The following is a 108229-nucleotide window of genomic DNA, read 5'->3' on the forward strand; positions in this document are numbered from 1 at the left end:
CCCCTCCTGCAGCGCGGCCCGCCCGCGGGCCCCGCCCCGCCCCCTCCTCCGAGCCGGCCGCGCAGAGAGGACCGCCCCCTCCCCTCAGCAGCCAATGGCGACGCGGCCCTGCCTCGCCCCGCCCCTCCAGCCCCTCGCCCCGCCCCTCCAGCGCCTCCCGTCGGGTCCCGGGGCGGGAGCAGGGTTCCGGCCTCCGCGGGTCCCGGAGCGCGAGCGGGTTCGGGCCTCCGCGGCCGCGCCGAGACCTCTGGCCCCCGGCGGGCCCGCAGCGAGCGCACTCCCGGAGGCCTGCGGCCCGGCCTGGGGGAGCCATGGACTCGCAGGGGCTGACGGTGAGCCGGCCGAGCCTGGGCGTGGGCGGGCGGCTCCGGGGTGGGCCGGGAGGGTGGGGAGCGGGGGGCGTGAGGAGAGCGGCGGCCTGCGGCAGGGCGTTACCGCCCCGCGATGCGGGAGCCGCGGCCTGGCCGGCGGGCGCGCCCGTGGCCCCGCCGCCGGCACCCCCGCGGGCACTGCTTCGGAACCTTGAGGCGGGGCCCCCTCCCCAGGGCGCTGCTCTCCGAATAGCCGTTGGTGTGCCGCCCGCCCTGTTCATTGTGTGTACTTTTACTTTTGTGTCCTGTTTGCTCCGAAAGCTTGGTCAGCGTCTGACACCTACTGCGCCCCCCGGGTGCGATTTTTAGTAACTTAGACAGCCAACTAGCGTCACCTCCCCCGTTGGGGAGTCAAAGCAGCACGGAAAGGTTGTATGAAAACAATCCAAGACATAGGTTGGAACATGGAGGAGCCTTTATTTTAGGGGGATGGCCTCTATCACCGATTCATCCGTTTAGCAAATATTAAATGACTGTCCACTCAAGACATGATGATGTGAAAACAAACGCCTGAGACTTGACAGTGAGTTTGCTTTCAGGACGGTGGCGCTCCCCGTCCATTGTGCACTAATGCGTGCGCCCCGCAGGTGGTGTGGGGGGCGCGGCGGTGGTAGAATCCGGCAGCTCCTGCCCTCCCACGTTTCATAGGCTAGTGCCGGGGAAAACTTGAGTGAAGGCATTAAATATCGAATGCTTCCTGTGTGTCTGGCATTATTCGCCATGAGCCCTGCAATAATTAAATTAAATAAAACCCTCCCACTCTGGGAGGTTATATTTGACTAGGAGGTATCAGACAGTAAGCAGGTAAATAAAACGTGTGCCACAGGAGGTGGTGGTAAGGGGAGGGAGGAGAGTTTGGCAGTGACAGGGAATGCTGGAGTGTCTTGATCTTTTGCCTGAATTTTACATTACTGTATCTTCCTGTGAAGCCTTCCCCCATCCCCTTACATTTTTGTCATCACCTGAATTGTATCCCTTGTACTACCACCCAAATGAATTTTTTAATAAAAATACTTTCATGCTTAATCTGTTACGTGGCTCCTCATCATCGCTTGGACTATAGATAGGATCAGTTTAATATGAGACACTTCTTGACCCTACCTGTCCCTCCAGCTTCATCATCCAATAATCCCTGTCTTACTTAAGGCTTTAGAACAGGGAATGTCAAACTGTCTCTATAAAGGACCATGGCTTTGTTCCAATAAAACCTTGTTTACGGATGCTGAAATTTGCATTTCATATAATTTTCACATGCTATGCAATATTTTTCTTCTTTTTCTTACAATTTGAAAGTGTACAAACCATCCTTAGCTTACTGGCCGTAGAAAAGCAGGCATAGGTTAGATATAGACGTGCCATATAGATGTGCCATAGTTTGCCGATCCCTGCTCTAAAATAAGGAATGACTTTTAGTCCTCTGCATCCCACCCCATCCCTGTGTTTTCATTGCTAATTTTTATCTCTGTGTTGTTGCAGTTCCTCTGCCTGGCTAACTCCTTTACCTTCCTCAAGATACATGAAAGGGAAATAGGAAGTGTGTATATGTGTGTGGAGGGGAATAAGAGCTTCCAAATCAAGAATCAGTCCTGAAGTCCCCCCCAAGAATCTTTCCCTTACTTTTACTCTTCCTTACAACCCACGCTGAACCCTCATCCTATATTCTCAAAGCAACTTGTGAGCTCTTTCCTTGTGTTTACTACATTGTATTTCAGCTTTCTTAGATTCTAGTTTCATTTGAAAAACTTAAGCATTTCTGGGCATGGGACGCCACGTCTTACTCATCTTCACGTTCACAGTACCTAGTCCAGTGCCTGACTAGGTGGTCAGTAAATGTTGGACCAAGCAACCCAACCTGAACAAAGGTAGTGGTAATGGGTATGGAGAGTGGGCAGTGGGCTGGAGAAACAGAAGAAGTTACCTACTGCTTACACAGGGGACTGGGCAAACAGGGAGGGAGGGCTCCAGGACTCCACGCCTGGCTTGGGTGGCAGGGCAAATGGAAAGATGAATCTGGAACTTAGATGAGAGGTCTTGGCTGGATGCGTGGTTTTTTATTTTATCCGCATATAGGGTTAGGAGGAACTTTTTTTCAGAGTAGGATTTTTACAGTGTGATATATTAATCCTCTCGATGACCTGTAAACAACTAACAGCATTTTACAAAAGAGCAAACTCGGGAGCAGTGAGATGGGCCAGAGCCCGGCCGGGCGTGGCTCAGCAGTTGAGCATCGATCTAGGATCCAGAGACTGCAGTTTGATTCCTGGTCAAGGCATATGCCCGGGTGGCGGGTTCAATCCCCAGTCTGGGGTGTGCAGGAGGCAGCACATCAGTGAGGACTCTCTCATCATTGACAACTCTCTCGTCATTGATGTTTCTATCTCTCTGTCTCCCTCTCCTTTCCTTTCTCTGAAATTAATAAAGATATTTAAAAAATAAGATGGATCAGAAATTTGAAACCAGGTCTTTTTGCCTTTAAGCTATGCCCTTTTTATAATACCATGCCGCTGCTTTTCCAGAGAGTTCTAGATTCTTAGTGATACTAAATGCTAGACAGAAGTCAAGTAAAATGATATTAAAAGTGTCCTTAGTTTTGGGAAACTAAGAGGTCATTTGCGACCGTAGAGAGGGGGCACTGCATTTTATTGAGATGTTCTTGGGGGTGGGGGGGGTGTCTTGGAGATGGAGTATGGATCACACTTTCAAGAAATATAGCCCAGAAGGGGACTAGAGAGCAGGAGGGAAGCAAAGTAAAAGTTACAGAGAATATTTGCTTAACAATTTAGAAGAAAAGATTGAAATTATTAGGAAACTCTGAGATATTTAAATAATTTTGTGTTCTGCATTCCTTAGTATTCAGTGCTATGCTTTAACAATTTTTAGTTTCACAATTTTGTTATTATCTGCTTAGATATTTCAGAGTCTCCTTGTAACATTTAATTCTTATTTCCTTTTAGACTTTAATTAATTACTATTGTCAAGAGAGGTATTTCCATCACGTGTTACTTGTTGCCAGTGAAGGAATGAAGAGATATGGTAATGACCCAGTCTTCAGGTTTTATCATGCCTATGGTACATTAATGGAAGGTATGTGCAAATTATTAACCATGCTGCGTAAGTTTAAATTCTTGTTTTGCAGTGAGAATAATTTTTCACATCATAATTTTGATTTTCAGGTAAAACTCAAGAAGCTCTTCGGGAATTTGAGGCTATTAAAAATAAACCAGATGTATCACTTTGTTCTCTACTTGCACTGATATACGCCCATAAAATGAGTCTTAGTCCAGGTATAGTAGGACAATTTTTCCTGCTCAATTTATTTTGATTTTTCTCAATTATCATAGCATTCAGTCTGATCAGATCTGTATTACATATTGTCTATAGGTAATGTTTATATCATGTATGTTTTATCATCTTGAGATTATAAATTCATCAAGCACAAGAAATATATATCTCATATTATTTTCATATTCCTTATATCCTTTCGCAGAATTTTCATTTGTACATAGGAATTGTTTGAGTTAACACAAAGGTGAATGTATGTTAGCAATTGTTAAACAAACAAACAAAAAGAATAGCCAGAAAATGGTATGTACATAAATTGTTCTGCAGCAGCCAACTTTACAACTAGTTATATTCAAATATAGAGCTATATGTCTGTCTTCTACTATATCTTAAGCTTCTTAAAGGCCTTTGCATCCCCCAAGAGGACTAACTCTTGGAAGATATTCAGTAAATTTTTATCAGGTAGTAGTTTGGGAAATATGACTACATTTATAGAAAGAACTTTACGCAAAACCAGCAATTAAAATTGTGTGAACTGTCTTAATATATACTATATATATAATATATATAAATATCATATATATAATGTACGAAGTGATCCATAACATCCAGTTTATGACCTGGTTGGGAAAAGAAAATGTAAAAACCACCAAGATTAAATTCTAATGTAATTATTAAATAAAATGATAAATAAAACAAATGAGTCCATAATTAATGGAAAATAGTATGTACTATTAATCCATTTTTAATTGAATTCTAATTACTTTGCTTTTAAATTTAAAACTGATGCTTGATTCAGTTATTCGAAAAGTTATGTTTAGAACAACAAGTAAATGACTATCCTTTTTCATAAATTTTATGTAAGTACAAAAGAAAATTTAGCAACTTAATTAAATGTGGTGTGTTTAAAATGCATGTTACATTTTAAAGATTTAGTAAGACAAAAATGCAAAGTATCTCAATGATTTTCTTACCAAGTATGTGTTGAAATTATAATTTAGTTATACTGGACTAAAGAAAATATATTGTTAAAATTAACTTTACTTGTTTCTTTTTACCTTTTTAATGTGGCCACTAGAGAAATTTAATTCTATTAGACATTTTAATTCTGTTAGACAGTTCTGCTATAGTCATCTGACCTATTATAAATACTTGACCTAGAATTTAAGTTTTATATATATCTTTTTTCCCCCCTTCTAGACAGAGAAGCTATTCTGGAATCAGATACCAAACTGAAGGAGCTGCGTAAAGGAGCAGAGCCGAAAGCTTTGTACCACGCAGGCTTGTTTTTATGGCACATTGGTCGTCATGATAAGGCGAGAGAGTATATTGACAGAATGATCAAAATGTCAAATGGTGGTAAAGAGGTAGCTGGTTTTCTTATTTTGAAATAGTAACATTAAAGGAAACATTATTTATATATTCAGTGGTATCTGCTGTTTAACTCTTTATTGCTCACTCTATTCTCACTTTATAAATTAATAGCTTTATTTTAATATTTTCTTATTTTGTAAAGTTGTAGTTCTCCAAGGTTGTTTATTTTTATGCTATTTATTAACTCTTGAAAAGATCTCTCCTTGGTTCCCTCCTTCCCTTTCTTCCTTCCCTTACCTTCCTGTTTCTTTCCTTCCTTCCCTCCCACTCCCCTTATTGAACTGCTCTAGATAGAAAGCACTATTGTTTGCATTAAGAATACAAAGATAAGGAATGCATAAGTTTTATTGTCATGAATGGATGGTGTAGTAGTGTCATAGATCACATACCCAGCTAATATGAGAGAAGTGTGATTAAAGTACGCAGGCAAAGAATAGTTGACATTTATTGCTTACTTTGTGCTAGGCACTATTTTAGCTACTTAAGGAGGGATCACATCTATAAGTGTTAGGAGAATGAGGAAGAATTTCTTGAAGTAGTATTTGAACTAAAACCTAAAAGATGGATAGTTTCCATAGGCAAAGATTATGGAAAAAAGAAGTAGATAATCCCAGTAGACGGAAATGAGAAAAACAAGGAGGCATGGTTCTGGGTACAGTGAGACTCACATTTGATGGGAACACAGGGTACATAGATGAAGAGGGTGGAAGAAAAGCATGGAGAGGTGGGTTGGGGTAAGTTGAAGGATCTTGACACCTATGTATAGTATTCGTATCTAATTTGATAGGCATTGAAAGACCATTGAAGGGTCTTAATCACCACATCGATATTATTAGAGTACAAATTCAGAAGATTAATTTAACAGTGGGTTTATAGGATGATCTGACCTGGGGAGAAACTAGAATGCAGCAAAGAAAGGGATTGCCTTCTGGCAGAAGGTTTTGAGGGCCTACATTAAAATGTTGTACAGTGGGTACAAATTTGAGAATTATTAAATACCCACAAGGCTTGTCAACTGATTACAAATAATGGGAGAAAGATATTAAGGGTATCTCTGAGGTTTTAAGCCTGAACAATTCCGAGACCAGTTAACATGAATGGAAACTAAGTTGAATTAAGAAGGTAATCTTAAAGACAGGTGATGTGTTTGCCTGAAGACATGCTATATTTCAGGCTCTGGAGAAGAGTGAGATAGAGATAGTAGATGAGCTGTTAAAAGAAAAGTTTAGATGAAGTATTGGACTACAAATAAAGCTTGCAAATTATCCACACATAGATAGTAGTTGAAACAATTCAAATAAGGACACTGATCTAGTGAGTAGAAATAACACAATTTTAATAGTATTAGCTGACTTTTCAGGTGAAATACAGGGAGCTAAATATAATCTCAGTTAAATATCTATAAATTTACAAATTTACCTCTATTTTTTGATAGAAGAGCAGATTTCATAATTTTTATTGGACATTAAAAGAAAAATATTCTACCTGTGTCCATCTTTGTAATGCTTTAAATCTTAAAACACACATTCTGAAGGCAAACATCCATGGCTTCTTCAGTTTTTAATTTATTAGGACACTTATCCTTCCATCTGAAACTCTCTGAACTAGTCACAGAGATTAAGAAGATTGTCGCCAAATTATCTTAATTTTCAGTGTAGGTGAAGCAAGGCACTTCTGTTTTTCCATCTTAGTTCATTTAGTCTCTTTGCCCAAAAAGAGGTCACAAATTCTTATTTATGTCTCAAATTACATGTTTATTATTAATAATAACTTACTGGCAAAGACCCAGATAAGAATATTATTTCTTTAGCATTAATGAGTATTTCATAAGCTTCATATTAATATTGAGCATAGAAAGGCTGAAATTCATAATACTTTCCCACATTCTAGGCTGACAAGTGTTGCAAAGCGATTTTACTGCACAGTTTTATTCATATTTGAAAGAGTGATTTTTGTTACTAATGACCAAAAAGACATTAGGTTTACTTCTTCTTTCCATTTTTTCCCCCTAAAGAAATGGAAGTATGATTAGAATTTTTCATTTCACAGGGACAGATTTTGAGAGCATGGCTTGATATTACAAGAGGAAAAGAACCTTATACTAAAAAAGCACTAAGATCTTTTGAAGAGGTATTACAAAATGGAAATGATATTTTTGCTCTGCTGGGTAAGGTGAGTTGGAGTTAAGGTAAATTAATTTTTAAATATTTATTCATAATATAGTTGAAACCCAACAAAAATTAAGTAGCTCGAAAATAATTTTTATGTTACTTTTATCAACTCTCAATTGTAGGAGGGACTTACATTTGTATGTATAGGACAGTGAACAGTAAACTTGAGAAATGTACTCCCTACCAAATTCCTGAATCCTGGATCAATTTTAATTGTTTATGTTGTTATTGTTATTGGCGTTGGTGGTTGTGGTTCCTATGTTATATTTATTCACCAAATATTTATAGGCAGTCTACTATGTGTGAGGCGTCACTCTAGATACTGGGGATACCCAGAACAAAATAAAACCTCTTGCTTTTACGGAGTTTGTAATCCACTGGTGGAGATACCATAAACAAAATAAGGAAGTGATAACTGTTCTTTATGGAAAAGTAAGATACTGAAAATATAGATATGATCAACACTAGTTTTCTACCTACTCCGGGATAACTGTTGTGAGAACCTTGGTATATATGATCACAGTTTTGATGTCACTTCTTTTTTCTCCTATTAGGCTCAGTGCCTTGAGATGCGTCAGAATTATTCAAGTGCTCTGGAGACTGTCAACCAAATAATCGTGAACTTTCCAAGTTTCCTTCCTGCTTTTGTACAGAAAATGAAGCTACAACTAGCCTTGCAAGATTGGGACCAGACGATTGAGATCGCACAGAGGTAAGGTAAAAAAAGATGACACCAGTACCTTTGGTTCTGGTTTTAATTTTGAGAGGGAAAAAAAATCTGCATGTATTTTTTTATCATAAGATTTTTTTAAATTTGATTTTTTCAAAAATACGGAATTGAGGAAAAATTTAACACTGCATTGTTTAAAACTAAATTTTATGGTTTACGTAAATATCTGACTAGCTGTTCTAAGACAGGCTCTCTTTTTTGCAAATACTCCTGCTCTTATGAAGCTTATATTCAGATGAGAGGAACCATATAATAAACAGAACAAATAAGAAATTTTGAGAGAGAGGAAGGGGGAGAGAGAAAGAGAGAAACATCAATGATGAGAGAGTCATTGATCGGCTGCCTTCTGCATGCCCCTGACTGAGGATTGAGCCCGCAACCCAGGAATGTGCCCTGACTGGGAATCGAACTGCGATCTCCTGGATCCTAGGTTGATGCTCAAGTGCTGAGCCACGCCCGGCCCGGCCCTTTTTCTTTTTAACTGGCTCTATTTTTTCCTATATTCCTAATGGATTTTGCTGTTTTTTAGGGTAAGTTCTCCATTATGTTGTTTCTTCTTGGTAGTTTTCTTTGCTCTTCTTTTGCAGTTGACTATCAGAATTGACAAGTGAAAAAGAAACCTTTTAAGATTTTGATTTTAATTGCATTAAATCTGTAGATTATTTGGGGAGAATTTTTTCTCAATCCAAAATGAGTATTATCAGGCAGCTATTAGTGCATAGCAAACAACTACAAATCTCAGGGCATATGATAAATAAGGACTCATTTCTCACTTTTATGTGGGCCATCTAGGGGCAGCTTATTTAGACCAGGCTTGCTTGGGGCTCTGCTTCAAATTTCAGATCCAGCTGGTAGTTTGGGCTCTGGTCAGCTCTAAGTGTATTCTCCCCTGGGCTCAGGTCAAAGAGCAGCAGCTAACCAGCGGGAACTTCTCACGGTGATCTCAGAGATGCAAGAGGACAAGCAGAAATATGTGATGCTCCTGAAACAGGCATGGCACACTGGCACTCCTGTAGGCATCTCGTTGGCCAATATAAGAAAAGTGTCCCAGTCCATAGTCAAGGAGCAGTAGAGTACACTGCGGCTTTTGTAGGAGGAACTGCTCAGTCACATAGCAGAAGGCATGTATTCAAGGAGGGTGGGAAAACTGGAGATAGTAATTCAATGTACTGCACCATCCATGATAAGAACACTAGTGTGTTACTTCATTTATTTGGTTCCTTTTCTAAGTGCCCTTGAGTTAATATGAATTTTTGTAGCTTTTGCAGGCTTTTTATATCTTCTTTATTGGAGGGGGGTTGATCCTATTATTACTAGACTATTTTTTCATAATATTTTCTGATTTGTTTTTATTACATAGGAATCTATTTTAATGTTGTTACTTATACTAATAGATTTTTAAAAATATTCAACCCATCTTTCCATTCCTGGAATTCTTATAATAAATTTGCCTGGTCAGGGTGAATTATTCTTTTAATATGGTGTTTTATATGGTTAGCTAATATGTTATGTACGATTGCCAGAAGGATTCATGAGGCTTATGCAATCTATTCATATATTTTTTGAACTTATTAAAAATTAGGATTCAGAATTATTTTATTTTATTTTTAAATATATCTTTATGGATTTCAGAGAGAGGAAAGGAGAGGGAGAGAGAGATAGAAACATCAATGATGAGCAAGTTATTGATCGGGTGCCCACAACCCAGGCATGTGCCCTGACCGGGAACCGAACCCCGATTGCCTGGATCCTAGGTTGACGCTCAACTGCTGAGCCACGCCCGGCTGGGCAGAATTCAGAATTATTTTAGTTTAAATAATGAGGCTGATAGTTTTCATAAAGGCGTTGTCATTTTACTAAGTAAAGTTATTTAAACAGTGGAATAGTCAGTCCAGCAAACTAATTTTTTAAGCCTTCAAATAAAAAAACATAAATTTATTTCAGTGAAATGTTTTTCTTCAGGTTAATGCTTCAAGATAAACAAAATGTGGAAGCACTAAGAATGCTGGCTCTTTACTATTTGTGTAGGGAAGGGGATATAGAGAAGGTAAGTTGCATTGTGTTTAAGTTTCCTATATTAGTAATATGGAAAGTGCTCTTGTAGAATATATGCCACCGTAGTTTTCAGCTGATTCTTGAAAATACACCTTAAGAAAGAGGTGAGCTTCTTAAATCAACTAGTAAAGTAAAAACATTATATAGTGAACATCAACCCTGAAAATTCCTTTGATCATTAATTACAGTATATGTAGCTTTCTATGTAAAACTCCCATGCAGGAATATGTTTGATTAATGTAACTGGTGATACTCGGTGTGGAAGAGTCCATATACAAAATACAATTTATAGTATTTTTAGAATTTAATTGAGTTTGCATAAGCTAAATGGCCTTAGGATAAAATCCCATTGGATCTTATAGTAAAGTACATGTTTCTCTAGTAGTGACCACATTGACTATATACTGGATTCTAGAATACCGACGTCCATTTGAAGCAAATAGTATTATAACAAGTAGTAGATTTGGATTGTGTTTAGTCTGGTTAAATTAGTTAATATGACAGTACCTAATAGGTACTTTAGTAAATATTAAAATAATCTTAGTAGAAGCAACTCTTCAGTAAATTTTCCAGGCATTGCAATTATTTATACTAAGTATCTTAATGATTTTTCTATTCTAGATAATATTTTAAATATAAACCAGGCTATATAGGTAATCCAATGGTTGATGTTAATGTTTATAAATATGTTGTTATTCATATTTATTTGTATCATGGGTTAATTATTTTAGAAGGAGCTTGGCATATACAGTTAATTGAAAATTATAGGTATCTTTACCCACCCAGAGGTTTCCATTCAGTAACAAATATAAAATAACAAATATAAAAAACACAGTCTAAAGCTCAGTTCTTTATTGATAATTATTGAGCTTTTTTAAAGACATTTTAATACATTGTGCAACATGCAAAATTTCATTGGAAGGGGGAATTAGTAAAAGCAAATACCTTGTTAAATAATAATAGTATTTATTAGTCTATATGTCATATATTATGTTTTTTCTTTCTTAGTTTATTTTAAAATTATACTGGATAACTTTGTTTTAGGCTACAACCACGCTGGAAAATTTAGGAAATGCATTGGATGCCATGGAACCACAGAATGCTCAACTTTTGTATAAGATCACAATAGCCTTCAGCAGAACTGTAAGAGTGCTCACTATGTACCAGAGCTCTTTATTCTGCAGTTGGGAATTGAAAATAAATCACAATGGTTGAAGCACAAAAGAGCATATGGCGCCGAGAGTGAAATATATGTATATAAATATGTGATACATTCCTAAGGAAGGCAGTCCAGAGCAGATATGGGTTGCAGCTATAAGAAGCCATCGTGGAGGCTTCATGGAGGAAGTGGCACTTGTTGAACCTTTAAGGAGAAGGAAGTGCCTTCTAGATCACAATAGCCTTCAGCAGAACTGTAAGAGTGCTCACTATGTACCAGAGCTCTTTATTCTACAGTTGGGAATAGAAAATAAATCAATGGTTGAGGCACAAAAGAGCATATGGCGCCGAGAGTGAAATATATGTATATAAATATGTGATACATTCCTAAGGAAGGCAGTCCAGAGCAGATATGGGTTGCAACTATAAGAAGCCATCGTGGAGGCTTCATGGAGGAAGTGGCACTTGTTGAACCTTTAAGGAGAAGGAAGTGCCTTCTAGGCAAAGAAAATAGAAACTGGTTTATTTTAATAAGAGCCCATAGCATTTATGAATAGGGCTGTTCTTTGTTTTTTAAAACTATTTGAAAAAAGTTTTAATGAGGGTAATAGACTATTTTGATGGGGAAATGGTTGGTATCTTTTTTTATAATATTAAAGAAATGTTTGCATTACAAGTACCCAATTAAAAAAAGGTAATAGGGAATGAAATAGAAAAATCAGAATTTTGAAATCAATACCTGAAATGAGTGAATTGAAAAGTTATTTAATTAACCAAGGAAAAAAGAAAGGAAAAAGGTATCCATGAGTAAGTAAAATAATTAGTAAATATAAAGTTGAAAGAAAATTTCAAGGATGTTAATTGTTAAATGACATGAATAAACTGAATTTTCTCATTTACAAAGATGGTTGGATTGTGTGAAGTTTAGAGAAAAACAAACATTTGAGTTAAGGAGGGTATACTTACCCTTTTTATTTGCCTGTTGCCAGACACCTGATTCATTTACAAAAATTCAAACAGTTTAGTATTTTACTTGCAAAAGTTGTTCAAAAGTTACATACTTATTCTAGCAGCATTGCCATTTCTAGAAACATTTTTGAAGCTTTTTAAAAAGAAGATTCTAAGGCATAATCTTTTAAAATAGCCTCAGTGGTGGCACCCTTTTCTTTAGGGGGAAGCCCTAGTTTTTTATTTCATTAAAAATATATATATAAACTTAAAGCAATAAGCTTATTGCTTTTATTTTGTAAAACAACCATAAGACAGTTTGAAAAGAGGTCTAAAAATATGCTTGTATAGCAGCATCATTAGGAGTATACTTTTCAAGATAGCTATTTTTAAAAGCTCAGGATATATAATTTTTTTATTATTATTTTTAAATATATCTTTATTGATTCAGAGAGAGGAAGGGAGAGGGAGAGAGAGAGATAGAAACATCAATGATGAATCGTCATTGATCGGCTGCCTCCTGCATGCACCCGACTGGGGGATGGAGCCCGCAACCCGGGCATGTGCCCTGACCAGGAATCGAACTGCCATCTCCTGGATCCTAGGTCGATGCTCAACTGCTAAGCCATGCTCGGCCAGGCAAGATATATAATTTCTGATAGAATATAAACTCTTTCTTGCTGCACTGTCTAGATAGTAAATAGAGAAGTTTTACTTTTCTTGGTTATTAAATCATTTTATTTTTTTGCATTTTGCTTCCGTGAAGTACAGATAATATGTATATTTAGAAAAATAATCCTTTTGACTGAAAAGAAGTGTTCTAGTCTAACTTAATCTTTTCTTTTTAGTGTGGACGTAATCAACTCATTCTTCAAAAAATTCAAACATTACTAGAAAGAGCTTTCAATTTGACCCCTCAGCGGTCAGAATATGCTACAGAACTTGGATACCAAATGCTTTTACAAGAAAAAGTTAAAGAAGCATGGAAGTGGTATCAGCTTGCCATAAATCTTGAAGAAACTAACATCACTGCTGTGATTGGTATGACTGCTATTTCTATAAATGTTCTTCACATAGGCACAAGTCATAATTGCTTTTCATATCTGCCATTAAAAAATGTATTTTGTGGTTTTCTAAAATTAAACTGTTCTCCACCATCTACAACAGAAAAAAATCATATATCTTTAAAAATAAAATTTTTATTTTATAATTAATATCTTGAGAGAATAGGCTTTTATGAGATAGTTCCTATATATTATGAATTCCATCATAACAGATTTTTATATGGGTACCAAGCTACCCATTTTATTTTCTTTCACCCTTTTCTTTCTTTTTGTTATTTTTTTAATTTAAAATTTTCATGTATTATGGGGGAAGAGCGGAAACCTGTTTTATTGATGCTGTTTGTGTTAGCTTAAAGATTGCATGCCTAAAACCAATATGTGGACTTTGTTTTTGTTCTGTTTGGCTTTAGGATGTATCCGATGTCAATTAATAGAAGGACAGTTAGAGGAAGCAGATCAACAGCTAGAATTCCTTAGTGAAATTCAGCAGTCTTTTGGAAAATATGCGGTACAGTATTTTATTTTATTAGATACTAGGTCCCAGCTGCTGTTTGTAAAATATGAAATTTTAAAATGTCTTATTATTTAATAATGACTTTAAAGGACTAATGTACACTAATTTAAATATGTAACTTCATTTATTAGTTTACCTTCATGCAAAATTAGTCTTTAATATTCTTCCACAAGATTCTAAAAACCTATCTAAGCCAAAACTTAAGTTTGAACAAGTATTTCAGATAAATAGCACTTTATATACCTTTGAGATCTAAATAGAAATAAATGGCTTTATAACTGAATAGGGTAATTTATAAAAACTACTGATTTTTCAGGAATTAACCTATTTACATGCAATTCTTGCTATGAAGAAAAATAAACGACAAGAAGAAATTATTAACTTGCTAAATGATGCCTTGGACACTCATTTTTCACAGTTACAAGATTTACCTCTTGGAATACAGTATTTTGAGAAGTTAAATCCTGATTTCTTGCTAGAAATTATTACAAAATATCTGAATTTCTGTCCAATGCAGGTAAGTAATTTTGAGACTTTTTGGGGGGACAGAGAGGGGTGGTTATTGCCTTTATTGTGATCACATTGGTTAATAAAATTATGTAGGTTTCAGCTGTACAGTTCTGTAACACATCATCTGCATGTGTGTTCACCACCCAAAGTCAAGTCTCTTTCTGTCACATTTATCCCCTTTACCCTCTTCTTCCTGCCCCCACCTCCTTTCCCTCTGGTAATCACCATACCAATGTCTGTGTCTATGAGTTTTATTGTTTGTGTTGTTTTTTTTTGCTTAATCCCTTACCTATTTCACCCAACCCCCCAATACTTTCTCTGATGGCTGTCAGTTCATTCTCTGTATCTGTGAATTTGTTTCTATTTTGTTTGTTTATTTTGTTCATTAGATTCCCAAAAAAGTGAAATCATATGGTATTTCTCTTTCTCTGACTGGCTTATTTCACTTAGCATAATACTCTCCTGGCCCATCCATGCTGCCGCAAAAGGTAAGATTTTCTTTTTTTTACGACTGAGTAAAAAATGGACTGTAGTCCATTGGGTAAATGTAACACAGCTTTTTTACCCACTTACTCACTGATGGGCATTTGTTCTGCTTCCAAATATTGGCTGTTGTAAATTGTGCTGTAGTGAACGTAAGGGTACATACATTCTTTCAAGTCAGAGTTTTGGGGTTTTTCTGATATATTCCCAGAAGTGGAATCACTGGGTAACAAGGCAGTTCCATTTTTAATTTTTTGAGGAAACTCCATACTGTTTTCCACAGTGCCTGCACCAGTCTGCATTCCCACCAATAGTGTACGAGGGTTCCCTTTTCCCCACATCTTCACCAACACTTAGTGTTTGTTGATTCACTAATGATAGCCATTTTTACTGTCATCAGATGTTCTCTCGTGGTTTTAATTTCTATTTCCCTGATGATTAGTGATATTGAGCATCTATTCACATTTCTATTGGCCATCTCTATGACCTCTTGAGAGAAATGTCTGTTCAGGCCCTCTGCCCATTTTTTAATTGGATTGATGTTAAGTTGTATGAGTTTCTTATATATTTTGGATATTAACCCCTTATCAGATGTATCATTGGAAAATATGTTCCCCCGTACAGTGGGTTGTCTTTCATTTTCTTAATAGTTTCTTTGCTGTGCAAAAACTTTTTAGTTTCATGTAGTCCCATTTGTTCATTTTTAAATTTTTCCTTTGCCCAAGGAGATATATCACAAAAAAATACTGCTACGGAAAATGGCCCACATTTTACTGCCTATATTTTCTTCTAGGATTTTTATGGTTTCAAGTCTTGCTTTTAAGTCCTTACTCAATTTTGAGTTTATTCTTGTGTATTGCATGTATCTGTCCAAATTTTCCAACACCATTTATTGAATAAACCTTCTTTACCCCATTATATGTTCTTGCTTCCTTTGTCAAATATTAGTTACCATATAGGTATGGGTTTATTTCTTGGCTCTCTGTCCTGTTCCATTGATCTATATGCTGTTTTTATGCCAGCACCATGCTGTTTTGATTACTATGGCCTAGTAGTATCAGGTAGTATGCTATCAGGTAGTATGCTATCTCCAACTTTGTTCTTCTTTCTCAAGATTGCTGTGGCTATTCGGGGTCTTTTGTGGTTCCATATAAATTTTTGAAATATTTGTTCTAGTTCTGTGAAATATGTCATTTGTATTTTAATAGGAATTGCATTGAATCTGTAGATTGCTTTGGGTAGTATGGACATTTTAATGATGTTAATTCTTCCTATCCGTGAACGTGGTATATGCCTCCACTTACTTGTATCTTCTTCAGTTTCTTTCTTCAGTGTCTTACAATTTTTCAAGTATAGGTATCCTACATCTTTGGTTAATTTATTACTAGGTATTTTATTTATTTTGATGCAATTGTAAATGGTATTGTTTTCTTAGTTTCCCTTTCAGATAGTTCATTATTGATGTGTATAAATGCAACTGATTTCTGAATATTTATTTTGTATCCTGCTCCTAGACTATATTCAGTTACCAGGTTTAGTAGGCTTTTGGTGGAATCTTTAGGGTTCTGTCAATATAATATGTCATTTCCACATATGTGTGTCTGCCTGTTGAAATTACACGTATGTTGTCGAGCTGATGGGATCCATGCAGATGGTCCACATGTCTCACGTGTGAGGACCCCTGAGGTCTTCATCTATCAGCACATAGAGACCCCTGCACCCACTTTAGCAGCTGCTCAGCTTCCCTCATCCAAGTGACCAGGATTAGTGGATCCCATCCCCTCTCTATGGACATGAGTGTTTTTTCCAATTCCCAGATCTGATGGGTAGTCTTGAAAATACATCTTTGAACAATTGTGTAAGAATTTCTGTGGGGTAACCTCCTAGAGTGAGCACTGCCAGGTGAAGGGGGCATCTGTGGAATTTTGACAGGTCCTGCACATGGTTCTCCTGGAGGCAGGGCCTTTTCCCCTTCTCTCCAAGGGATCTGATGGGGCCTCTGCAGCCTCACTTTGTCCCCAGGGCTGGTTGCCACCAAACCAGACGCCTGCCAGTCTGATTGTGACAGTGCTGTCTTCCCAGTGTTCACAATGTGTGTCCCCATTGGGGAGGTCATGCATCTCTGACATGTACTGGCATGAGTACTGCCTCTCCTTGGAAGGGCATGTGTTTGCTCTTTGTCCCTTTAGAAAACTTTAAAATAAGAACTCACATTTTTGTGACTCTCAGTTCCAACAAGAAACTCTACCCCTTGGTTATCTTTCCTTTGAATGGATATGCTTTCATAAGTTTTTTGAACAGATATCTTCCCTTCATATTATTGAGTGAATAATTGTATAATAGTTTCATAATTATTTTCCTGAACAAAACCAGTATTTTTATAGTCTGTTCATAGCTCTCAGGGAAATAAATTAGTATCTATCTAGTCATAGCAAAGATACTGGGCAATAAATAGAATAAGAAAAATTTTAGAAAAATATAAGGTTTCTGTATTCACATCACAATTAATATGTATTTAATTTTATCTGCCATTGTACACATATAAAATGACCTGCTCATTTGTTTTGTTTAGCCTGCAAGTCCTGGGCAGCCTCTTTCTCCACATCTCAGACGTTGTACCTCAGTCCTGGAGGCTATAGTAAGAACTGTACCAGGTCTTCTGCAAGCTGTCTTCCTAATAGCAAAAGTGAAATACTTGTCAGGTAAGGTATACCTGAAAAGCTTAAAAGAACCTGTATATTCTGATGTTGATAAAAACAATATAAATAAACTAAGAATTTCACATGTATGAAGAATAGTCACAAAATGCACATTTTACATGTGCATAAATAACTAATTTTTATCCAAAATAAAATTGCATAACTTGCCTTACTATTTGATTCTTTTACATTTACTATAATCTTTTGTTGTTCAAGTGAATATTTGGGAAAATACATTTTACCACTTTAAAAAAATCCATCAGCTAGTACTGGGGACCCTCAATGATAATTTAGTCTTTAATCCATAGTTATTGACTCATTAGTATAATAAAATGTGTGATATTTGCCAGGTTTCAGGCCCTAACGGAATTTCTTAATTCCTATTTAGTTTCTGTGACTGGTTACATACAGCCAAAAATAATAGATTATAGATAGATAGATAACCAACCAACCTCCATTATAACCTTAGCTTTTTAGGACACACACTTATGTATGATATATACATAAAAATAGACTGTAATATGGTGTCTTTATATGTACCTTTGCTAGCTGAATGCTATGCTAAGTAAATTAAGTTTATGAAGTCCTAATGGGCAGAAACCAACTTAGAGGTATTCTCATAAACAGTTATATCTTATACATAATGGAAAGAGTTAAGAAATTGACATCATAAAATTTTTGGATGACAGTTTTAACTGTTTAAAAAAAAGACCTAGATAATCTCAAAAGCTTGTTTCACCTCTAAAGTACTCTAGTTTGTGAGAAGTGACCTTCTAATTGAGTTCTATTATTGAACAACATACAATTTGTTTAAGTTGAATTTATTGGGGTGACATTGGTTAATAAAATTATATAGGTTTTAGGTGCACAATTCTACAATATATCATCTGTATATTTATTGTGTGTTTACTATCCCAAGTCATGTCTCCTTCTGTCACCGTTTATCCCCACATTCTTCTACCTCCCCCCATCCCTGTTGCATGATATTTCTCTTTTCTTTCCAGTTGGAATGGGTATCACCTACTAGTTAATCAGACTAGGACTTTGAGTTCAGGTTAATTTCTTAAACATTCATTATTTATTTTGAAATTTGATATAAATAGTCTCATTATAGTAATGTTAATTGCCAAAGTCTCTAGGAATGAAAAGTCTCGTATGTTAACCCATTTTTAAAGAGAACAGCCTGAAATAATTTGAAATGGTGCTGATGTTGCTAAAATTGTCAGAATTCAGGTATCTGTGTCTGATGTGCAGATAAGCCAAATACTGAGACACTTGTGCTTGGACTCAGAGAAAGGTTTAATGATTTGGCCAGAGCGAGAGGATGGGAGAGTATGTTCCCTCATATCTATCTTCCCCCAAAAGCAAAAGTAGGGACTTTCTATGCAGCAAGGGAGTAACTTGAGTTTGTGTATTGGGGGGAGGGGGGTTAGGGAACCAAGGGAGAATTCTGTTTCTTTAGTCTCACATAACACCTTTTGTAACCAGACTTTTGAGAGGCAGCAGGTGGTCGAAACTTTCTTAAAGGTATTCATTCATTCCTTCTGCAAAACAGACTCAAATTCTCCTTGTGACCATGGATTTATCTCCTGTTACTTGCAAAGAAACAGTATATCAGCAGCTCACAATTATATTGTGAAAACAAAGGGTGCTGGGTAGGCAGAGCAGTTGGGGTCTGACTACACTGGCATGTGCCTAAATAGCAGTATTCTTGCTAATTTGCCAGCTAGACTGACTACCTGGATCTGGACCAAACTTTACAAGTGAAGGCCATAATCCTCCATCAGAATGCCCTCACTTTAGACACCAGCCTCACAGTTCAGGACTGTCTGCACTTCCAACTAGCTGGCTACAAATGTCAGGCTTCCTGTGACCCCTTCAAGTTTGAGAATTTACTAGAATGACTCACAGAACTCAGGAAAGCACTGTACTTTGAGTTAGAGTTTTATTGTAACAGAGGGTGTTAATCTGAACCAGCAAAAGGAAGAGAGGCACAGGGTGGCTCTGGGTGGGTCCCAAATGTGAAGCCCCCATTGCCCTCTCCCCGTGGAGCTGGCACACATCAACCTCCTGACACAGCGATGTGTGACAGTACCAGAAGCACGTTGGCAGCCACGGAAGCTCACTCAAGGCTTAGTCTTCGTAGGGTTTCATCATCTAAGTATGGATCAAATCACTGGCCCCATGGTTGAACTCAGTTTCCAGTTCCCCCATCCCCAGGTCAGGTTGGTATCACATGGCTCAAAGCACCAACCCTCTAATCATGTAGGTTTTTGGGAGATGGCCAGCCCCCATCCCGAGTCATACTATTGTCATAAACTATGAGGGCCCACACAAACAATAGACATTGCTATTATTTGTGAAATTCCAAGATTTAGAGACTCCCTCTCAGGACCCTTGGACGAAGGCCAGCTATATTCTTTATTGTATGGGACCCTGACAAATACAGGTCATCTTGACAGTGATGGCTTCCGTTTTTCTTTCAAGAGAAATTGGACTGCCCTTGAATGTGATGTTGATGTGATCTTCGTTTATATGGTCTTTTTTTCCCCAACAGTGATGACCCGTTTCTCTTATTTTTAAATACTTAGTGGCCTCCTGGAGCTAACTACACATATCCTTCCCCTTGCTTTAAAAGAAACAAGATTCTCATCTCAATTATTCATACATTCCTCATTTTCTTCAGTCACTATTTGCAAATCCTGATTCTGTTCCATGTACTGTCTCCCCTTAGTAATAACCTCTTTTTTTCAAGTTACCTGCTTAGTCTGCCTCCTTCCTGAAAGAGCATGGGCATGGTAAGTCCCGTGCAGATGCATTGGCTTGACCTTCCCATTTCCATTTCCATTTCCATCTGTTCTGAGTATTGGATTGTATCACAATGAAGAATCCAGTATTTATTATGTTCGATGGTTAATGGACAGATATTGACACTCTATTTAATAAGTTTTGTGCTCTCTCAGCCAAATTTTTGTCCATTAATTCTCTGTCTCTAAGAAAAGAGTGTCCTGTTTAAGTGGATTTGTATTATAAGTAGGTTGAGCCTTTGGGAACTGGAAGCCCTGTCTGTAGCCTTATTTTGTCTGTCTAGATGTCAGGTAAGGTTAAGGAGAGTAATTGAACAGAAAATAGTTTAGGATCTCTTCTTCCTCCATTCTCCTAGCAAAGCTGAATGGGGATTTGGCCTAGCTGTATTACCAATTTACGAGATGGCTAATGCAGACGAGCGCAGGTTATATCATGAGAGACCACTAGTACCTAGTGTCTCTTTGCTGTTCAGAGGAAGAGCCCCTTCGTACCCCATCCACCAACCCAGGGTAGACTCCACTCTTCCAGTCTCTTTAATCTTGATCATTTGCTTTTATTTTAAGACTCACAGTACATGTGTTTCTAAAACCTTTGATATTTCATTTGGTATTTAAAGGCATTTTAAATCTAAAACGCGTATTTCTAAATCTCTAGAATGTATCCTTATACCTTTTTTAAATTTATGGACAGTAATAAAATTTCTAGCCAAGAATGATAACTAGACTAAATCCTCTTTGTTAAAGTGACACTGTAGCATTCTGCCTATTTAAATTTCTATGTTTTACAGAACTTATTTTAATGACATTGTAAATAAAAAAATTCTTTTCACAAGGAAAATAAAGGTACATGTATAGATATCTCAGTAACAGTGGTGATCAATTCTGATATTTTCATACACTTTCTCTGGTTGGCTTCTTATGAGCAAAGTATGGTCTTACAAGGGCACTCTGATTCACAAGTATATTCTTTCATGAGGACTACAAAGAAGAGATTAAACCATGGCCTATGAACAGAGGATTTTAAGGTCAAACACTGGAACCATAGACTGACTACTTTTCTCCCTCTTATCCCTCAGATCTCCAGCTCTTAGTCATTTAAATTATAACAGTGCTTTGTTTCCCTCATTAGGTGATATTGAAGCAGCTTATAATAACCTGCAGCATTGCCTAGAACACAGTTCTTCTTATGCAGATGCTTACCTCCTGATGGCTCAGGTTTATTTGTCTCAGGAAAAATTTAAATTGTGTTCTCAGTCTCTTGAACTTTGTTTGAGCTATAACTTTAAGGTACGTATTCCAGAAGACATATCACTCTCCTTGAACCTCTAGCAAATATTTACATATAAACTTAAAAAAATTTTGGCCTTTACTATTTTGCTAATAAGTGCATTTTTTAAAGGAAAAGGTTTTGGATCCAGAAGTAGCAGTGATATGGGACAAAGTCTGGGACCCTCTTCCCGCTGGATGCTGCTGAGGGTGGACTTCTTACAATATCCTGAAAAAAAGAATTTTCTGAGACTTGCACATGAGAACGAGTGATTTTTCTTTGCGTGGAATTACATCTCTGCATTTCTAAAGTCCAGTTTCCCTTAGTGCAGTCATAGAGGAAGTGTAGCTGGGGTTTTAGTAAAGCTAGAAGCAAACCCAGTGTCCAGAGTTTCTTTTCCATGTTGGAGACAGGTCCAGTTCAGCATCAGTATAGTTATAGCCCATTAGTTCATTGTGTATGGGGGTCCGCATGGCCTTCCACCATACAGGAGAATGCCAAGAAAGCCAAGTGTGAGCTCTGAGCCAGGTGTGCTAAGAGAAACCAAGAGAGCACAAGAGCACAAGAGAGCGTAAGAGTATAGGACAGCGAGTTTTTTTTGTTCAGGTAATTAAGTATCCCAAATTTCCACGTGCTTGCAATGACCACTCCCATTTGCCCGTCCTGGCCAATGACCTCTGCTCCCAGATGGGATTTACAGGCAAGTACCTTCCCTATGTTATCCCAACTTTACTGGGCATATATCAGTCTTCCCTTTGTTGGACCCCTAAGGAGTGTAAAATTGTAGCTTCCTGGTGAAGCTATCTAAATGATATGCCTATAATATCTGGCCTTCCCTTTGTTCCTTTACTATCATTAATAACTAGCTAATTGCGCAGCCGGTGTTGGCTCAGTGGTTGAGCGTTGACCCATGGGCCAGGCAGTCACAGTTTGATTCCTGATCAGGGCACATGCCTGGGTTTTGGGCTTGATCCCCAGTAGGGGGCATGCAGGAGGTAGCACATCAATGATTCTCTCTCATCATTGATGTTTCTATCCCTCCCTCCCTCTCTCTGAAATCAATAAAAACATATTTTTTTAAAAATAACGCTAATTACAGTGTTGTTAGTAGGAGAACAAGTGGAACCGACTGTGTAGTTAAAAAACTATATGGACTTGGCAACAAAGACCTGGCCTCAGTGTCTGGTGTTTCCACCTACCTCTCTCTGAACCTCAGTTTTGTTTTCTACACAACTCATAATACCTTATAGTTATAGTGAGTGTTAAATTTAATAATGAAAGTATATAAAAAATAATTATAAACTAAAAAGAATGCCAAATATTTTTATGTATTAGAATTTTATTTTATTGCCTGTTTCCTTCTTGGACCTGGGTTGTTTGTTTTTTAAATCCTCACCCAAGGATATGTTTTTATTGATTTTGAGAGAGAGAGAGAGAGAGAAACATCAATTGGTTGCCTCCCATACACACCCCAACCAGGGATCGAATCGGCCACCTAGGTATATGCCTGGACTGGGAATCAAACCTGCAGTCTTTTGGTGCTCCAACCAAATGAGCCACCCAGCCAGGGCGCCTTGAATCTCGGTTTTTAATTTTTCTCTAGATTCATCATCAAAGAATGCTTAGTCATTTTGAAACTTAGTATGTGGTTTGGAGCTATAAACACACTAGATCTCTATCCAGGATATTCTGTGATAAATCCCATATCCCTCAGCATTAGGGAAAATCCTGAGTTCAGGTGCTTCCTGAGCCACCTGGAGTCATGGAGGACTGCCTAAAATTTTTACTTGGGTTCACAGTGTCTTGAGCCCTGTTGTATGAGAACCATCGATGGACTGCAGAATTCAAGTTCTAATCAAGGTTTGCAGACACCTGCTTCATAGGATAGTAGTTCTCAAGACTGGTGGTGCATCGGAACCCCAGTGTAGGTACTCCACCCCAGTCAATGAGAATCTCCAGAAGAGCTAAGCAGGAGTATTTACACAAAGCTCATAGGTAGTTGAGGCTTAGAACCACAGCCTCATGGAGAATTGTAGCTGTCCCAGGTGGTAGGTAGCTGCTACTTTATGCCCTCCTGGATTATCATTTTCTCTTCAACTCCTTCCTCACTCATTTTTGTCATTCTATTTTCCTGTATACTCTGTTGCTAGCCACAATAAAGGCAGAAGCTTTGTTTCATGTTTCTGAGTAGTACCAAAGGGTAAAACCAACGTTTGATGAACATATCCCCAAATTTTTCATCTTAAAACTAAAAAATAAAAGGGGAAAAACTTTGTTTTTAAAAATCTGGTAACTCTATATCAGTACCAGAAATCCCTTTCCTGAGAACTCAAATAATTTCTTAGAATATATTTGCTAGCCTTGCATACTTTGCTTGCATTTTCTCTTCTGTCATGGTAGAAGCACTTAATTAACTGGTTTGTTGTCCAGGGGGACCCAAGGTAGTGGAAGGTTCCTTGATTTAATACAATAACACATCAGAAAGTTAATAAAAGGACAGAAATAGACTTTATGTGTACAATCACAGACTATCTTCAAAAATCTTATAATTTTAATGTTTGATGACTTGTAAATTATGTCTTGATGTTGTAAGCACTCCAAGGAAGTATTTCTGAATATTATTTTTTCAGGTGAGAGAATATCCTTTGTATCATTTGATAAAAGCTCAGTCACAAAAGAAAATCGGAGAAATAGGAGAGGCCATTAAAACTCTGCATATGGCAATGAGTTTACCAGGAATGAGGAAAATTGGAGCCCCCTCAAAATCAAAATGTAAAAACACTGATGTCGATGCAAGCCATCGTTTATCAGTCTTCCTTGAGTTGGTGGAGGTTCACCGCTTAAATGGAGAGCAGGTAGGTCAAGTTTTAATTCAATGGCTTAGATCTGAACTTTTTATTCAAATATATATGATACATACTAATAAAACATATCTATAAGTAGGAAATGAAAAAGCTAAAATTGTTCCCTTGACCAGATGGTAAAATTTAGAAAATTTATTTCTCGTTACTGTTCACCACATCGTGTACTTTTTGCAACACACACACATACACACAAGTACTACTGAAAAAAAATGAAAGTGCCAACCTACAATTCTAATAGTTGAGAAAACAGAGGAACCACTGGATGAATAATAGCTTTGATAAACTCATAGGACAGTCATAAAATCAAATACTTTAAAACATAATAATACAGATGGATGGATAGGTGAGTGGATGGGTGGATGGATGGATGGACGGATCGCTAATTCTGAGAGAATTCAAGAAAATAAAGAACTTAATGTCATTGATACTGTTTTTTGGATTGCAGCAGTTGCCAGTCATTTATTTTCATATTTCAGTGGGAGTTAAGAAGGCTAGGTCTAGTTACTTTGCAAATCTCAATTTCTATTTCAGTAGTAAGTAAACATAAAATACACTTAATACGAACCAGCTCTACCATAAATAATTGATACTAAGATGCGCTACTTTTTTCACATTTTAACATTTCTGAAATCCAAATGTTTTATGATCTCTAAAGTTGAGATGGATTTTATGACAGTTGAGATTAACCTTAAGTGATATTTTAGATTCATTGAGGTACAAATTTCAAAATGAGGTAATATATTCACCTGAGTTATAACAAAAATAATGTCTTAGCATAGGGAGTAAAGTAGTCTGCTATTTAATGAGGAGCCATTGAGTATAGTCGGTGACTGTACTAACTGCTAGCATTTATTGTTTTAATAGAAAATCCTCATTTCTAGTGTAATTTGTTTAATATTTTGAATGTTATTTTAATTTCATTCTTACAGCATGAGGCAGCAAAAGTGCTACAAGATGCCATCCATGAGTTTTCTGGGACATCTGAAGAATTACGTGTTACCATTGCTAATGCAGACCTAGCTCTGGCCCAAGGAGACGTGGAGCGGGCTCTAAGCATGCTTCGGAATGTTACATCTGAACAGCCTTATTTCATAGAGGCCAAAGAAAAAATGGCAGATATATATCTGAAGCATAGAAAAGAGAAAATGTTATATATCACATGTTATAGGTAAATGGCTGTTTCAGCCCATTATGTTTTGATGCATTTACCTCTTAAAATTCCCCAGATTTGTTTTACTTTTCTTTTAACTGCTTTATGGATACTTTATAGATCCTCGCCTTCGTGTTTTCACTTCCTTCCCCTGCCACCAACCACAGTCAGCCTAGCCCAGTCACTCACTCTCCCGAAAACATAAAGCATAGTAATTATGATTACTCAACCTGTGGCTTCCTCTAGTTTCTCAGTTCTCCTCCCTCATCAGATGTTATTTTTCGACACTGAATCTTCCTGTTTGGGAAGGGAAAGAACAACAGTTACATATATTTTAATAAATTTAAGAAAAGTATGTAATGTAACATCAATTCAGGGGCTAGGTGGTCATGTTTAATTTTTAATGTAATAGATATAGAAAAATATTATGGCTTAGTATATACTACATGAAGGTATGGGTTGCAAATTTTCCTTAGTGAAAGGACAGGGGCTTTAACAGGTTTATTATAGCCCTGGCCTGTGTCACTCAGTTGGTTGGAGTGTTATGCCGTACACTAAAAGTGGTGGATTCGATTCCCAGTCAGGGCACATACCCAGGTTTTGGGTTCAGTCCCAGTTGGGGTGTGTGCGAGAGGCAACCGATTGACGTTTCCCTCTCCCATTCATGTTTCTCTAAAATCAGTACAAAATAAATTATGTAAATAAAGGTTATATTCTGATATCCTTTGGAGTTATTGGGATACACAATACACACATGGATACACACACACCCACACGTGCACACACAGAGGTTGCTCTTACTCTTCTCCCTGAACAAAAAAATAAACATACAAGTACACACTCTACGTAAGATAAAATTACCGTGTTTTTTTATCTCTTGAGAACATAGTAAAATGCTGATGGATTAAGTCTTCAAACCAAGTCAGATTGGTTCATCCAATATGTAAAATATCAAAGCTCAGAACCCTGCTCAGATTTTTGTAGGTGCTTAGTGATTCAAAGAAACTGAGCAACACCCCCTGTATAGAAGGATGAACTGGAATTCTTACATCATATTTCTGAGGGTGTTTCCTAAGAATGAGCACTTTCATCTCTAATGAAAGTATTTCCAAATAGGGTTGATTTGTTTGGACGCAGTGTAATATAGCAGTTAAAAGCATAGGTTTCTGTTTCAGGCAGATCTGACACACTAGCTGTAGACAAACTGAGTGTCATCTGTAAAATCAGAATAATTTTCTCATAAAGCTTTTTATCAGTTAAATTAGATACTGTATGTTAAATGTTAAAGACTTGTCACATTATTATTTGAGTAAATTAATTGAGTATTATTTGGGATTTTGACCTTTAGTAGTTAAATTTTGCAGGTAAAAAATAGGAAATACTGAAGCAGAAGATTGTGTGTGTGTATATATATATATATATATATATATATATATTTAAATATGTCTTTATTGATTTCAGAGAGAGGAAGGGAGAGGGAGAGAGAGAGAAACATCAGTGATGAGAAAGTCATTGATCGGCTGCCTCCTGCATACCCCCAACTGGGGATCAAGCCCGCAACCTGGGCATGTGCCCTGACTGGGAATCAAACTGCAATCCCCTGGATCCTACGTCGATGCTTAACCACTGAGCCACTCCTGGCCAGGCAAGGTTGTATGTTTTTTAAGGTAACATTTCAGGACATGATTAATGCCATGAATATTAGAGTTCAAAAAGTGTACTTTACTTCTATGTCATTTTAGAATTAAACATGACAGAACATTTTTCTGGATAGAACTTATCCACCTGAACTCTGTTTCCTGCATTTCTGAAAATGCAAAGATTTAATGAAAAATGATTGATTTAGCAAAAACAGTCTGGGTATGGATATGGGTGTTGTTTTTCATAATATTACACTATTGGATATGTAGAGGGTATTCTGAAGGCTCCTGGTTAATTGAAATAAATGAGCTTACCTTTTATTGGCTTAGAAGAAGATACTTGTATTCAATATACTGAATAGAATTGGTTTGATTTCCAGAGAAATTGCTGAGAGAATGCCCAGCCCTCGTTCTTTCCTTCTCCTTGGAGATGCATACATGAATATTCAAGAGGTAAAGTTTCTGATGCTACTAAACTTAGATTAAAAAAAGTTCTTTGTGATTAGTATAACACTCTATTAAAAGGAATTTGATTTTTTAAATAATGTTTACTTAATATTCAAATATTCAGTCATCACAATGAAAGGAGACAACCATTACAATAAAAGTGTTTGGGTTTTTTTTCAAATTGAGATCCAGTAATTCAACACTGTCATTATTTAAAATAGAGATGATATCAGAAGCAAGTTAAGAGCCTCCTTTAAACAGAAGCATAAAGAGAATTATGGGCTATGATGGTGTTTTCTTCAAAAGGGAAGCAGTCCTCTGACTATCCGGCTTTTATGATGACTGCCAGAAATAGTCAAGAAGCTGTCTCTTAGTTCTCACATTATTATTTATGAAGACAAGGGAACAATTAATATGGTTGGGATTATACTAACTAGTTATATCTATGCTAGTGACTATCACCTCTCTGAAATTGTTAAGGTTTCTGGACTTAAATATATGCTTTAGTAGTCTTATTAAGTATTGCAAATGAAGAACTTAATTATATAAATGTTTCCATTAGTGGGATCCAGCCAAACTGTTGATTTATTTCCTATTTTTTGTGTTTGTCAACATTAGCCTGAAGAAGCCATAGTAGCATATGAGCAAGCATTAAATCAAAACCCAAAAGATGGAACACTGGCAAGCAAAATTGGGAAGGCGCTTGTGAAAACTCATAACTATTCAAAGGCAAGTACTTTATAGTGTAAAATATATCAGTTGGGTCAAATTTTTCAAACTGCTCTATGAGAGGCCTTCAGCAAGCACCATTTGTATCTTGATGGTTGTAAAACTCCAAGTTTGTGTTCACAAATTGGAATTTGTGCTAAAGGCTTTCTTATGAATCACATTCTTGTTCACTCTTTTGCAAAGACTCTTTAGACTAATGTTTACTTCAGGCTTTATTTTGCACCTAAATTCTTACCACTAAATCAGTTAGCAAACTTGCTGTGGTTAACATCTCTTTCATTAAGTGACAGAGCATACTAGATCTCCTTTCTGTTGAACGAATCTTAGTAAGCCGTGTGCATTGAGGGTTAGTTTTTTGGTTTGGTTTGGTCTGTTTTTTTTGTTTGTGTTTGCCTAGTAGGGATAATGGATTTTTCTTTGTTATATTTTTGTTCTGTTCCTGGTAACTATTGAACTTATAAGCAACAGCTAGCAAAGTATTTGCGTTCAATAAAGTTGACTGGCTTCTGGAATAAAACCAGTAAAAAAAAAGTTCACCAAGTACTTTTTTCAAGCTATTCACTTCAAAAAATGCTAGTTGTCTTGTGTGATGTCTGATTCTCTAAGGAAAATGGCATACCTAACTGATGGTGCAGGTACATGCCTAAGCTTCTCCTTGGTTATTTTCAATTATATATATTCTAAATCTGTGTGTAAAGTACCGATGCTTGAATGCCATTCTCATTGCTTTTTTCCCTAACTAAAATGGATTTTGTGTAGGCAATCACTTACTATGAAGCCGCACTGAAAAGTGGACAACAAAATCATCTTTGCTATGACCTGGCCGAGCTTTTATTAAAATTGAAATGGTATGACAAAGCAGAAAAAGTTCTTCAACATGCTCTAGCTCATGAACCTGGTATGAAAGTCTTCCTGATTTGAAAAAAGTATACCTGATACACCTTACCTTTTTTATTTTTATATTATAGAAATGCGTATTTGTATTTCCAGTATTTTATATGTGAAGTTGATTATTTCATTGATCAGAATGTCACTCTACTAAAATAAAATATTTGAAAAATCTAGGACAGATTTATGAAACAGTTAATTGTTTTATAGAAGGATACTACCTAAATGATGTAATGGAAGATTCTTTAAAATTCCAAATACTTCTGGCGTTTAAACAAGTAAACATTTTTATAAGTTTTTTAAAAAAAATTTACTATAGCCTGGCCAGCATGGCTCAGTGGTTCAGCATCAACCTATGATCCAGGAGATCGCACTTTGATTCTTGGTCAGGGCATGTGCTCGTGTTGCAGGCTTGATCCCCAGAATGGGGCTTGCAGGAGCCAGTGGATCGATGACTTTCTCATCATTGATGTTTCCATCTCTCCCTCTCCCTTTCTCTCTCTGAAATCAATAAAGACATATTAAAAAAAAAATTACTGTAGAAGTACATAATGTGTAAGGCTCCAGTGTCTCCTAGGAATTCTACTTGTCCTGTTCTCAAACTAACTCCCTAAAAGTAACCTTTTTTGTGTTTTAATATATATTTTATCTGTATGTAAGTATATAAGTGTAATAGGCATAATTTTCATTTTCAGAATATATTGTTCTTCTTATTCTGTGATTTATTATTTTTTTTACATACAGTATGTCCCAGAGATAGTTTGATGTTAGGATATTCATATCATTCTGTCTACTGGCATCATAATATTATATAACTCTGTAAATTATTTGACTTTCCCCCAGTTATCGCACATTTAATGTTTCAATTCTTTTGATATTATAACCATGTTACAATGAATGTCCTTGTATCTCATTTGTTGATGTACACTTGCTTGTAGTTCTTAAGAGCAAGATGCTAAGTCAAAGGGTATATGCATTTAAATTTTAATTGGATACTGTCAAATTGCCTTCTTACAAGTTGGTATAAATTTACTTTTTTAAAAAATTTATCTTTATTGTTGTTAGTATTACAGATGTCCCCTTTTTTCCACCCATTGATCCCCTCCACCCTGTATCTTCCCCACCCCCAGGCCTTCCCCATACTATTTTCTATGTCGATAAATAGAAATTTACTTTTTTAAAATCTTTATTTTCACTAAAATCTAGTGTTTGCTCATTGCCAAAATTGAAAGCTTAGAGAAGTGAATGAAAGTCTTGTCATCTCCCAGTCTCTGGAGAAAACTACATTTAGCAATTTGTGTACTGTCCTGATCGATCAATCTCCCTGCTGCTATCTCTCCTTGTCTTTCTCAAACCCAGTTACATGCCACTTTTTTCCTACCAAAATGGAATCATATTACACCTATAGGTCTGTAGTATGCATTTTTTCATTTAATAGCTTCTATTCATGTTGTCAAATATAGCTGTTCTTTATTTTTTTAGCATAGGTATTCTATTGTACATTGACATCATAATTTATTTAATGAGTCCATTATAGATACACATTTAAATTGAAGAAAAATTGGAAACAATAGAGACAGAATTCTTGTTTATATACCACTATGTACTTCCTAGAATTGAATCTTGCCGCATTGTTCTTTCTTAAGGCTATAAGTGTCATAACATAATGTAAAATTAAAGAAATAATTTATAGAAACCACTTTGAACAGATTGTGGCACAGACCATGCACTTGATAAATGGTGGAAGAAACATATTTCTGTTATTGTCTAGGGTTCTTTTACCACTCTTAGATCACAATAATACCAAATATTTAAATTGCACTTAACCACATACCAGACTTTATTTTAATTGCTTTGCATTAATGTTAGCTTATTTTGTATTTATAAACTTTAAATAATTTTACAACAACCCTATGAGATAGGTACTGTTATTTCCCCGTTTACAAATGGAAGGGAGGCACAGAAGGGTTAAGTACCTTGTTCAAGGTTAAATAGCTGGTAAGCCACGAAGCCTAAATTTGAAACCAGACTGGTTGGCATCAAAGTCAGTGCTCTTAATGACTATGCTTCATTGCCAATTAAATATCTATTATTTTAAAAAACGGCAGTTACTTCTTCATTGCATGTAGCAACTACACTATCTTATCTTTTAATGACTTCAATAAACAGATTTTTATATACTTAAGAATGAAAATTGAAATTAACTACTGAGTTATTACACTGTTATTTCTAAATATATGTTGAAGAAAAACTTCCAGTTTTATCCAGTTCTTCAGCTTTTCTTCCATCCAGTTTCTATCCTTTTTTCTTTTCTTTTTTTTTTAAATATATCTTTATTGATTTCAGAGAGAGGAAAGGCGAGGGGGAGAGAGAGAGAGAAACATGAATGATGAGAAAGTCATTGATTGAGCCCACAACCCGGGCATGTGCCCTGACCAGGAATCGAACCCCAATCGCTTGCATCCTAGGTTGATGCTCAACCGCTGAGCCATGCCTAGCCAGGCCAGTTTCTATCCTTTTTAATAAAATTTGGCTATTCAGATAACTGACTGAAAAATTTTTAACTTTATTATTTTTCAAAACCATTCTTTCTAAAGACTAGTTTTAAAACTGGTAGAAAAATGTAAACATTTGTTTAAAATTATATTTTTCCCCAATGTATTCAATTCTTTCATAGTTAATGAACTGTCAGCTCTCATGGAAGATGGACGTTCTCAAGTTCTTCTAGCAAAAGTTTATAGTAAAATGGAAAGACCTGGTGATGCAGTCTCTTCATTACAGCAGGTAAATGCATTTGTTTGTGAGTGTGGTTGTGGGTAGGAGATGGGTGCAAAAGGAAATATGCCACACGTAAGAGTAAACCAATCTCTTGACCCATCAGTCACAGAAAATAAGTCAAAGCAGAAATGACTGAATGCCTATGGATTGTATGGTTTAAATATGTTTTTGCTAATTGTTATAACAATTAGGGAAGTTGATATTTTTAATCCTGTTTTACAGCTGAGGAAGCTGATTTAAAAACTTGCACGAAGTCACATGACTGGTTTCATAGGTGGGATTTAAACTCAGTTTTTTTCTCCCTTTATTTATATCTCCTGAAATGAAGTCATAGATTATTCTAATCCTTATTTAAAGGAAAAATTGTGGGGAAAATCACTTTTTAGTAAATTATCTTTTCTGTGAAAAACATCTAACTAAATCAGAAATAAAGAACCTATACTCCATAAAACACTTAATAATTTTGTAACTTTATAAAGTTATAATTGCTAAATGCAGACTATATTTGTTTTTGCTTCTTTCACTTAATATTCATTTGTGTGGATTTTTCCAGCATATCTGTATAGCTCCATCTTCATCATACAAAATTTCATGAAATAGCATTAACCTTTACCACATGCTGTATATACTGATATTTTCTAATCCTTTCTCTTTCATTTCCAGAAGAATTCTTATTATGATGCCCTAAGTTAATGTTATGACCCGTGGTTCCAAAAAATACCCAGCTTTACACTATCTTCTTTAAATACCAGTTGTCAACCAACATTTTGACAGGGGTCTCAAAAAGGGCTCCCTGTGTGTAGCATAATGTGTGGCAGATGGTGAACATTCACTGTGTGTTACATGAATGCATGAATGCCTTAGTGAATGGTTAACTCAAAGTTAAATTTTATTGTGCAGGCTTAAAGCATAGGAGTTCTCTGTCACTTATTAAAGGAAGATCTCACTGTGTCAGAAAACAGATCTGTGGGTGGAAAGGCTAATGTTCTTCTAATTTAGCTACATTCTTACCCTGAGGAAGACCCCTACCTTCCTTCCAGGTGGCTGTGCATAATGTAGGAATATATATATATATATATATTTATATATATACACATATGTATATAGTATATACACACTACACACACACCATCAATTGATTAGCCATTTTCCATTAGATATTGGGTTGTTTTCAGATTTTTTGTTTTTGTTTCGTTTTTGTTGTTTCTTTGTTTTTGCAACAAATAACAGAATGTTTTTTCTTTATAATAAATAGCATGCTTCTTTTTTTTCTAGGTAATTTCCTCAATACCTTTCCAAGAATGAAACAACATTTTTTCCAAATACTTGTTTTATGGTTGCATTTCCTCCTTAGTGAGCTTCCTGTACATGTCCTTGTAACAGTGGGAAAGACTCAGTAATTTTTAGTACCTCGGTTGGAAAGAATGAGCATGCTGGCTCATTTGCAAACAAGTGCATGCTTAAGGCCTGAATTGAGACATTTTCTTTGGATCAGGCTTTTTTAGCTTAAGGGCCAATAATGCTTAAATAAATCTTCTGTAAAATTTATGCTATGTGTTCATTATTGAGAATTATTCATTTCTACTTCTTTCTTTTTTTTAATTCCTTTTTATCTTTACTTTATTCTAGGCTCGAGAATTACAAGCTCGGGTACTAAAACGTGTTCAGATGGAACAACCAGACGCAGTTCCTGCACAGAAACATTTAGCAGCTGAAATTTGTGCAGAGATTGCAAAACATTCTGTTGCTCAGCGAGACTATGAAAAAGCCATTAAGTTTTATAGAGAAGCACTTGTTCATTGTGAAACAGATAATAAGGTCAGTACCCTTATAAAATTTTAAGCACCTTTTATTCCAGATGTCATCTAATTTCCCCAAATGTAAAATTCTTACCAGCTTATTAAGAAAGGAGATTCAAAAAGAAATATAACAAAAATACAAGTTAAAAATTAATATTGTTTCTAGAGATCCTTCAAAATACTTATGCCTTTAATAATGTTAAAATCTAAAAATTATTATGGAATAAGTGATATAAAGTAAATCTGCAAACTCTTTGATTTTTATTATTCATTTGTGTTTTAATAATCACTTTAAAACAATTGCTCAGTCTCAAATATCTGGCTCTAGATGATTCAACTCAGCTTACTATACAGCTCTTGTATGCCTCTTACAATTGCTGTATATGCAGAAACGACTAGATTAAGTCTCTTGCCTCAAGTGGCACCATTTGGGAGTAAATGTAAAGATAATGTTAGTGTAGAAAACATATATGACTGGTTATATAAACTAAAATGTTATTTCTCAGATGTTGATAGATGACTAAAATTTTTCTTAAAAATCTCTAATAAATAGCTAAATACGTAAATAAGGGCTATAGAACAGAAGATAACCATATTCTAGAATTTAAAGTTTAGGAGTGAGCATTTTGTAATTAATACAACTCTTTTAGAGGTAAGGCAAAACTAACCTTTGTTAAGGTATAACCAAATATTCCCTTGTTCAGTGATGACTAAAGGAGCTGTAAATTCTAGTGTTCAGTATAAAGCATACCTTGGGAATTGTCTGCTTCAAGATTTTTATTTTACAAACGAGGAAACATGTTTGGAGAGGTAAGAGGGAGTTGGCCCCACCATGGGAAAGGATCTAATCTCCCGACTTCAGACCAGTGTTCTTTACACAGCGCTTTGTGTCTCTACTTTTCAAGTGAGTCATCACCTGTTTCTCCTGCTTTTCCTAGTGTAAGAGAAGAGAAAGATAAGCATGCCTATAGTTTTCCTACCTGTCAAGCTTGGCATTTTTATTTCAGTAACTTTGATCAACTGTAGTTTAATCTGTGTCCAATTTCCTCAGTCACTGTTTATTCCAAACAGTCTCTCACTAATCTTGCCCTTTTTGTCTGTAGATAATGTTGGAGTTGGCACGATTATACCTGGCACACGATGACCCTGAGGCCTGCCTGCGTCACTGTGCTCTACTTCTCCAGACTGACCAGGACAATGAAGCTGCCACCACGGTTAGTCCAAGAGGCTTCATTGCTGTAAAGGCGGCTGTATTTTACATTCCATGGGCGTGTTTCACCTTTTACTTCATCAAAGTAATACTAGATGAGAGGCCTTCCTCATGTTGGCTTTTGGAAGAAATAACATTTTTTACATTATGAGTACATTTTACCCAAGAAGAGTAGGAATCTTTTATTTTATAAGAATGATAAACCTATTTTTCCAAATAAGGCCTGACTTGCCGCCTTGGGCCTAGTTAACTTTTCTTTATGCCTAAGGGGATGCCTGGTCATGTGGTAAAGCCATAATTCGCTGAAGACTAACTTTTAAGTACTTACTCAGACATGCTGGACTAATTTTTAAGTCGCAGTGGGACTTCTGGGGTTACAGAAAAAAACTACTTTTGTTGTTCTAAGATGGTGTGTTTTAAATAGACTTTTGTTTTTCTTTCTCAATTTTACTGGGGCTGAGGTATTTGTTAGCTTTTCAAACAGCTCTGTAGATGACAGTTTGTGAGGTTCATTCAGTTATTGTTGTAACTGAAGAAATATAAGAAGTCTCCCTTTTAAAACATGTAACAGGAAAATCTCAGTAGGTCTTGCTTATTTGAAATTCCTTTGAAATATTTAGAATTTAAGAGTGTGGTTTTTTTAAATATTCTCCTTGTCATTTTAGCAAGCCCAGTGAGGTATCTTTCTATGATGGCACATAGGGTGTGCAATTCCCTTCAAATTTCTGCTTTTAAAATAACCACTTGAAACATATTTTCTGCTAAAAATAATAGTTTGTGAACATAGTGTTCGTTTCACGTCCTCGATCATCTCCTGTTATACTGATCCTAATCTGCGCAGGGTGCACTTGAATTTTAAGTCTCTCCTTTTTATAAAACTTCCCCCTTTGTGTTTTTCAAATGTGTTTTCAATAGTGCTAACTCGTGATAGGAGGAATATGCTTTGTAAAATATATGGCAATATTTTTAGAACCAACTTTTACCTTTATAGATGATGGCAGATATCATGTTCAGGAAACAGGACTATGAACAAGCAGTGTTTCATTTACAACAGCTTTTAGAACGCAAGCCAGGTAAATATCCATTGATTATATTTGCTAATGAAATCAACCCCTTTTCTCCTCTTGGCTCTTATGCTTTTCTCTCTTGGATTCTAAACTCTGTTTTGTGCCTTTCTCCTTAAGATGGTGTACATAGTATTTTCAGTCTATCCCAAGCTGTTCCAGTATTGTAGCATTTCCCTTTGAGCAAATAATCCAACCTGGTTTCTTTCGAAAACAGACCTCTCCTTTGTGAATGTTTTTTTAACCACCCAAGGATGTTTTTATTGATTTTAGAGAGCGAGACAGAGAAACATCGATATGAGAGAGAAACATCGATCAGTTGCCTCCCGTATGTGCCTGGACTGGGGATGGAACCTGCAGCCTTTTCAGTGTATGGGATGAAGCTCCAACCACCTGAGCCATCCGACCAGAGCTCCTTATGAATATTTTTAAGCCATCGATGATAATAGTGCCCTCACATGAAAGATTTGAAGAAGCTCTCTTCTAGCAGATGAATTTTGTCTCATCCAGGTTATTTTGCATCAGCATCTCTTCCAAATAGGCAATAGCAAAATAGAATTAGTAGACTGGCAACTTAAGCAAATATAAAATGAATTATTTATAAATTCAGTACAAGAACCTTGTACTCCAGAAATACCAAGTGACACACAGCCACGCCTCCAAGTCTCTGCATGATTTTTTCCTTTTGCCCATAATGCACTTTGCCTTCCTTATTCTCCCACTGTTTTTCCCTAAACATAATCCAAAATATACACCCTTCACCAAAATAAAAAAGCTGACCCCAGTGCCACCACCTACATTATAAAATAGCTTATGTGATGCTAAGTAGGATGACCTTCTTCTACCTTGATTGGCCTGAGAATGAAGGATCTCTTGGAAGGCAGGGCTTTCAATGCTAAAACTAAGAAAGTCTCAGCAAATTAGGATGAGTTGGTCACCCTAATAATGAATCACTTCATCCGTGCCTCTTTATCATATCATTCTATTATTTTGCTGAAAGTATTTATGCATGTATTTGTCATCTCCATTAAACCGAAAACTCCTCAGGTTTGCAGAGATCATATTTATCTTATGTCTCAGACACATTGTGGTGAAAGGCACGCAGATGGTGCAAAGTAAATGTTTATTGGTCAAATGAATCAATGAATGGCTGTGAAATACTGTCATTTAAAAATACAAAACTTTAAGTTTTTACTGTCTGCGGTATTTTGTTTTTAGTCTTGTGTCCTATTTCTGATAGGACTTTGCAAACTTATCCATTGATCTGTTTTGTCAGAGTTAATTCTAAAGAAAACCTATGATCTACATTTATTTTATGTGTGCATTATTGCTCATCCTCAGTAGCACATTTTATACTTTAAGACTGTGTTTTAGCTTACTTGAGAAATGTTCCGTCCAATTTGACTTAACCTAGCTGGTTAAAAATTCTCCTTATAGATCTAATTACAGATTACACCTTTTCACTCTCAAAATCTCCAAATTCTCCTAAGTTCTCACCTGCCCTCACACCAGTTGGTTAATAAGCCCCATTGATTCTGCCTGTTTAATAGCTATCACATCCAGTGTATCTTCTCTTAGCCCATGGCTCTCATTAAGACCTTCATCACTTCTCACTGGGACTAGTGCAGTTTCCCTACTGATCTTCCAGCCTCTAGGTTCTTGCAGCTCTAGGCCATCATAGGACTGCCATATTAATTCTAAAATTAAATAAACTATTCCTCTGCTTAAAATTTAGGATGGTTGTCCAGGGTAAAGTCTAATATCATAGCATTATTTTGATAATAATGTGGTTCCAGATTATATTTCCATTCGTATTTCTTATCCTTCTTCCTCCCTTTAATGTCCAGTAACATCAGGCTTAACCAGCACTCTGCATGCTCTGCTCTGTTCCAGCTGTGTGTGTGCCATCAGCCTCTCAGAGTGCCTTTGTCTAGCAAGATCCTCCTCTCCTTCAGGTTGCTCAAAGGTTTGGTCCTCCGAGAAATCTCTCCAGCTTCCCCCAGGCAAAGTTAGAAATTTCGTGCATTGTAATTCCATAACACTTCATTCATGCCTTGTCACATCACACCATCACTATTTTGATATCTTCTCACTATCCATCAATAAATATGGACTATGTTTTTTCAGAATGTAATACATTTCAGTTTTCAGTAGATTGCTTAAGTACAGAAATTTGCCTTCTGTCAAATTTCATGTTTAACCAAAATACCAGTTAATGTGATTTAATCTATCACTGGAATTATAACCTGAACTAATAATGAATAGCTTTCAGTAATATTGAATAGTGATAATTATTCAAAAAACTTGTCTCCCAAGGTTGACTTTAAATATTACTATCAATATCATACGTCACACATATTAGTAATATCATAGGAAAAATTTTGGGAAGAAATTTTAATATTAATTCCTATTTAACCCAATACAGCTTCTTGGCTTTATTGTAGGGTAGCCATCCCAGGTCTTAACAAAACTTTTGGGAGCTGTAAATATTACTAATGGTATTTGCAGTTTTAAAGATCTCTCATACCTTTATTTTGTTTGCTTTCCACGACACAGAATAGAAATACTATCATACTATTAAAAAAAAATAAGTAATCCTAGACTGAGAGGATTTTAGTAATTCGCTTGAATCCACATAACTAAAAGATAAGACCAGTATTCTAATCCTCTTTTTCTGAAACCATATTCTTATCATGCTCTGCTTTTTAGTGATTGCAAAAGGCGAGAGGAACTAAATCTTGAGACCCAAGATTATGAGTCAAAGAAGGCAAATGATAATATTGTCAACCTGGATTATTTTGACATCATGTAATAGAGTATATGCAAAGCATACATGTTGTTTTTTTCCTAATAATATTTTTTCATTGTGGTCACACATACATAACATAAAATTTGCCATTGTAGCCATTTTTAAGTATCCAGTTCAGCCCAGCCGGGGTGGCTCAGTGGTTGAGCATCGACCTGGGATTCCAGGAGATCAAGGTTCGAGTCCCGGTCAGGGCACATGTCCAGGTTGCGGGCTCAATCCCCAGTCGGGGGCGTGCAGGAGGCAGCCAACCAATGACTCTCATCATTGATGTTTCTATTTCTCTCCCTCTCCCTCTCCCTTCCTCTCTCTGAAATCAATAAAGACATATTGGGGAAAAAAAGTGTACAGTTCAGTGGCATTAAATACATTCACATTGTTGTGTAACCACCATCATCAGCCATCTCCAGAACTTTTCATCACTCCAAACTGAAATTCTGTACCTAGTAAACAGCTTCTCACCCTTTCTTCCCACATCCTTTGGCAACCACCGCTGTACTCTCTGTTTATGACTCTGGCTACTCTAGGTATCTCATATAAGTAGAATCATACAGTATGTCCTTTTGTGACTGGCTTATTTCAGTTAGTATAATATCTTCAAGGTTCATCCGTATTCTGGCATGTGTCAGAATATCCTTTTGTTTTTAAGGTTGAGTAATATTCCATTGCATGTCGGTACCACATTTTGTTTATTCATTTATCTGTTGATGGGCATTTGGATTGTTTCACGTGGGGCTATTGTCAATAATACTGCTATAAACCCTGGTATACGAGCATTTGTTTAAGTCCCTACTTGCAGTTCTTTTGAGTACATACCCAGAAGTGGAATTGCTAGACCATATGGTATCTTCTCTTTTCTTGGAACATATGATCAAGGATAAATTGTCTTTGTTTAGACAATTGATAAATTGTCTAAAAGTTTTTGTTTATTTTAATCCTAACTCACCCTATGAAAATGATCAGAATAGCTTGTATAATATGAAATTTTTACAAATTTCCTACTATGAGTCCTGTGCTAACTGAAACTTGAGAGCCCAAACACCTAAAAAACACAACTACAAAGAAATGAAATGTGAGCCATCAACAATTATGCATCCATATTAAAATTATGTTTTGAAGACCATTTAAGGACAGTTGAGAAATGTTTACTGTATAATGTCAAATCAAAACCCCAAATGTGACTTTATTTCTATATGTATGTAAGCAAAGAAACATATTAATTTCCTTACATTTAAATATTTATAGAATGATTTTCACTCATAAATATATGAAAAGAAACCAAAATGTCATCGCTAGATTGTGGGAAAATGAGTGGGATTTTTTCCATCTTTATACCTTTCTGTTTTTTCCCAAATTTTTTATAGTTTCCATACATTATTTTTCCAATCTTATAAAATATTTATCAGATTATTCTCAAAACTGGGTAGAATTGGAAGAAGAAAGCTTTCTAGGAGTGTGCCAGGAAATTATACCTGAGACCAAATAACTAAGTTATTTTTCCTTAGAAGAAGGTGAAATAGGATTAAAATACTAGGACTGGTATGATACGGCTATATTATGGTGAGCTAGTGTCTAACATACACATCTTCAGGAAGGACTGGAGTAAATTTCTATTTGCCCGCCGCAAACATTGTCATCAGAATGTGCTGTTCCAGCCCCTTACTTGCTGCAGTAAGTGTAAAAGGAGGCCTCGCAGACAGACTTGCCCTGTGCAGTTGCATCAGTCTTCCTAAACTTTACAGTTGGAGTTTAGTTTATCTACACAGAGACTATTTCTAGGATATTTTGGTCGTAAGAATGACTGAAAAATAATGTACAGCAAATGTACATTTTTGTATGTTTGCCTGTATAGAACCTCTCACTGTGATCAGACCAACCCACCCTTTATCATTTGATAAACCATCCAGTTGTCCACACAGTCTTTTTAGGGACTTATAACTCTTAAGGCATTCCTTTATTTACATTTAAATTGTATTTCATTTGAAGTAAACTATACTTTAATAAAGTAGGATTATAACCAGCAAAACAGAAGATACAGATTTATCGATATCTGAAATATTCTTCGTTTCTAGATAATTATATGACATTATCTCGTTTAATTGATTTCCTAAGAAGATATGGAAAACTTGAGGATGTTCCAAGATTTTTCTTAATGGCTGAGAAACGTAACTCCAGAGCAAAATTGGAGCCAGGATATCAGTATTGTAAAGGACTATATCTTTGGTAAATCTATTGACAAATCCTACATAATAGTTTTTTTGTCTCATTGTGAATAAAGTAGAATATGCATTTCTGTGTTTTAAAAAATATCTACATTTTAAAATATGTTAATAGTTTTATTTACCAAACAAATTATAAACTACTTAAAGTTTGTAGTCAGTGATTGAAGTAAGTCATTTTTTTTTAACATCTAACAAGGTATACTGGAGAACCAAATGATGCCCTTCGACATTTTAACAAAGCTCGGAAAGATAGTGAATGGGGCCAAAATGCCCTTTATAATATGATAGAAATCTGTTTGAATCCAGATAATGAAACTGTTGGAGGCGAAGTATTTGAAAATCTGGATAGAGATCTGGGGTGAGTAGTGTTTGACAAATTACCTTTTTTAAAAAAACACTTATTGAGGATAAATAAGCAAGGATACCTTACAAAAGTGAACTAAATTCTAGGATAGCACTAATGAAAGGTATAATGAAAAAAGTCATAGGTAGAGTAACTGTTCTCTGTAACAAGCATGAAATGCTTTTAGTAGGATTCCTAAATCAGAATAAATGTGTAAAAAATAGGATACATTATAGAATTTGATTACTTTCACAGAATTGTTCACACAGTAATAGTAAATGGTGATTATATGGCATGCCCTGTGCTGTGTACTTTATATGCATTTCTTATTTATTCCCAACAATAGTATTGAGAAATAAGCTCAAAGTTAACTTGTCTAATGTGGTAAAGTTAGTACGTGGTGGGGGCAGGATCTGGACTGGGTTCTTCCTGACGTCAAAGCCACTGTTTTCACTGCTGGTAAGTGGTTATATTTCTATGAATCTGTACTTTTTGCTTGTCCTCTCCTCAAATCAGGCAAAGTATGGTGAGGGGAGCATACGTGTGTACGTGTATAAGGTATAGGGGTAGTTTCTGCCTTCAGGAGCATGTAATTTACCTGGGAGACAAGACCGTGTCTGAAACCACTCAAATCTCTAGTGTTGCAGGAATTCCCAGAAATCATAGCAGTGCAGAGCAGTCAGGGGAAGGTGTACCACGGAGCGGGAGTAAGTTAGAACCAGACTGCTGAGACATTTCAGTGATAGATTTGAAGTGCGTTGCAAGTTTTAGAGCAGGCGGAGACATGTTTGTTTTAGAAAGGTTAAGGCAGCCTACTGTTACATGTCTGTAGGCTATCCCTGTGGAATTCTTCAGCAAGTAGTTGAAAATGCAAAACTAGAACTCGGAAAGGAGGCCACAGCTGGAGATGCAGATTTGGTGGACATGTGCACAGAGTGAATAGTGGGAACCCCACGAATGGCCTCTTTGCAAGTAGAATGTAGTAAGAGAAGTCTGAGAACTAAATTTGGGGCATGCTAACATTTAAGGGGAGTGGAGGAGAAGGGGGTTCAGAAAAGAACAATCAGTGTGATAGGGCACCAAAATGTGTAGTTACAGAAGAGAAAGAGGGGAACTTCGAAGAAGGTAGCCAGCAGTGTGAAATGTTTTAGAGAAGATAAAAGCTTAAGGCCCGAGAAAAAGACCAATGACTTTAGTTATTGGGCTTTGAGAATTTAATTTTCTTTTATTAATTTCTATATATCTGGATGTGGGTGTATGTTTTAAAAAAAGAAAAATGCTAGTAATATATTTAAACTGTCATTGCACTTGAAATTTACAACCTTTTGACAGTATAATTTCTGAGCAACTTATAGGCAACTGGGTAAGGAAATTAAAGTGGACTTTATATGTCTGACAAACTTAGATTCAAATTCCAAATTTACTGTTTATTAGCTGTGCAACATTTGGCAAATTATTTTACCTGTTTGAACCTTAGTTTTCTCACATATAAAATGGATTCAACATAGATTGAATGAAATAATCCAGTGCTTGGCACATAGTAGGTACTTCAATGATTTTAGTTATTTTTTGTTCTCTTTTTTTTTTTTTTTCTTCATTTTCTGAATAATTGGATGATTCTACTTATTCTGAATTCTAGTATTCTATTAGCTGAAATGAAAACACTTGCCACGAGTAGACATTGTCCAAATTTTGTCTTCAGTCTAGAGTGAATAAATGTTTAATGGTATTTTATTGAAGCTATGTTAATTTTGTTTAAAACACACAAACCTGTGCTTTGTGCTAAAAGAGAATGAGTAACCTTCTTGAAAAGGTTTACTTTTAAATTGGTGACAAAAAGAAACCTGTGTCCCCTAGAGTGCATTCCAGTCTCAATGAATCCCTACATCATGAGTAACAGAAATAAGAAGTTTATTTTTTATTGAATATAGTAATTCAACTGAGAAGCAAGAGTCGGTGCAATTAGCAGTGAGAACGGCAGAAAAACTCCTTAAAGAACTAAAACCTCAGACTGCTGAGGGTCATGTACAGCTTCGCGTCCTGGAGAGCTATTGCCTGATGGCCACCAAGCAGAAGTCGCACGTCGAGCAAGCTTTGAATGCCTTCACTGAAATAGCAACGTCTGAGGTTTGGGGATTGCCTTTTTCAGCTTCATATGTTATCTTTCTTTGGAGGTATAGAAATACGTATTTTGATTAGTTTTCTGAAATTTGACTTAATTACTAGTATTAATAATTTGGTATACAGTTTGGTATAGTTTTGCACAGTATACCTTTTCTCCAGAGAGGCACTGTCACTGTTTTTATGTGCTCTTGATATATTTGTCACTGTTAGGATGGAGAATTCTGGAGAAAGGAAATTCTTTGAAGGGGCTTAAGTTAATTCTCAAGGGAACAGCTTTATCCCTGGAGAAGGCCTGTGTTGTAAATGTAGCTTAGGTTAATGCGAGGGAAAATAAACACCTGTCTGCCTTCGTTGCTCACCTTTTCACTTACATGAATTTGAAATTTTTCCAACTCTAAGGCTAAAAGAGATCAGTACTGACAACCTATAATTCAGTCATGCAAATAATGATATTGTTCATTAGCAACACTGAAATAACCCCTGCAGTATTATTATTATTATTATTATTAGATGAAAGGCTTTCTCTTTACCCCTTTTAGATCCACCTTCCTTCTCGTTCTCTGGTGTTCTACTTTTTGTTCCCCTACATGGTGCTGTATTTCTTCAGTTACTCGATATTAGGGAAGGAATTCTAGGCACCCACCCCATTAGCAGCTGGTAATAGCTAATTCTGAACATACTCATTGGGTTTCGTGTTCTTCCATTCAACAATGTTGTAGGCCACAGAAAGTCACAATTTTGTGTCTCTCAGAAGATTTACAGAGCTTTGCTGTGTTTTCTTGTGGTTCAGAGGTCACAGTGGTAGCAATAAACTACAAAAAGCCCCTACTGTAACCCCTTCCCACTGCCCCCCAGGCCCTGGCAGGAACTGAGGAAACCTACAGCCCCTTTGCTGTTTGGGTCCAAGTGTCCTAGATGGCGCTGTGTTACCGCTGTAAGCCACCCTTGGAACAAACAGCTAGGTAGCAGCAGCAGCAGTCCCATCTGGAGCAGAGCCTTCTGCTGACGTTGAGTAATGTTCCCCGGGGTTGTGCTTAGTCAAATTGGCTGTGAGGCAGCAGATGGACGACAGTGGCTGACTGAATGGAGACCAGAAATAGGACTGTCATGTAAGACCAAGAAAATGTGTAAGAACACGATGAAGCACCGTTTCAAGTAAGGTGTCATAGCCACCGAAGGTTGTGAAGGAACATTCTATCATGTAACAGAGTTTAAACTGGAGTTTGGGGGAGAACTCCAGAAGCAGCGAGTGACATCACAGCTATTTCCTAGAAAGACGATCAGGTTTTGTGTTGGTGAGACTCTATTATTTTTTTTATCATTCTTACATAAGTGATTACTAACTGTCCAAAGACTGGTGTGTGAACTGAAGTTTTATAAACGACTAATTTTACTTTGCAGTTTTTTCTTTTAACTCATAGGCTGCATATATTAACTATAATGCATATTGATTAAGCAGCCAGTGGGTGCTAAGCACTGTGGGAATCACAAAGTTAAATGAGGTGTAGCCCCTTTTCTTCAAGTTCCTCTTAATCTAGGGATGATGAGAGAAGCAGACTGACTGTAGTACAAAGCAAAATTTATGACATTCTGTCCTAGAGTTGCAAATAAAAGTGCTGTAGGAAACAGTATAAGGAAAGTTGGGAGACCCTTCTGTGGAACAAGGCACGATTTAAGAAGAACCAGCATAAATTGCATTTTCATAGGCAGAGGTGGAGAAAGTGCATTCCAGGTGAAGGGGCGATAGGAACAGAGTCAGGGAGGCAGGGAAATTGTATATTCACAGCACTATGTGGCATTCAGATGGATTAAAAAGAGGTATGTGACAGGAAGTCATGGAAGAAATGGTGGAAAACACATTAAGCAAAACAGTGTTTCCATGTGCTTTTATTCCATCACCCTGAACCATAAGAGTGTGTTGTTTGTAACATAGCTGTATCATCCTTTGTGATTCAGAGTGGTGCAGCTTAGCCTGACTGAGCGTGAGAGGGGGAAGCTGGCCAATGCCTCAGGATGTCTGCTCCAGAGGAGACATCGTGGGTCTGAGGCAGGGGTTAGAACTCAGATTTGCAGTTTTGGAAACTATTTTGGGGTTCACACAGGAGGAATCAAGCTGTGAGGAATTGATTCATTCTAATCAAACTTGAGATGTATGATTTTAAAATCAGAGGGATTATTTTTAAATGTGTAGTGGGGGATATTTTTAGTATGTGAAAAGATCTGGACATTCTTGTAGGACCGTTCTCTTTGTGGACTGTTCTGGGATCTGACTGACAAATACATAGCCGGCCTCTGTTTTCTTTCCTCTCTAGCAAAGGATGAGGGTGGGGCTGAGTAACTGATAATGTCCCATACACGTCTTCAGAATTTACTGACAATTGGGTGGCTTTGACACTCAAAACCTTTTTGCCACTCCTTAATGAGAACAAATTAGGTTTTGGAAGTTTAATGATAGATAAAAATTAGAGCCAGGGAGATTTTCTGTTCCTAAAAGCTGTGTTCATCAAGCTCTGATGAATTGCCTTCTCTAATCCAGGTTATTTCTGACTTCCCACCATGGTCCATGTTGGACATTGAACATTTTACTACCTTCTGCCCTTCTGGTCCTTACTAGTTACCTAAACTTACCATCTCACGGTGCATCTCTATTATCGCTAAATCACAGTTTCTCATCTTTTATTTCTATTTTAACCTGAAGCCTTCCTCTTGATAAAAAGCATCACAAGCCCTCTGCTGAAATTTAAACAGCCGCCTAGCTTTATCAGGGACATACACATGAATGCTTACTTAAGTTGGTTTTCTGGAGAGGTCACTAATGGCCTCCATTTCACACCAATTCTTATCAGGGTGTTGGTTTCAGAGAGTGACATTTCCTTCTGTGAACTCTTTCTAGAAGAACATCAGGTTTTATAGACATTATCAAGAAGCTGCAGACTCCAACTTTAAAAGCATATTTTAAGACATGAGTTTATTTCATATAATTTCCAGTTGATTAATTAATTGCATGCCTTATCTGTAACATTACATTGGTTTGTCCGTATTGGGAGAAGAAACTGTTGAATAAAGTGAGAAGGGAGAGAAAAAGAGTCAGTATAAATAAGGAATATTATTTTGGGTAAATCATTGTTATTCGTTTTTAAAGATGAAAGAATAAATGCAAATGTTCAACCAGAATTGCACTGAAATAGAATTTTGTTAATTTTTCGGTATTTGTACAAAACCAAACAGCCAATCAATTCCGTTAAAGACTGAGTCACCTGAATTGTCTGGAGTTGTGTGGTTGTGGCATCTGCAAGTTTATTGAATTATCTTAACCACACAGCACCTCACCAAACTTCTACATGGTAGATTGAGCTTATTTGATGGGCTAAATAATGACCGTATCACAGTTAACGTATATGGAGCCAGAAGTAGAAATCATAGGTCAGTTCTCATATTCTGTAGCACTTGCTACTTTCCATGTGTTTTCCTTTTAAACGTAGGACATTTATTTATGTTTATGCATCTGAGGTTCTCAAATTTTGTTTTCTTACAGAAGGATCATATTCCAGCACTTTTGGGAATGGCCACAGCTTACATGATCCTGAAACAGACTCCAAGAGCCAGAAACCAGCTGAAGCGGATTGCGAAAATGAACTGGAATCCTGTTGATGCTGAGGACTTTGAGAGGAGCTGGCTGCTACTCGCCGATATTTATATTCAATCAGCCAAATACGACATGGCAGAAGAACTGTTAAAGCGGTGCCTGAGCCATAATAGGGTAGGCAATTGAAGATGAAGAAATAATTGTTAACCTTTATTTTATAAGCTTTCTATAATGGGTTATTAGGGAGTGTTGGTGCATTTCTGAAGCTTCCTCTGTGTGTTTTGAAAATTCAGTGTTTATTCTTACCATACTCAGGAAACAATAATAAGAAAGAAGCCATTACCTTAGAGAATTAAAAAAAACACACAGATTTATGCAGTTTCAAGTTTCAGCCATGGTATGCCCTACTTACAAAAAGTGTTTTGTCAAGTATTTGCCTGTGATTACCCATCTCATCTCAGAACTAATGAAAATTGCAGAAGAGCATTAATTTGCTGATGTCTGTCCCTCCTGTTAGGAAACACTTGGTGGCTTTGCTGCGGCGCTGCACGCCATTCACAGTATCAAAATCCACTGTGCACAACATAGTTTGTGGGAAAAGTCTTTTCAGCATTTGATTTGATTTGTTTAATAAGTCCTTTAGGTATGAAATTGAAAATCTTACAGTCCTTAGAATTTAAGGCTCTTTACTTAACTGTACATTTTGGTGTTTAATCACACAAAAAAAGGATGCCTTACTAAATAAAACATTTTTTTTTTTCTTAAATACATCTTTATTGATTTCAGAGAGAGGAAAGGAGAGGGAGATAGAAACATCAATGATGAGATTCATTGATCAACTGCCTCCTGCACGCCCCCAACTGGGGATCGAGCCTGCAACCCGGGCATGTGCCCTGACCAGGAATCGAACTCCGATCGCCTGGATCCTAGGTCGACGCTCAACCACTGAGCCACGCCCGGCCGGGCTAAATAAAACATTTCTTAAAGTTCAGCATTTGTTACTGTTTGTTGAGACATAATTGTACCAAACATAGAAATTTGAGGATATTTATCTTTATGGATTCATATCAGTTACTTCAAATCTTAATTACAGAAAATTGATGTTTTATTCTCTTCAAGCAGATTAGATTATAAAATGTATTATTTGTTTTTTAAAGAGATCAGCTGATACTATTAAGTTACTTTCCTAGGAACTTTAAAAACCTAAAGCATCAAGCCATTTATCAATTTATAGTTTATACATCAAAAATTTTAGTTAAATCGTCCTTGAAAAACAGAGTACTCATTAAGAGGCTTTGAAAAATCAGAACTGCTAAATGGTTGACCCTTCCATTCCGAGAACACTGACAGCAGTGCGTTGCAGGTTTGAATGTGATGGCTGCTGTAGAGGCGTCAGCCTGCTGATTGGGCTTGTCAGTATTGGAGGAATAAGATTATGGAGGTAGAGCTTAGAAATCTTGAAATATGTAATTTAAAAAAATGGAGACCATCCAGATCTGGGGCAGGAAATGTGCAAAATTACTCCAGACCATCTTGTCATGTTGGATGGCAAGGAAGCTCTCAAAGAAGATAAGAGTCATGTCAGAGACTTGGGAGCCAATGTGAAAACACTCCCACTGGCCAAAGTTAGGGTACTTTAAATATCATTAAGTATAAAAAGTACAGTGAATTGAAACATACTAAAATAAGTTTATATCCATGAGTTTACAAGGATTAAAAAAAATTGGTCACCCCTGATATATGCTGATGAAGTATTTCTAAAGCTGGCAAGATAAAGAATTAAGCATTTATCCCATGTTTTCTTTGTAAACTGTACTACTGGGTAACAAAATAGTGGAAAATGAGACATTTCTCATTATAGGTGTTTTTCAGCTAATAAATGAAAGTATGATAGAATATTTTTCAACCCTGATGAATTAATCAATGAGTATAACATTACCAAAAGAAAATCAGATATATGTGCCTCTTGACGGAAGAACACATCATCTGTGACAGGGCCGGGTTGGGGTGAAACAAGTGAAGCAACCATTTGGGGTCTAAACTAAAGGGGCTCTTAAAATCTCAGTAATGAGCTTAGTCAATTGATGCCGCTGTAACGCAGTACCATAGGCTGTGTGGCTTATAAATAACATAAATTTATTATTTATGGTTCTGGAAGCTGGTAGCATGAGATCAGGGTGCCAGTATGGTTGGATCTGGTGAGGGCCGTCTTCCAGATTGCAGACTGACAACTTCTTGTTGCATCCTCACATGGTGGAAAGAGAGGACCAGAGTACCCTTTAGGGTTCCTTCTGTAAGGGCACTAATTCGCTCATGGGAGCTACACCCTCATGACCTAATCACCTCCTAAAGACCTCACCTCCTGTACCGTCACATTGGAGGTTAGGATTTCAACATGAATTTGGAGGGGACACAAGCACTCAGTCCATTGTAGTCAAGATAAATAATAATTTGATGCATTATTATTTTTAAAAAATTAAAATATCAAAATTTTAAATAGGATCTGAAAGTGCTATGTTGAGCTACATTGGAGCCTGAAGCAAAAGAGGAAATGTGTGTTCCAATATGTGTGTGTATGTATTTTTAATGGGTAATGGTTTTAATAAAAATATTATTGATATATTTTCTTGCATTAAGGTAGAAGAGTATAATTATAATAAATTGTGTTTGGGTATCAGTAAAATATTCAAACTTTTAAAATATTGTGAGTTTTAGTATATCTACTTGTCAATTTTTAATTAAGCATTCTAGAAAAAATTAACAATTATAAAATACCAAAAAATATATATACTGGGTCACACTTTTTTTTTAAATATATCTTTATTGATTTCAGAGAAAAGAAAGGAGAGGGAGGGAGGGAGGGAGAGAGAGAGAAAGAGAGAGAAACATCAATGATGAGAGAGTCATTGATCAAGCCTGCAACCTGGGCATGTGCCTTGACTGGGAATTGAACCCCTATCGCCTGGATCCCAGGTCAACGCTCAACCGCTGAGCCACGCCCGGCCAGGCTACACATTTTTTCTTTTGCTTCAGGCTTCAAAGTGGCTTGGCAGGGCACTGTTCTATTAAGGCTTTTCACCTCTTTTCCTCCCAAATCAAAATCAAATCCAAACCTCTAGGTCTAATTACAATTTCCAGAAAATATCAGTGACATAGGAATATATTACATATGCACCACAAGGATGCACTCAACTCAGTATGGACTGTGAGAAACTCTAGGACAAACATTCTTGTTTCTGTTCCATTTAATTGCAAGAAAAAAGACATGGAGAAAGAGAGAGATGGAAGGGAAACCTCTAGATCAGAAAAAGCTGAGAGACATTTCAGCAAGTCACAATGAGTGAGCCTTATTTTGATTCTCACCCTAACAAACAAACAAACAAATGTTATATGGAGACCATTTGAAATTTCAGTAGTGACTGGATATTTAGTGATGTCAAGGAGTTGTTACATTAAGGTGTGACAAATTGTGGTTTGTGGTTATGTTTAAAGAAAGTTCTTATTTTTAAAGGAGCATGATAAAATATTTATGGTGAAATGACAATACCTGAGTTCTGAGTTTTTATCTGATAATTCAGAGGGACAAGTGTGGGAATAGAGGTGAAACTTAGCTGTGAGTTAATTGTTGAAGATATGGGTACATAGTGTTCATTACACTTTCACTTCTATATTTGTGTTGGAATTAGTCATAATCAAATGTATTCATGTATATGTATAAAATACAAATTCCCTTCTCACCCAAAAATTCTGATTCATAGGTTTGGGGTGGGGGCTTGGCCTCAGAATCTTTTATTAAGTCCTTTAGATGATTTGATTGCATAGCCAAAGTTGAAAACCACTGTTTTATGTGCCATTTACATTAATTAATATGGTTGACCTCTATGGTCATAAGCATCCCATAAAATCTTAGTGGTATTGCGTTTAATCTATTGATACCTCCTCCATTTTTCTTCAGTCTTGCTGCAAAGCTTATGAATATATGGGCTACATTATGGAAAAAGAGCAGACGTATACAGACGCTGCCTTGAACTATGAGATGGCATGGAAACACGGCAATCAGACAAATCCAGCAGTAGGTGAGTTTAACAAATTAGACACTAGGTTTTATTTATAAACCTTCATTTAAATGCATTTGACTTTTTTAAAGAACAAAGTACACATTAAGAGCCCACTTCTTTTGTCAGTTCCTCTGAAGAAATAAATTTTATATTTACAATAAATTACTAGCTACTGATAATTATTAAGTGTCATTTCCTGAGATTCAAACTTGTCCTCAGTAACCTTAGAGGACATCTAATCAATTCTGCCCCTTTCACCCTCTGCTATTTCCAAAATGGGCATCCTGTGAGCAGAAGTGTTCCATTGTCAAGGAAGTTAGAAAAACACTGCATTAAATCAAGTTCTACAGATTTCCTTACTGTAGAACTTCTCAAAGCCTTTCAACCCAACTGTATATTGTGACAGCTGTCACAGAAGCGACATGTTTCCCACAATAATTTCACCACGGAACATATTCTTTCCCCCTGAGCATCTAGAAACATCATCTTATTCCAGTGGTAGACTATTAGTTTGAGGACCGCCAGTCTCAAGCTACGCTAACAGATGAGAGGCATCTAGGATACGCTTAGTGACTCTGTCTCTCCACCCTGTGAGAGGGCTCATCCCCAAGCTCTTCTCTCTCCTTACACAGAGTGGAGGCCCACTTCATTGAAACTGCCCAGGTCTGTGTCCTGGAGCAGTCCAGAGTCCTTTTCCTCTACACATGCTTGCCCTCTAGTTCCAAACTTCTGTCACGTCTCTCCTAAGGTTTCTCTTCAAACTGTCCTCACTTATTTGTCCATTCCTCCTGAAATTTGCTTCTGAGTCTTTGACCCTCCTTGTTGCTGTTTCCTGGAAACTCTAAAGTAGTGTTTTCCCAGCTGTGCTTTGGACTACTTGGTAAGATATTTATAGTTATTAAAAAAGAGAGAGAGATGAATGTGAAGAGATTAGGTTCCATGGCCAGTTGAGTTTGGAAAAGAGTCTTTAATTTGTCCATGTCCCTCCTGACCTGTTGTACCAGAAATTAACCAGTCCTTAAGTATGATTTATAATGAAGCTATTTTTTAAATTAGGCATTTAGTAGTTGTTAATTCAGCCTAGAATGACATCTGTCATTTTAACAGCCATATCACAGTATGGATTGATTTAATTTGCAATCAGATAGGTAATCTTTACACTAAAGGGTGGGTGCGTGCCTGTGTCTGTGTGTGTGTAAGTGTGTGTACTTCCATATGAGTACATTAGCCAGTTGTGGTTTTTTTCAAATATTTGTTTGAAATTCTAAAAATTTGTTTTGGTACTTTGATTAGAGCCCAAGAGCAGCGACTTCCTTTACCTTATATTTTTCTGGGGCCTGATATTTTACTAGGCTCATAGAGAGCACAAAACTAATGTTTGCCAGTAATATTTTCCTTTTTGGGCATTTTACATCTTACAAAATAAAGTCACCTTGTAAAATGAAAATTCCATAAAGTCTTTAAAATGTACGTAATTTTGATACTTTATTCCACAGAAGGAAAGCATTTAGAAGCTAAATTATTTAAATATACTCTTCCTTGGAAGACTTCAGCAAATAAAGAAATTACAACTCGCTACTTCTTTCATTGTGTCATCTTGTATTTTATAGATGATTTTATCAGTTCTTTTGACTCCTTGAGTAAGCATTTCTCTGAGGCTCTCAGTTAATTCTTCAGTTTCTTCCTTAACATTGTCATGTGTCTAACACCCCCACCCTGCCTGCCATGTTAATAATGCATCCACGTTTGCCAGGATATCCTTAATATGCTCGTTTTCTTTCCATGGGATTCAGGCTTCAGTATTGTCACTGTGAAGCGCACGTGGAACTGAGATCCAGTGAAAAAGGAGCATATTCATGTTAATTCCCTTCACACCATTCTCAGGCTACAGGACAGTCACTAGGCTGTTCACATCGTTTGTGTTCCCCTCACTTCCTCCTTCCTTCCCTCCCTCTCCCATGTTTTCGCTGATTATATAAGTTGGATTCTTATAAGTTTGACAGGTGTAATGCAGCTGCCATTGTTGGGGGGTGTTTTTTTTTTTGCCATTTCTAGCCCTTTATTTCCTTCCTAAATTTTTTTTAAAGGTGACATGTCAAGTTTCTTTCAACATTAAAACTTCGTAATTCTTTTTTTTTTAATATATCTTTATTGATTTCAGAGAGAGAGAGAGAAACATCAGTGATGAGAGAGTCATCATTGATTGGCTGCCACCTGCATGCCCCCTACTGGGGATCAAGCCTGCAACCTGGGCATGTCCCCTGACCGGGAATCGAACTGTGATCTCCTGGATCCTAGGTCGATTTAGCACTTCTAATTTAGTGTTTTCACAGAAAAAAATTGCTGGTATTTGTGTAGTGCTCTAAAATTTTTAAAAGCTTTTCACAAGCATTTCATCTTTAAAATTATACTAATAAAAAAGAGTTATTATCCCCATTTTTTAGACGAGGAAGATTGAAGTTGATAGCTCCAGTGACTTGCCTAAGGTCACAAAGCTTGTCAGGAATCTAGGGGACTTTTGGCTCTAATTTCCATGTAAGTGTCACAAACTATTAGCCCATTTTAGAATTTCTTTTTAATGATATCAAGTATTCCTCTCTGTAACTTAACTGTTTTCATCTAGAACAGTTATGCGTATGGGTGGGTGGGTGCACGCCTGTGTCTGTGTGTGTGTCTGTGTGTGTACTTCCATATGAGTACATTAGCCAGTTGTGGTTTTTTTCAAATATTTGTTTGAAATTCTAAAAATTTGTTTTGGTACTTTGATTAGAGCCCAAGAGCAGTATTCACATTTCCTTTCATGTTTCTTAGTGATAAGGTGAAGTATTTAATTTATTAATTACATAGTCTTTTACATCATTTCATATCTTATTTATTGTATACCCTGCCACTATTACTTTTTTGTCTTACCCTTAGTTTGCTCATTCTTACATTATTTTTACAGAACAGCAATCATTTAAGAATGTCTTTTTTTAAAAAATGCCTGTTCTAACACTTTTTTCTAAATTGCTGCCATTTGAAACATGACATTTCTATATCAGTAATTGTGATAATTGTAACTCATCACTGATGCGGAATATCTGATGACTAATCCACTCTATTCTGGGCCACTCTCCCACCTGTTATGCCCTCTCACCGTGTCCTCTAGGTCCCTTTGGTTCCTCTGTGTCCTTTACACGTCCAGTTCCCTCTTCCTGAAAGTGTTCTTGCTTCATGCCTCTTGACTCAGCTTATGCCTTCTTCAGATTTCAAACGTTGCCTGACCTCCCTCTACCCTACCCGGTTTCTTGTTATAGCTTGTTTGACCTGCACCTTTATTTTATGGCATTTATCTACACTTTTGAATTCATTTACTTACACAATTATTTAAATAGGTTACTTTCTTCCCACATAGGATATAAACCTCATGGCTGTAGGACCAGTCTGCCTGGGGTAGTAAGTGCTGAGTAAATTTATACAGTATAAATGAATGGCTGTTTCATTTACTGCCCTAGGATGAGTTTTTACTGTAACCTGTAAGTTACAGAGCCACACTGCTGGGACAGCAGTCTCCTAACCCAATAGTATATTCACTGTGGTCCTTTTGTCCAACTCCCTTTTCCTTCCTACTTGTTCTCCTGTCATGTCACTCCGCCTTCTGTTATCACTTCTGTCATAGTAAGCTCACGGAGGAGGCGAAAAAGGTAATACTAGCGGTGTGCTCTGCAAGTAGTACTATATCATCATGGTGTTATTTTTGTCTTAACAGGGTACAAACTGGCATTTAATTACTTAAAAGCAAAAAGATATGTGGATGCAATTGACGTGTGTCACCAGGTAACACTTAAATTTATATTTCTTAAAATTTTTCAGAGGCACAATTTCCTACTTTTAGTTAATTTCAAGCTATACATGAATAGATGTATAATATTTTAGTTGAATGACTTATCAAATACATTCGGGAGAGGTTGTCAGTTTAGGAAATAATAAAGTTTACTTAAATAAAGCATGTTTTTAGTTAGATCTCAAATAATAAAGTGTTCATTTTCGTTTTAAAGACAGAGGCTAGAGGAGAAGCAAGTGAAATAAAACAGTCTTTAAATTGGAAGATATTTGAGTACTGTTACAGATTCTCCAGGTCATTTCAGTGTTCTGAATAGAAGTTCTGTGACTGTCTTAAGTGTGGTTATTAGAGAATTCAGACTTTATAAATTAGACATAAAAGGTATTTCTGTAATGTAGAAGCCATCTGATTACATTTCTGTGATTGATCCCCTACTAAATGATCCCTTACTAAAATGACAAATACGTTGCAGTTTTAGAATTTGGAGTTTCTTTATATAAACATTGTCCCATTGATATTCCATATAAAAACATTATATTAAGCATTGTTACAAGTTCCAAGGAAAGCTCCTTAGAAAAGAGCTGCATAATGTCCCTTATCCCAGATAGCTGTGTCAGCATCCTTATAGTAAATACTTGGTCACTGCTATTGCGGTTATTGAGTCTCTCTGTAAACCAGTATTTCACATTAAGATTAAGGTTGTACATTAATGTAAGGTTATACATAGAATCATTTGTGGAGTTTTGTCTTTTTTTAATGAATATCTCCCCACTTCTAGACTCAGTTCTGGAAATTTGTATGTTTCAAAATCACTCCAGGTAAATCTGGTGTGCGCTCCTCGTTAAAAATAATTCTCTAAAGATTCATTAAATATCATGTATAAATAGCTATATTTTAAAAATGTTTTAGATTATTGGTACATAATTGTTTTCTGCAACCGACCTATTAAGGAAGTAATTGTATTTGTTGTATTTTCTACTTGTAGTATTCATATACTACTGTTTTCATCTAATTACTAGTAATATGCATGAAATCATTTTTAAAACTGCAGTTATATTTGCAGATTAATACAATGAAACCTCAACTGTAATGTTCATTACATGTAAATTTTGTAGTTCTCCAGTTCTTGATAACTGCAAGTTCTTGTGCTTCTTGTTTTATTTTTATTTTTTACTCTCTGTTTCTGCAGGTTCTAGAAGCACATCCCACTTACCCCAAAATCAGGAAGGATATACTTGATAAGGCTCGCACATCTTTAAGACCTTGAAAATTATTTTAACGTAATGTGTTGGTTACATGGGAAACAAATCTGAGTTCTTCCAGTTCAACATAGGTTTGGGCTAGGTTTTGTAATGCAAGCACACTCTTTCTCCAGCAGAGGCTGCTGCTGTAAGGAGAAATACTGTATCAAACGGATGTTTTCAATGGAGAAGGTGAATGAGAGTTGGTTGACTTGACTTGGGTAGATGCAGATTTGGTGTCTCTGTGGTAAAGATTATAACCCATTTAGATAAAGAATATTTTATTAAAATCTAGGTAATTATCCTATATCTTTTCTAAGTAATATAAGTTTTTTATTTCAAGGAATATATATAAAATGCAACTGTTCTCTGTTAAAAATTTTTTGTAACCTTGTTGTTTCAAAGATATGAACAAATTTTCTTGTAAATAACTTATGAAAAAGAAAAAATATATTTTAATAAAGATTTTAGAAATGTATGGTTTGTATTCCTCTTGGCACTCAAAAGACATGGTAAGTTTTGCAAAATTAGGGTGAGCATCTCCTATTAAAATAATGTTAATGAGCAGTATTGCAGAAAGTGTGACTTTCCTAGGGAAAGTCATTTTGGATAAAAATGAAGAGGGAGTTCCCGTCCCTTTACTGAACTCATTCTTTCTACTCTCACTGCTAATGTGATCTTAAGAAATAATTAGTACATCAAATCAGTTTAAATAGGTAAACCGTTATAGCAATATTTAACTTTATTCCAAAGACTAGGCCTTCTGGTGTAATTCCAGCCACCATAACATCTGGTGGAAAAGGGGACAAAGTAGTTGGGTCAGCAGGGACTCACAAAGCACACAGTAGGAGGCCACTGCTCAGCCCACCATCCTAATACTACTCGGCAGAGCAGTTTTCACCCTTCGTGATAAATTTAACCTAATCTTAGTAAACTCGGTTCTTAGCATTTTTAAAAAGTTTGTTGTCTACATCTTTTTCAGTTGTCTTTAAAAATACAATAAGCAGTCTTCCATTTCATTTGCATTTTTAGTAAACACTAATTTTAAGTCACTGCTGCTTTTCTTTAAACGTCTTACGTTTATTTCTTTTGAGTTACAATTTTCCAAAGTCCTTTTAATTTCAGCTCTAACTTATAAAATTCTATCATTCTTCTTTTTCACCTTTTTGTTTATGGCATTTTGTGGAAATGTTTAATAATAAGAGCATTTATAAAGCATTTCGAATTTGTTAAAATGCTCTCATATGTCTTATTATATTTGATGTTTGCAGTTCTAGAGCTGTGACAGTCTTTCTCTGTAATTCAGGGGGGAAATTAGCTTTCTGCCCGAATAGACATTGTTAAGGACATCGTGTAACAAAATAGCTTTAGCAGTTCCAATGAACTTGCATCATGGAATACTAGAATCATGGAAATTGGATGGACAAAGTAGAACATCTGTTCTCCCAGCAAGACATTTACAAATCAGTTTCCCTATCTGTAAAATGAAGACTTTGTTTTTATTTTTTAAGCAACCATTTATTTAGCTCCTGCTATTTGTTACATACTATTCTAGGAACTTTCCTTCCATTGTGTGTCTCTTTTTTTTTTTGACGTTTTTATTTTGTTTTATTTTTTTCCATTACGATTTATCTCCTCTATGCCCTCTTCCGCCTCTACCCATCCCTCTGCCCCCTCCCTACCATCACCACACTGTTGTCCATGTCCATGAGTTCTCCCTCTCTCTCTTTTTTTATTCTTTGTCTTTTAATTCTCACTCAACTCTCCAAAGAAATAATATTCTTAGTTTTCCACTGAGGAAGATGAGGCTCAAACTAAAATTTGCCCAAGGTCACAGAGAAAGTGTCGGAACCTTGATTCCATACTGGCCCAGACAACTTCAAAGCCCACGCTCTTATTCCTTATATTAAGATACTTTCCTAAGCAAGAGAGACTGTGTCTGTAGGAAACAGTCCTTTTGTCTGCATCTGGCTAGCAGATGAAACTGAGTGTTCTGTCACAGAGATAGCTATGAGGAACAAGGCGAGCGGAATGGCGTGAACAGTTCCTACAGATGTAGAAACTGTCAAAGAGAAGTCAGTGCAGAGCAGCGAGGCACAGCTGTTCAGAACATGATCTGAAGTCGGACAAGCCTAGGTTTGAATCTGGGCTCTGCCACCACTAGACGTTTCATTTTTCTCTAGTTACAGAGGCTCTCGGTTTTCTCATCCATAGGGAAGCATGTAAGGATAATAACCTGCCTTGGCTTGTAAGGATTAAATGAGAGACCATACATAAAACCGCCAATGAATCTGATTCCCTTGCACTCTTAATAAGTAGCAGCTCTACTTATATATTATTATAAGGGGGACAGGACCAAGTAGTAATTGCAACTGAGAACCTTCAGGAAGAAGAGAAAATGCAGGCCAAGGTGAGCTGAAGAGGACAGGTAAGTTCCCCTAGAGAGCACAGCCTACAAGGTTCGGGATTCTCTCCATTCTCCCTCCTTCCACACTGTTCTCCTTTCCTTTTTCTCTGTACGTGCCTCCCCGTCTCTGCTCCCTCCACCAAACGTGCTGCACTCCACATGCATGATCTCGTTCCATCCGTCTCAGACATACTTTTGCACTGCCCTCCACTTGAACTTCTCTACTCTTCCATTCAGGTATCAGTTTATCGCCTCAGAGGCCACGTTCATATCCAGGCCCACAATCTACAGTAACCATCCTATCATTCTGTGTCATACCACCTTTTTAAACATTCTGTTCAGCACTTAACTTCTCTCTGATGTTTTTCCTGTTCTCTAAGGCCTGGTTTATGACCACGCTTTATGACATGCCCAAGACTGCACATCCAGGAAAGCTGGAACTCAAACTGCTCTGAACTGCTGCTTGAAGGAATCAAGTAGTTCAAGTTAACTGAGACTCGGACCTACAGGGGAGGGACACAGCATGAATGAATGAATTTCCCATATATGTGGGATCTGACTTGGCTACCATCCCGCTCATGCTAAGGAAGCAGTTACAAGTTTACCGCACTTTGACCTTGGTATGGTGAACTGGGCGCTAAGAGGAAATAGCTTTCCCAGAAGTCAAGAACCTGGAGGAATTCTGGAAGGGTTTTATGCGTGGACAGCTGAGGAAGCTAGGCTGAACAAGTAGATAATGGAATCATGAAACCAAAAGACCAATAAAGACTGATAGAAACTATATTCTAGTTTGGGTCTAGAGACCACAACTGAATAGCCTTAAAACAGGATTATGTAGCAGTACTAATGCTGATTGTAAACCCTGAAACTAAAGACACTTAAAAAACACTCGGGGTGGCTAACTGGGCCCCCAAAAAAGCAGAGCCCCGCGCAGCCTGCGTCTATAGGGCAGCTCCGGGCCCTGCTTCAAGCAGCAGGGCCGAGGCTGCCCCGGCCGGCCGGAGCTGCGCAGCTCCCGCAATCCGAGGGGCACTGCTGACCAGCCAGGACTGCCCCTGGGCCAGTCAGACTGAAGGTTTGGGGCCTCATTTGCATTAGGATGGACCAGCCGGGCACCAGGGCGGGTTCTGTGCGTAAGCCAGCTGCCCCGGCGCCGGTGGCACTGTCCGGGAGGTGGAAGGCTCTGCCCGCGGAGCTGAGACCCGAGGACGCCCCGGGAGCGGGCAGGGCTGAGCTCGGGTCCATCGGGGCGGTCAGGGAGCGGAGCCGCCTCGCGAGGGCCTGGCCCCGGGACGGCCTGGTCCCGGCTGTCCCACGGCCGCGCTGTTTCCACAGCCGGCTGCCCCCCTGCCAAGCTGTTCGCACTTAATAAAGGTTCCCTGGTCACTGCACCCCCAATTGGGAATTTCTGTTGGCATTGGATTGGTGCCAGTGACCATCAGTTGACATGGTAAGGTAGCAAATTTTTTTTTTTAAATATATCTTTATTGATCTCAGAGAGAGGAAAGGAGAGGGAGAGAGAGAGACATCAATGACGAGAGCCATGGATCAGCTGCCTCCTGCGCCCGGCTGGGGATGGAGCCCGCAACCCCGGGCTGTGCCCTGACGGGGATCCGGCCGTGATCCGGATCCCAGGTCGAGGCTCAGCCGCTGAGCCACCCCGGCCGGGCTGTTTGTTTGTTTTTAATGAAAGGTTGGCAAAGGTGCAAGGAAATGTCACATTCCCAGGCTGGGGTGGCGTAGTGCGGCATGAGGGGCAGTTTGGCGGTATGAATCAAGAATTTGTCCCCTCATTAAGCAATCCCACTTAGAGAAATGTAGAGGTTTTTATTTTAGAAACAAATGAACAACAAAAAACTTGGCTTTTTTGTTGTTACCCAAACATTCAATGTAAATGAAGTGGTGAAATATATTAAAGTTTACCCAATGGAGTACTAGGTACTCATGAGAAACTATTTTTCAAAAGGTTTCAAAGACTGAACTGCTAAAATTCTCACCTAAAAAAATGAAAAAGCAGGAAATATTACTTCACATATTTGCAAAAAATGTGAATAAATGCATAGATACAGACACACAAAACTACATAAAATTAACCCAATTTTTAATAGCAGTTATATCTGAGTGATGAAATATCTGAGAATTTTTATTTCTTTGCCATTTTGCAAGTTAACTGCAATGAAAATATGCACAAAAAATAAGTTTTTTCTTTTTTTCTTTACATACTAGGCTTCTCAAGCTTGCTTTTTGCTAACTTTTTAAAGCTGTTTTGCTGAGCAAAAATGAATAGAAAAAAATAAAAGGTAACATTCTTTCAACTCCTAACCCCCACACTTTACTAATTATTTAAACAAAATGTAATCTTGTTTATTTCAATTGTCAGAGATAAAGATTCAGAAAGTAGACATAGACTGTGCCAGAAAACGGTAATAGGAGTGGTAATAGCAATCGTAACAGGAGAACATAAGATTGCTAAGGAGAGTTACTGGCACCGCTTGTCAAAATGAGTGAGCAAAACCGGTTCTCTCCACTTTTAGTTCATTATTCTAGTAACAGTTTTAATGATGATCCTGCCAAATTTAATAAGCCAGTAGAAATAACAAATCACACAGGGCTGCAATGTGGAGTTGCACGGTGTGTCTTGAACAGTGACCCAGGAGAGGGGGAGGAGAGGGAAGCTGAAATCCAACACTCCAGTCTTACCCTGCAAACTGCCTCCCCCCAGGGGAAGTGGACCCCCTTTTCTAATTTGAGGTTTCCTTGTAGGTTAGTGAGAGCCCTGTGAGTGGAAGGTGAGGAACCAGAGACTGTAAAAAAATGTTCAGTTAAATCCAGGGCTGAGGGTAAGGGAGCAATAGAGTGATGGCAGCGGAGAGATTCAAGTTTCTTTTCTTTTTTGAGATAGAGGCTACTTGAGCATCTTGGAATATTTATGTAAAAGCCAATAGAAACTGAAGATATAAGAAACAGAAGAGAGGAAAACCTGGGTAGGAAAGGGGCGGGACCCAGGTGGTTTAGAAGAACTCGAGTTCAGGGGGATGTGTGATTTTTGTCAAGGGAGTAAAGGAACAAAAGTGCAGAAAGAGGTAATACATAAAAAGGTAGCCTCAGGAGCCCTTCTGCTAATGGGCTCCAGTAGTTTTATAGTAAATAAAACGGACTTTGACCCGAGGGCAGTACTGCTCCTTCATATGCATGGAATTTTGGGGCCTGTATTTGCCTTGGTCTCCGAAGTATTTTTCACTTACCTGCCAGGTTCCTGGTTGTGGTTGCTGGAAGTCTGCCTGCCAGATTAGAGGGGGGTTACTGTAACATAATAAATCATAGTTATGAGAGAGAAAAAAAAGTGCTACCCACTTTTAATACTCTTCTTAAGAACCAGATGTTTTCTAGACAAATGCTTCACTCTACAATCTGCCTTACAGTGCACATAAAATGAATCTGGCACAATGCCCAAAAAAGCAATTTGATCCCATAAATGAGGAAAGCTGAGTAATGAGCGAGTTCTAAATGTCTTCCTTCCGAGTGGTATAACCTTAGACTCTATGGCAATCTTTAAACCAGGCTGTTTTCAAATAGTGTGTGTGTTATTTTTATCTTTCTTCAAACAAATTCTTTTGGCAATGTAAAAGAAACTCTGTTTTAAACAAACAGAAGGATATTTTAAGACGGTAATTACTATTTCAGTTTCTGCCAAAGGCAGGCTAGTTTTATTTTTAATGGGTAAATGATGTAAGAACCTTAAAAATAATACACGAAACAGGAAGAGCAGTGCTGTGAAGTGTTTTGTAGTAGTCTCACTTATAATGGGTCAGGGTGATAGGTCTTGTTTCACAGATTGAGACTATACTTTCTTTGGAAAAACAACAACAACAACAACAAACCACCAAGTTTAAGAACACTGAAAGGGAAAAAATATGCTAAAATGCTAAGTAGTTATATAAATGCTCCTTTCAAACAGTTTTCCAGTCAATGAATGAAAGCTTCTCCCTGATATGTAATTTCTTGAAAAATTTCTGGCCCATTTTTTCACATTGACTAAAGTCACAAACTGCAGAGGATGGCTTGAGGGGATGTGGGGATATAGGAAAATTCAGGATATTGAGAACACCTAAGAGCAAAGTTAAAATGATAGAAAACATACCACACAAAGGGGCAAGGGGAAGAAATGGGACTGAGCTGAATCTAGATCCTGACGTCACATCTCTGCTAAACACATAATTCTACTGTCCCTTATAAAATGTAATATCTTTTTGTATGTGTTGGTATTGTTTTCATAGATTTCTTAAAATGTGAACATTATTCTAATTCCAATAAAAAAATTTTCTACAAAAAGAGAAAAAATTTCTTTTCTAGTTGATTTTTAAAAAGTTTCGTTTGGAAATCATTTCACACTTAACAGAAGTTGCATGAACAGGAAAGTATAAAGCGTACCCATATGCCATTTACCCAGATACATACTAAACTGTTGCTAATACTTTACCTCATTTGTGCCTTCTCTGTGTATATATATATATATACACAAATTTTGTTATATACATTTATACATGCACACACATATATACATGCACCTATATATAAAATATTTTTCTGAACATTTGAGAGTAAGTTGCATACATCATACGTGTCTATACTCCTGAGTACTTCAGTGTGTAGTTCCTAAGAATAGAGATGTTCTCCAATACAGTCACAGTACCGTATGAACTTCAGTACATTTACCATAGATGCAATACTTTAAATCTATCACACTTTACCACCAATTGATCCAATAATCTCCTTTGTATCATCTCTTCCAGTCAGGTTCTGCTCTGGGATCAGGGATTGCATTTACTTGTCATGTGTGTCTCGTCTTGTTTAATCTGGAGCGTTTCCACGGCCTTTCTCTGTCTTTTATAACATGGCTATTTTTGAAGAATACAGTTTTCCAGCCCCACCTTTTTATTTTTAGTAGTGTTTCATCATTTTGGGTTTGCCTGCTATTTCCTCATGGCTCGATTTGAATTGACCATTCCTGGCCATAACATTACAGAAGTGATGTTTTATCCTCATAGTATCCCATCTGGAAGCACAGTGTCCATCTGCCCTCGCTGGTGATATTAATTTTGATTACTCAGTCAATTTTTCCACTATACAATTGCTATTTTCTCCCTTGCAAGTAATAACCAATCTGTGAGGAGACACTTTAAGATCATACAAATATTCTACTTCTCTTCAAAAATGGCCACTAGCTTAACAAGATTCTTTTCCGATCTAATCTTTACCATGATGGTTATAAAGGATGATACTCTAACATCAACATTTTCTTCATATGTACGAACCAGCCAGCCCCTCAGCATTTTACTGTAAGCAAGAGCCCTTCCCTTGCTTATTTATCATTATTTACTTTTTATATATTTCATTTATTTATTATTTAATATCAGATGTGTTCATAAATTCCTTTTTTTAATGGCTCATAATTCATTAATGTCCTTAATTATTTTGGTGCTCAAATTGTTTCAGATTTGGCCAACAGGAGTTGCCTCAAGCTGGCTGTTGGTATCCTTATGACAGCCCCCATCATTTTTTTAAAGCACTTTTCTACTTTCTAGCATAACAAACTGTGCCAGGTTCGGCTTCTAAATATCCTGCTTCAGCCCTGGAATCAGCCATTTCTCCGAGGAGCCCTGGTCCCCTTTAGTGGGGGAATGGTATTAGAGATCAAGACCTTAGTGCTAAGACCTAGTGCTCATTGCTACTAGAGTTATTGCTTCTAAACCCTTTCAACAAATAGACATATACATACATATACACATACATACGTGTGTGCACAGATACATGATACACGCGTATAAATACCCACACACTGACACATTTTAGAAATCAAAATTATGCCAATTCCAATTTATCACCATAGGGTTCTTTCTTGCTTTCCCCCAGTTTTCATTTGTCCCGTCTTCCACAGTGAGACCTCGAGTCCCACAGCGTGTTTGTTCAATTCTTCAGTCCTGGAGTCCATCTAAAATAGCTTCAGAATCACTTCACCCAAACACTCATAACAAAACCCAAACCTACTGAAGAGAGCTCAGGATTTGTTTGCTGTCTCCTACCTCCCCCAGCAACAATTTTGATTGATTTTAATGATAAATTGAACAACCTATCTTAAAATGTTACTATAGGCATTTTCCAGTGGTATGAGGTATTTTAAAGATCAGACTAAGTAATTTATTGCTGACAGAAGTGTACGCTCTGCTTCACAGGCCAGCTTTGCAGTTTCCTCCCAAGTACCCATCTACTTGCAGTATAAATGCCATCCCTTCCCACACCGACCAGTCAGGTTCGTGATGTAGTGGCAGGAAAGAGAGGAGGAGACTGGAACTGAAGACAAACATCCTGTGCTGAGGAGTCGCGGCTGAGCCTGTTAAAAATACGTGGGAGATCTATATTATCATAAGTGGATTTCTTTTTTGTTTGCCCTTAAGTATTTTCCGACCCTTGCTGCGATAGTTTATGTGACAGTTATAAACATTTCTAAAAACATAGGAAAAATTTCTCCCTTCCTAGATTATTTAAAATACAAGTTTCTGGTTTGTAGCAACTAGCACCATTTCCCCCTCAACCTGCTTTTTCAAATTGCTGCCTTTTTTTTTATTGAGTGAATCCTGATCTTGCTTGAAAAAGTTAGATTTGTTTCCCCTATGCTTTATTTTTGTATTTACATTTTATATCTATTTTCTTGAGTCCTGCGGCCTCACAAAATGCTTTTGAATAGCGGAGCTGAGACAGGAGAGGGAGGTCAGCTATGTTAATCTCGGAGCCCCAGCCTTCTGCCAGGTTGCCTAGCAACCCAGCTCTCAGGCCTCCTTTGTGGATGCGAGGAGGCAATTCTTTTATAAATTCTCAAGCAGAGATGGTTTTATAAAGTGAAAACCTTTCGCAAAGGGTCCAGCCCGACCCCGTCTCTCCCTTTCTGCCAACTTTGTGCACTTCACACATGATGAGAGAAATGCTTCATCCTTTGAGGCCTTAGATCTGACCCAGATATGAAACGAAACTACACACGCTGTGGTCAAACACTGGAAGTGACCTGTGTCCCTACCTTAAATTCAGACGCATGAATTAAACGACAGTACTCGTATTTCTCTTTCTCTCACATGAAAGCATAGCTTCCACTCAAGTTCTTTTTTTAAAATGGAATTTATTGGGGTGACATTGGTTAATAAAAACATACAGGTTTCAAGCGCCCATTTCTATAGTACATGATCTGCACGTGGCACTGAGCGCTCACCACCCAAAGGCAAGTCTCCTGCTGCGACCACCATTTACTCCCACGTCTGCCCTCGTCCACCTCCCCCGGCCCTTTCCCTCTGGCAGGCACTATATGTTGTCCGTGTCTGGTTTTTTTTTTCTTTGCTTAATCCCTTCACCCTTTTCACTCAGCCCCTCAACCTCCCTCCCTTTCGACAGCTTTCAGTCTGTTTTCTGTATCTATGAGCCTGTTTCTGTTTTGTTTGTTTATTTTGTTCATTAGATTCCACATACAAGTGAAATCATATGGTGCTTGCCTTTCTCTGACTGGCTTATTTCACTTAGTGTAATGCTCTCCGGGTCCATCCACGCTGTCACAAAAGGTAAGAGTTCCATCTTTTTTACAGGTGAGTACTATTCCATGTGTAAATGTAGCACAACTTTTTAACCCACTTATCTGTTGGGCACTTGGGCTGCTTCCAAATCTTGGCTATTGTAAATAACACTGCAGTGAACAGAGGGGTGCATATATTCTTTCAAATAGTGTTTCAGGTTTCTTCGCATATATTCCCAGAGGTGGAATTGCCGGGTCATAAGGCACTTATGATCCCCTCAAGTTCTAAAAGCCAGTTATGTGCTTTTATGAAATGGCAACTGCCTGCTGAGCATTAGTTACCATAGCGACGTGAGGCAGGAGCGGTGTTTTCCTTCTTAGGCACAGGATGGCTGAAATGTGTTCAACCAGGGACTCCAGCAGCATGCCGACTAGAAATCAGGCATCTGCGAAGAACCTGCTCGATTTCTTTTTCTCCACGCTAACTGGAATAAATAACGAATCCCTCTGCTATTCCCCCAAAGCTATTAGCTTTTCAGTAGTGAACTTCAGTGGGAGGCAAAAGTGCCCTCCCCTAGGGCATGTAGAAGCATGACACATGCCAGTGGAGCCCACTTGAAAGCTGGGCCATGGAGAGAAGAGCACTGTAGAAGATAGGCTGCCCTTTCAGACATCCTGGAAACACAGAGTGAAAGTAACAGCTAGAAATCCATGTGTTTCCACATTGTAAAACACTTAGGTGTAATTTTTTGAATCATTTATGATTCCCCTAACCTTGTCTTTTAGGCAGCTGATGCTATTCGGGAGAACATTATGATTCAGATCAATATTATTTTATGGAGAGTCATTATAATTGGTAGTTAAATCAGGTAGAGGGCAAAATGTTTTGTGCTGTTCTCACTGGCCTTCATTTATGGCTGAAAAAAGAGAAGCAGTAAAGCATAGTGGCTTTGGGGTCATAGCAGTGTGATTTGGGGCAAGTTCCTTAAGCTCTCTAAGTCCCGGTTTCCTAGCATTTAACGTGGGACTAAAAAGAGGCGTGTTGACAATGAGAAATATATATAAAGCACCCGGCACTAATAAAGGTTCAGACAATGAAGCTGTTATGATGGATTCGGTTTAATCAATCACCAGTGCTCACTGAATACCTACCTGGGGCGTGCCCAGCATTGTTCTTGATGTGGGAGGGATGCCTACTGCCGGTTGTTTACCTTTTAGACACTTCAGTTTGGTGTTACTCTGACCAATATTCCACCCATACTGACGGAGCATTCCTCGTGGGTCTGCCTTCAGGGCCAATTCATGGGGAAGGCCCACTGCTATTTTCCAACTAATTTTGCTTTTCTTCCTGAACTTGTATTACCAACACCCTTAGTTACCCTATTGCTCAGGCTGGAGAGCTGCCCCCGCTGGTGGAGTTAAAATAATGTGCCACCACCTCTGAATGCACTTCCCAAAAGAGCTGCCAAACTAGCTTCCTCGATGGTATATCATGGAAAGTGTATGAATTCCCAAAGAGCCTATCTTGGGCTCTCTTTGCTGGCAACAGTGTGCCTTCTGGTGATTTACTAACAAATCATTGACATAATTCCTAGAAAGCATTACCTCTTAAACATTTGGATCATTTTGTCTAACCCCTTCACTTTAGATATAGTATAAGCAAAGGAGTTCAGGGGTGCTGATTAATTTATCCAGTTCATTTGGATATCCTTATTTATACATACATATACATGCACAAATATACACTCATGTGGTATATATGTATAAAAAATAGAACACATACTATAGATTTTTTTCATGTTTGTCTCAAAGAAGACTCCAAGTTCCCCATTATTACTAGTGATTACAATTTGCAAGTAACCAACATAGGACAGCCTGGGTTATATGTAAGGTTCCAAGGATCTCAAGCCTACCAAGATCAGCACTGGAGATAACAGGCAGGAAGCAACTGGAACCAGGGACTGGAATGTAGACAGGACTCTACTCCTTTCCTCAGCTGCTTTCTGCATGTCTGTACTCATCTATCCACCCATTTACTAGTTCAAGTCATTCAACAAATACTCACTGAAGACCTATTCCATGCCAGAGGAAGGGAGAACCCTCACACTGGGTAGACATGCTAGTCTCCAGTTCTCACAGACCTTTCACTACTCCTCTGCTACAGGTTTAGCCACATGCGGAGACCTACCTGCAGCCCCTTAGTTTCAACTCCCCCCAACTCTGGTGTGGAGGGAGGCCACCCAGTGAAACAGGTTACTCAGGTCTACCTCTGTGGAATAGAAAGTTGCTGAGCAGATAGTCCCAACTCTACAACAAGCATGCTGTCTAATCCTTTGCACCCCTCTCTCCTCAGTGCTTAATCCAGCATTGTAAAAAAATAAAAATTTTTAAAAAGGCACTCAGACACTAGCATAGCTGACCTACTACATTGAAAAAGCACAAATTTCAGTTAAATAATGGAGAAAGTTGCTCTACTTTCATTGATAAAATAATTTTCAACGTTGTAAATTATTTGTTCAAAATCATAATTCTTCTGTTTTCTTTCTACCAGATGTCTAAAAAACCCAAACCAGGACATATCAAGGGCTACACCACTTTAGTGTTAATTAAGAGTTTAGTGGGGCCTGTATTGCTGAGAATCTCAACAACTTGATTGCTGCCCAGGCCCGCACTTCTCCATGAAGACCAGTGCTTCTCTGTGTGAATTAGTAAGCTATTTCAAAGAGTATATTGATAGCTGACAAGACCTTTGGCCTTCATATTCCTTCCTCTGTGCAGGATGGCTTTTATATTTATGCATTATTTGGTTGTCATGTAAAAGAAAGCCATAAACCACTATCCCAGCTCATATGAAAGACTGGGAGATCCTGGGAGGGGAACAAATCAAGCCAGGTTCATCTGACTTCAAAGGATTCCTTGTTAGGCCACCCCATTAAGTGTCCAGGACTCCACCCTCCTTCTTTGAGCTCACATATGTCCTGGGGCATAGTGAGGTGAGAGTAAGTCAGACAAGAAGCAAGCAAAACTTAAGGAAGTGCATAGGCACTGTTTCTTCAGGGAGGCCCCAAACAAGATGCTAGCTGATGGAGCGGAATCTTCAGAAGAAGCAGAAGCACCCGGCCGGGTGTGGCTCAGTGACTGAGCACCGGCCTATGATCCAGGAGATCGCGGTTCCATTCCTGGTCAGGGCACATGCCCGGGTTTCGGGCTGGATCTCCAGTGCAGGCCGTGCAGGAGGCAGCCGATCAATGACTCAACATCAATGTTTCTATCTCTCTCTCTCCCTCTCCCTCTCTGAAATCAATAAGGATATATTAATAAAAAAAGAAAGAAAGAAAAAGGAAGAAGCAGAAGCAATGACAATTAACTGAGGCCCCAGGGACAGGAGATGTTCATTCAGATAGAAACTAAGGCTTCCCGGTGACAACTGCACTCCTATGAGGTTACTGACTGTAGAACCACATCTTTCTGTTACGTGCTTGGGGCAAGAATATCATTGCCAGGTTGCTAAAGGTTTAGCTGCTTAGCTATAACCACCCTCTCTTTCCCCTTTTCCCTCACCTGCCTACTCATACACACCATACTATAAGAGCAAGTGCAGAGTGGACTTTCTGGACACCTTTGACAATCCAATATGGAATCACTGTCAGCCATGACAGTTATGTCAAGTGTTATGTCAAAATGGAGATAATGGGTGTAATCGGAACACCCTCAGGAGGGGCCGGGAACACCCAAAACTACAAGTCTGGATACTTGAGTAAGGACTCCATCTGGACACCTCTATGAGTGGGACCGCCACCTCTGCTGGACTAGAAGAACTCAGAACTCTGACCACCCAGTGCTCAAGCCTGGCTATACCATGGGTCACACTTGAAGCCCTGCTGGGCTTTCAGCAACCAGATGCCTACCACCACTGTAACTTCCAGGCTCGAGACCCATGCCCGCCTCTCCACCTATTGAACTTCCTGCCGGACACATACTCTGCTCACTTCTATTGAGTAGACGCCCCCTCTCTGTGTGTAACCTGCCTGGGACTCTATCGGCATATTGGGGAGGTTTCCCCTTAATAAACCTGGCATTGTGGAAAGACACAAACATGTGCAAGTGACTACTTTTGGGGATGCTCCCTTGCTCATGACAGTTATTTCCTTCTCTCTTTTTATCTGTCCTCATGTCAGAAACCCTTCCTTGCCTGGAGTGAAGCCCAACTCTCTTCTGTTTCTATTCAAGATATTTTCTTAATGTCCCAAATTCTCGTGTTCTGGCTTCTAGCCAAAGTATCTTGTCCTGTTCCTTTTAACTAATCTTTAAAAAAACTCAGATATTCACGTTGTTTTATGCTAAACCTTGAGGGCCCATGAGAGCAAAATGTCTAATCAACAAAAAGAACCAAAAAAAAGTCTATTTTTGCTCAAATGCGGGAAGAACTAAGCTCCAAATTCTTCAAGTGCAGCAAGTAAAAGAGAGGAAAAACAGAACAGTTGGTTCCATATTAATAGCAATGTAATATCCATAATTCAAAGGCCATTACTGAAGAATCAGAAAAGTAAAAAGTGGGCTTTGAAGAGTTACTGGATCTTCCTGGCCTTTCTATATCAATCATTTCTCTCTTTTTTCATGTAGAAGGGCCCCACCTATCCTGGGCTTCCATCTGTCCTTGGGAGAACACAACCATCTGGAGTCAGAACAAATCATCAATCCTTCCACAGGTCCAAGACCTTTTAAACTTGTAAAAAATATATATATAATACAACTGAGAAGAAGTCATTTTTAAATTCCTCTGATGGATCTGCCTGACTTTCATTAGGGATCCATTACAACTCAGAGTGATGTGAGTGATGACATGAGGTCAGGGCAAAAACTCTGCCTTAGGGGTCTGCATTTGTTTCCTATTACCCAGGTAACCAATTAGGACGAACTGAGCTGCTTAAAACAACACTAATTAATTAATTAATTAATTTGTTTATTTTCAACCACAGTTTACATTCAGTACCATTCTGCACCAGTTGCAGATGTACAGCAAAATGGCCGGAAAATCATGTACTCTACCGAGTGGCCCCCCGCTGCCCCAACCACCCATCTGGCCCCATACCCTTATTATCTCGATTTTGTAGACTTTATTCTCCAGATTTATTTTCTTATACTGCTGAAGGTGAGAAGTCCTAAACAGGTCTTACAGGGCTAAAATCAAGGTGTCAGTAGAGCTGTATTCCTTCTGGAGGCTCTAGGGGGCATCTATTCCTTAACTTTTCCGCTTTCTAGAGGCTGCCTGCACTCTGGCTCTTGGCCACATGACTCTAACCTCTGCTTCCATCACCACCTAGTCTCAGACTTTCCTGTCTCCCTCCTTCCCTAACATAAGGACCCCTGTGATTATATTGGGCAGGCCTGGAAATTCAATATAATCTTCCCATCTCGAGATCCTTAACTTAATCACATCTGTAAAGTCCTTTTTTGCCATGTAAGTTAACATATTCATAGGTTCTGGGGTTAGGATGTAGACAGGTTTGGGGGCCATTATTCTGTCTGCCACAGGGTCTGACATAATCAGAGGCTTACTTCCTAGAAATCAGAGAGCCTGATTTCAGTCAGTGATTAGGAATTTCAATCAGGAGAGTGCATGGGAACTGTTGGTATCTGGGTTTGACCTTTGTCTCACTTGACTGTAGTACCAAATTCTGGCACTTACTCTACCGGGTGTTATAATGAGGGGCACTGGCTTTAAATTAGACTAACCTGGGTTCTCATCTCTACCAATTAGGAATTCTGAGGACTTGGGCAAGTCACTCAACCTTTCTGAGCTTCAAGTTTCACCTCTCTTCTGCAGGGATGTTCTAGAGGAGACAGACTCAGAGGCAGAGACTGGACTGCAGGAGTGCTCTTGGGCATAATACTGGTAAGAGAGTGAGGGAGGTAGGACTAAACTGTGAAGAAGTCACAAGAAAGGCTTCAAGTGACCTTACAGGGACTCTGTTGCTTTGATGACTCTTCAGTATTGTCCCCTATAAGGCCAACAAGACGGGCATGGGTACCACCTGCCAGGGCTAGGACTAGGGTGAGCACTCGCCTCAAGGACAAAATTTAGGGGTGCCAATAAACTCAGTAACCAAGTAAGTATTTTAATGCGCTATTTTAAAAAATCTAAATTAATGGGAAAATCCACCAAGAACAGAATACTGAACATTTTAAATAAAGACTGGATCAGTAAGAGTGCTGTGCGGAGCCATATTGGAGCTTCAGGAAGAAGAGGAATTGGTAATTACTGACGCTTTCTTTATTTAAAACTGTGATATGTTGGTCATCATGGATTTTTTGCATTTTTGATTTTTTTAAAAAGAGCCACAAAATATTATTTATTTTGATTACATAGTTTTTTTGGTACCTCTTTAAATTTAGTACCAGGGCCAATTCCACACTTGCCTCACCCACGACCTGGCCCTGCATTGTACGTGGGCTGCCGCTTCCGTCTCCACAGAAAAGGGTATAGTCTTAAGCCAAGGATAATTCTTGGAGAGAGCATAGCAGTGAGCCATCAGCAGCCAACACACTTGGCATCTTGAGGAAGGAAAGTCTTGATCCTGAATAGGGGGATTGAGCATCCACTGGCGGGAAGACAATGCCTACTTATAAGGAGATTATTTTGCATACAGTTTTTCACTCACTAGAATAACAAGATAGTCATGAAGCGCTGCAAGATTTGTGTGGCTACTAAAGCTAATTGTTTCAGGTGCTAGTGAATGTAGTCACAGCCAAGTCATGGCCAGATCTCTCCCTTTAGTCTTCCTGACAGCCAAACATCTGACCAAAAAACCCAGATAATTTACTTACATCTGAGACTGCCATTAATACTATTGTCAACATATGGCTTTGATCTATGGTTTGTTAGCTTTGGTTAGAATTGCTGAGCAAATAAGCCAAAGTGAAAATTCATTCTATTCCATGGCTTGCCTAGACCCTTAACCCCAAACTTCTTATGCTAGTAATCACAACCAAGTAGTGGGTAGGCATAAATCTTGCATTGCTACAAGAAAAAATATATATGTATATCAAGGTGGGTTAGTGAATACTCTTGGTGAATCTAGTGTATACACACATAGTGTTCTAAAACCTGGCATAGAAAAAAATATATAAATTCTTTCTCTTCATTCAAAGATCAGTGATTCTCAAAAACGAATGGAGTGTATAACCACTAGGAGGATGAATGATTCTCAAAAGGAAAAGTTTACAGTCTCTGGGGATCATATCAGAATCTACCGAGGCAGGCGTTTAACTCCGCAGTCCCTTCTCGACTTCCCACTGGAGCGAGGTTCTAACACTTGACATAGCCTCCTCGTGATTACTTCAGGAGTTTAGGAAATCGCTGTTACTGATGAGAGAATAAAATTTACATCCGTTGCATTGATACATTAAAGGACAAGAAATGCTGTCCTTGAAATTATGGACACACGTACACATGACACAAAACAGCGGCAAGGCCTTGCATGACTAACTAAAATGCACAGGTAAAATATAACTGCAGCTTTTACATGAGTCAGATTTCAACAACAGCTATTGCATGGTATTTAAATAGTGCATCATTTGTAGAAACAATCTTTTTTTAGGAGTACTGGAGGTTTTTGACTTTCTATATTAGCTGAAGGAGAAAGAAGGTACTTTATTACATTTCAGTAAGCCCTCCCCACATTGGGAAATGAACATTGTTGATGTGCTTACTCCCTTTTGGTTCTTGGCTTGATACTAGTTCTCTAGCTTCCTTCTTCTCCTCCCCCACCCCCTTTTTTAAAAATAACTTCATCATCCTTACTAATGCAAACCTCACATTGATTCTGATGAAAGAAGCAACAGAATTTCTGGACACTGTGTACTCTTCAATAATGCACCTCTACAATAAATCACTTTGTTTTTCCATTTTTCAGGTCATTTAGCAAAGTGTACGTCCTAAAATGGATTGTGTAAATGCTTTTTCTTCTTTGAGCTTAATATATTTCCTTTGGAAAATTTTCTTTGTGATTTTAACATTTTCTGGGGTAGGGTGGTGATGTGCTATATTTACTTGTTTTATTTTTCTCTGACTGCCTTTTAGATCCAACAGTCACTTCTCTTTCCCCTTGATAATCATTTCTTTTATGATCTGAAAGTACTTTGTGTGTATGGGTTTGTTTGTTTGTTGGTGTTTTTTTTTCTGTAATCCTAGTTGATAATACGGCATCTTCATTGTTGCTCAGTGCATAAGTCTTTGAGGTTTCAGCTGCAGTGTCCAAATCACAGTGAGCTTCAGGCATGGTCCTTGATGGAACCTCGGGCTTTTCAGCTGGTCTTGGGAACAATCTTGATTTACTGCCTTTATTAAAGTGTTGTCGGACAGTTCTTCATCTAGACAATCTCATGGAAGTTACTCTTCAGAATGGCTCCCTTGGAATGCCAAAGATTTATTTTCCTCTTGTTTATTAAGGAGAAAAAAACATATAAAATGAACTAATTGAAGGATCAACTTTTTGTGAGATTTTACCCTCTATTCCTTCCCAATTTAAACCAAGATAGTTTACAACTGAATGTCCACTCACAGTTCACATGTATTTATTTTAAAAAGCAATTCCTCCTACGTATCAAGGAGGAGAAAATACCAATGTTTTCAGAAACTTGGGAAGAATTTTGAGTCCTAGAATATTAAAGGGAAGTTGCAGACAAGTTAACCTTGAAATTGAGATAAATAACAAAATGAATTATGATAATATAGATTAATTGTTGACCTTTAAGGTGGAAAATGTAAGGATGATCTTCTTGAATTTAATGAACTGCAGATGTTTTAGTTATTGTCATATTATGCTTGAAATTTGGCTTTCTACTGGACACTCTTAAATCATATTTAAAATTTACATTAAATTTTAATTGCCATTATATTTATTCTAATTTATATGTACATGTGTAACAGAAGAAAAATTTAGATATACATACATTTATTTTTGCATTTGCCATATTGCGATAGTATCATAGAAGGCATCAAGTATGGATTATTTTATTTCTGCCACAAATGGTGGGCTGATTAGATCATGTTTGCTAGTTTTCTTCACTGAAAATTGTCACCTATCACTTATTGGTGATCCTGGTCTGAATGTTACTACTCAGAAATATACTTACATGCTTTAGTACTTTTTAAGGAATGGGGTTATTTCTTTGGGGATTAACCATTACACGTAAATTTGTGATATAATCGTATTTGTGGCTTGAGAGTATAATTATGATGTTAGATATACACAGAAAGGTTGTCTCAGTATGACATCACGGCTGGCTGAACATTATTATTTAATGCTATTAAAGAAATTAAGATAGAAATTGGAAGATAATCTTCCAGCATTTTTTATTCTTTTCAGGAAGAGCCCTTGAAAAAGGATCTTCCATTAACACTGGCTTGAGACATTACTGGATTAGAGTGCGATTGTGGGAGCCCAGCACATGCAGCTTATGCTATTTTGAACTTATAAGTGGTTCTCTCCTTGTATACCCTCTGACTGTGCTTGCTAATATATTAAGAACTTCTCATGTAGGCATTCGATTGTCCTTATGCTGTTCTGATGGTCATTTGATTGAATTGGCAGTGCATGACATAGAGTGACGCCCAGACCACCCAACCCTTCCTCAACTCTAACAACTGCACTTCTGCAAAGAGAGATAGATGGTGGCTGATTTTTCTGAGAGCCTCTAAGTTGGGAGAATGCAGACCAATTCAGAACTGGTTCAGCGACTGAGCTTCTGTAACTAGCCTGGGTAGTCAGACACATCTTCTTTCATGGTGACCAAGTGGGACCAAGTGGTTATTATTTTTTTTTTCTTTCATTCTTGAAAATGAGATTAAAATGTTTACTGGTTAAGACCATTTTGAGGATTATTAAGAGAAGGGAAATAATACTCTACTATTTACAGAGTACCTACTATGAATAGGGCACTGTATTTGGTTTGTATCTAGAGTAAGGAATCCTTTCTATTCAAACTTATCACCAGTTCTGGGCTACCACCATTCTCTAAAAGTATAAATAAGTGAAGTAATTTCTTATTCACCTTATTTTTTAATTTTTCCTCCATCTATCTGCTACTTATCAAAATAGGCAAAATCATTTTCAGCCAAATGTAGCATTCTTGAACTTAAAATGTGGCATGAAAGTTGGAAATCAGATTGTTTGGAGACATTTACAGATAGAACTGTTAAATATGGGTTTGAATCACAGTTTCACAACTGAATTGCTGGTTGACTTGGGCAAGGTATTTTCTCTTCGTGTGTCTCTATTGCAAAATGGGGGAAATAATATGTGTGGCTTATTATGAAAGGCTCATTGTTATTTAATGTAAGAGTATATAGTTTGCAGTAGAGTATGTGGGCAGTTGTAGGTGTTCCATAGAAATTAGTTTCTTCCTATTCTGTCTGACATATATGAGGAACTCAATAAATAGAAGCTCATAATGTCATGTCATCATCATCATTGTCATTATATGTGTGGGAGGGTTTAGAAAAAGCTTTGCTTGATGATGAATATAGATCACTATCGCCTTAAGAACTTTTCCAGTCTTACGTGTTCATAGAATTCACCCATAGAAATTTGCCTAAATTTTTTACATTCCCTCCCAGGTCAGAAAAATATTTGATATTTGCTTTTTAAAAATCTTATCATTTCTTTGGGTGTTTTCAATACTGATTTTAAAATCACCAAATTAAGCCTAAAAATAAAATGGAGAAACTTTAACTGAGGCTCTATTCCTCCTTTACTCCCTCTCTTTTTCCCTCCCTTCCTTCCTTACTGTCTCCCTCTCTCCTTTCTTTTCTTCCTTCCTTCCTTCCCATGGGGGACTAGTTACTTATATAGCTTCAATATAACCTAACACCTTATATAAGGTATCTCTTGCTATGTAAGAAATTTCTACAAACTTAGTGGTTTAAAATAACACATTTATTTTCTCACAGTTTCTGTGAACCTGAAGTCGGAATATGGCTTAGTTGGGTCCTTCGCTTGGGGCCTCACAAGGCTGCAAGCAAGGTGTCAGCTGAGCTGTGCTCTCATCTGGAGGCTGAACTAGGGAAGGATCTGCTTCGGAGTTCATTCATGTTGTTGGCAGAATTCAGTTCCTTGCCATCATAGGACTAAGCGTCCTGGTTTCTTTTTTGGTGTCAGTTGGGGGTTGCCCTCAGCTCCTAGTGCCCATCCCTAGTTCCTAGAGGGCACCTGCAGCTCCTTGTCACATGGGCTTTCCCTGGGCTGACTTCACCAAGCCAGCAAGGAGGTTCTCTAGAGTGTTCTGCTAGCAAGACAGAGTCTTACATAAAGGTGACATGATCACAGAGTGACACATCATTCCCTTTGTTATGCTCATCGGTTAGGAGCTGGGGTAGGGAATTACCCAAAGGTGTACACCTTAGGGGGGCAGAAATCATGGGGGGGCACCACATAGTATGTCTGCTACGCACCTCAAACCCCCGCACGTGTAAACAGACACATAAAGGCAAACACAGAGAACGCTGTTGACCTGTGTTACACTGTCATACCTACAGACATAGAAATCTTGCAACTTTGTGTTAGGGAACCATTTAATTCTTTACATTTGTTTCTACCTCTAACTCATATTTCTTAACACATTTTTTATTTCATTTTTTCATCCCTATTTCTACATGAGTCCCTTTCTCTGTTTCTGTTTTTCTTCTCTTCTTTTGCATATGTTTATTTACTCCCTTTTATAGTTTCAAACACTACGTTAAGTACTGGGGATACAATGGTATAAAGAAATACCTGGTAAGACTTTATTTTCATAGAGCTTAGAGGTTATAGGGAACCAAAATTATAAATGACAACTACAATGTAATGTCACAAATGTTGTCAGAGATAAAGCCCAAGGTGATGGACAGACACATGGGAGGGCTACCCAACCCATTCTGGAGAGGAAAGGGAAGATTTCTCAGAAGAAGTAACCACAACATGTGAAAATCTGTACCGAGGAGCAGGTATTTTTTTGATTTAAACACTAAACACAATTGCTTTTATTTTCACCTGTGTGCTTGAAATTATAGTTTAAACCTCAACAAGTACATAACAGGGAAAGTTTTAGTGCTACATTAGTAAAAATGGGTCTATGAACAAACTCATAAAGGCTTATATTATAATGCCTTTGAATAAATACTATCATTAGCTATATAAACTTGGGCAAAACTATTTCTCTACGGCTCAGTTCTCTCATCTATAAAATAAGTTGGAATTGGTAAGTTCTGAGGTATTTAACTGGTTCTAAATTCCATGATCCTATGAGCCTATAGGATTGAGAGTGTAAACAGGAATGATGGTGCTGAGAAACCCTTCAGCTAAGATCCAAACCTAGGTCCCTCAGCCAGTCAAGCCAAGACTCTCACCAGCCAAGCCTTTGTGTGAATTATCAAAAGGTTCCCCCTCCTGGTGGGTGCATTATAGAAAGGTATCCCTTTTAAGGCACAGAGCTTTTCAAGAGCAGTGAGGGATGAATTTCAGGGCCTTGGAGTCCCTTGTACAGGGCAAAAAAGTATATGATTGTACTAAGTCCAGTGTTATTTTTTATCCAGTTATGACCATTTAAAGCTCCAGCTTCACAAGGAATCATTAATGTTCAGGAAAAGAATCAGTGATTTGTACACTGTTACTACTGACTTCAGTTACTTGTAAATTTCTGAACACTCCAGTTTGGGAAATGAGGTGCTCTTGGATTTATTTTTAACATTACTTATCTGGGCATCAAACATTTTTGAAGGCAGAATTATGAGTTTGGGTATTTAAAATTCTATTTCATTTTTTCCCTTACCCAGTCTTTATCAGGGTCTGGTTTAATTACACTTAAAACACTCGGGGAATGGCAAAGTTATCAGATCTACAAAGTGAAGGGCGCCATCTCTCAAGGTAGATTTACCATTTGCCTCTTCAGGGTGACAGCTTCTGTCACAACCCTTCCTCTGCCCCAGAGCCATCAGTCAGCATCAGTCAGTCCCTTTCTTGGTCCCTCTGACACCCCCAGTGACTCCTCCCAGGAACTTGCTGCATCCTGTGATTCATTTCCCCAGGGCAGGCTGCCTCACCGGTTGCCTAGAAGCTATTCAGGAGTCATTAGGTCCATTTAAATCCATACTCCTCTCAAAGGCCAGTGAGCTCCACCCAGCAGGTGTCTCTCCTTCCAACAAGGCTTCATTTAGGTCCTCTAAAGGCCGTCTTGGCCGCATCACTAGCTGGCAGATGGATGGACTGTATTTTTGGTTCAGTTTTGGCACTGAGCTGGGTAGGCACAGGTGGGGCAGATTCTGAAGAGAACTAATCTGAGTCTGTACAACAAAGTCCAAGTAGGGTCTTTACAATAAAAGTATAAAATGAGGAATATTATATATTTTGGGTAATGTTCTATATATATGTATATATATATATATTATGTGTATATATGATAAGAAACCACTTCTCTGAAAATAGCAATTTATTGAGACTGAGCTCAAAGAGATGGTCAATGTGAATTATTATTATTAATATTATTATAGCAAATATTTCTATTTATTAGTCATTCACTATGTGCCATTCTTTTCTTAAGCACTTTCCTGGATTATATAATGAAATCCTTACAATGCTAAGAAGTTGCTACCTACTATTATTTATTTATTTATTTATTTTTTAAAATATATCTTTATTGATTTCAGAGAGGGGAAAGGAGAGGGAGATAGGAATATCAATGATGAAAGAGTCATTGATCGGCTGCAGCCCGCAACCCGGGCATGTGCCCTGACCGGTAATCGAAACCCGATCGCCTGGATCCTAGATTGACGCTCAACCACTGAGCCACACCCGGCAGGGCAAGGCCTTTTCAATATACATAAATCTACCCATGACCTAAACAACCCTAGAAGTTTACATCTTTGATAACCAGTGGCCAAATTGGGTGGCAGAGCCAGTCTGGTCAGTCCAAGTCATCCTGATGAGAAACTTTGATCAACAGCTTTTCCTGTTCTTTAGTGATTTAGGTCCCTCAGTGACTAATGCTTGTGAAACTATATGGTGATTCTTTACAAAACAAGGATCATAAGGCTGTAATTCTCCATGAACTTCTGTTTTTCTTTCTGCTCAGCGAAAACCACAAAGGGTCTCTCTAGGTCATGACTCTAGGAAGAAGGCCAAGCCAGGCCTGATGCCACCTGGTTTTACTTCCATGACACCAATTCTCAAAACACACCCCATAGTCCCTGAGTGGTGGGGGACTCCAGAGAGAAACAAATTGATCTGGTGAAGCATTTTTTCCTGGCGCTCTCATAGGGCACTTTAGATTTCTTGCACATTGAATTTGACAGTCCTTGGATCAGGTTCCTGACTTAGCGATGTTGAAGGTGTTATCTCACGTGTGATGATCAGGTCCTTTGTGGAAGTTATTGCTAATTCTTTGTGAAGTAGGTTGTGTTTTTTTTGTTTTAATGCCCATTTGAAATCTGAGAAAAATGAAGCCCAGAGAGTGAATGGCTCCCTAACCTTTCAGTTCCAGTTCTTTACTACAAAGATTTGGGAGCCACAGTGACCCATGGATTTGATCCTTTCTAAATGATGTCCAAGGACTCAGGATTTCCCTGGTCATTGCACAATAAACTTTCTATACCTTCATTAGGGACCGGGGCTTCTAAAAACATTAGGAGAAAACAAAAGCCACACTATTTTCATTTCAGTTTTTTAATTTCCCAGTGCCAGGCATTGGCTTGTCAGAGTTGGGCTCGTTTTCTGCTTTAACATTCTACAAGAAGACATGAAAGTGCTGTCAGTCAGTAAATATTTGTTAAAAGAATCAATGAGTGAGTGAGCACAGAATTTCTTATCCTGGAGATTGCATTGAAGTTTTGTCTTCAAGGATTGACTTAATTCCTGGCCAATCACAGAAAGAATAACCAGCTGGTGTGATATAGGGGTGCTCAAATGGTTTCACATATTGGGTTTCATTCTAAAGCCCTTCCTAAGTTTCATTACCATTCCTCCATAGCAGATAATTTTATCCCAAGACCAGGAGAAAACAAAATGTCTTCAGTGCGTCTCGATTTTCCATACTACTGTTGACCAGGAAATAAGAGAGAAAACAAAAAGTAGCCCAGTCTGTGTGGCCCAGTGGTTGAGCATTGACCGAGGAACCAAGAGGTCACAGGTTTGATTCCCTGTCAGGGCACATGCTCCGGTTGTGGGCTTGATGCCTAGTGGGGGGCATGCAGGGGACAGCCGATCGATGATGTCTCTCTCATCAATGTTTCTATTTCTCTATCCCTCTCCTTCTCTCTCTAAAATCAATAATAATAATAAAACACATTAAAAAAAAAGTAGTGAGGATGAATGGCTCACTCTTAGCTGGCTCTCTTGAGATTGGAAAGGAAAGTGTTTCTTTTGATTTAGAGCATATCCTTGGGCTCTGTGAAGATGCGGGAACTATTGGCATTCTACGTGGAACTGACCCTTGGCATTCTGGTTGGAACTGACCCTTGAAGCTGCTCACTTTTGGGTGGCATACCTGAAGGCTTCAACCCTTCAGTTAAATATGGTTGTGTGATGATAAGTGACTCAGTTTCAGAGCCTTCACCAGCCATGAGACTTCCCACCTTCTGGTGTGCCATGAAACCACCCACTGCAACTGGCAGCACTCCTGACAGGTCCCTCTTACCTAGTGATACAGATACCTGCCTCCATTAATGCTTAATGTTTTAGTGGTAAATTTATAACACACACAATGTTTACAGAGGTGAATTGATAACACGCACATACATATGTGTGGTTGATGCATAAAGACTAAGAGGAATAACTTTGTATTTTATCACTAACAAAAATCCATACTCTTTAATATTTTTTTCCACAATCTCTTGATCCAGAAGGTGAGTCATTAAAAACAGAGCGAGGGGCCTATGGGAAGAGAAGATTTTCCTTCCTCCAAGCTACCCACTACCACTCATCCTGCCATCCTGTCCCTAGCTCCTTTCCCTGCTCTACATAAGACAAGCACAAAAGCTCCCCTAAGGATACTTGTCAATGCTTAAAATTCCACCACTAGAAGCACATGTTTCTTTGATGCGATGTATTGTCTCTTGATGATAAATAGATTACTCTGGAGAGAAGTAGCAGGTTTGACTTTATCATTGTAGCATTTATACGGAATGAGAAGACCGAAAAGACCAGGAGGATGCTAAATAAATCCTTACCTGGCGCTGGGGATACACAGGCTGTCTTAGGCCATCTGGAGTACCGAGGAAAGCCTTTGCCCACTGAACCTTGTGGGAAGGATCGGGGCTGAGACCTTCTATTTTGCTTCTTATGTATGACTAGTGAAGACCATAAAGTGTTATATAATAATGAAAATCACTTGGAATAACACCTGGCACCGTCAAGTTTTGTTGAATTTTTTACTGACTTGAATTATGTAAATGAATGTCTAATTGTTTAAGCATCCATTATCAGAGGGCATTTCACAGTAAGGTTTTGGAATCAGAAACACTTAGGTTCACATACCAGCTTCGTCACTTACTTGTTAGCTGTATACACCTCAACTCTCAGAACATTATTTTCAGTTAAAATGGATTTAAGCATACTTATTTTATAGCGTTACATATTAAGTAAGATAGTGTATGCTATTTAGCACAATGAAGATTCATTTAAATAACATAGTGATGATAATGACTGCAATGACAATGATTCTGATATTTTTTATTTGAGAAATACTAGTCAAGAGTTTACCCTTTTCAGTTCCTGTATTTGTAATAGAAAAAAAACCAACAACCGTTAGATCCCTGAGTAAAGACATCTCTGATGTCATGTTAATAAAATTTTTGAGTTTAATTTCTTTTGATACATATTCACAAGGCCCAACCTGGATGGAATATTACTGATGACATTTATACATGTTTTAAGTTATTTTCAACATAAGCAAGTCATAGATTAGATCTTGTCTTATTTATTTCCTCAGCAAGCTTGTGAGCGCCTCGAGTTCCACCCTCTCTAGTTTGTGCTTTTTTTTTTTTTTACATTGGCCATTTCCATAAAATCAACTAAAAGTGATCCCTTGCCCTGGGTCAATATACCCAACACCTACTGGTTGTCTCTCTCTGAATGTCCCTCTCCACCCCACCCTTACCTCCTCTGAGCCTTTAGAATTCAGTTTAGGTATCACCCCTTTTAGAAACCCTCCCTTGTACATCTGGTCTAGGAGCTCCTCTTGTGAGTGTTAACCACATTACATTGTACTTTTTGTGACATAACTATTTGGTGCCTCCGATTCGTGCGTGTATTTAGTTTGTAATAAATAGTTAATGTCACCTGGTTCTTCTATCCCTTTCTACCTACATTCACACATACATATGTGATCTACTTATCCTATCTATATTGAACATGTCTCACAGGTTACTATTTACTTGATCTTTGATTAATACATCTTCTGAGTTGTACCTATCCCCTTGTTTTCTTGTCTTCTATAAGCTAATTAACTATTATTAAACATAGCAAACATATACTACAGATTATGTACTGTTTCATTTAATACTATCAATTTTATACATAATTTCTTTCTTCTCTAAAGAGACCTATGATCTTATATTCTTGACAGTTTACTCTTTGAACCTAGTTCAGATATTAAGGATTTCAAATTTAAAAGATAAACTATCTATTCCTTTAACTTTCAAGGTGGTTTATAGAAGTCAAGTTAAATGGCATCTTGGTCAAGCAATTTACCCTCTTGGGCTTTAGTTTCCTCTATAATAAAATTAGAATATTATACATGTGGATGCTGCCCCTTAAACCTCATGGGAACATGAAACAACCATGTTCAGATTTTGATGGTTTAGCAGATCATACAGAATGAGATCTCAAGTCTAAGGATGGTGGCGATCTAAGTTGGCACTCAAAAAACCAGCAATGCTTGCTGCCATGGAGTGTTCCCAAATTTTCAGTGCAGTAGGCCTGGCCATGCCCCTTCAGAAACACTTAGTAACTGGTTCGCCCGCTACGTAGGAGAACCAGCCATCCTGGTTTGCCAGGGATGCTCCTGGTGTTAGCAGTGAACGTCCCACACCTGGAACACTCCTCAGTCCGAGGCAAAACAGAAGGGTTGCTCATCCTATTCCTTAATCTTTTTAAGTGTCAGTTTTCTCATGTGTAAAGGGAGGGATGTAGACACATTTATGGCAACACTGTTATAAGGTTTAAAGGTGGTAATGTAAATAGGATGCTTAAAACAGTGCCTTCACTGTGAGTGTGGTTATTATCATGACCACCGACCTAGGTTTTGGTTTTATTATCTCTGCGTGAGCTTGTGCTCACTTTTATTTTATTTTGCTTTATCTTATTTTTCGCAGGAACACGAACGCTATCAGAGAATGCAAGTGGTTCCTCCTGAAATCGCTGGTCCTGTTGTTTGTGTTTGATAATACACACACAGCGCTTAGGGGTCCTCATCACAACGATTTTCATCGCTCTCTTTCTGTGGTTCTCAAGCTGCAGTCCCTGGACCAGCAGCAGCAACATCACCTGGGAACTTGTTTGAAATGTCAATTCTCAGGCTCCCCTCCAGACATACTAAGTCAAAAACTGTGGGAATGGAGCCGGGAAATCTGTGGCTCATCCAGCCCTGCAGGTGATTCTCAGGCATGTTCCAGTTTGAACCCACTGCTCTATTCCGCGTCCACACTGCCTGGGCCGCGACCTTGCTCGAGGGCAACTCCACAAGGAGGTGCTCTGTTAAAACAGTGGCTGAATTACTTCTGAGGCTGGTGAGATTCTGAAAGATACACATCTTCTTTGAACATAAATCGCGTATAGGATAGATTTTCATCCTGTGCGTGCTCTTACACACAGCACTTCACTGCTGAGGGTGAAGGTTCAACCTGCGAATGGTGGTGACAGTCATTTCAGTAAGGATCTCCCAGGCAACTTACTCTAGCTCTCCGTAGTTCACTGTAATTGAATAAAATTAGAATAGGTAAAATTTCCAGTGATAACGTAACATGATATTTATCTTAGAGTTTCAAAACATTTCAAGTACAAGCAGAGTAAAATTTTCAGTAAATGTGGCTGAGTTTGACAGTTACATTCTAAGCGGCTGGGTTCATGGTTTACAGCTGTTTCAATGTAAGCATTTCAATTTGGATGCTTAGTTACCTTCTCCCCTGTGAGATCTCCTTGACTACTTTCTGCTTTAAAGAAGCAATGACTTCTTTAGGGGAAGCCTAATCTCATTCTCAGGGATGGAAATAAAATGAGCAGTGAAATGTAAGCAATGTCTATTGACTTGAAATAAATGTTTTAGACACAAGGTCTCTGTCAAGATGTTCAAAGTCCAAAATCCCTCTTCACAGTGTACTAGCTGCTCTGCAGTTTAAACAAATGTACTCTTAGCAATTACGTTGTACATCATTTAATGCTGAATTATCTGCTTCAAGAGTCAAGTCTCAATGTTTGTGGGCATCTCTTTCCAAAAGATTGTTTTAGCTTCTGAGAAGTTTCCTCTGGCACTCTCATCTCCCTTTCTTTCCCCCTAAATTTGAAACACTCTTTTGAGTTTGCAGATGAATCTCTTTCCTGAAATTCTATTTCTGGCATAGGAATGAATTTAGATGAGTGAGAGAAATGATGAGAGGCAAAGAGGAAAACTGCATTATTAATCCAGGCAATAATTACACTGTGTTTGTTCTAGGTGGTTTATCATTACGCCTTATTTTAATACTTAGAAAACAAGTGATTACTGTGCCTTAGAGGGGCATCCCTCCCAGCTGTGATTCTATGACATATTTTGAAATGAAAAGAGAAACACTTTTAATGCTCAAACAAGGGTGTTGTCTAGTAGACTCTAAAGAAACGGAGGGTGGGAGGTAGTTTCTGGACAACTAGTTGAAACTCACAAGTCATAAGATCAGATTCTAGGTGGGGCCTTTGTTTATTCTGGAGCCTGTTCTCCTACGTGCTATTTGTCTATTGTTGCGTAACTTGGTGGCATACATCAACAGCAATCATTTATTATTATTATGGCTCTTCATGGTTTTGGAGGTTTGCTGGACTCAGTGAGGTGGTTGTCACTTGGGGAGTCTCACGTGGTTGCAAGTGATTCCAACAGTGGACACCCCTGAAGCACTGGTCTCTATTATTGTGTGGGCTCTCCAGCACAGCGCCTAAGGGAGCTAGATTTCCAACGTGGCAGTTCAAGGGTCCAAAGGCACACGAAGAGCTTCCAATCAGCTCTTTAGTTCCGCGTTCTTAAATATGAGCACACAGCCAAGGATCACCAGGCACTGGAGAAGTGTCTAACACAAAGATGAAGGCAAAAACAAAACAAAGTAGGAAAAAAGGAACCCAGAGGAAATGGATGAGTAACATATTATGGAGGCTTACTAGTTTCCAGTACTTATGTTCTAAGTGCTTGGTACATCTTGATCTCATTTGTATCTCCCAACAATTCTATGTATGGGTACTCTTATTATTTTACTGAGAAAACTGATAAACAGAGGTCAGGTAACTTGCCCAAGGTCATCTGCCATAGTCAGTGACAGAACTGTCATTTGAACTGACTGCAGAGCCTAAGCTCCTATTATACCATACCTTAGAAACCATTCATGGGGTTGGGGGAATATTTTCAGAAGCAAAAGTAGATTTTGCACCCATAAAACAAGAAAAGAATGCTATTTAAAAGGAATATTTAAAAAATAGAGCTCTTTACATTGAAAAAGAACATAACAGTACAAATAAAAATAGAGGGATTGAAACACAAATTAAAAAAAATTGTTCAGAAAGTTGAATAAAAAACACAGAGATAGAAAACAGGATAGAAATGACAAGAAAGCAGAGGCTTCATAGCCAATTAATGAATTCCACAAACAAGGAAGGCATAAAAACAGAGCTGACAACATTATCAAAGAAATGCTAGAATAAATATGTTTGGGACTGAAGGACACATTTTCAGATTCAAGGGACTAGCACAATGTCAAGGGTCTAGCACAATGAATGAAGAAAGACCCATACCGAGGTTCATCACCAGAAAGCCAGAGATCAAGAAAAGACCTTAGAAGTTTTCCAGATACAAAAATTGTTTCTCGCAACCAGGATTTAAAACTGAGAGCAGATTTCACTGGACTCGGCAGCAAGATGGGTCCTGTTCCAGTTGGAGCACTGCCTCCAACATTCTGAGGGAAGGGTTTCCAGACTTGAATTCCTACTGTGCCAAACCACAGTCAAGCTCCAGGATACAACGAAGATATTTTCTGACTCGTGATACCTTCACACATCTACTTCTCGCCCCCATTTTATTTTTATTTTTTGTATGGAACATGTTTTATTATTTTTAAAAATTAACTTATTTTCCAGTTACAGTTGACATACAATCTGTTGGTTTCAGGTGTACCACATAGTGATTAGACGTTTCTATGCCTTGCAAAGTGATCCCGCTGATAAATCCAGTACCCACCTGATACTATACATAATTATGACAATATTATTGACTATATTCCCTATGCTGTACTTTACAAACACTCCACGGTGACTTTTATAACTGGCAGTTTGTACTTTTTAATTCTTTTCACTTTTTGCACTCATCCACCCCCCCCCCCAAGTCCCCTCCTAAGTCCCTTTTCTTAAGAGGATACTGAGTCATTCTCTTCTTCAAAATGAGAGAGTAAATAAGAGGGAGGAAAGCATGAAGTCCCAACCACAATGGGGTAGGTTTCAAATGAGAAAGAATGAAACTGTTTAGGATAAGGGCAGAGGAAGTTCCCAGGACTGCAGCAGCGTAGCAGGCCTGGAGCGCAAAGGACATCATACAGCCCCAGGACGACCGTCTCTATGACAAAAAATAGTTCTAACTCATCCGATGTGTCTTTTTTACTAAGAGTTTCACAGCAGTGATGAAGGAAGCAAAACAGCCCAGGGCTATTTAAATTTAATTTAAATTAAGGAAAGATGTGTAAGTTACAAAACATGGTGCGGTTCATCTATGAGTGACATGCACAGTTAGTAATATAACTATTAAACACTGATTTAACCCCAAAGTATGCTATAAATGCAGTGGAAAGATAGGTAAAAAGACATGGATTTGTGTGTGTGGTGGGAGGTATGTGTGAGACCTCTTCTTAACTTCCACTTTTCATGCAGAGAAATCAACCAATAATGATATCTCATATTGAAAAGTCAATAGAGTGAGCAGGTAACTTAAACAATTTGGGGATATATAGTACAAACAATTCTAGAGTTAAAAGTCTTGTTTTTGAGGTGAGGCAATGAAGCAGGAGCAAGCTATTTTATTAAAAGCTTTAAAATGATATTTTCCTTTTTAAAAGTATGCATATATCTATTCCTTTGATAAAATTAAAAATTAAACAAAATTAAAGGCCCACTGAAATAATATTTGTCAGGACCTCTTGACCATATCTATAACTGTGACTACAAACTGAGGGCTATTGCCTTACTTTGTGTGATTGTGGGTTTATCTGAAAACAACCTGTTGTAAAAAGTCTAAAATCCCTTTGTATAACGGATTTCTTTCCACTGAGCCATTAAAGGCCACTTTTAAGTTGCTTTCTTACCTGGAGCAGTAATGCATTGAACTACCATTAGTCATTAATTTTCGAAGGAGTTCATCAGATAAGTGAGCACCATTTAGGAGTGCCCTGAGGAAATAAGTGAAGCCTAAGACTAAAGTGCTCATGAGTCTAGAGACAGGTAAATAATGATCCTTAGGGCCCTACCTGAATGTCCTGGCTTGAAGGGACAGAGCTGGACTGGATAAAGAAAGGCTTGCAGGGGGGAAGTGGTGTCAGTTGGTGAGAAAATGTGGCAAGATTGAACAATGGCATCCAGGAGTCTCCATTTTCCTATTTAAAAGGTTTGCCGAAGCTTGTTTTGCAAAACTAATAAATAACCTCTGTGGTTTTAGCCATGTAATAAACACACCTAAATATAAATATTTGTACAAGTATAAGAAGTATCTTAATTCACTTTGGAAAGCTCTCAAAATAGTAGCTCCTGTTTCTGAATGTATTTTGTCCTGGAGGACGTTTGTTAACTAGATCGAACCCAGGAGGCTCTGGCCCAGACGGAAGATGTGTGGGGGAAGAGAACACAGCCCATTCTTCCAAGTGCAGAAGGGAAAAGAGGGCTTGTGTTTAACAGCCCCCTGAGAAATTGGGGATCTTATATTTGAAAATAGGTTTAGGCAAGGTCTCTTGCTGTCTTTGTCTCCTGAGCAAAACTGTAACATTCCAGCTCATTTGAGCTAAAATGTTTGGGTTACTCACTGGCTCCTAAGAGCGCTCTCGCTCTCTCAGCTATGTTGTTGAAGGGGTGCCTGGCTTCATGTGACACATGCCTTTTTCATTATTATGATTTCTTTTAAATCGCTGAGCTGTACTCATTTTTCTACCTTCTGACAGATGATTCGTCTTACTCTGAGAAATACGTCTAGTGTCATCTTTCACGCCTCCTCACCACTTCCTTTCACCCAAAGGCTCTTTCTGAGTAACTTTCCTGTGAAGTCAGACACTACCTTTTAGAAGATATTAAAACTATACTATGCATATTAACATTTCAGGATAAGCTGCGAATGCATTTCAAACATTGCAATTATCTATAGTGAGTGAGTTTTAGGAATAAAACCAAAAGAGATCATCAAACTAACCCACGTGGATATTTGCATTACTTAAAATTGAATTGAAATTGCTTGAATGTTCATGTAGAATAGAACAGTGAGATGTATACAATAGAAGCCCTGCAGCATTGTACACAGGGAGGTGGAGAGTGACCTATCTACATGCCTATTTAATTATCTATCTTTATATATTTTAAAGGGCTCAGGGGTATATTGTTAATTGCAAGAGTATGGTATGTCCCCATTTTTGTCCTAAAATATGTGTGTGTGCACCTAATGTCTATTCATATAAATGTTAGAAGGACATAATTGAAAATGTTAACATAGTGGTTTTCTTTGGGTACTTAGGCATGGGGGAGGGGGGATTTCTCCTTTCCTTCCTTCCTTCCTTCCTTCCTTCCTTCCTTCCTTCCTTCCTTCCTTCCTTCCTTCCTTCCTTCCTTCCTTCTTTCCTTTTTTATATTTTAATGTTTTGTCTGATTTTGTTTTTCCACAAATGGGCATTACTTTTAATCACAGAAAAATAAATGGCTTTTATTTAAAAATACACACTATGAAAAATTACTCTTTGACTTAAGTTCTTATCAAGTCCTTCCTCCTCCCAATAAAAAGCTTATTCCCTTCTCAAAATGTATCCAAATTAATTATAGGTGAAAATAGCTAAATTTACTTTTGAATCATAAAACAATAATCATGGAAGCAACTCCAAAGACATTGTCCCTATCTTTGAGCAAGATGTTAAGTTAAATACTTTTATCTATTTTCCATGGGAATGTATGTAGGAGCAGTGTTGGGTGTATAATTAAAAGGTTAACTGTGAATCTTAAGTGGGTACAGCAATGCCCTCTGAACAGAGGCAGTAACCGCTTTCATAGACCGAGTGAAGATACCGATAAAATATCTATCACATGTGGGTGATGGCAGTCAAAATTTCACTGCTTCACTAATGAATTGTGAAGTAAAATATCCTAACCTGTCAGGAACCCTAGAAGTACAATTGTGAGATGTGAAAGTTTCCAGAGTAAAACAGAGATTTGTGCGAAAGTTTTGATGATACCACGGAAATATACTGCTCATCAGCATAAAGCAGAATAACTTGATTAGAATAATTGCCTGCAGAGAAACTGGAGCCTCTAGAACATAAAGAAAGGTTCCGTTGACTTGCAAACTTCAAACCAATTGAAATGGAAATGAAGCAGATCTTCGCGGAGCTTTCAGAGTGAGCACCCAATGCCAGTTCCTAGTCGCCACCAAATTTCCTTTCCCAGCAGTAAATATGTATTACTTTTGTAAAAATTTTTACTTTTGTACTTTGGTTCATCGTTACTGCTCGTATTACTAACGAGGACAGGGAGCTTGATATAGGTCCAATTTAAGGTCTGTGGAACTTAGTTTGGTTTCCTTCCAGACCAAACCAATGAAAATAACTGGTTCCATTCACTTATTAGTCCAGATAAACAAAGCCAGTTTTATTCTGGGCATAATGCTTATCTGTGTGACTGACCTGCAGTGAGGCCCAGGGGAAGACAAAAACCATGAAAAGCAGAAACTGAAAAGTTGGCCTCTTTCCCTAAGAGCTAACTGTGTTCCAGAGCAAAGAGCAATATTACTCAAATGAGCTAAAGTTAAGAGCGGTAGGCTCTCTGGTGTTTTTGACCTTTGAATATAGGAAAATTAATGCAATTTGACTGTGTAGTCCATAAGAACAATATTTCTTAGTTGGACTCAGTTTAAATATACACGGGAATTCAATGGATTGCTCATTAGGGCACTGCTTCCTTTTTGAAAACAACTCCTCTCTCCCTCTTTCCTAAAATGTATAAAATATATGTCTTTTTAAACAAAAGTAAATTATCATTTTTTTTTTTTTGAAATCTCTAAAACAATCCTATACACACTTGAATTGTTTGGAAATGCCCTTCTAATAAAATCAGTGCTGGGAACTATTGATTTATTAATATGGGCATTTATGTCCAGACTGTCTATTACTTAGTCTCCAAAAGGCCACATAGAATTGACCAAAAATGGCTACTCTCTATTAGACTTTTTTCTTTAATTAAAAAATTTGTAATAAAAATATATTAGCATAATAAAATTGCAGATTACAAAGGATATGCAATGAAAAGTATTCCTAGCCCAGCCAGGAGCAATCACTATTGCTTGCTTATCTTTTCAGGAGATTTTTGTGCATAACACAGCATAGGGAAGGAAAAAATTTACTTCTACCCTTCTAGGTTCTTTGGCTGGTGTAATAATCAATTTAACATAAGACAGATTAACAGGAAAAAAACAAATTTAATTGCATATGTAAGGAGGACCCGCGGAGACAATAAAACCCAAGGACAAGTTGGCAGTGGAGGCTCATATGCTACCCTGAGCTAAGGAATGGGATAGGGGCCTGAGGCTTCAAAGAGGAAGAGGGTAATTCACAGGACAATAAGAGGAGCAGATGTTTAGTAATTAGATGTTGTCCTGCCATTCAGATAGGTCATTCAGATAAAAAGTTATTTCTGGTAATAGCTCTTTCTGTGGCCAGGCCTCCAAACTAAATTCTTTTAGGTAATTAAGGGAGAGGTCAAAGTTTTTCTTGAGTCTACTGAGTCTTGGTTGACTTCAGCTCAAAATAATCCACATACCAAAGTGACACATTTTGGGGAGGCCTGTTCTGAACCCCTTCAGCAGCATTCATGTGTAATGAATAAATACATAAAACACACCCACAGGTAAATATTTATATGTCTCATCAATGGGATTTTTTTCTTATACCTATTCTGTGGTTTTCTTTTTTTCTTTCTTTCTTTTTTAAATTAATAAATATGTCATGGAAATCATTCCAAATAAGCCCATATATATTTACATTATTCTTTCAAGTGACTGCATAATATTTAATTATATGGATATACTATACTTTATTTAATCAGTTCTCTATTGAAGGATAGCTGGGTAGTTACTTGCTTCTTTTTTTTTTCCCCTACAAATAATGCCTCAGTAAACAATAACCACTCAGATATATATGTTTTCGAACACATGTGTAAGTATGTGTATGTGGGATAACGCTCTAGAAGGAGAATTGCTAGGTCAAAATCTCTAACTCGTTTTAAAATGTCCCTGTTTAATAGATTTGACAAAGTTTTGTCTCTTCACTTGAATAATTCCACAAAGTACAAAAAAGCAAGGAATTCACTGTATAAAACAGAAACAGAGATGGACATTGACTTAAAGCAAAAAACCCACTCATTTTTGAATATTCAATGACAAAAAAAATCAGCGTGGAGATGCTGTTAAACCAGAGAAAAGGGATCTTCACAAACTTATGTTCCCTTAAAACACACACACACACACACACACACACACACACACACACACACACACACACACACACACACACACTGTTAAACCAGAGAAAAGGGATCTTCACAAACTTATGTTCCCTTAAAACACACACACACACACACACACACACACACACACACACACCCCTAACATTCAGTTCCTGTAAGAATTTACCACCAAGGTGTGAAAAGGATCCCTTCTAGAGCATTTAAGGCCTCAAAGCAACTCAGTTCAACTCTGTAGTTATTTATTGACTGCCTGCTCTTCACCAAGCCCGCTTGGACTCTAAAAAGAATCCGATAGTGTCCATGGCCTGCGGGGACAGGGGAGTGAGAGGAGACAGCTGCACAAACAGGCATTTAATGAAAGAGCCCTATCTGAGGCCTCATTATAACTTGGGAAAATCTTTATATCAAGTTATGTCATGTGAGAAATAATCTGACAGGAGGAAGGCAAAGAAGCGAAAACATGAACAAAGACAATCTCTAGCATGCACCATCCAAAACGATTTTTTACCTGTCTTTGTCATCTTGTATCTCCATCACTCGCATAATGGCCCCATACCTTATGGCCCATCTACCTTGAATAATTTGCTTTCTTCTGCAACACATGCAGCCTTCTCAGTTTCTATGCCTTTAAACACATCACATTGTTGGTTTTGCCAGGAATGTCTTATATTAGTCCACCCAGCAACAGCCTACTTATCTCTGCATTGCTGACTCAGGGATCATTATTTGTCCTTCTACTCAGAATACACCCACTCCTTCCTCTAGACTCCCATGCCTGTGGGGCATGTCTTCATTATAGTTTTTATTTTTTCTTCCTGACCTTTTATTCTTCTGAACTATCAATAGGACATATCTGTTCTTTCTTGCCTATTTATCGCATGCTGTTTTTATTATGGTTGCTTCTAAATGTTACTTATGACTAGGTTGTAATTTCTTTCATTTTTCTCCTTAAAAATACAGGTTTATATTTCTCAGTGTTTATCACAGTGCACTGTTTTTAATAAAAAGCAAACAAACAAAAAACCAACAAACAAAAAACCTTACTGGGCATCTGCTATCCAGGCAGTATGCTAATTGAATGACTTACATTGCATCATGAAACACTTGGTAATAATAGCAAATAATTATAGGGCTTACCAGGTGTAGGCCCCTCTTTTAAGTATCTTTACATAATTAACTTATTTAATTCTCACAGCAACCATGGGAGGTAGGTTTGTTATTACTATCATTAAAATTTTCAGATGTGGAAACTGAGGCACCAATAGGTTCCGTAACTTGCCAGAGTTTAATAGCTGAGTGTTGGCATCAGACACCGGTGAGGCTCATCATGTCAGACTGACAAGGGGCTTGAGCAGATGTTTACGTTAATACTTAGGTATAGGGATCACAATTTCTATTTAGAGACAGGGCTCAGGGAGGCAAAATAACTTGTTTAAGGTCACACAGCCCATTGGTAAAGGCAGGTTCAAAATTATGTTTAAGCCAAACCCCATATATTTTCCACTACCTGTGCTTCAACTCAAATAAAAGTCCCACCTTTCCCTAGGGCATGACTCAAGCCTCAGTTTGTATTTTTCAGCAGCTATTTTTACCTGCTCAGAGCCCATTTCTCCTTTTTCTAACAGCACGTGGTTATTTCTTCAAAGCTCTACTCCCTCACACTCTCAGCCCATGGCGGGAACCTGTGGGTTTTATTGCCATTGTGTTTGCATGCTTCTCCCCCAGGACATTTGAAGTTCCTTGGGAGCAGGAATAGTTTCTTCTTCCCCCTCTTTCTCTTTCTCATGTCTTTTTCTTGTAAGGAAGCTCTCGTGCATGATACACAGTAGAAGTCGAGGGTATTTGTTGAATGAACGTCTCGCACATGGTGTTGCTCCCTCAGTATTTGTGAGGTTGAAGTGTTTGTTGAGTAAGAGCAAATAAAAGGGGCATCGCCGAAGTGTTAGAATCTCAGAGGAGAGGAAGGTCGAGTAAGTGACCCACGTACATTCTTCCTCCTTGTATTAGCCAAAGACAGAGTATTTGAGCCACTGAAGTTTTCTGAGGCAGTTTTCATGGGATTGTCTGTGTAGAAAACTTGGCATAATCCAACCTGTTAGATAGAAAGGAGCACTGATGCTGACAAATTCTACAGGGTGGGGCAAAAGCAGGTTTCCAGTTGTTCCCTATGGAAAATAGCACAATAATTAATGAGTAAGAATACAAGATAAACTGTTTCACGTTCTCACAACTGGAAACCTGCTTGTGCCCTTCCCTGTATACCTTAGAGGAAAGAAAGTAAACGTTCTCCAGATAGAGGATATGATACCTATGACGGGGCAAAAAGCAAGTAATCCCTATGAAATGTTTGTCTAAGATATCTAGAGTGTCTAAGAAAGAAAGTAAAAAAGAAATGATGATATCCACCTATCCTCCAGCTTTCCAACACCATAGTTCCAAACACAAACAAAAAAACCCCCACAAACTCTAAACCAAAAATAAAGATATAACAGAGCTGTAAAATTCCATTCCTCCCCCCCCCCATGATCACTTTTAGAATTTTCAAAAGGATCAAATATAAAAATTTTTCAAAAAAAATTTTTTTGGAGGAGCTTGCTCTACTCTGTCTCTAGCATGTCCTTGGTTTTTTCGAATAGCTCTGTGCTGCCTCTGAGAAAAAAGGCAACAGTTATGCAAATGCTGACCCTACCAGGAAAAGGGAACTTCTCAGCTCACATCTCCTCTGGTGCTGGACAGTGACCCTACCTTGGTCTAGATACCTTCTATTTTTCTTATTCAATAGTTTGATATTAATTTTCCTTTTAAAACCCCACTGTTTATTCCCCATTACCCACAGCAATGCTGCCCTGAGTATTTTATGAAGAAAATAGTCCTGATAGATGCAATGGAAAAAAGTACCTTGAGGTCCCCCATGTACGGGGCATTCTATCTCATCCACTGGGGATATCAAGATATTACACTGCCTATTATCTTTTCCTAGTGGGCAAAGAAGATTAAATGTAGATAATGTTGTGGCTCTAAACAGCTGTCAGTGGGATACCATAATTAATGTGGAGGCTACTCCAAATGGGGACGTTAGGCAAGATGCAAATAATTAAAATTGATTTTCTGGGTACTCCACTCTTGTCCCTGCTTTTGACAAAAGACCCTAATATTTCAATCAGTTCCTCTCTGGACTGAGAGGGCTCATGTTTTCATTGTACGTAGCTGTAAAATTGTGGGAATTCAGGGAGGGGAAGTAGGAAAGAGGAAGTGTGGTGTAGACCGTCGCCTCCTTGCGCAGCCATCGATACTTCTCTTTTCGCTAGCGTTGGATCTAAATTTCTCATTTTCTGTCTCTCGTTATTGAAAGACGACGCTGAGAAGCGCAGAGCCTGGGTAGGAAGCAGCCGGATAGTTTCAATAATGGCTAGTATTTCCTAAATGCTTTCAGTGTGCAGCCACTGTGCTAAGACGGCTCATCTTACTAATTTCACTGCTCCTAAATGTAGGTGCTTTTGTTAACCTAAGTTCACAAACGAGGAAATGAAGGCTTAAAAAGGTTAGAAAATACTTGCTCAAGGACACACAACTGTGCTTTAATCACTATGCTAAAATGACAATTGAGCAACATTTAATACTCTGAGATGAGGCGGCTGCTGAGTGAAAGGATTTCTGGTCTAGGAATGAAACACCCCACGGATGCCTCGGCTTCCTGAGCTTTCCTGAGCCGCAGCACTTCATTTGCCTAAGGCGATGGGGTTATTGTGAAAATCATAGTTACCCAAGGACTCCCATGCAAATACTATGCATTACCATAGCACAGATGAATAAGAACGGGTCATAGGTCAGGAAGTTCCCATCAGACCTGAAACTGAAGGAGAGCAGCCTGATACGGGAGAAAGGGGGCTCTGCGGGCAAGTATCCTGACACTTGGGAGGTTGCACGGAGGCAGATGCACCCAAGATGCCTCTGCGAGAGCAAAAGAGAGAGCCGGGCAGAACACGAGTAGGTGGCCAGCGGACATGAGGGTGCGAGAGGAGGGGGAGCAGCTGCCCAGCCCAAAGCTGCGTCAGAACAGTATGAGCCAAGTAGGACAGGGGGGGGTCCCTTTCTGGCTGCTGGAGGGTCTGCGTTTGCTATTGTAGCTGTTAACAAAAGTTCATCGATCCTGAAGAACGGAGAACTGTACCCTTGCTCTTCTGCATATTTGTTTTGGGGACTCAAGGGATATGTAGCTTATTTCTGTGGGCTTGGTTTTTTTTCCCTTTTTTCCCCTTTGGGGGTGAACTCACAAAGTTGAACTTGACATTTTTGCCAGTCTCCTAAACCAGTGATTCTCAAACTGAGTGAGCATCAGACTCCTTGGGACAGGGGTGCAGATTTATCAAATAAAAATACAGGATGCGAGGTTAGTTTGAAATTTCAGATAAACAATGAATGACTTTTAGGAGAAGTATGTCCTAAATATGGCGTGGGACATACTTCAATGAAAAATTTTTATTTGTTGTTTATCTGAAATGCAAATCTATTTGGAAATCCTGTATTTTATCTAGCAACCCTACCTGAGCTTGTTAAAATGCAGACCAGTTGCATGCTCTGTCAGGAAGCCTGAAATAGGGCCACGTGGCCCTGCAGGCGATTCCAGTGCAGCACTTTGAGAGATACTGGTTAAGCTTGAATAACGCCAACCTGGGAATGAGAGCTTTCGGGGGGCCAGGAGGACATCCTGGGGAAGGGAGGGAGCATGCGTAGCTGCAGGGAGCCTGGAAGAGGCAGTAAGGGACCTGGTCCTTGAGTGACAGCAGAGATAAGCTGGGAGCCCGATATGGTAACCAGAGAAGACATTCATTGAGCCTCACTATTGTGTCATTTAATCCTCTCAACAACCACAAGAAGAAGATAACTGTTATTATCTTCATCTCATTAGATGAAGAAATAAAAGCTCAGGGTTAAGTAACTTGCTCAAGGTCACATAGGTAGTGTTTAGTGGAGTTAGGTTTGACCTAAGACCAATCGTTTCCAAAGTCCACATTCTGAATCAGCCCTATGCAACACTAGGAGATTTTGGCAATCTTGACAATATAACTTTTTTTTTTCTTTTTTCTATTCACAGCTTTCTTCAAATTGCTAAGTTAACTAAAGTATAGTCAGGGATTTGACATCTGCTGTCTAGACGTGCTCAAAGATCTTCACGTTCTGAGGTTTAATAGCCAAATGGCATGGAAGTTTGTGAAAAGCTTAAGGGTCTAAGCTGATGAAAAACATGAAGAGCTATTAAGACATTATTGCTCAGCACCAGCTAAAACCCATCATCCCAAAAGGGCGTGTGTCAGGGGATATCCTCCTTTGGAGAGTAAACCAACAATTTTCTCTCCAGGTGACCTCAGACAGCTGAATAAGCTCTCAAAAGGAAGCTAGGTGAGACCATTAAATAAATATAGGGAACAGGTGGATAAAGAAATTGGAGCCAATTTGATTAGAAAGGAGAGAGCTCCAAGAAATAGCGGCAGTGTTCTAACATTTGTAGAACTCGTAGAGATAAAAAGCAATGAGCGAAGACCACAGGTTGGAAGTTAGCTGGAAAAAGATCTTGACTCAAGAAGCATGTGGTAGGTTGCACAATTATTCCAAATACTGGCTGCCTATCTCTGGGACGTCTCTCTCGCTGGGCGAGGATTCCATGTGACTTGTGTTGCTAATGAGAAGTGAAAACTGTAAGATCAGCGTGCCATTCACCTCCATCTCTTTTCCTTTGCCGTGAGACCTGTAGTGACCCGGAGAGGGGCTTCTCCGTCAGCCCGGGTCCCAGAGGGGAATCTGTGTGGGGCAGAGCCAAGCTGACTTGTGATAGGCACATAATATAAACAAGAAATGAGGCTTTTTGTTACTGTGGAATATGCCAGTCATGCTGACTGGCAAAATACAAAAGCACTCTTCAAAAGTGCAGAGGTGTCCAAAGATGGGAAGGACCACTTGCAGAAGTGGTGAGTTTCCTGGTTTGGAAGTATAGAAACACAGCTAAAATACCACTTTGCAGATTGTTTTTTTAAAAAAAACTTGAGGGTAGTGGTGGGCAGGGAGGGGTGGATTGAGATATTGGCTGAGTGCTTTGGACCTTAAGCTCCTTTCCGTATCTGAGATTTTGTGACACATTACTGAGGAAGTAAAAGTAGGCACAAATGGGCTTGGCCTTTGAACACCCAGGCTTTAACTCAGTTGTAGAGGAGGAACACAGTGACATTAGGGTAGATTAATCTCAGTTTGTGGTTACTGAAATTTAGAGCATTAACTTATGCTTATTTGAGAACAGGCTTCTGGAATGTAACTAAAAGGAGAGTTAAATATTTATGTGGTTTGAGATTAACCATAAAAGACCTTCGGGGGGAATTAGAACACAAGAATAGCTAGAGAAAGGGTAATTCAGCCACTACCACGAGCCTCTCCCAGAACCCTGCTAAATGTTAGATGTACTGTGCCAAGCCACACGCTGGCCAGAGATCAGAGGCAGCAGGGACATGGAGCGGGATAGGGCCATTCGCTCAGTCCACAGCCCAGAGAAATACCCAGCCAGTCTTCACTGCTTTCTTCTCTCTCTGCTTTCCTGTTTGCTCCCTGCATAATCCCAGAATTTTCTCTTTGCTCTTTTTCCGCTCTTTCATTCACCTCTTACTTTTAATACTTTCTCCTAATAATCTGATCTCTCATCATTTTATCATCTCTCAATAATCTGATCCTGTCTCCATCTACCCATTTATCTAAATCACCAGTGAGAGAGCTAGGAATAAAAGAAGAGTAAAAGAAGGCAACATTATAAAAAGAGGGAAGCTTTCATTCACAAAACGAAGGAAGCAGCATGTGGTGGTATGTGTACTATGTTCAAGTGTGACTTTGGGGGGAAAAAAGACGTAGTCCAACTTCAGCTCCACTGCTTAAGACTTGAGTGACCTTGAAAAAGTTCCTTAATTTCTCAGTGTTCTCAATTCTCTCACCCTTAAAATGAAGACAATGACTACTGAGCAGGTTTGCTGGCAAGACTAAGTAAAATATGTCATATTGCTCATACATAATAGACACCAGGTAAAAGGTTGATATTATTATGTAGAATACATTTTAGTTAATTTGGATCTGTATTATTAGCTTTTTTCTCCCAGCTTAAATGCTTTAAAAGCTGTAATCATTTTTTTTTTTTTTTTTTGGTATTTTTCCATGTCTGCAATTTTATTGGTCACAGAAATATATAATAAATACTCAAAGACTTGGAACCCCCCCAAATATATATGTGATGTATAATGTTACATTGCATATTACATATATAAATATATAATGTATGTTATATACATTCCTCCCAAATTCATATGTTGAGTCCTAACCTCACCCCCTTTTTTTATCCTCACTGAGGATATGATTTATTGTTCTTTTAGAGAGAGGAAGGGAGAGAGAGAAACATCAATCGATTGCCTCACGTGTGCCCCGACCGGGGATCGAACCTGCAACCTAGGTATGTGCCATGGCTGGGAATCGAACCCACAACCTTTTGGTGTAGGGGACAATGCTCCAACTAACTGAGCCACCCAGCCAGGACAAGTCCTAACCCTTTCATGTGATTGTATTTGGAAGTAGAGGCTTTGGGAGGTAAATTAGGTTTAGATGAGGTCATGAAAAAGGGCCCTTGTGTTGGGTTAGTGTCCTTATAAGAAAAAGGAGACCAGAGAACTCTCTCTTCTCACATAGTGAGAAGGCAGAAGGCTGTCTGCAACCCAGGAAGTGTGCTTTCAACAGGGACTGCATCTGGTGGCACCTTGATCTTGGACTTCCCATCTCCAGAACTGTGAGAAATAAATGTTGCTTAAGCCACTGTCTATAATATTTCATTATAGGAGCCTGAGCTAAGATTATGTATATATTACCCTCTAGTTTTGTATAGTACCTCTCATATTAGTACAACTGAGTGAAATTTGGGGATAGTGACTTAGTATATAGGACATAGTCTATCTCTCTATCTCTATCTATCTCTATCTATCTCTATCTATCTCTATCTATCTCTATCTATCTCTATCTCTATCTCTATCTCTATCTCTATCTCTATCTCTATCTCTATCTCTATCTCTATCTCTATCTCTATCTATCTCTATCATCTCTATCTCTATCTATCTTTCTAATATAGGATTTATAGTGTCAGCAATTTTTATGATCTAATCCTATACATAAGGAAGAGAATACCTAGATACAATCCCAGTATTTATGAATTTTACATTTCACATTTCACATGACCTAAATATTGAGATAGTTTTCGCTCCTCACCAAATATCTATCCCCTCATCTTCTTAGCTGACAGAATTTATGTTTCTGTTTTAACCGTCAAAGTACCCATCCCTGGGCAGTGTTTTGCAATGGTCTAAGTAAATTGTGAGACTCTTGTTCCTGTTATCATAGCCTCCTTTGAAAATTGTGGTGGCCCTGAAATGTAAGGAGAAGTTACAAAGGGACTTCTAGCAAGCTTTTGCCTTTCTGATATAAAGAGACAGAAGAAGAAGCTGGCAGCCCTTCCTGCATCCTGTCCTGGCTTGAGCAGGCATTGCTGGCTAGAGCCAGCCATTCTGGGACCCTGATATGACAACCCTGGAGAAGGAAAACCAACATGCTGAAGACAGTGGATCAGAAAATAGAAGCAAGTTATTGATTATACTGTTGAGTAACTAACTAATCCAGACAACAACCACCTACTTCTAGACCTGTTACATGGAAAAATAAACCTTTATTTGTTAAGTCACTATTATTCAGATTTTCTTTTTTGTACATTGTAGCCAGACATTCTTTTTTAAAAAATTAATTAATTTTTTTTTTTATTGATTTCAGAGAGGAAGAGAGAGGGGGAGAGTGAGAGAAACAATGATGAGAGAGAATCATTGATTGGCTGCCTCCTGCATGCCCCCTACTGGGAATTGAACTGGAAACACTTGGTGCATGGCGTGACACTGCAACCAACTGAGCCACCCAGCCGGCGCATGTGTTGACTTCTTTTTAAACTGGCTTTCCTCTATTTGTCATACTTATTTGGCCATTCCCAAAATTTCAAACTTAAATAGAACCTTGTGATTTGCTATAGTATTCAGAGGGATAAGGGTCAGAGTCAGAAGTTTCAAAGAGACCCCTTCAACATGTGTATCTATTGAGTGGCAGTGGCAGTTTGTATTGGGCAACTAACCAACCTGTAACAAGTAGCCTTAGTCTTCCTGAAATTTATCCCACAGTGTTCTGGCATGGACTAACATGCCTTAAATGATCAAAAGCAATTTTAACAGTGGCTGAGTGAACTTCGTATATCACCTTTACTAGAAACTATTATAGAGAAAATGTTATGCATATCTGTGAACATAATGAAGTTCAGATTCTATACATAGACACATTATTTTAAATAGAAAAAAAGCACTATAGAATACTATTTTTAAATAAATGTGAATAGAATCTAAAATTATTGTCAAGCAAATGTTTATTTTAAAAAAGAGATAATAAAGATAATGTAAACCAAAGTATCAAAGTTCTTTTCCGCTCAGAGTCTTTGCCCTTATTTTGTACACAGTTATTGCTTTCTCAGTGTTGGTGAAAATTAGCCTCTTTCTCTTCCAACATTCTGTAAGAGCTACATGGGCAGGGAACGGACTGCTCTGGTCCATTTCAGCATCAAGCCCAGTACCTGGCACATAGTGACATCCCACCAATATTTGTTGAATGAAGGATGTCACTTCCTGCTTCAAAACCTTCAGTGGCTCCCCTTTGTCTAATAATGTAGCACAAATTCTTCACCCCAGCATCTAGGTTTTCTTTGTACAGAATGTGTCCTAGCCCAACTAGTTTGAAATAGAACAAGTTGTGCCTACAATATGCCTTACAATTTGAGCTGCAGGACATGCTTTGTCCAAAATCCTGACTTTCCACTTTACCCCTCCTTCAAAGATTCAAATTACCTGCTTTACAAAGACTCCTCTTGTCCCTCTAGCCAACAGGATTGTTTTCCTTTGTGCGTCACCAGAGTATTTTTCATGTATGACACTTGCCATATTTTGCTTTTGATTATATGTATTTGTGTTCATGTTTATCACTCACCACCCCCTGCCACTACATTGTAAGCTCCTTGGGAGGAGAGGGATAGTGAATATGTTTTTGTATTATACCCCACAACATAGTATACACAGCAGGCATATCATTCAGACATAGTATATTTACCCAGTGTTTGGACCGTCAGTGTTCTTAGATATGAGAAGGGAAGTACCAATGGAAAACATATATTGTTATGGTATTTAGCATTGCACAGTGTGATAAGAACACAACTTCTGCATGCTTGCATGGACTGAGTCCTTACTCTGAAGCTCAGTAGTTTTGTAACCTTGGGTAATTTACATACCCTTCTAAGCCTCAGTTTCCCCATCTATAATATGGTAATACTATTACCTACCTCATAGGGCCTTGTGCAAATTAAATGAAATAAGATATGTAAAGTGCTTAGTACACATAATAAGCATTCATTAATATCCACTCAAGATCATTATTAGTATTTCAGATTAAGGTACTTGATTTTTTTAATGGCTGATATGCTCACTTTGCAATATTGGATCATAGATTAGAAAACATCTCTGTACTGACTAGCCCTCCATCAACAAAACAGTAACAATGACTAAGTAACTTAGTTCCTATATATTTTGCTTAGAAATCTCAGAAAACCTTTGCCATTCTCCATTTAATTTTTAGTAGAGGCCCATGATATATTTCTTATCATAGTTTTAGTGTCCAATAATTTCTCTTTAGATTAATGATATGGATTTCTTATTAATAACTCTGATTAGTCATTTAGCATTTATAAAGCATAGTAGGAAATGCAGTGCCCACTGAAATGAACACATTGGGACATATCTAAGCCCCCGCACCTTAAATGAAAGATAGGGTTTTGCAGCTTTCTGGTCTTAGTGGTCCTAGGGGCACACATTAATCAATTGGGCACAAGAGCTGAGAGGAATTTTCAAGATAATATAATTTGCTTTATTCTAATTTAAATAATTTGTAGTTCCTATAACATTAGGAAGCTTTGAAAACTAGGATGTTTACACAAAGAGAATAAAAAAACAAACCTTTTTTTTTTTGGCATTTTACAAAATGTTCCTTCTAAGGAACAACATGTTTTTATGGGTTTGCACTGATTAAAGAAAACTTATTAGATATAAATGAGAAGCATGTGCTTCTGGTGGTATTGTACCCAAAGGATTTTAGTTAAGTAAAACCTAAACATTTAGAGTATTTGAAATATACCCAATTGGGCAGTTAATGAACCCTCTTCAACTTAAAGTGGAGAATTGTTACAAGAGGAAAAACATGTACAAAAAATTATGGAGGAGACAAAAAGATATTGAAATCTTTCCCAGTATTCCCATTTGATGATTCTTATAAGTTACAGCTAAAGGACGTGCAGCTTTCCCTCCATCCCTGAAATTGGTTTCTTTGCATAACACATTACACATTATTTTGAATGTCAGCAATCAACCCTTGGACTTCTTTAGAAGACCAACGACCAAGATCGAGAATGGAGTCAATGCCTATTTCAGTCCTAGAAATGAAGACATCAGTAGTGTAATAGAAGACAAGTGAAAGATAAATACATTTGTTTTTCCATCTGTTAAGACATAACGAAAACATTCTTCTAATTTTTTCCTTAATATTTTGTTTCCTGGCAACAAATAACAAAAATTCCCAATCAACCACATCTTTCACAATTCTTGGGTCTTTGAAAAGCAGTATTAATACTGTTACTTAGATTTCTACTATAAAAAATATTTTCAGAAAAGCAATATGTGTTAGAAAAGAGTAATATATAATTATAGGTGGATAGATAGGTAGGTACAACATATATTATAATTCAGGAAAGGAACATGCCATCAAACCACAAGGATGTTATATAACCACTTTGGGAAACAATTGGTCCTTATCTGCTAAAGTTGCTATAACCTAGCAATTTCACTCCTAGGTATCCAAGAAAAACTCTTTTACATGTGCCAGAAAGTAAGTATAAGAATGCTCTTTGTTTGTAATCTCTTTCTCTCATACGTACACCTAGAGATTTTTCAAATGTTCACCAAGGGTAGAATGGATAACCCAATAGTGTGAAAATTAATTAATTACAGCTACCTGCAAAAACATGTATACATCTTGTGTACATAGTGAGCAAAAAACTCAAGTAGCAGATTATCACACATACGTTTCCATAATATATAAAGTTGAAAAATGTACAAAATTAACCAGTATTTTGCTTAGGCATGCAAATATATGTGGCAAAACTCTAAAGAAAAGCAAGAAAATGATTAACACAAAACTCAAAGTTGGGAAATCGTAGAACTTGAGAGAGTCCCTCAGGAGATATGAGAGTAAAAGTTTTTTCTCTTTAAGGAGGTGGTAGGTACACAATTGTTATGATTCTTTATACTGCATGAATTTAATAAATGTTATTTTGAAACTGCTCACTATTCGGTAAAAAAAAAAAAAAGCAAATACTGCTACCTAACCCTTGCTGTTATTGTATCTCAGCAAAATAATTAAAAGTAATATAATCATTTAGTCCTTTATAACTCATCTACTTGGGTTCAGTTCAGTATGGTCTGTGAGGCTATAACTTCCATAAAACAAACTGACAGGCTGCCCAGGTCTTTTGCATTTGACAATCTTTAGAAATAAAAAGTTACTTTGAAAATGCTCACTGAGATATTGTAAACTATATTTATGCGTGAGTATTCTTATCTTGGTCTACCTTTTCACGGAATGGTTTTATGTTATACATTTCTAGAATGGATCCTTAAATACAATCCAAACACTGCAGTTCCCTATGTCTAATATGTGTGTATGTGCTCCAGTACAATTAAAGGACAAAACTCACAATTCCATTTTTTATATTAATGAACTTTATTGAATCTTCTCAATTCACATATTGGCTTCTGTTGAGAGACTGATTTGGTCCAAAAGTCTTTACAAGCATTTCACTTCAACTGAAGTTATGTAGTACTTAAAAGTAAGAGAGACTCTTATTTTTATGTCAAAATATTCATTTGGAGGTATTTTATTTATGTTTTTCTAGTTATAACTAAATGGACAAAATTATGCTATTAAATATTATAATGTATTACTTGGAAAGATTTTGTTTTATGTTTTTAAATATCATGTACCCTGTTACTATACAATTAAACCAAAAATTTAACAACCCATTTTTCTGAATTCTCATTTTCCTTAGTTATACTTAAAGCACCCAAATGAACACCTTACGTTCCTTATTGTGAAATGAGCTCTTAAAACAGTTTTGTACTCTACCCCCTCGAGTTATCTAGAGATTCCTGTGATCCTCAATGTTGTGATTGTAGAAGTCTGTGTGTTTGCTTTTTGGTATGACATTGTTTCACAGCATCTTACATTAAGAGAAATCTTTACATAAAACAAATAACAATGTTGGTTTTCATATATTTGAAGATATGGTACAATTTATATGTGAATAAAACCTTATGTTGCATAACTTTTCCATATGTTATCACTATATGAATGGATTGAAACTGTGAAAGTAAACATTGTTAATGGATGCCTACAGACAAGCAAAAGATGCCCAGTCGTTCACCCTTGGATGAGGGCAAACCGATTTGCTAACTTCTGTGATATGATGTAGTTAGTAGCGCACAGGTTTTGGGGTTGGACAGACCTGCTTTCACCTCCCAGCTTGATTAGCCGAGCGTCTCTGAGCTTCTCACTGAGGTCTCCTCGCATGAACGATTATACAAGGCCTTTGTGGAGGCAAAATGAGATATGTAGGAATAATTGCTGGAACAAAGTTAGTACTCAGTAAATGTTCTCTCTGCCCTGCATTCCAGCTCAAAGTAGGAAGTAAAATTTTCTCAGTTCAAGAATATCCATCACTGAAGGGATTATAAGCAACTTCTTTATCATCCAGAGCATTTACCAGTGCTTTAGGGGTTTGGGGCAAGAGAGAGAAATGGTTTTCTCAGGGGATGGAAAAGCTCACAGTGGAGGGAAGGGATGGAAATAATAAAGAATGTGCATAAACATCATCATTGACATTGGAGTAAGATTATACAGACATGAGTTTGAGTAACATACTTTCTATGTGAAATGGCAATGCTTTTTGTAAAGCAAGAGACCGAAGGAAATCCCACTGAGGCTAAACATTCAACGCAGACTTCTTTTGCATCGATTTTTGTGCTGATCACCGTGGAAGGCCTTGTAGGGTGCTAGTTTCTGAAGACAGAATTGGATATATAAGAAACTTAAAGTAAAATTATTTTTCTATGTCTATAAGGTTAATTTCTCTCTCAAATTCCTTTTACACCAGGTAATCACAGGTAAATCTCAGTCAAGTCAGGAACATGCCCTGTTTCACCAGGGACTCAGCTATGTCCCCTAGGTGTTCCCTAGTGTGGGGTATGGGATGAAGTGGGGAAACAAGCAGCTTTAGGCCATCACAGGTATCCAGGCTGTCATGTGCTGATACTATAACCTGGTCCCAATGCATCTTTTGGTCATGGTCTACAGAGATTATTCTTGTTATGTGTTATCACACAAAGTTTAGGTTTTTGCAGTTCTCTGTGCTTCATCTAAGGATTGGCAAATTTTCTTCTATAAAGAGCTAGATAGTAAATATCTTAGGCTTTACAGCCCATACAGTTTCTGTTACAACTACCCAACTCTGCCCTTGGTAGTGTTAATAGGTAAAGGAATGAGCGTGTCTCCCTTCCAATAAAATTTAATTTACAAAAACATGCAGATCTAAATCATTGTCACCTACATTGGATAACATTTTTGGGGATTCTCTGAATCTTCCTGGGGAACAAGAGGGGTGTGGGGCTATCCAAGGCCTGTCTCACTCAAGACTCCATTTAGAAATGTTTTCTGGCCCTGGCCAGCGTGGCTCAGTGGTACAGCATTGGCCCTAGCACCTAAGGGTTACAGGTTCAATTCCCAGTCAAGGGCACATATCTGGGTTGCAGGTTCGATCCCCGGCCTCGGTCAGGGCTCATGAGGGAGGCAACCAATCGATGTGTCTCTCTCACATTGAGGTTTCTCTCTCTCTCCCCCTCCCTC

General features: G+C 38.0%; 1 protein-coding gene across 2 annotated transcripts; it reads left to right on the plus strand.

Moving 5' to 3' along the window:
* Positions 1-236: 236 nt before the first annotated feature.
* TTC21B (tetratricopeptide repeat domain 21B) lies at positions 237-56683 on the plus strand. 2 transcript variants are annotated; one of them, XM_087819808.1, is made up of 29 exons: positions 237-332; positions 3326-3455; positions 3545-3655; positions 4854-5020; positions 7077-7199; positions 7753-7910; positions 9891-9975; positions 11028-11126; positions 12938-13130; positions 13564-13661; positions 13984-14184; positions 17233-17362; positions 21296-21453; positions 24064-24288; positions 25227-25465; positions 27468-27540; positions 28153-28263; positions 29023-29161; positions 31829-31935; positions 33559-33747; positions 34832-34942; positions 35930-36011; positions 40881-41031; positions 41227-41388; positions 43305-43500; positions 47033-47257; positions 51039-51159; positions 54890-54957; positions 56154-56683. In XM_087819808.1, the coding sequence occupies exons 1-29, from the start codon at positions 312-314 to the stop codon at positions 56229-56231; spliced, it is 3951 nt and encodes a 1316-aa protein (XP_087675934.1). In that variant the 5' UTR covers positions 237-311; the 3' UTR covers positions 56232-56683. The 2 variants fall into 2 exon arrangements, with proteins under 2 accessions (XP_087675934.1, XP_087675935.1); XM_087819809.1 differs by lacking the exons at positions 51039-51159; positions 54890-54957; positions 56154-56683 and having other exon boundaries at positions 238-332; positions 43305-43547; positions 47033-47167.
* Positions 56684-108229: the final 51546 nt, after the last annotated feature.

The sequence above is a fragment of the Miniopterus natalensis genome, chromosome 8 (genome assembly GCF_054644295.1).
Source record: "Miniopterus natalensis isolate mMinNat1 chromosome 8, mMinNat1.hap1, whole genome shotgun sequence".
NCBI lineage: Eukaryota > Metazoa > Chordata > Mammalia > Chiroptera > Miniopteridae > Miniopterus > Miniopterus natalensis.

Coding starts and splice junctions, on each gene's coding strand:
- TTC21B (XM_087819808.1), top strand. CDS start 312: ATGGACTCGCAGGGGCTGACG. Junction 17,363..21,295: donor AAAAGTGAAATACTTGTCAG/GTAAGGTATACC, acceptor TTCCCTCATTAG/GTGATATTGAAGCAGCTTAT. Junction 51,160..54,889: donor TCAGACAAATCCAGCAGTAG/GTGAGTTTAACA, acceptor TTGTCTTAACAG/GGTACAAACTGGCATTTAAT.